Source organism: Salvelinus alpinus, chromosome 7 (genome assembly GCF_045679555.1).
Source record: "Salvelinus alpinus chromosome 7, SLU_Salpinus.1, whole genome shotgun sequence".
Classification (NCBI taxonomy): Eukaryota; Metazoa; Chordata; class Actinopteri; order Salmoniformes; family Salmonidae; genus Salvelinus; species Salvelinus alpinus.
The window spans coordinates 26,436,493-26,547,420 of record NC_092092.1 but is presented as its reverse complement, the minus strand read 5'-3'; the positions used below and the strand labels follow the sequence as shown (position 1 = coordinate 26,547,420).

The window sequence follows — 110,928 nt, the reverse complement described above, 5'->3', positions numbered from 1 at the left end:
GCGGCCACCTGTAGTCTCTTGCGGCGGTGTGGCCTCACTGGCAGAGTTCGTAACTCTCCTGATGGAGCGAGAAACACAGTGTAAGTGGGCGAGTAGGCACTCTGTGTCTTCCAAACTGCTCCACTTGAGTGAGGTCCAGCCTGCAGGTAGTGCAGCCTTCCACATTGCTGCAGCCAGTGCCGCTGGCCATGGTGCCGAAGTGAGCGCACCTGTCTCCTGTGCTGATGTGGGTGGCTCTGTCCATGGTGCTGCACTAGGAATCCTTCAGCCACACCTATGCCCATGCCTCATGGTGCCACAGATATCGTTGATCGTAACTTATTTCTGAAACGTAGGTGTTATGGATTTACATCCTCTGCCTTATCATGGAGGAGAGTTACCTATCTAATAGAACACAGAGGGTTTTCTATAATGGAAGCCTCTAATGCAAATTCGGTTGAGTGTGGTGTACTGCAAGGCAGCCGGCTTAGACCATTATTGTTTTCTGTTTTTACGAATGACCTTCCAATGACCTTGAATAAAGCCTGTGTGTCTATGTACGCTGACGACTTAACTGTATACACGTCAGCTACGACAGTACAAAATATAACTGGCACCCTTAACATAGAGCTCCAGTCAGTTTAAGAATAGTTAACTAGCAATTGGCTGCTACTAAATATCTCAAACTTAAAGCATTGTTTTTGGGACAAATCACTCAACCCTAGATAGCAAGTTATCATGGTCAAAACATACACAGTGTACAAAACATAAGGAACACCTTCCTAATATTGAATTGCACTTTTTGCCCTCAGAACACCCTCAATTCGTCAGGTCATGGACTGTACAAGGGGTTGAAAGCGACTCACAAGGATACTGACCCATGTTGACTCCAATGCTTACCACAATTGTGTCAAGTGGCTGGATATCCTTTGGGTGGTGGTGGACCATTCTTGATACACACGGGAAACTTTTGAGCATGAAAAACATTACAGTTCTTGACATGCTCAAACCAATACGTGAGGCACCTACTAACATACCCCATTCAAAGGCACTTACATCTTTTGTCTTGCCCATTCACACCCTTTGAATGGCACACATACACAATCTATCTCTCAATTGTCTCAAGGCATGGAAATCTCCACATCAGATCAAATGTTATTAGTCACATGTCAATGTGCAGGGGCACTGGTTAGTTGAAGTAATATGTACATGAAGGTAGAATTATTAAAGTGACTATGCATAGATGATAACAACAGAGAGTAGCAGCGGTGTAAAATATGGGGAGGGGTGGGTGGGCAATGTAAATAGTCTGGGTAGCCATTTGATTAGGTGTTCAGGAGTCTTATGGCTTGGAGGTAGTAGCTGTTTAGAAGCCTCTTGGACCTAGACTTGGCACTCTGGTACCGCTTGCTGTGCGGTAGCAGAGAGAACAGTCTATGACTAGGGTGGCTGGAGTCTTTGACAGTTTTTAGGGCCTTCCTCTGACACCGCCTGGTACAGAGGTCCTGGATGGCAGGAAGCTTGGCCGCAGTGATGTACTGGGCCGTTCGCACTACCCTCTGTAGTGCCTTGCGGTCGGAGGCCGAGCAGTTTCCATACCAGGCAGTGATGCAACCAGTCAGGATGCTCTCGATAGTGCAGCTGTAGAACCTTTTTGAGGATCTGAGGACCTATGCCAAATCTTTTCAGTCTCCTGAGGGGGAATAGGTTTTGTCGTGCCCTCTTCACAGCTGTCTTGGTGTGCTTAGACCATGTTACTTTGTTGGTGATGTGGACGCCAAGGAACTTGATGCTCTCAACCTGCTACACTGCGACCCCGTCGATGAGAATAGGGGCGTGCTCAGTCCTCTTTTTCCTTTTTAATATAGTCCACAATCATCTACACTGATTAAAGTGGATGTAACAAGTGACATCAATAAGGGATATACAGTTGAAGTCGTAAGTTTACATACACTTAGGTTGGAGTCATTAAAACTTGTTTTTCAACCACTCCACAAATTTCTTGTTAACAAACTAACAAACCTAGTTTTGTCGGTTAGGACATCTACTTTGTGCATGACACAAGTTGTTTTTCCAACAATTGTTTACAGACAGATTATTTCACTTATAATTCACTGTATCCCAACTCCAGTGGGTCAAGAGTTTACAAGTTGACTGTGCCTTTAAATAGCTTGGAAAATTCCAGAAAATTATGTCATGGCTTTAGAAGCTTCTGATAGGCAAATTGACATAATTTGAGTCAATTGGAGGTGTACCTGTGGATGTATTTCTAGGCCTACCTTCAAACTCAGTGCCTCTTTGCTTGACATCATAGGAAAATCAAAAGAAATCAGCCAAGACCTCAGATTTTTTTTTTAGACCTGGTTCATCCTTGGGAGCAATTTCCAAACGCCTGAAGGTGCCACGATCATCTGTACAAACAATAGTACGCAAGTATAAACACCATGGGACCACGCAGCCGTCATACCGCTCAGGAAGGAGATGCGTTCTGTCTCCTAGAGATGAATGTACTTTGGTGCGACAAGTGCAAATCAATCCCAGAACAACAGCGAAGGACCTTGTGAAGATGCTGGAGGAAACAGGTGCAAAACTATCTATATCCACAGTAAAACGAGTCCTATATTGACATAACCTGAATGGCCGCTCAGCAAGGAAGAAGCCACTGCTCTAAAACCTCCATAAAAAAGCCAGACTACGGTTTGCAACTGCACATGGGGACAAAGATTGTACTTCTTGGAGAAATGTCCTCTGGTCTGATGAAACAAAAATAGAACTGTTTGCCATAATGAACATCATTATGTTTGGAGGAAAAAGGGGGAGGCTTGCAAGCCGAAGAACACCATCCCAACCGTGAAGCACGGGGGTGGCAGCATCATCTTGTGGGGGTGCTTTGCTGCAGGAGGGACTGGTGCGCTTTACAAAATAGATGGCATCATGAGGCAGGAAAATTATGTGGATGTATTGAAGCAGCATCTCAAGACATCAGTCAGGAAGTTAAAGCTTGGTCGCAAATTGGTCTTCCAAATGGACAATGACCACAAGCATACTTCCAAAGTTGTGGCAAAATGGCTTAAGGACAACAAAGTCAAGGTATTGGAGTGGCCATCACAAAGCCCTGACCTCAATCCCATAGAAAATGTGTGGGCAGAACTGAAAAAGCGTGTGCGAGCAAGGAGGCGTACTTACCTGACTCAGTTACACCAGCTCTGTCAGGAGGAATGGGCCAAAATTCACCCAACTTATTGTGGGAAGCTTGTGGAAGGCTACCCAAAACGTTTGACCCAAGTTAATCAATTTAAAGGCAATGCTACCAAATTCTAATTGAGTGTATGTAAACTTCTGACCCACTGGGAATGTGATGAAAGAAATAAAAGCTGAAATAAATAATTCTCTCAACTATTATTCTGACTTTTCACATTGTTAAAATAAAGTGGTGATCCTAACTGACCTAAGACAGGGACTTTTTACTAGGATTAAATGTCAGGAATTGTGAAAAACTGAGTTTAAATGTATTTGGCTAAGGTGTATGTAAACCTCCGACTTCAACTGTAGCTTTCACCTGGTCAGTCTATGTCATGGAAAGAGCAGGTGTTCCTAATGTTTTGTACACTCAGTGTCACTTATGTGTATGAAAGTAGTAAAAAGATCATGTGGATGCTTCCATGATTACGGATAATTCTGAATGAGTCGTGAATAATGATGAGTGAGAAAGTTAGACTCACAAATATCATACCCCCCCTCCCCCCAACATAAATGCTATCTCCCCTGTCATTGTAATGGTGAGAGGTTAACATGTCTTGAGGGTATGATACTTGTGCATCTGTAACTTCCTCACGCTGATTCGGTGAGCGAGTTCATTAGAAAGTGCATTGGCGATGTCGTACCCACAGCAACTATTAAAACATTCCCAAACCAGAAACCGTGGATTGATGGCAGTATTCGCGTGAAACTGAAAGCACGAACCACTGCTTTTAACCAGGGCAAGGTGACTGGAAACATGACCGAATACAAACAGTGTAGCTATTCCCTCCACAAGGCAATCAAACAAGCTAAGTGTCAGTATAGAGACAAAGTAGAGTTGCAATTCAACGGTTCAGACACAAGAGGTATGTGGCAGGGTCTACAGTCAATCACGGATTACAAAAAGAAAACCAGCCCCGTCGCGGACCAGGATGTCTTGCTCCCAGACAGACTAAATAACTTCTTTGCTCGCTTTGAGGACAATACAGTGCCACTGACACGGCCCGCTACGAAAACCTGCGGACTCTCCTTCACTGCAGCCGACATGAGTAAAACATTTAAACGTGTTAACCCTCGCAAGGCTGCAGGCCCAGACGGCATCCCCAGCCGCGTCCTCAGAGCATGCGCAGACCAGCTGGCTGGTGTGTTTACGGACATATTCAATCAATCCTTATCCCAGTCTGCTGTCCCCACATGCTTCAAGAGGGCCACCATTGTTCCTGTTCCCAAGAAAGCTAAGGTAACTGAGTTAAACGACTACCGCCCCGTAGCACTCACTTCCATCATCATGAAGTGCTTTGAGAAACTAGTCAAGGACCATATCACCTCCACCCTACCTGACACCCTAGACCCACTCCAATTTGCTTACCGCCCCAATAGATCCACAGACGACGCAATCGCAACCACACTGCACACTGCCCTAACCCATCTGGACAAGAGGAATACCTACGTGAGAATGCTGTTCATCGACTACAGCTCAGCATTTAACACCATAGTACCCTCCAAACTCGTCATCAAGCTCAAGACCCTGGGTCTCGACCCCGCCCTGTGCAACTGGGTACTGGACTTCCTGACGGGCCGCCCCCAGGTGGTGAGAGTAGGTAACAACATCTCCACCCCGCTGATCCTCAACACTGGGGCTCCACAAGGGTGCGTTCTGAGCCCTCTCCTGTACTCCCTGTTCACCCACGACTGCGTGGCCCTGCACGCCTCCAACTCAATCATCGAGTTTGCGGACGACACTACAGTGGTAAGTTTGATTACCAACAACGACGAGACGGCCTACAGGGAGGAGGTGAGGGCCCTCTGAGTGTGGTGTCAGGAAAATAACCTCACACTCAACGTCAACAAAACAAAGGAGATGATATTGGACTTCAGGAAACAGCAGAGGGAGCACCCCCCCCCTATCCACATCGACAGGACAGTAGTGGAGAGGGTAGTAAGTTTTAAGTTCCTCGGCGTACACATCACGGACAAACTGAATTGGTCCACCCACACAGACAGCGTTGTGAAGAAGGCGCAGCAGCGCCTCTTCAACCTCAGGAGGCTGAAGAAATTCGGCTTGTCACCAAAAGCACTCACAAACTTCTACAGATGCACAATCGAGAGCATCCTGTCGGGCTGTATCACCACCTGGTACGGCAACTGCTCCGCCCACAACCGTAAGGCTCTCCAGAGGGTAGTGAGGTCTGCACAACGCATCACCGGGGGAAAACTACCCGCCCTCCAGGACACCTACACCACCCGATGTCACAGGAAGGCCATAAAGATCATCAAGGACAACAACCACCCAAGCCACTGCCTGTTCACCCCGCTATCATCCAGAAGGCGAGGTCAGTACAGGTGCATCAAAGCAGGGACCGAGAGACTGAAAAACAGCTTCTATCTCAAGGCCATCAGACTGTTAAACAGCCACCACTAACATTGAGTGGCTGCTGCCAACATACTGACTCAACTCCAGCCACTTTAATAATGGGAATTTATGTAAAAAATTTATCACTAGCCACTTTAAACAATGCCACTTAATATAATGTTTACATACCCTACATTACTCATCTCATATGTATATACTGTACTCTATACCATCTACTGCATCTTACCATCTTTATGTAATACATGTATCACTAGCCACTTTAAACTATGCCACTTTTATGTTTACATACCCTACATTACTCATCTCATATGTATATACTGTACTCGATACCATCTACTGCATCTTGCCTATGCCGTTCTGTACCATCACTCATTCATATATCTTTATGTACATATTCTTTATCCCTTTACACTTGTGTGTGTATAAGGTAGTAGTTGTGGAATTGTTAGGTTAGATTACTCGTTGGTTACTACTGCATTGTCGGAACTAGAAGCACAAGCATTTCGCTACACTCGCATTAACATCTGCTAACCATGTGTATGTGACAAATAAGATTTGATTTGATTATTCACGATTCATTCAGGATTATCTGTAATCATGGTAGCATCCACATTAATGTAGAAGTGTTTAGAAACATGTTCTATTCTTGTTTACAATAAAAGTGACTCAAATGGCACAATACGTTATTTACCATTAATTTCTATTGGGCACAAAATAATGTGAAACACAACCAAAAGAAACAGCAAATGCATCCAACAAATGTGTAGAGTCACATGGTTGATGTAGTCATTGTGTGCTATGAATATGGGACCAAAGGTAATGTGTCACAATATTTTTGGTCCCCTAAAATGGGGGGACTATGTACAAAAAGTGCTGTAATTTGTAAATGGTTCACCCAATATGGATGTAAATACCCTCAAATTAAATCTGACAGTCTACACTTTAACCGCATAGTCATTGTATGATTTATATCCCAATACTTTTGGAGCTCAATGTAGACTCAATGTTTTCTCAAATGGGACGAGGTCTGTCCATGATAAGGTGTTGCTCTGCTTTCTTGTCATCAAACAGGCAGGTCCTACAGAACCTAGTTTTGTCGCATTGGGACTACTTCCCAGCTGTGTGGTCCTATGCGACAAAGAAGGACATTCCAGTTGGTCCAGAACAGAGCAGCACGAATTGTACTTAGATGTACACAGAAGGTGAATTTCAGTGGTATGCATGTATATCTTCCCTTGCTCAAAGTTGAGAAGAGATTGACTGCATCACTACTGGTCTTTGTGCTAGGTGTTGTGTGGTTAAAAGTTCCGAACTGTCTTTTCAAGCAGTCGGCGCACAGTTCGGACACTCATTGGTACTACACAAGACATGCAGAGGTCTCTTCACATTCCCCAGGTCCAGAACAGAGGCTGGGAAACGCACAGTATTAAATAGAGCCATGACTACATGGAACTCTCTGCCCCCCAGGCAACTCAAGCTAGCAATAATAACAGATACAAAAACCAGATAAAAAACACATTATGGGACCAGGGGACTGTAAAGAGACACAGACATGTTTATATATTTTGTACTGCATTTTGCTTTATATTATGTAGTGTTATGTATATTATGTATTTTATTTGTTGTCTTTTGTTTCCTGTTTGGACCCCAGGAAGGCAGCGGCTAATTGGGGATACAAAGAAATACTAAGAGAAAGCGGTAAATACAGTTCGGATGGTCACTGCCCCTTTAAATACGCTCGGTCTTTTCCGTTGTTTTCTGGCGCCACTCTTCATCGACCCCTTTCACTGCGGCTCAAAAGCTGAGCGGACTGGCCCGCTTCTCATACAAATCACAGCTAGCTTTCATTGTGAAATATTTTGAAAAACACTTCTGTCGGCTTTGTGACACCGCCTGCAACTTCGCAAATGCAAGCAATTAAATGCGTGGTGGTCGGCGACGGGTAAGAATCTTAATCTCAACGTAGAGATATTTTTCTCATCCTTTCTGTGTGTGTGATCAGTGATGCGGTCATGGATGGGAGATGCAGTGTGTAGGAAAAGGGGCTGGGGCTCTCTGTTATATGGGAAGTCTTCTTTCTAAGCATTCACTTGGAAATGCACAGCTAGGTTATAAAAAAACGAATTAAATTCCGTTCATTTGTGGAATGTTTGTAATATCATGCGGGATGTGGGATGTGTAAAATGTACAGTTTTGTATTTTTACGCTGAGAAAACGCCCAGGCTGTAGCGATGCTATGGGAAACACCTACTCGCGTCGTAGGCCGTCGGAATTAGGCTTCATCAGTGACGATGCGGGCTAAGGAATCTCTAGGCGTTGTTTTATAAGAATCTTAATTTACAACCGTTTTTTTTACCATGTGTGATAATATAAATAATATTATATTCTATACAGTTATAGTTTTGACTGCCTTCATGCACGATCCATAATTAACTACCACGCATAATAAATGCATTTACAGTATTTGGGGGTTTGGTATGAAAAACAGCTAATTGTATAGTAGGCCTATGTAGTTATTTTACTATAGAAAGAATTGATCCTATATCTGAGTTTGTCTGTACTAGGCTAAATGTTGATATCTACAGTGCCCTACTAATGCCAAATCCCTTTTGGGGGATTTCTGATGACTAGGGGTCATTAATCAATTAATGACATCAGTTATTAGCATAATGTGTTAAAATTGCATCTGCTAATCAGTCATTCCCAGAGCAACCAAGAGACTTTTAGTGGCCTGCGCTCACAAAAAAAACTATTTTTCATTACCCCTCCCTCTTCCCCTCTCTTCCTATTCACACACACACATTCTGACGCACACCATTCATCCCCTACCCTGCCATGCCACCATCAATCTGTTCATATAATTTTGACATACAGGATACACATAATCATAGACACACACACACACACACCACTGTCACCAACCCTTCCTGTATTGTGTGTTTGTCGATAACAGGGATGGGGGCAGTAGGGCGTGAGGGTGGTAGTATGTCCCCCAGGCAAAGTGAATGTAGGCCAGTGTCTGTGTGATACTTAAACTGAAAGAGAGAGAAGGGCAGAACCACACACACACGCTGAGTATCAGCCTACCTACCTCAGCAGCATTTTTTTGTCTTGTTATTAGACTTGTGTTTTTCTATAGCAGTGAGTAAGAACCGAATCTCTCTCTCAGGGCCGTGGGTAAGACCTGTCTGCTGATCAGCTACACCACCAATGCCTTCCCCGGAGAGTACATACCCACTGTGTGAGTACACACGCACACACACACACACACACACACACACACGAGTGAGTGAGTGAATGAGTGAGAGTAAGTCTGCTTTCCTCTATGTAGTGTTTGTGTTTCTGACAAGTATACTTTACATAGAGCGGGCATTCAGAGATAAAGATATTTTCCCTATCTCCTATCTGTCTCTCTAGCTTTGACAACTACTCTGCCAATGTGATGGTAGATGGGAAACCAGTGAATCTGGGTCTATGGGATACAGCAGGACAGGAGGACTACGACAGACTCCGACCACTGTCCTATCCACAGACGGTAACACACACACACACACACACACACACACACACACACACACACACACACACACACACACACACACACACACACACACAACCCATTACATTTCTGTGAAGGATTGATTTGCAATCTACTATTCCGCAGCAGAGCTTTTCTTCCAGTCTGTCCCATGTGGAGTCAGGTGATTCCGTGGTTGGTTGATCTCAGTGGTTTCATCCTAAGGTCTGTCTCTCTATGGTTCTCCCCAGGATGTGTTCTTGATATGCTTCTCCTTGGTCAGCCCGGCCTCCTTTGAGAACGTCCGAGCTAAGGTCAGTACTGAACCTTCCTGCTCACAGACACAGGAACAAGGGACCTGCCGAGCCTGACCTAAAGAAGCACATCTATAGCTCTCCCTGGTTCATGTTCTGTAGCTACAGTCCTGCATATAGATAGAGAGAGTTTGGCCATTGTGGTTTCAACCCAAAAGCATTACAATGCTCTTAGATGACATCACAGACCTTTCTGTTTGTCAAACTCTCTCTCTCTATATGACTCTGGTTCAAAAGGAAGATTCACTAATTGGGATGTTGTGTTTTTAAAGAATGGGTGAGGTTATTTCAGCAGTGCCTAATTGTGTTCTATTTTATTATACTATTCTCCTCTACTCTAGCCATAATAGTCCTATAATCCATCTATGGCCCTACAGACTAGATTAGAGGTTTTATTTCAATAGCTCTGTTCCACCCAGCCTTGCTCTCCATCTTTGACTTTTGATCTAATGACCTTTACCCTCTGTCTCAGTGGTACCCTGAAGTGAGACACCACTGCCCCAACACCCCCATTATCCTGGTGGGCACCAAGCTGGATCTGAGAGATGACAAGGACACCATCGAAAGGCTGAGGGACAAGAAGCTGTCCCCCATCACCTACCCCCAGGGCCTGGCCATGGCACGGGAGATAGGTCAGTGGGTGTGGGTATCTGCCCATCTATGCCCACATTGGGAAGAGCCATTAGTGGTGGTCTTGGCAGATTTGGATTCTGTTGTTGTTAATACGCTATGCAAGTGACGTGTGGTTTTCCAGGAAGTAGCCTTGTAGTTTAAAAAAAACTTTTGTAGGCTTTTTGAATGGTCTTCAGGGCAAAAACTTAATAAAATAAATCTGGTAGAAGTAAATTCATCAACAAACACAAATATAATTTTATGTATATATCTTAAATGACCGTGTTTTCACGAATTTCATGATATAATCGTGAAGCCCATTCAAAAGATTAGGGGACATGATACGGAAGTAAAGCAGAAGGAGCGGTTACTTTCACAGGGTTTTGCTCTAAGCAGGAAGTGACCCGCTGTGTGAGATGATGTCATATTGCTGAGTCTGGGATAGTGCGAGATTGTCAATTAAGCCCTTTATCTACTTACCCAGTCAGATGTTTTTTTGTTCTATGTTTATAGATGTGAAATAAACGTGTTGTTGTTTGTGTGTGGTGGTCAGGTGCTGTGAAGTACCTGGAGTGCTCTGCCCTGACCCAGCGAGGGTTGAAGACTGTGTTTGACGAGGCCATCCGCGCCGTGCTCTGCCCCCCACCCGTCAAGAAGAGGGGCAAGAGGTGCACCGTGTTCTGAGGGCTCTCATTGGTCCAGGAGAAACAGCCAACATGGCGGCCATTGTCATGATGATACGTCTGGTACTACTAAAACATCACCATAATGACCACTACTTCTCTTCGGGACGAATCTTGACTTGAGACACCACGTAACGGCAATTTAACTGATGTTTGTGTAAATAACACATTCATGTCAATGGAATATTTGATCTTAAGTTAGGATTTGGCCCTAAGAGAAAGAGAATTACTGGACTTTTTTTTTTACAGTGGGAAAACGATTTGATCTGGTGTAAAGATATGCGTCGTCAAGTTTCCATTTGTTTGTTTTCCACAGAGGAAAGCACTCCTCTGTGGACAGTTAGTCTACTCTCACTCATACAACCCTCCTCCCTCTCAGTCTTGTTTGCTTGAGTTGATACAGCACTCAAAACAGCCTGTACTGTGAATATGTGGCTCTGGGTTGAAGTTGCCCTTAGGTACAGATCTAGGATCAGCGTACCCACCTCAAATCCTAACCTTCACCATTACGGGGAGAAAAAACACAAAACTGACCTTAGATCAGTGTTTAGGGTCAATTTCACCCTACTCTGTGAAGTGAATAATGTGATAAACAGACAAGCATGCCAAAAGTGGGAGATGTACAACCTTGCTGCCTGAGTAATGCCTCTGATGGAGGTGCCTGCATGGGTCTAAACAATCTGTCTTCATTTTCCCAACGTCCTTTGTATATGTTCATTTGCGCGTGTGTGTGTGTGTGTGTGGGAGTGTGTGTGTGTTCGCATGTCACTATGTGTGAGAGAGTAAAGTTTCAAGCAGTGTCAAGTTTTTGGTACTATTTCGTATTGTAGTGATACACAAGACTTTGCAACAAACTGTCGACTCAAAAAAAGAAAAGAAAAGGGAAATGGACGATCACAACCGTGGTCTGTTTTATGTGTTAACCAAACTAAGTCTAGTAATGTTAAAAAAAAAAAAAACCTTTGGAGGAATTCATTATGGATATATCTATTTATTATGTACCTGAATATTTAACTCTTTAATTCCAGACAATTCAAAATAAAAGGATAATAGTAACTCACTTTGACTCTAGGAGGTATCATATTGCAAAAATATATAATTAATTAACCAGTGCATTTCTGTGGTTGTTGTAGACCTGCAGTATAACTGTATGTCCCACTCTGGTGGTGAGATACAGAACTGCAGTCTTCTCTGTCATGACGTTTTTGGTTGGCATAGCAACTGTGTGGTTGAATAATGTGTCTCTGAGCCTGTCCAAGGTGTCAATACTGGCTTTGGGTAGAAGTTTTCCTCAGGCACAGATCTAGGATCAGCTTACCATTACTCAATCCTAACCTTAACCATTAGGAGGGATTTGCAAAACTGGTCTTAGATCAGTGTCTAGGGGTAACTTCATCCTATTCCTCAATACTGTAGATCAGAATTCTGAAAAGCTACTAAAACTACTACTGCATGGATATGAACTGGTGATTCGAGCCCATTGTTATTAAGAAGAAAGCTTTTTTTAATGCACTGGCAATGTACTGTAAGATTACTTGTATAATGGTTTAATTGTTTGTCTTATTTTTTATGACTTCACATGTCAGTGTCGTGATATCTTTCAATTTTGTATAATAAATACAAATGTATATGTAACAGGTTTTTGTGTCAAATGTCCTGAAGTGTACTAGTGTCTAAATTATTTTATCATTCTTTGCAATGTGTGTGGGTTTTCATCTTCAGAAAGAAACCACATCTCCCTGCTCCCAGACCCAATGTGATTGCTTTCTGTCAAGATTAAGTTCAAGTCTGGTTCTTCTGCATTCTTAACATTTTCTGATTCTGATTAATGGAGGCATGACTCCAGTCCAAATACTCCACTCTTCCCCTATCACATCCATCGGTTGTCCAATCACAGCCACTCTCCTCCTGGTCTTGGTCCAACACCACACCTTGTACAGGTACAGAGTAAACATACTCAACCAGTACATTTTCCCTCTTAGAAACATCAATACTTCTAGAGAAACAATACTGATCTCTTATACTCTGCAGCTCAGTCTGTTAGTGTCAGCTCTTCACAATCCCCAAGTCCAGAACAGAATATGGGAGGTGCACAGTACTACATAGAGCCATGACTACATAGAACTCTATTCCACATCAGGTAACTGATGCAAGCAGTAGAATCAGATTTAAAAAGCAGGTAAAAATACACCTTATGGAACAGCGGGGACTGTGAAGTAACACAAACGTAGGCACAGACACATGCATACACACACATGATAACATGCGCACTATACACACACGTACACATGGATTTTTAGTTGTAGATATGTGGTAGTGGAGTATGGGCCTGAGGGCACACACTTAGTGTGTTGGGAATTCTGTAATGAATGTATTGTAATATTTTTTTAATTGTATAACTGCCTTAATTCTGCCGGACTCCAGGAAGAGTAGGAGCTGCCTTGGCAGCAGCTAATGGGGATCCATAATACAAATACAGCTGCAGCCAGTGCAGACAGACCTTCATCCCTAGGCCTGTTCTAAACAGAAACACAAATGGCTGAATTGGTGGAGAATCTGAAGAAGACAGGACTCCAGGCTGCTCCTCCTGCTCACTATTACGCTGGACCTGGAGATGTGGCATGTGACTCCTGTAGTGGGATAAAACTCAATGCTTTCAAGTTCTGTCTGGTGTGTCTGGCCTCTTTCTGTGAGACTCACCTCCAGCATCACTATGAAACTCTTGCCTTTAAGAAGCACAAGCTGGTCCAAGACTCCACACAATAAAAATCACTGAAGCTGGAAACTCATATCTCCCTCACTAACTTTAAGCATCAGCTGTCAGAGCAGCTCATAGATCATTGCACCTGTACATAGCCCATCTGTAAATAGCCCATCCAACTACCTCATCCCCATATTGTTATTTATTTTTTTGTTCCTTTGCACCCCAGTATCTCTACTTGCACATTAATCTTCTGCAGATCTATCACTCCAGTGTTTATTTGCTAAATTGTAATTACTTCGCCACTACGGCCTATTTATTGCCTTACCTCCCTAATCTTACTTCATTTGCACACACTGTATTTCGATTTTTTCCTATTGTGTTATTGTCTGTACGTTTGTTAATTCCACGTGTAACTCTGTGTTGTTGTTTGTGTCGCACTGCTTTGCTTTAACGGCGGTGTGACTCGCTGCTTAATGGGGAAAACCGGTTGAAAGTTTCTGTCGGCTGAATGAGCGACACCGACACCGGTTGAGCATTCCTACAGCATTTCCCTCCAGAAACAATGGGAAAGTTGTCCGGCTGCGGGGACTGTGCGAGGGGATTTATACTACTATCTGTACTTACTGGTGGCACAGACGCTGTTTCATCCTTTCCTACACTGAAATTACCCTTGCCTAACGATTGCGTCTGAAGCTGGGCCTGTAGCACAGCTATCATCGCCGTAAGGCGATCGTTCTCCTGTATATTATGAGTACAGCGACTGCAATTAGAAGGCATCATGTTAATGTTACGATCAGCAGTTTATCTGTTATCTGTGTACAATGGATGAACATAAAGGCCATGATACAGTCCCAGCTGAATCAGAAAGGACTGAGAGACAGGTAAGGACAAAACTCATTATTACTGTTGCTGCTTATTCACATTATTACTGTGAACAATTTGAAACTAGTAGTCACTTTCTGTATGACAATAAAAAGAACAATGGATAAGATAATTAAGATAATGAAATCTATTCTGGAGGGAGAGCGATAAGAAAGAAGTGAATCATCACATTGTTACTGAAGTGTTTGCAGTTATGGGTTTTTTCAATAACTTTGCCACATTTTCCCGATGTAAGTGGTATATTTTCAAAACTCTAAACTGATAACACTTGTAATATCCACTATCTTATGTTCAGAACCTTTGATTGTGCATTCTTTGAGGTTTCACACATCTTTCACCCTTGAGTCCTTCATCCAAAATCTACTTTTCTCGTAAAATAACATGAGAACATTTAGTTGTATCACAAATACAACAGATAATGATAGGCTCACCATTTAGTCAGACACCAAAAAATACAAAACTGTAATTTTTTTAAAGTGCTGGTAAGAAAGACTAATAGAGGGTAGATATACTTTTCCATATAAACTCAGCAAAAAAAGAAACGTCCCTTTTTCAGGACCCTATCTTTCAAAGATAATTCGTAAAAATCCAAATAACTTCACAGATCTTCATTGTAAAGGGTTTAAACACTGTTTCCCATGCTTGTTCAATGAACCATAAACAATTAATGAACATGCACCTGTGGAACGGTCGTTAAGACACTAACAGCTTACAGACGGTAGGCAATTAAGGTCACAGTTATGAAAACTTAGGACACCAAAGAGGCCTTTCTACTGACTCTGAAAAACACCAAAAGAAAGATGCCCAGGATCCCTGCTCATCTGCGTGAACATGCCTTAGGCATGCTGCAAGGAGGCATGAGGACTGCAGATGTGGCCAGGGCAATAAATTGCAATGTCCGTACTGTGAGACACCTAAGACAGCACTACAGGGAGACAGGACAGACAGTTGATCGTCCTCGCAGTGGCAGACCATGTGTAACAACACCTGTACAGGATCGGTACATCCGAACATCACACCTGCGGGACAGGTACAGGATGGCAACAACTGCCGAATCCCTCCATCAGTGCTCAGACTGTCTGCAATAGGCTGAGAGAGGCTGGACTGAGGACTTATAGGCCTGTTGTAAGGCAGGTCCTCACCAGACATCACCGGCAACAACGTCGCCTATGGGCACAAACCCACCGTCGCTGGACCAGACAGGACTGGCAAAAAAAGTTATCTTCTCTGACAAGTCGCGGTTTGGTCTCACCAGGGGTGATGGTTGGATTCGCTTTTTTCGTTGAAGGAATGAGCATTACACCAAGGCCTGTACTCTGGAGCGGGATCGATTTGGAGATGGAGGGTCCGTCATGGTCTGGGGCGGTGTGTCACAGCATCATCCGACTGAGCTTGTTGTCATTGCAGGCAATCAATGCTGTGTGTTACAGGGAAGACATCCTCCTCCCTCATGTGGTACCCTTCCTGCAGGCTCATCCTGACCCTTCAGCATGACAATGCCACCAGCCATACTATTCGTTCTGTGCGTGATTTCCTGCAAGACAGGAATGTCAGTGTTCTGCCATGGCCAGCGAAGAGCCCGGATCTCAATCCCATTGAGCACGTCTGGGACCTGTTGGATCGGAGGGTGAGGGCTAGGGCCATTCCCCCCAGAAATGTCCGGGAACTTGCAGGTGCCTTAGTGGAAGTGTGTGGAGAGATGGTAACATCTCCTAGCAAGAACTGGCAAATCTGGTGCAGTCCATGAGGAGGAGATGCACTGCAGTACTTAATGCAGCTGGTGGCCACACCAGATACGGACTGTTACTTTTGATTTTGACCCCCCCTTTGTTCAGGGACACATTATTCCATTTCTGTTAGTCACATGTCTGTGGAACTTGTTCAGTTTATGTCTCATTTGTTGAATCTTGTTATGTTCCTACAAATATTTACACATGTTAAGCTTGCTGAAAATAAATGCAGTTGACAGTGAGAGGACATTTCTTTTTTTGCTGAGTTTAGTATATGATTTAAACTTGACATGCACAATTGTTTTAATCATTTGTATCCATTGCCAGGTTGTGAGCATGTTGAGAAATATGTCAGTCTTACAATTTCATTATCCGTATACAAAACATACATAGGACAAGCCATCAGAAATCAGGTACTGTAAAGCAGTTGGCTACCGTAAAAACGTTGCATTGTGTTATATGACATTTCTGCCCCATGCAACATTGTAAAAGATCACCTTTGTCATTTAACTCTGAAAGTGTAATATATACACTATTTTCAGCGAACATATGAGTCCCACTATGCTGGTGATAAATAACACTTGAATGTGTTAAATATTTAACTCTGTTGCAGAGTTCCCCAATTTACTCTTAAAGTGTTCAAATTAACTCAATTGTGGTGTTTCCATAGCTCTACTATAGAGTAATACGCAACACCTACAGTGTCAAACATAACACTTGATTTAGAGTAAACTGGACTCTCTTTGCTTAGTGCTAACGTTGTTACACTTTCTCAGTGTAAGAAATGAACACACGTAGTGTTACAGTAAATCATTTTGGGGTTTTGTTTTAACAATGTATGGTCTAAAGCAAGGTGTCACACCCTGACCTTAGAGAGCTTTTTATGTCTCTATTTTGGTTTGGTCAGGGTGTGATTTGGGGTGGGCATTCTATGTTAATTTTTCTATGTGTTGTATTTCTTTGTTTTGGCCGGGTATGGTTCTCAATCAGGGACAGCTGTCTATCGTTGTCTCTGATTGGGAACCATACTTAGGTAGCCTTTTCCCACCTGTGTTTTGTGGGTAGTTATTTTCTGTTTAGTGTTTTCCGCACCTGACAGGACTGTTTCGGTTTAGTTTTGCACTTTGTTATTTTGTTCTAGTGTTCAGTTTAAATAAAAGTCATGAACACTTACCACGCTGCGCTTTGGTCCGATTCTTCCTCTTCAGATGACGACACCCATTACACAAGGTGTCAAACTCAATCAGTACAAGGGCCATATTGAAAAAAAATTGAATTTGTGGGCCAGACATAGCCTATTATGTTTGTTTTTACCAAACAACGTGCATACAACTGGCCCAAACTGGCCATTGTTTTATTAAATAAATATGGCCCTATCAATACAGAGGATGCTGTACATAGCATTTTAACATATTAAAACAAAATAGATACTTAATATTTGTCCAGCCTTAGCTGCTATGCTTGCTGATGTGCATAATAAGCTGTGACCATTTAATAACTCTAAATATTTTTTTTTAGCTAGGTTGTTATAACATTTAAACTTAAAACATGCTTAAAAAAATTGCACTGCTGGATCACTGGTGCGGTTGAATGCAGTATTGCTGTATGGCACTCTAATGTACTTTCCCTCTTGCTCAGTTGTGCACTGGGGCATCCCACTATTCTGGTTAGAGCCAGTTTGCGCTGTTCTTTGAAGGGAGTAGTACACAGCGTTGTACGAGATCTTCAGTTTCTTGTCAATTTCTCGCATGGAGTAGTCTTCATTTCTCAGGATAAGAATAGACTGACGAGTTTCAGAAGAAAGGTCTTTGTTTCTGGACATTTTGAGCCTGTCATCGAACCAGCAAATGCTGATGCTCCAGATACTCAACTAGTCTAAAGGCCAGTTTTGTTGCTTCTTTAATCAGAACAACAGTTTTCAGCTGTGCTAACATAAATGCAAAAGGGTTTTCTAATGATCAATTATCCTTTTAAAATTATAAACTTGGATTAGCTAACACAACGTGCCATTGGAACACAGGAGTGATAGTTGCTGATAATGGGCCTCTGTACGCCTATGTAGATATTCCATTACAAATCTGCCATTTCCAGCTACAATAGTCATTTACAACATTAACAATGTCTACACTGTATTTCTGATCAATTTGATGTTATTTTAAATGGACAGAAAATGTGCTTTTCTTTCAAAAACAAGGAAATGTCGAAGTGACCCCAAACTTTTGAACGGCAGTGTATGTTTATTAATAAATACAAAATGTTGTACTGTATTGTGGTTTGTAAACACATTTGTTTGTCTCATCATACTAGAGTTGAAGTCAGAAGTTTACATACACCTTAGCCAAATGCATTTAAACTCAGTTTTTCACAATTCCTGACATTTAATCCTAGTAAAAATTCCCTGTCTTAGGTCAGTTAGGATCACCACTTTATTTTAACAATGTGAAAAGTCAGAATAATAGTTGAGAGAATGATTTTTGTCAGCTTTTATTTCTTTCATCACATTCCCAGTGGGTCAGAAGTTTACATACATTCAATTAGTATTTGGTAGCATTGCCTCCAAATTGTTTAACTTCGGTCAAACGTTTTGGGTAGCCTTCCACAAGCTTCCCACAATAAATTTGGTGAATTTTGGCCCATTCGTCCTGACAGAGCTGGTGTAACTGAGTCAGGTTTTTAGGCCTCCTTGCTCGCACATGCTTTTTCAGTTCTGCCCACACATTTTCAATAGGGTTGAGGTCAGGGCTTTCTGATGGCCCCTCCAATACCTTGACTTTGTTGTCCTTAAGCCATTTTGCCACTTTTGAAGTATGCTTGGGGTCATTGTCCATTTGGAAGACCCATTTGCGACCAAGCTTTAACTTCCTGACTGATGTCTTGAGATGTTGCTTCAATATATGCACATCATTTTCCTTCCTCATCATGCCATCTATTTTGTAAAGTGCACCAGTCCCTCCTGCAGCAAAGCACCCCCACAACATGATGCTGCCACCCAAGTGCTTCACGGTTGGGATGGTGTTCTTCGGCTTGCAAGCGTCCCCCTTTTTCCTCCAAACATAACGATGTTCATTATGGCCAAACAGTTTCTTCAGACCAGAGGACATTTCTCCAAAAAGTACAATCTTTGTCCCCATGTGCAGTTGCAAACAGTAGTCTTGCTTTTTAATGGCGGTTTTGGAGCAGTGGCTTCTTTCTTGCTGAGCGGCCTTTCAGGTTATGTCAATATAGGACTCGTTTTACTGTAGATAGATACTTTTGTACCTGTTTCCTACAGCATCTTCACAAGGTCCTTTGCTGTTGTTCTGGGATTGATTTGCACTTTCCGCACCAAAGTACGTTCATCTCTAGGAGACAGAGCACGTCTCCTTCCTGAGCGGTATGACGGCTGCGTGGTCCCATGGTGTTTATACTTGCGTACTATTGTTTGTACAGATGATCGTGGTACCTTCAGGCATTTGGAAATTGCTCCCAAGGATGAGCCAGACTTGTGGAGGTCTACAATTTTTTTCTTAAGTCTTGGCTGATTTCTTTTGATTTTCCCATGACGTCAAGCAAAGAGGCACTGAGTTTGAAGGTAGGCCTTGAAATACATCCACAGGTACACTTCCAATTGACTCAAATTATGTCAATTAGCCTATCAGAAGCTTCTAAAGCCATGACATAATTCTCTGGAATTTTCCAAGCTGTTTAAAGGCACAGTCAACTTAGTGTATGCAAACTTGAATTGTGATACAGTGAATTATAAGTGAAATAATCTGTCTGTAAACAATTGTTGGAAAAGTTACTTGTGTTACGCACAAAGTAGATGTCCTAACTGACTTGCCAAAACTATAGTTTGTTTACAAGAAATTTGTGGAGTGGTTGAAAAACGAGTTTTAATGACTCCAACCTAAGTGTATGTAAACTTCTGACTTCAACTGTACAGTCGTGGCCAAAAATTTTGAGAATGACACAAATATTAATTTCCACAAAGTTTGCTGCTTTAGTGTCTTTAGATATTTTTGTCAGATCTTATTATGGAATACTGAAGTGTAATTACAAGCATTTCGTAAGTGTCAAAGGCTTTTATTGACAATTGCATGAAGTTGCTGCAAAGAGTCAATATTTGCAGTGTTGACCCTTCTTTTTCAAGACCTCTGCAATCCGCCCTGGCATGCTGTCAATTAACTTCTGAGCCACATCCTGACTGATGGCAGCCCATTCTTGCCTAATCAATGCTTGGAGTTTGTCAGAATGTGTGTGTTTTTGTTTGTCCCCCCGCCTCTTGAGGATTGACCACAACTTCTCAATGGGATTAAGATCTGGGGAGTTTCCTGGCCATGGACCCAAAATACCGATGTTTTGTTCCCCGAGCCACTTAGTTATCACTTTTGCCTTATGGCAAGGTGCTCCATCATGCTGGAAAAGGCATTGTTCGTTACCAAACTGTTCCTGGATGGTTGGGAGAAGTTGCTCTCGGAGGATGTGTTGGTACCATTCTTTATTCATGGCTGTGTTCTTAGGCAAAATTGTGAGTGAGCCCTCTCCCTTGGCTGAGAAGCAAGGGCTGAAATGCAGGGGAAATGTTTTTGGGGGATTCAGTTCATTTGCATGGCAAAGAGGGACTTTGCAATTAATTGCAATTCATCTGATCACTCTTGATAACAATCTGGAGTATATGCAAATTGCCATCATACAAACTGGAGGCAGCAGACTTTGTGAAAATTAATATTTGTGTCATTCTCAAAACTTTTGGCCACGACTGTATATTACACTAGTCTCACCCAGCAGTTTTGTCTATAAGCGAACACACACCCACAATCTGCAAAAAATAAACAATTGCTTAAGGTTACAACAAACAGGGCAGCTCATAAAGACTCATTTTATTGTTCTGGGTGATACATGTAATCAGTAACATAAAACAAAATCAAGTCTGAATATAATCAGTGCTTAAAGAGGAATTAAATGGGTACTAGTGGACACCATGGAAAATGACTACGCCAGCCAATCAGGAGGCAGAATGAGAAGGTGAGAGGTTAGCAGGCCAGGAAGCCCCCGTCCACAGGCAGGGTGACACCGTTGGTCATAGAACTCTTATCGCTGAGCAGGAACAGGATAGAGTTCACAACATCCTCCACCTCTGCAGAGAGGAACACACACACACACACACACACACACACACACACACACACACACACACACACACACACACACACACACACACACACACACACACACACACACACACACACACACACACCATATAATAATAATACACACTCACACAACCATAAAGTAACACACCCCCACATCATCATGTGCCGCTTTCACATGATAAAAAGTGGGGTTGGGCAGTCTGTGTGTGATCAGATGTTCATGGTTAGCTGTGTTAATAAAAACAAGAACATATAATATATAGTATAGAGTGCATTCGGAAACTATTCAGACCCCTTGACATTTTCAGCATTTTGTTAAGTTACAGCCTTAATCTAAAATGGATTCAATTGTTTTTCCCCCCTCATCAAACGAACACACAATACCCCATAGTGACAAAGCAAAACCAGTTTACTTATTTTTTGGAGGGCAAAAATGTCTAAACGGAAATATAAATACAGTGGGGAGAACAAGTATTTGATACACTGACAATTTTGCAGGTTTTCCTACTTACAAAGCATGTAGAGGTCTGTAAATAATTATCATAGGTACACTTCAACTGTGAGAGAAGGAATCTAAAACAAATCCAGAAAATCACATTGTATGATTTTTAAGTAATTAATTTGCATTTTATTGCATGACATAAGTATTTGATACATCAGAAAAGCAGAACTGAATATTTGGTACAGAAACCTTAGTTTGAAATTACAGAGATCATACGTTTCCTGTAGTTCTTGACCAGGTTTGCACACACTGCAGCAGGGATTTTGGCCCACTCCTCCATACAGACCTTCTCCAGATCCTTCAGGTTTCGGGGCTGTCGCTGGGCAATACGGACTTTCGGCTCCCTCCAAAGATTTTCTATTGGGTTCAGGTCTGGAGACTGGCTAGGCCACTCCAGGACCTTGAGATGCTTCTTACGGAGCCACTCCTTAGTTGCCCTGGCTGTGTGTTTCGGGTCGTTGTCATGCTGGAAGACCCAGCCACGACCCATCTTCAATGCTCTTACTGAGGGAAGGAGGTTGTTGGTCAAGATCTCGCGATACATGGCCCCATCCATCCTCCCCTCAATACGGTGCAGTCGTCCTGTCCCCTTTGCAGAAAAGCATCCCCAAAGAATGATGTTTCCACCTCCATGCTTCACGGTTGGGATGGTGTTCTTGGGGTTGTACTCATCCTTCTATTCCTCCAAACACGGCGAGTGGAGTTTAGAGCAAAAAGCTCTATTTTTGTCTCATCAGACCACATGACCTTCTCCCATTCCTCCTCTGGATCATCCAGATGGTCATTGGCAAACTTCAGACGGGCCTGGACATGCGCTGGCTTGAGCAGGGGGACCTTGCGTGCGCTGCAGGATTTTAATCCATGACGGCGTAGTGTGTTACTAATGGTTTTCTTTGAGACTGTGGTCCCAGCTCTCTTCAGGTCATTGACCAGGTCCTGCCGTGTAGTTCTGGGCTGATCCCTCACATTCCTCATGATCATTGATGCCCCACGAGGTGAGATCTTGCATGGAGCCCCAGACCAAGGGTGATTGACCGTCATCTTGAACTTCTTCCATTTTCTAATAATTGTGCCAACAGTTGTTGCCTTCTCACCAAGCTGCTTGGCTATTGTCCTGTAGCCCATCCCAGCCTTGTACAGGTCTACAATTTATCCCTGATGTCCTTACACAGCTCTCTGGTCTTGGCCATTGTGGAGAGGTTGGAGTCTGTTTGATTGAGTGTGTGGACAGGTGTCTTTTATACAGGTAACGAGTTCAAACAGGTGCAGTTAATACAGGTAATGAGTGGAGAACAGGAGGGCTTCTTAAAGAAAAACTAACAGGTCTGTGAGAGCCGGAATTCTTACTGGTTGGTAGGTGATCAAATACTTATGTCATGCAATAAAATGCAAATTAATTACTTAAAAATCATACAATGTGATTTTCTGGATTTTTGTTTTAGATTCCGTCTCTCACAGTTGAAGTGTACCTATGATAAAAATGACAGACCTCTACATGCTTTGTAAGTAGGAAAACCTGCAAAATCGGCAGTGTATCAAATACTTGTTCTCCCCACTGTAAGTATTCAGACCCTTTACTCAGTACTTTGTTGAAGCCCCTTCAGCAGCAATTACAGCCTCAAGTCTTCTTGGGTATGACACTACAAGCTTGTCACACGTGTATTTGGGGAGTTTCTCCCATTCTTCTCTGCAGATCCTCTCAAGCTTTGTCAGGTTGGATGGGGAGCATTGCTGCACAGCTATTTTCACGTCTCTTCAGAGATGTTTGATTGGGTTCAAGTCTGGGCTCTGGCTGGGCCACTCAAGGACATTAAGACTTGTTCCCGAAGCCACTCCTGCATTTTCTTGGCTGGTGCTTAGGGTTGTTGTCCTGTTGGAAGGTGAACCTTTACCCCAGTCTGTGGTCCTGAACCCTCTGGAGCATGTTTTCATCAAGGATCTCTCTATACTTTGCTCTGTTCATCTTTCCCTCGATCCTGACTAGTCTCCCAGTCCCTGCCACTGAAGAGTGGCTTCCGTCTGGCCACTCTACCAAGGCCTGATTGGTGGAGTGCTGCAGAGATGGAAGAATCTTCCAAAAGGACAACCATCGCCCCAGAGGAACTCTGGAGCTCTGTCAGAGTGACCATCAGGTTCTTGGTCACCTCCCTGACCAAGGCTCTTCTCCCCAATTGTTCAGTTTGGCCGGGCGGCCAGCTCTAGGAAGAGTCTTGGTGGTTCCAAAATTCTTCCATTTAAGAATGATGGAGACCACTGTGTTCTTGGGGACCTTCAATGCTGCAGACATTTTTTGGTACCCTTCCCCAGATCTGTGCATCAACACAATCCTGTCTCGGAGCTCTACGGACAATTCCTTCGACATCATGGCTTGGTTTTTGCTCTGACATGCACTGTCAGCAGTTGTCACCTTATATAGACAGGTTTGTGCCTTTCCAAAACATGTCCAATCAATCAAATGTACCACAGGTGGACTCCAATCAAGTTGTAGAAACATCAAGGATGATCAATGGAAACAGGATGCATCAGAGCTCAATTTAGGGTCTCATAGCAAAGGGTCTGAATTTTTTAATATTTTTTTTTATTTCACCTTTATTTAACCAGGTAGGCAAGTTGAGAACAAGTTCTCATTTACAATTGCGACCTGGCCAAGATAAAGCAAAGCAGTTCGACTGACGTCGAGGATTGGTAGGATGGTCAGTTTTACGAGGGTATGTTTGGCAGCATGAGTGAAGGATGCTTTGTTGCGGAATAGGAAGCCAATTCTAGATTTAACTTTGGATTGGAGATGTTTGATGTGAGTCTGGAAGGAGAGTTTACAGTCTAACCAGACACCTAGGTATTTGTAGTTGTCCACATATTCTAAGTCAGAGCCGTCCAGAGTAGTGATGTTGGACAGGCGGGCAGGTGCAGGCAGCGATCGGTTGAAGAGCATGCCTTTAGTTTTACTTGTATTTAAGAGCAATTGGAGGCCACGGAAGGAGAATTGTATGGCATTGAAGCTCGCCTGGAGGGTTGTTAACACAGTATTGTTTCTTATCGATGGCGGTTAAGATATCGTTTAGGACCTTGAGCGTGGCTGAGGTGCACCCATGACCAGCTCTGAAACCAGATTGCATAGCGGAGAAGGTATGGTGGGCTTTCGAAGACCTTAGAAAGGCAGGGTAGGATAGATATAGGTCTGTAGCAGTTTGGGTCAAGAGTGTCCCCCCCTTTGAAGAGGGGGATGACCGCAGCTGCTTTCCAATCTTTGGGAATCTCAGATGACACGAAAGAGAGGTTGAAGAGGCTAGTAATAGGGGTGGCAACAATTTCAGCAGATCATTTTAGAAAGAAAGGGTCCAGATTATCTAGCCCGGCTGATTTGTAGGGGTCCAGATTTTGCAGCTCTTTCAGAACATCAGCTGACTGGATTTGGGAGAAGGAGAAATGGGGAAGGCTTGGGCGAGTAGCTGTGGGGGGTGCATACTTTGAATACTTATGTAAATAAGGTATTTCAGTTTTTTTCTTCTCATTTCTAAAAACTGTTTTTGCTTTGTCATTATGGGGTATTGTATGTAGATTGATGAGGGGAAAAAACAAGAATCAATTTCAGAATAAGGCTGTAATGTAACAAAATGTGTAAAAAGTCAAGGGGTCTGAATACTTTCCCGAATGCACTGTATAAATAACTTATTAGTAACAAAACAACAAGTATGTGACCTGCGAATCGTCCCAGAGGAATGCGTGAGGTCATGGTCTTGGCCTTGCCAGGGTCGCTCCATGCCAGTCTCCCCATCTTAGTCATCACGACTGTGGGGTTCACACTGTTCACACGGATCTAGCAAGAAACAAGTACACCACAACAATCAATACTTATCAGTCAATAAGGCAGGTAGCCTAGCAAATAAGAGTGTTGGGCCAGTAACTAAAAGGTTGCGGGTTCAAATCCCCGAGCTGACTAGGTGAAAACTCTGTCCTTGTGCCCTTGAGCAAGGCACTAAATCCTAGTCGCTGAAGATAATCAATACATCAAATCAATACAATGCCAAGTGAAGGTCTACACACCCCTTGCAGTCTTCACATTTTTCTGCTTTAAAATTGAAAAAAATATTACATTTGATATTTTTTTCTACCGATGTACACAACAGATTTCCAAAGTGAAATAAAAAAATATAGAACATTTCTGAATTATTTTTTATGAATAGGTCTTGGTTGCGTGTCTTCACACCCCAGAGTTAATGGTAGAATCTTATTAAAAATGTTTCACAGCTGTAATGGCTGCCATAGGTGCTTCCACCAACTTCGCAAACTCTTAGGCAGTGGCGTGTCCAGAACATTTTGAATGGGGTGGCCAAGGTGGGGAACAGACCCAGTTTAGGGGGGCCAGAACATTTTGAATGGGGTGGCCAAGGTGGGGAACAGACCCAGTTTAGGGGGGCCATAACATTTTGAATGGGGTGGCCAAGGTGGGGAACAGACCCAGTTTAGGGGGGCCATAACATTTTGAATGGGGTGGCCAAGGTGGGGAACAGACCCAATTTAGGGGGACCAGAACATTTTGAACGTTTATTGATGCAAGGTGGAATTTCTATATATAATTATGAAGGTTCAATGTATTAAATGCTTCAGCTTAGGTTTGGTACATGAATCCAAACACTAACATTGATTAAAGGTCAAGGTTTTAAATAAGGGTATTAGCATACAGCAGTAAATTTACTTGAAAGTACCATCCAGGCCTCCCGGGTGGCGCAGTGGTCTAGAGCACTGCATCGCAGTGCTATGCTGCGCCACCAGAGTCTGGGTTCGCGCCCAGGCTCTGTCGCAGCCGGCCGCGACCGGGAGGTCCGTGGGGCGACGCACAATTGGCTTAGCGTCGTCCGGGTTAGGGAGGGTTTGGCCGGTAGGGATATCCTTGTCTCATCGCGCTCCAGCGACTCCTGTGGCGGGCCGGGCGCAGTGCGCGCTAACTGAGGGGGGCGGGTGCACGGTGTTTCCTCCGACACATTGGTGCGGCTGGCTTCCGGGTTGGAGGCGCGCTGTGTTAAGAAGCAGTGCGGCTTGGTTGGGTTGTGCTTCGGAGGACGCATGACTTTCGACCTTCGTCTCTCCCGAGCCCGTACGGGAGTTGTAGCGATGAGACAAGATAGTAATTACTAGCGATTGGATACCACGAAAAAATTGGGGAGAAAAGGGGATAAAATTTATAAAAAAAAAAAAAAAAAAGAAAGTACCATCCAGAGTGCGAATTATACCATGACATTGGGGGGGGGGGGTCTATTTGTTCTTTTCACGCGCTTGCACAACTTTTTGGTTGTGGGCTATATAGTAAAGACGTCATTTAACTGTAAAAATGTATTACCTTTTAATGTGTCGTGAATACAACTAGTCATGATGTTTTTATCTGATTGTCAAACAAATCACTTCAAAAAGTAGGTTATCTACGCATGTTCGTCTACTCCAAAATAAGTACAGCATCTGAGCAGTGCACTGTGCACCTGCCATTTGAATGGAAAGGGACATCTTTTACAAACACCATATGTCTAATGACAATCAGCTTACAAAGTGTTGTGTATTCATGGATGCAAAAGGAAGCCATACTTCCCCAAAAATTTTAACAATTAAAAAAATTTAAACTTTTAAAAATATATTTCTCATTCGTGTTTCATAATTTTCCTTCAATTAGCAAGAGGCTGAATCCATTTCACCAGAGAAAGCATCCGAGCGAGGCAAACAGCGCCCCTCTGTCTTAGTATCTGTAGCCCATGTATCTGATGCAGTCTGGCCAAAAATAATATGACATGTCATGCTCTTTTTAGCCAGACAGAATCATATACATGGGCTACACATATATTTTTACATTTACATTTTAGTCATTTAGCAGACGCTCTTATCCAGAGCGACTTACAGTTAGTGTATTCATCTTAAGATAGCTAGGTGGGACAACGACATACACTGAGTGTACAAAACATTAGGAACTCCTTCCATGACATAAACTGACCAGGTAAATCCAGGTGAAAGCTATGATCCCTTATTGATGTCACTTGTTAAATCCACTTCAATCAGTGTAGATGAAGGGGAGGAGACAGGTTAAAGAAGAATTTTTAAATCTTGGGACAATTGAGACATGGATTGTGTATGTCTGCCATTCAGAGGGTGAATGGGCAAGACAAAATATTTAAGAGCCTTTGAACAGGGTATGGTAATAGGTGCCAGGAGTACCGGTTTGAATGTGTCAAGAACTGCAACGCTGTTGGGTTTTTCCACGCTCAACAGTTTCCCGTGTGTATCAAGAATGGTCCACCATCCAAAAGACATCCAGCCAACTTAATACAACTGTGATAAACATTGGAGTCAACATGGGCCAGCATCCCTGTGGAAGGCTTTCAACACCTTTTTCTGAAGGCTAAAGGGGGTGCAACTCAATATTAGGAAGGTGTTCCTAATGTTTGGTACACTCAGTGTATCTCAGTAAGTACATTTTTCCTCAATAAAGTAGCTATCAGCAAGTAAGTGCTAGTAGTGGGGAAAAGTCAAGTGTTAGTTCACAAAAGGGGGATACTCGTTGAAGAGTTAGGGCTTCAGATGTTTTTGGAAGATGGGGAGGGACTTTGCTGTCCTAGCTTCAGGGGCGATGTTTCGCTCGCTCGGATGCTTTCTCAGGTGAGATTGTCTTACTGTTGGTGCGCGTCTTGGTCAAAATTATTAATATATTCAGAGACGACCGATCAGATCTCAGAATTTCTTGGGGAAGGCCAATCAGATTTCAGGGGAGGCCGTGGCCACACTGGGCCGCCACTGCTATTAGGGCAACATATATCCATCGTTTTTGTATAAATTGCTCAAGCTCAGTAAATTTGGTTGGAGTCATTGATGGGCAGCAATATTCAAACCTTGTCTCTGATTTTCAAACAGATTTAAGTCAGGATGGAGACTGGACAATTCAGGAACACTCAACACCTATTGAAAGCCATTCTGGTGTCTTTGGCATAAAAACATTCGTAATTGTCCTGCTGAAAAATAAAACTATCCCAGGGTTAGGTATTAAGAAGACTGAGGCAGGATGTCCTCTAGCTTTTTATCTGGGCTTTGCTCCTTTCATGTTTCTTTTGATCTTGACAAACTCCACAGTCCCTGCCGGTGACAAGAATACCCATAACATGATGCCACCACAATACAATACAACTGTTGCAGACAGAAATTTAAATGTACTGGTCTGACATCAGAAGAACCATGTGTGTCTTGATGTGTGCTCTCTGCTATTGGGTCAGTCCTCCTGTAGTTACCTGATAGGGTCCAAGCTCCAGGGCCATAACCTTAGTCAGCATGTCCAGAGCACCTTTAGTGGCACCTGCACACACAGACAGTATGCATTCAAATATCAACTACATCAAGATGTAGTGAGTTAATTGATATAATCGAGCTATAGCTGAGATATGTTTTGATGGGATGTATGTGCTGCTCTGTCTGGTCCTTGTCAGTGACTTACAGTAGACGGTGTGGTCTTGGAGGGCACACTGAGACGCCTGGCTGGAGATGTTCACTATGGAGCCTCCTGTTCCTCTGGCCTTCATACCCCGAGCCACGATCTACCCACACAGAGAGACAGAGAATGCACAGTGAGTATGGAGAAACCGTTAAGTTACCTATAACTATGTTACAAGGAGCCAATTCAATTTCTGACAGCCTTTTCTTACCTGAGAGACATGGAGGACAGCCTTCACGTTGATGTTAAAGGATCTGGGAATAGGAAAAATCAATACATCTTAATGGGATTTATGAGATATTCCTATTAATGTCCAGATAGAAGGCTATGTTTGGAATATTTCTGTTGTGTAACTAGCCACCTGGAGGTAACACAGTTTAAACCTGGTTTATTTAAACCATCTTATCTGGAAAGCTATTTTTAAACCATGTTTAAATAAACAGGTGTAATATGTAAACTACCGTTCAAAAGTCCATTTAAAAAATTGCCGTTCCCAGTTACAATAGTCATTTACAACATTAACAATGTCTACACTGTATTTCTGATCAATTTGATGTCATTTTAATGGACAAAAAAGTGCTTTCTTTCAAAAACAAGGACATTTCTAAGTGACTTCAAACTTTTGAATGGTAGTGTTAGGTCTAATACAAAGTCCTTCTACTGAGTCTTGAGTGACTTGTGTTTCACTTCTATGTATATGAATTACAATCACAACATGATTTAGAGCAGTGGTTCTCAACTGGTTTTGCCTCGGGACCCAAATTGGACCAGGTTGTCTCAGTTGCGACCCAATATTCGCATTGCGATACAAAATTGCCGAAATGCCACCTGGAAAGCCATTTTTAATGCTATATTGACAGTAATGCAGCAATTTATATGACAAGGGATCAACATTCCGACCATTTCCATTGACAATAATCAATTTTGCCCATACTCTCGATGAAAAATGTTAATAAGCTCACTGGTTTGAGACCACAAAAATCAACCAAATACACTAAATAGCGCTGCTAAAAGCTCTACTGAAAATACTAATTGAATTTACAAAAATTCTGACATTAAATTGTTAAAAAAAAGAAAGTAGATTCATTATCATTTCTACACACTTTCTACCTGGCTTGAGTAGTTTAGAGAATTTCTGATTTAAAGGACAGCGATGAGAGCGTCTTTACATGTCAAACTGGTCGGGGGTGACCTCTAGGAAGGGCTGCAGCGTAGCATAGGCTGCGTTATTCACCAGCAGATCCACATTACCGCCGGCCTCCCGTAGCGCCTCCTCTGTGGCCCCCCAGTCCCCGAGGTTCACACACACCGGCCTGATGGACGGACACTGCAGGGAACAACCAGCACCAGAACCAATCACACAGAGAGAAAAGACAGCAGAGAGAATCAACCCAACGAATCACCACAAAGAATCTCCCATCATCTCTCGTCACGGAGCCGAAACAATGGGACATGGAGGTGAAAAGAGCAGCAGGGAAAACTAGCTAGCCTCTAATGATATGCGTATAGGGCTAGTGGAGAGGAGAGGTCCTATAAGGGGACAATAGAGCATGCAATGGGGGGGTCAGGACCCTGAGCAGTGGAGGGGGGCTGGGCGGGGTTGTAGGGATATGAGGGTCGTAACGCAGTGGAGGTTCCTCAGAGGAGGATGGGGAGGACCATCCTACTCAGTGAATGTCTGAAAAATAGTGAAACATTTTTGGATAAAACTATACTAAATATATTCATGTCACCAAATAACTAATTAAAACACACGGTTTTGCAATGAAGTTCTACAGGTCTACAGTAGCCTCAACTGCACCATGGTGTAGCCGGAGGACAGCTATTTTACGTCCTCCTCTGGGTACATTGACTTAAATACAAAACCTAGGAGGCTCATGGTTCTCACCTTCTATAGACTTACAGTTGTGGCCAAAAGTTTTGAAAATGACACAAATATTTATTTTCACAAAGTCTGCTGCCTCCAGATTGTATGATGGCAATTTGCATATACTCCAGAATGTTATGAAGAGTGATCAGATGAATTGCAATTAATTGCAAAGTCCCTCTTTGCCATGCAAATGAACTGAATCCCCCAAAAACATTTCCACTGCATTTCAGCCCTGCCACAAAAGGACCAGCTGACATCATGTCAGTGATTCTCTTGTTAACACAGGTGTGAGTGTTGACGAGGACAAGGCTGGAGATCCCTCTGTCATTCTGATTGAGTTTGAATAACAGACTGGAAGCTTCAAAAGTTGGGTGGTGCTTGGAATCATTGTTCTATGTCAACCATGGTCACCTGCAAGGAAACATGTGCCGTCATCATTGCTTTGCACAAAAAGGGCTTCACAGGCTAGGATATTGATGCCAGTGAGATTACACCTAAATCAAACATTTATCGGATCATCAAGAACTTCAAGGAGAGCGGTTCAATTGTTGTGAAGAAAGCTTCAGGTCGCCCAAGAAAGTCCAGCAAGCGCAAGGACCGTCTCCTAAAGTTGATTCAGCTGCGGGATCGGGGCACCACCAGTACAGAGCTTGCTCAGGAATGGCAGCAGGCAGGTGTGAGTGCATCTGGACGCACAGTGAGGTGAAGACTTTGAGGATGGCCTGGTGTCAAGAAGGGCAGCAAAGAAGCCACTTCTCTCCAGGAAAAACATCAGGGACAGACTGATATTCTGCAAAAGGTACAGGGATTGGACTGCTGAGGACTGAGGTAAAGTAATTTCCTCTGATGAATCCCCTTTCCGATTGTTTGGGGCATCTGGAAAAAAGCTTGTCCGGAGAAGATAAGGTGAGTGCTACCATCAGTCCTGTGTCATACCAACAGTAAAGCATCCTGAGACTAGAGGTCGACCGATTAATCGGAATGGCCGATTAATTAGGGCCGATTTCAAGTTTTCATAACAATTGGAAATCGGTTATTTTGGACGCCGATAAAAAAAAAAAAATGTATATATATATATATATATTTAAATGTACACCTTTATTTAACTAGGCAAGTCAGTTAAGAACACATTCCTATTTTCAATGACGGCCTAGGAACGGTGGGTTAACTGCCTTGTTCAGGGGCAGAACGACAGATTATTGCCTTGTCAGCTCAGGGATTCAATCTTGCAACCTTACGGTTAACTAGTCCAACGCTCTAACCACCTGCCTCACGAGGAGCCCGCCTGTTACGCGAATGCAGTAAGAAGCCAAGGTAAGTTGCTAGCTAGCATTAAACGTATCTTATAAAAAACAATCAATCAAAATCACAAGTTATAACTACACATGGTTGATGATATTACTAGTTTATCTAGTCCTGCTTGCATATAATCGATGCAGTGCGCATTCGCGAAAAAGGACTGTCGTTGCTCCACTTTCGTGCGTTTTGCCAGCAGCTCTGCTGTTTATGAATTCAAGCCTATCAACTCCCGAGATTAGGCTGGTGTAACCGATGTGAAATGGCTAGCTAGTTAGCGGGGTGCGTGCTAATAGCGTTTCAAACGTCACTCGCTCAGACTTGGAGTAGTTGTTCCCCTTGCTCTGCATGGGTAACGCTGCTTCGAGGGTGGCTGTTGTCGATGTGTTCCTGGTTCGAGCCCAGGTAGGAGCGAGGAGAGAGACGGAAGCTATACTGTTACACTGGCAATACTAAAGTGCCTATAAGAACATCCAATAGTCAAAGGTATATGAAATACAAATGGTATAGAGAAATAGTCCTATAATTCCGATAATAACTACAACCTAAAACTTCTTACCTGGGAATATTGAAGACTCATGTTAAAAGGAATCACCATATGTTCTCATGTTCTGAGTAAGGAACTTAAACGTTAGCTTTCTTACATAGCACATATTGCACTTTTAATTTCTTCTCCAACACTTTGTTTTTGCATTATTTAAACCAAATTGAACATGTTTCATTATTTATTTGAGGCTAAATTGATTTTATTGATGTATTATATTAAGTTAAAATAAGTGTTCTTTCAGTATTGTTGTAATTGTCATTATTACAAATTTTAAAAAATATATATTTTTAAATCGGCCGATTAATCGGTATCGGCTTTTTTGGTCCTCCAATAATCGGTATCGGCGCTGAAAAATCATAATCGGTCGACCTCTACCTGAGACCATTCATGTGTGGGGTTGCTTCTCAGCCAAGGGAGTGGGCTCACTCACAATTTTTCCTAAGAACACAGCCATGAATAAAGAATGGTACCAACCAACACATCCTCCGAGAGCAACTTCTCCCAACCATCCAGGAACAGTTTGGTGATGAACAATGCCTTTTCCAGCATGATGGAGCACCTTGCCATAAGGCAAAAGTGATAACTAAGTGGCCCGGGGAACAAAACATCAATATTTTGGGTCCATGGCCAGGAAACTCCCCAGACCTTAATCGCATTGAGAAGTTGTGGTCAATCCTCAAGAGGCGGGGGGACAAACAAAAACACACAAATTCTGACAAACTCCAAGCATTGATTATGCAAGAATGGGCTGCCATCAGTCAGGATGTGGCTCAGAAGTTAATTGACAGCATGCCAGGGCGGATTGCAGAGGTCTTGAAAAAGAAGGGTCAACACTGCAAATATTGACTCTTTGCATCAACTTCATGTAATTGTCAATAAAAAAAATTGACACTTACGAAATGCTTGTAATTATACTTCAGTAGTAACATAGTAACATCTGATAAAAATATCTAAAGACACTGAAGCAGCAAACTTTGTGGAAATTAATATTTGTGTCATTCAAAACTTTTGGCCACGACTGTACACATAATTATGACAACTTCCGGAGGACATCCTGCAACCTATCAGAGCTCTAGCAGCATGAACTGACATGTTGTCCATCCAATCAAAAGGATTAGAGGATGAATCTAGTACAGAAAGCATACGCTACAGCTAGCTAGCACTGCAGTGCATAAAATGTGGTGACTAGTTGACTCAAAGAGAGAGAAAGACAATAGTTGAACAAATTAATTTCTTCAAAATTAAGGAGAAGCTGTAGAGAGAGAGCTAGTTATATTTTGTTAGATTTATTTTCAATATAACTTACTTAGCTCGCTAATGCAGCTAGATCATTTAGCCTACTCAAACAGAGAGGAATGCTATTTATGTTAGCTAACTGGCTTTTATTATTATTTTTTGTTATTTATTTAACTGAAAACTCCAACACTAAGTTAAGGCTATCCTTAGCTAAGGCTATCCAACACTGGACCTCTTCCAAGTCAAGGTGTGCAAGGCGTTCCTGGGCATGTCACTCATTGTCTGTTACCTTGATTACTCCAATTGGACTTTTGACATGTGCACCTACCTACATTATAAACTATAACTCGTAGGCTAGATTGTAGCAACCTCATGATGGGTATAGGGAAAATTGAGTATCACATATTAGACTAAACCTATCGATGTTACATTGAGCTGGGTGAATGAAATATGAATGACAGTCATCCAATATGCTGTAATAGAAATAAGGCCATGCTCATAAAATTTTAAATAAAAGACGTCCTCCCCAATCTTAAACGGCACCGACCCCCACTGTTGTAGGGGTATGGGGAGGGGGGGGGGTGTATATGGGTTGCGGGGGTTACCTCCAGCAGAAGGCTGTCCAGGTCAGCCCGCGTACGTGTGACTGCCACGACCTCTGCCCCGCAGCGCGCCAGAGCAAGCGCCGTGGCCCGGCCGATGCCTGTGTGAAAATATCCATAAACACAATGACCATTATTCACTGGAGATCTCAGTGTGACGGCCGACCTGACACACACATTTCGACCGTGTTTAGGTTCTTCGGTCACCCACAATCATGACAGTGGTGCTTTCAGGACCCATTGGATGTTGCTTAGTTTGAGCTCAAAACTACATAGACACGTTTGATTTACTTGTTGTAAGTGCATTTGGTTGTGTTTTCGCAGCAAACCAGACGTTGACACTATCTTTAAATATGGTGGTAGTTTTCTTACCTTTTCCTGCCCCCGTGACTATGGCCCGCTTGCCTGCGAAAGAGATTTCCATGGCTCTTCAGACCTTCGCTGCGAAGTTATGGGACAAGTAAATGTTGCACAATATGGAGAGCAAAGGGTGAGGTACAATGCAACATAATATATAATCCCCATGCGATAAGGGCGAAATCGATACTACATGCCCTCCTCACTTTCAAATATTGAAAAATGTCGCGTTAAAATAAATATTCTTCATTCTAATCGTTATATGAACAGTGCAATATATATATTGAGCTCTATAAAGTAATTTACTTACCCAGTTGTCACTAGTTACGACAGCCGCAAAGTCATAAACCCCGCTTATTTCTACAATGTATTTTCTTAAAACGTGATTTTAAACATAACCTTAACCCTAACCACACTGCTAAATTTATGTCTAACCTTAAATTAAAACCATAAAGCAAATTTTTATTCTCATGAATTTTAGCGGAAACGGATGTGGTGTATGAAGAGTGCACCTCGAATTTCAGACCTCTCCACTTGCAAGAAACAAAGTTGCACAAAAAGTTAATGGATAAAAAAGTTACTGTTCCTAGTTGACCCCTAGAAGCAACGGGTACATAGGCAACTTAATATTCAGTCTTGCATCAGAACAGAGTATTAAACAACCAACATCAAATTCACTGTAGATTAATATTTACAATCCATTTCATTATATGTATGTTTTCATGTGTATTTAGAGATATACTTTCATTTTATAAAATATAATCTCAGTAAACCATACTGTACAGGCCAAAGTCAATAAAACTTCAGATTTTAGTCAAAGGGCAGCCTTTTTACTCTATCAAATGATCTAGTTAGCCACACTACATGATAGTGATGCATGTACCATATACAGTGGTGAAAAAGTATGATTTTCTGATTTTCTCTATTTTTGCATATTTTTGATACTGAATGTTATCAGATCTTCAACCAAAACCTAATAGTAGGTAAAGGTTTACAAATAACAAACAAAATGTATACTTAGTTTATTTATTTAATTAACACATTTATGCAACACCCAATTCCCCTGTGTGAAAAAGTAATTCCCTCTTACACTAAATAACTGGTTGTGTCACCTTTAGCTGCAATGACTGCAACCAAATGCTTCCTGTAGTTGTTGATCAGTCTCGCACATCGCTGTGGAGGAATTTTGGTCCACTCTTGCATGCAGAGCTGCTTTAACTCAGGAACATTTGTGGGTTTTCAAGCATGAACTGCTCATTTCAAGTCCTGCCACAAAACGTCTCAATTGGAATTAGGTCTGGACTTTGGCTAGGCCATTCCAAAACTTCAAATGTGTTGCTTTTTTAACAATTTTCATGTTAACTTGATTGTTGGTTTTGGGTCACAGTCTTGCTGCATGACCCAGCTACGCTTCAGCTTCAGCTCACAGACAGATGGCCTGACATTCTCCTGTAGAATTATCTGATACAGATCATAATTCATGGTTCTTTCTATTAGGGCAAGTCGTACAGGTCCTGAGGCAGCAGAGCATCCCCAAACCATCACACTACCACCACCATGCTTGACCGTTGGTGTGAGGTTCTTACTGTGGAATGTAGTGTTTGGTTTTCGCCAGACATAATGGGACCCATATCGTCCAAAAAGTTGACTCCAGTTTGCCAAAAAAACACCTGGATGATCATCAAGACTATTGGAAGAATGTTCCATGGACAGATGAGTCAAAAGTAAAACTTTTTGGACGACATGGGCCCCATTATACCTGGCGAAAACCAAACACTGCATTCCACAGTAAGAACCTCGCTTGTGAGCTGAAGCGGACGCGCAGCTGGGTCATGCAGCAAGACAATGATCCAAAACACAATCTACATGAAAATGGTTAAAAGCAACACATTTTAAGTTTTGGAATGGCCTAGTCCAAGTCCAGACCTAATCCCAATTGCGATGTTGTGGCAGGACTTGAAATGAGCAGTTCATGCTTGAAAACCCACAAATGTCGCTGAGTTAAAGCAGTTCTGCCAACATTCCTCCACAGCGATGTGCTAAACTAATCAACAACTACAGGAAGCATTTGGTTGCAGTCATTGCAGCTAAAGGTGACACAACCAGTTAGCACATAAGGAGGCAATTACTTTTCACACAGGGGAATTGGGTGTTGCATAACTTTGTTAGTTAAATCAATAAAATAAATACATTTTGTTTGTTATTTGTAAACTCAGGTTTCCTTTATCTAATATTAGTTTTTGGTTGAAGATCTGATAACATTCAGTATAAAAAAATATGCAAAAATAGAGAAAATCAGACAGGGGCAAATACTTTTTCACAGCACTATGTCATTTACAATTTTCAGTCTCTTCAAGACAGGCAGTGGAATCATGCACTAGCAGCAATTCAATGACTGTTGTTGTTCTGGTTCTGTGACATATCCCTCCTTGATCATACCCCCTCCATCTCTCAGAGTAGGAGTGCTGATCTAGGATCAGGTACCCACCAGTCTGTATAGCACTCCTACTCGGACATGGTTTATTAAATACGGCCATGAGAATTTGTCTCACTGAGTTAACACATTCTCCAATTGAGTTTCAGTCAGAGAGAGAAATTACCCCAGTGCATAAAGCAATTATCCCAGAGTTATCTTCCCTCTCTGCTGGAAATGGGGTTGGATTGATGGCAGCCCACGATAGGGTAAAGGGGAGAGTGAGGTAATCAGGCATAAATCTAATGCGAGCTGGGTTATTATGTTCCAATGAAACAAACATTTCATAGGCCTCCATGCATTAGCTCAGCGTTTCCCAACTCCAGCCCTCGAGTACCCCAAACACCACACATTTTTTGTAGTAGCCCTTGCCAAACACACCTGATTTAACTCATCGAGGGCTTGATGATTAGTTGACAAGTTGATTCAGATGTGCTTGTCCAGGGCAAACATTTGAATGTGTACTGTTGTGGCTGCACTGCAGTTGGGAATCACAGCATTAGCTCACTGACAAACTTCATGGGCCAAGCACATTGTTCCAAAGGGTGGGAGAATCAAGCCGATTATGTTAACTCAAACATTTCAAACCTATCTGCCCCTTATTTACTGTAATAAGAATAGTAAATGTGCCAACATGAAATCCCATTTTATTGGTTGAGTACACGTACTTTGCAGATGTTATTGCAGGTGCAGCGAAATGCTTATGTTTCTAGCTCCAACAGTACAGTAATACCAAACAATACAAAACAATAAACACAAATCCCAAAAAATAAATATCAGAACAAGCAATGTCAGAGTCTGGAATATAAATATACAGTATGTGTATATGATGGTGTGTGTAGACAGTATATGAATAGAAAGGTGTGTACAGCAGTAGTTATATAGGATGAGCCTTGACTAGAATGCAATTAAGTAATAAGGCCCGAGGGGGTGTGGTATATGGCTAATTTACCACGGCTAAGGGCTGTTCTTATGCACAACGCAACGAGGAGTGCCTGGATACAGACTTTAGCCGTGGTATATTGGCCATATACCACAAACCCCAGAGGTGCCTTCTTGATATTATAAACAGGTTACCAACATAATTAGAACAGTACAAATAAATGTTTTGTCATACTCGTGGTATACGGTCTGATATACCACGGCTTTCAGGCAATCGGCACTCAGGACTCGATCCACCCTGTGTATAATATAGTATATACTTTCGGAAAGTATTTAGACCCCTTGACTTAAAAAATAATTATGTTACAGCCTTATTCTAAAATTGATTACAAAAAGAATCCTCATCAATCAACACACAATACCCTATAATGACAAATCAAAAACAATTTTTGACATTTTTGCTCATTTATAAAAATCTACTTTATATAAGAATTCAGACTCTTTACTCAGTACTTTGTTGAAGCATCTTTGGCAGCAATTACAGCCTTGAGTCTTCTTGGATATGATGCTACAAGCTTGGCACATCTGTATTTGGGGAGTTTCCCTGCAGATCCTCTCAAGCTCTGTCAGGTTGGATGGGGAGCGTCGCTGCACAGCTATTTTTGATCAGGTTCAAGTCCGGGCTCTGGCTGGGCCACTCAAGGACATTGTCCCGAAGCCACTCCTGCGTTGTCTTGGCTGTGTGCTTAGGGTCGTTGTTCTGTTGGAAGGTGAACCTTCGCCCCCCAGTCAGATGTCCTAAGCGCTCTGGTGCCTGGTTTCCTCCAGACGTGACGCTTGGCGAAGTTATCAACACGTTGATTGTAGTTCTCGCTTAGGAAAAACACTAGACTCCTGATACTCGCCGTTTCGAGACACCTACAAGGCCCTCCCTTCTGCAAACCAGATCACAAATAAATTTTTCTCCTCCCTTCCTATAGGCAGAAACTCAAACAGGAAGTACCTGTACTAAGGTCTATTCAACGCTGGTCTGACCAATCGGAATCCATGCTTCAAGATTGTTTTGATCACGCGGATTGGGATATGTTCTGGGTAGCTTCTGAAAATAACATTGACGTTTACACAGACATGGTGACTGAGTTCATCAGGAAGGGTATAGGGGATGTTGTTCCCACGGTGACTATTAAAACCTACTCAAACCAGAAACCGTGGATAGAAGGCAGCATTCTCGCAAAACTGAAAACGCGAACCACCGCATTTAACCATGGCAAGGTAACTGAGAATATGGTTGAATACCAACAGTGTAGTTATTCCCTCCGTAAGGCAATCAAGGCCTCACAAGGGTGCGTGCTCAGCCCCCTCCTGTACTCTCTGTTCACCCATGACTGCGTGGCAATGCATGCCTCCAACTCAATCATCACGTTTGCAGACGACACAACAGTTGTAGGCCTGATTAGCAACAATGACGAGACAGCCTACAGGGAGGAGGTGAGGTCCCTGGCGGAATGGTCCCTCAACGTCAACAAAATGAAGGAGCTGATCGTGGACTTCAGGAAACAGCAGAGGGAGCATGCCCCTATCCACATATACGGAACCGCAGTGGAGAAGGTGGAAAGCTTCAAGTTTCTTGGCATACACATCACAGACAGTGTGGCGAAGAAGGCGCAACAGCGCCTCTTCAAACTCAGGAGGCTGAAGAAGGTATTTAGCTTGTCCAGGAGCAAGGCGTCGGTGTCAGGCTTTCCCTTTATAATCCGTGATTGTCTGGAGTCCCTGTCACATACGTCTGACCTGTTGGAATTGCGACTCCACTTTGTCTCTGTACTGTCGTTTTGCCTGTTTGATTGCCTTACGGAGGGCATTGCTAATCTGTTCGTACACGTCAGAGGCAGCTGGTGGGAGGAGCTATAGGTGTTTGGTTTGGATGAGTTCTATTCGTCACAGTGGGAACAACATCCTCTATGCACTCCTGATGAACAGTCACGAGTCAGTGTATACGTCAATACCATTCTCAGATTCCAATTTGTCAGACCAACGTTGAACCGTCCTTACCACGGTTACTTCCTGTTTAAGTTTCTGCCTATAGGAGGGAAGAAGCATCATTCGCAGGAGAAAGAGACAGAGATATCGAGGATGAAGGTCGGTGTGCCTTGTAAGTATCCGGCGGCGAGTGGGTAATTTGCCTTTACCATCGGTCCTATTAGCCAATGTACAATTATTGCATAATAAAATAAACGAACTACAAGCACGTATATCCTACCAACGGGACATTCAAAACTAATATCTTATGTTTCACCGAGTCGTGGCTAAACGACGACATGAATAATAAACAGCTGACGGGTTATACACTGTATCGGCAGGATAGAACAGTAGCCTCTGGTAAGACAAGGGGTGACGGTCTGTGTATATTTGTAAACAACAGCTGGTGCACGATATCTAAGGAAGTCTTGAGGATTTGCTCACCTGAGGTAGAGTATCTCATGATAAGCTGTAGACCACACTATTTACCAAGAGAGCTTTCATCTATAGAATTCGTAGCTGTCTATTTACCACCACAAACCGATGCTGGCACTAAGTACCGCACTCAATGTGCTGTACACGGCCATAAGCACACAGGAAAACGCTCATCCAGAGGCGGCGCTCCTAGTGGCTGGGGACTTTAATGCAGGGAAACTTAAATCCGTTTTACCTCATTTCTACCAGCATGTTAAATGTGCAACCAGAGGGAAAAAAACTCTACACCACCTTTACTCCACACACAGAGACACATACAAAGCTCTCCCTCGCCCTCCATTTGGCAAATCTGACCATAATTATATCCTCCTGATTCCTGCTTTCAAGCAAAAACTAAAGCAGGAAGCACCAGTAACTTGGTCAATAAAAAAGGGGTCAGATGAAGCAGATGCTAAGCTACAGGACTGTTTTGCTAGCACAGACTGGAATATGTTCTGGGATTCTTCCGATGGCATTGAGGAGTACACCACATCAGTCACTTGCTTCATCAATAAGTGCATCGATGACGTCGTCCCCACAGTGACTGCACGTACATACCCCAACCAGAAGCCATGGATTACAGGCAACATCCACACTGAGCTAAAAGGGTTGAGCTGCTGCTTTCAAGGTGCGGGACTCTAACCCGGAAGCTTATAAGAAATCCCGCTATGCCCTCCGACAAACCATCAAACAGGCAAAGCGTCATTACAGGACTAAGTTCGAATCGTACTACACCGGCTCCGATGCTCGTCGGATGTGGCAGGGCTTGCAAACTATTACAGACTACAAAGGGAAGCACAGTCGCGAGCTGCGCGGTGACACAAGCCTACCAGACAAGCTAAATTACTTCTATGCTCGCTTTGAGGCAAGTAACACTGAAACATGCATGAGAGCATCAGCTGTTCCGGACAACTGTGTGATCACGCTCTCCGTAGCCGATGTGAGTAAGACTTTTAAACAGGTCAACATTCACAAGGCCGCAGGGCCAGACGGATTACCAGGACGTGTACGAGGATGAGCTTACCAACTGGCAAGTGTCTTCACTGACATTTTCAACCTCTCCCTGTCTGAGTCTGTAATATCAACATGTTTCAAGCAGACCACCATAGTCCCTGTGCCCAAGAACACTAAGGTAACCTGCCTAAATGACTACTGACCAATAGCACTCACATCTGTAGCTATGAAGTGCTTTGAAAGGCTGGTCATGGCTCACATCAACATCATTATCCCAGAAACCCTAGACCCACTCCAATTTCCATACCGCCCTTCCTTGGTGTCCACATCACCAACAAACTATCATGGTCCATGCACACCAAGACAGTCGTGAAGAGAGCACGACAAAACCTATTCCGCCTCATGAGACTGAAAAGATTTGGCATGGGTCCTCAGATCCTCAAAAGGTTCTACAACTGCACCATCGAGGGCATCCTGACTGGTTGCATCACTGCCTGGTATGGCAGTGCTCAGCCTCTGACCGCAAGGCACTACAGAGGGTAGTGGTTACAGCCCAGTACATCACTGGGGCCAAGCTTCATGCCAGGCGGTGTCAAGAGGAAAGTCCTAAAAATTGGCAAAGACTCCAGCCACCCTAGTCAGAGACTGTCCTCTCTGCTACCGCACTGCAAGCGGTACCGGAGCGCCAGGTCTAGGTCCAAAAGGCTTCTCAACAGCTTCTACCCCAATCCATGACTCCTGAACAGCTAGTCAAATGGCAAGCCAGATTATTTGCTTTGCCCCCCCCCCCTTTTACACTGCTGCTATTCTCTGTTTGTCTATGCATAGTCACTTTATAAATCTACCTACATGTACATATTACTTCAATTACCTCAACTAACCGGTACCCCCTGTATATAGCCTCGCTATTGTTATTTACTGCTGCTCTTTAATTATTTGTTACTTTTATTTCTTATTTTTTAATTATCAAGCATTTTTCTTAAAACTGCATTGTTGGTTACCCGCTTGTAAGTAAGCATTTCACTGTAAGGTTGTATTTGGCACATGTGACAAATAAAATGTGATAATCATGAAACATAGACCTCCACCTTTATTTATCTAGGAGATTTCTTTCTTCCTGTCCACGCAATGGATGGAGAACCCTGCTGGCTGAATGGATGGTGACAGTATATCCGGAGAGAGCCATGATTCCATGAAACAGAGTATGTTACTGTTCCTGATGTCTCTCTGGACGGAGATCCTCGCCCTGAGCTCATATATTTTATTGTCCAGGGACTGAATGCTAGTGAAGTGGTGGATGGTATGCATGCCTCCTGAGTCCGACTAAAAACACACTTCTTATTCCTCTTCTCTGGCGACGTTGTCTTACGGCAGACCCTGGAATTAATGGAATTGGCTCGGGAAATTCAAACAAAGGAACCAATTCAGGGAAGTTGAATTGCTGGTCGAAATGCTGGTGAGTGACCGCCGATCTAAAATCCCAAAGTTATTTACGGCTGTAGGTAATAATGCAAAAAACTTTGATCAAATATTGTAAGAAATTACACACAAAAATACTGCAAAGGTGGCTAGAAGCTAGAAACAGCGTGACAGTGTATTTCGGCGCCATTAACATTGTTCCACTGTCCTCCTGTACATCACTGTGTTGGTAATTGAGTTTTAATAATTATAATGATAAAAAACAATGAATCTGTAAAACAAAGGGCAGTGAGGAGTGTTTGGTAATGCTGCAAAACATGCTTTATTCAACAGAAAACAAAATAATACATCAATGGTGAAACGGAGGACAAGAGAAGATGAGAGGAAAAATATCACATCCTGACTCGAGTCTGAGTCAGACTCCTCTCTCTCTCTCAGCCACTGACCTGCAGTGGGAAAGACAGATTCTGTATTTGGATTATAGTGTTTTCGTGCAAAAAGGAATGTGAGATATCAGTAAAACACACCTACTTCCAGCTCAAGCTCACACATTACAACAAGTCAACAACACTAATGTAACTTTTAATACACAGAGATATTAAACACAGGAATTGAGATGAGTGCAAAATGTGTAGTCTTTTTGACAGAGAAATAACATGTATTGGGGGAAACGCAACAAAGGGTTCTAATGAATGATCTTTAAGATAATGTGCTCACCTTCAGAGGAGTCTGTTTTGGTTACTGCAGGGCTGTGTGTATGTGTGGTGCACACTTGTTTTCATTCCTACCGTCACACATACAATCCCTTTCATTCCTTCAATTCATTTTTCATGATGTGCTCTTAAGCATTTCCAATGTCTAGTTGATTGAAACATAAGGCACTGGTATCATCTTTGGCTATAAGATATGAAAAGCATTCTGATTGAGTGGTTAAACTATTAGGTTGCACACAAACCTGCACATATGTACACACACCAGTTTGAAACCTCTTCTGGTGAGACATTAACGTCAGGACATGAGGGGCACAAGGGTAATCTGTGAAGTGAAACCGACGTGCAGCTAACAGTATAGCTTCCTCCACTGTCCCTCTCCCCATACCGGGCTTCAACTAGTGATTCTCTGCTCGCAAACACACGTGACCAACCTCCTTGACAACGTGCCAATCGATTGAGCTATACAAAAGGATCCAATTGGATAGCTCCATCTGCGACATTTCAAGCTAGCCTTGGAGTCAGTTTACGGTACATTCTTAACTCCGTTACATTAGCACAAACGGCTCTCACTCATTACTTAAAAGGTCTCTCTCTTCCTGTAACACTGATATCAGATTATAATCTCTGATGATTTCTGGTCATGAGCTCTTGTATAAAAAAACATCAGTCCGGTAAATGTTTAGACCTAAAAGCAAATAAATTAACATTTCACCCTATTCAGCATCTTAAGGTACCTTTTCAACAGTAATTTCAGTACCTTAACACTCCTTCAAAAAACCCTGGACCACAATACTAAAATATTAGAGTTTGGGATTTAAAGCAACGAGTGGTGATACACATCGCCACAGCAACAGCCAGCGACGACAATTTACTGCGATGAGTGGAGGGTACAGTACTGATAAGAGTAGTGGGGCATTTGGGGCATTTCTTCATCATCCCACCATGACCAAAGTGATCCTCACTCCATTTACCTCCTCTTGTCTCCTCTTAAAGACACACAGACATTTAACCATTTTATCTGAGTGAAGTGGTTCTGTAGGGTTTTGCCAAAATTGTCATTTTGCCATGGCAATGATATAGCTAGCATACACAGGGACACCAGTCAACCAGGCTGGTAGGAAGTATTGTAGATATACTTTAGTGGCCATCAATGGTGACCTTTACTAGGACACCAGTCAGTCTCTGGGTAGAGGAGGCAGTGGACAGTCTTAAACCTAGAGAGAAACGGAGAGATAGAGGGAGGGGAGGAAGAGAGAGGGAGAGATGAGCAATGCCCGGGGGTGAGGGTGATGGTAAGACGAAAAAGAGTTGGTGGAGAGAGAGGGGATAACCATTTACATGTAATTCACAATTCAGCTAGAGCAAACTTTGAACTGAGGCAGAGGTTTAGCAAACCAGTGTCATGGAATTGTCTTGTGCATTACTGAAGGCTGGGTGGATGTTGGGTTAACGTCTGATTACCGTGAGGGGTCCTCCACCAGAGAGAAGGCTCCTCCAATGCTGACCACATTCCTCCTGTTCTCAAAACCCCCGTAGCTCAGAGTGACCTAGACACACACAAACAATTGGTAGCTGTTGTATACATCACAGACAAGACAAAGTAGGGTGTCTCTTTCTCTATCACCCACACACTTGTGTGTAGACAATCTCTCTCTCACAGGCAGACCCCCCCCCCCCCCCCTACACACACAGCCCCCCACCCCTACCTGTTCCAGCACGGTGTCTGTGGGTAGCCTCTGCAGGTTCTCCAGGTGGGAGTGGAAGAGGTGGGTGTGTGTCAGCGTCACCTCCAGCAGCGCCTCGATGATGTAACCGATAGTGCAGTCGTCAGGGAGACGGATCTTCTCCGCCGTGCTGATGAAGTTCCCCAGACTGGGGGAGGAGGAGGACAGGAAAGGATGAAAAGGAAAAGAAAGGGGGGGGGGGGTAAGAGGTGAGGTTGTGAGTGAGCTACAATAATATGTGCATCTGAAGAACATTGAGAGTGTTGAACTGTTCAAACTCACCTAGCCCATGGACTCATCTTGAGGGCCAGACCACGACTGATACAGAACCCTGCACCTCCTGTAGCGAACCAGAACTTCACTGACACCTGGGAGAAGAAAACAAGTGTCAGAGGTCAGGAGTAAGACAGGTAGAGAAGGAGAGAGATAAAGAGAGAGACAGGAAGGGAGGCATAGACAGAACGATCGAGATGGAAGGGATGGAGCGAGATAGAAGGATGGTAAAGAGAAAGAGACAGACAAACAGACAGGGTGTACTCACAGATCCATCACTCTTGACCCTCTCTGCAGCCTCTATGGGGTGGTCGAGGCTGGGCCGGCCCAGGTAAACATCCTGGGTGTGTTGGAAGGAGGACAGCAGCTTCAGCAGACTGGGTACAATCACATAGTTATCATCATCCATATGGCAGAACCACCTGGGAGGAGGAGGAGAGAGAATTGAAAGGGAGGGAGGGGGGAGGACAGAGAGAGATGCAAATTATTACATTAATACAGTTATTATAAAGTTATTAAAAATACATTTTATAAAGTGTCACTGACATGTTAAGGTGTTGTTATCATCACGACAATGATGGTGTTCATTGGAATGTATAGCAGCTCATAAAGTATCATATATAGTACATGGGACTGGAGCAAATGTGTCCATATTTTCACTGTTTTTATTTAACCTTTAACTAGGCAAGTCAGTTAAGAACAAATTCTAATTTTACGATGACGGCATACCCTGGCCAAACCCTCCCCCAAACTCAGACAACGCTGGGCCAATTGTGCACCACCCCATGGGACTCCCGATCACATCCGCTTGTGATACAGCCTGGGATCGAAACAGGGTCTGTAGTGACGCCTCTAGCACTGAGATGCAGTGCCGACAGCCTGCTGCGCCACTCGGGAGCCAAATAGGCCAGTGTGTTCCTACAATCTGTGCTTGCCAGAGCTACTGTACATGAAGACATACAGTCCTATCCATCTGTTGACCTCCTTAACTAAACACAGAATCTAAGACATACACGTGAGATGTATTCTCAAAATAGGCCTTTCCTCTTCTCACCAGTAAAGAAAGATAAATATTTACATAATATAGACAGGCAGTCTCCTGAAACTGAGCGGCTCAGTACTCTTGACAAAAGCAGCATCTTAACCACCAAGCAAGTGGGACTACTTCAGGTCTCTCTGATCAGGGCAGGAGAACAAACTAACTTCTGAATTGGCTTCTTACTGGCCAAATAATAAATAACTGAATCTATAGTTATGTTCTTAGCATGCAATGTGATGGTGAATAGCAGGAAGTAAGGTAAAGTATGTAAAGACTCACTTCCTCTGCGACTCGATGAACTTGTCGTATTCCACAGACATCTTACAGCACAAGGCCTGCCGCGTGTGTGCTGCTGAACAGTTGGTGTTGACGACATTAGCCCCTGAGAGAAAAGATGAGGGATGTTGAGTCTACTTATCGTACTACTGAGACAGTAATGCTAGGGTATCAAATACACATATGCCTGATAACATATTACAAGTCTTTCTAAGAACTCCAATCACATTTGACAAATGGTTACATTTAAGAAGGTACAGTGACACAATAATTGCTCTCCTATTTGTACTTCCATTATCCACCTGTTAGAGTGTAGACTGACCTGCTCTCCTCCTCAGCTCCTGATCCTCCCCATCAGTGAATATAAAGGTCTTGAGGAGACAAACAGAGAGAGAGAGATATGTTGTTAACACTAAGTTTGTTTCCACGTATACACCCCCCCCCCCCCCCCCCCACAAGACAGACAGAACGAGAGAGAGCAAAAGAGAGAGGAGAGGGAAGAGAGATCAAAAATATAGCTTGCACAACGAGGCCTCCATGTCCTAGACCTATACTGCTGATTCATGGAGTGAAGCAGTTGGGTAAAACAATAACCAGACTATGCTAACTCAAACAACACTGGGCCCATTCTCCCTGGCACTCAGTCCCCCTCCTCCCCTTTACCCTGCTCGCCTCAACCATGGCATGCTCCCTCTTTCCTTTCCTCCTTCTCTCTCTCCTAATTGTCTGTTACCCCTCCCTTCCTCCTGTCGTGTATTCTTTCCCTCCCTCCCTGCTGCCCGCCTGCCTCGTGCCCAGTGGCATGCCTTCTCTTTCTATCCCTCTGTCCCCTTTTCGTCTTTCTTCCCTCCCTCCCTCTTTCATCCCCCCTTCTTTTATCCTCCAGTCGTCTCCTCCCTGCCTCGTGCCCGGTGGCATGCCCTCTCTTTCCTGTGTGCCCTGGGAGATGCTGGGCATCCGTGCCAGGACTGGTGGAAAACTACACAGGACACCACAGGCATGTGACACACACACACACAATACACCACCAGGACGAGCCAGACCATGCCAGGCAAACAAAGACCTTCCCTGATCAAAGAGGGGAGGACCCAGTCACCCTGGCAACTCGCAGATCCCTGGCTAGCCAGCAGGGCATAAATGGCCTGGACAGCAGTGTGGTTGCCAGGGCCCGGAGGCAGTGTGGTTGCCGTAGCCCGGAGGCAGTGTGGTTGCCAGGGCCCGGAGGCAGTGTGATTGCCGGGGCCCGTTGGCTGAAGTTTTAAACAGATTTCTACCATGTTACGTCAACCTGCCAGCCTGGGGCTATTCTGGCTCACTGTAGATGGTGTAAATTCTCTGACAGGCTGTTAAAACAACACAAATGTGCAAACAGTCACACACGAGAAAAGTGATAACATCTTGTTAAAACATTTCAAGATACCCTGGTTCTACTCTAGTTCATTCAAAGTCGCTACACCGTGCAGGAGGAAGCCTCCAATCCCTTCAATCTACAGTACCTTTCTTCCCTCCCTCCCGTAAGTCATTTTCCAACAGCTCTATTATGAACACTGTAGAAGGATTCCTAGAATAGTTTCCACATTTGAAATACTCGGAGACTAAAGCTGTGACTCAGTGTGGTTCCATGTCTTCTTTTCTTTCCAGAGAAATCTCTCCACATATATGGAGAGAAGGTTAGCCTCGTGTTCACTCAGCAAGACTGGAGCTAAAGAGAAATGGCTGCTCTGTGTTCTCACGGACTCCCCTCATAGGGTTTTAACAGGCCCAAATAAACCCAGCAGGCGTCCTTTAAACTCCACTCCAGGTATACGTTGCCCGTAGTCACAGATCTAGGATCAGCCCACCATTATTCCAAACCTTAACCACTAGTGAGGAAAACACAAAACTGACCTTAGACCAGTGTATTGGAGGTAGGACCAACTTCATACTACTCCATAAACCTCACATGAGCCAGAATGACTGTTGAAAGCCCATTCTATTTGACCCTAGACACCAATCAGAGGCCTGTCTGTCTGTAGATCCCACCACTCTTTAAACTCTCTTGATTTCCAAACAGTAAAACAACTGATGAGCCTGACACATCCATATGATCTATAAATGAGTGGAACTACCCAGCTGCTACTCTTAACTGAAGCTCATAACATTTTCCTTAGAGTGACTCAACCTAGGCCGTCATTTTAAATAAGAATCTGTTCTTAACTGACTTCCCTAGTTAAATAAAATGTTTTGTTAAATTGTTGACCCAAAAGACTGAGAACTAGGCCAATGCCCTATACCTGTCTGAGCCAATGGTCAGAACAGTAGCGGTGGTCACACTTGGTCTTTTAGTGAATAGTTGTGCAGGTGGCCATTAGAAAGTAGACACACAGTGGGACGGTGGCACAATGCGGTCTTTGAACACTCCTCTCCTGGTCTGTGTCCCAAATTGCACCCCATTTCCTATATAGTGCACTACTTTGACCAGGGCCTGTAGTGCATTATAAAGAGAATAGGGTGCCATTTGGGATGCACCCCTGGAGCTGCCTGGGAGATAGGGTATTTTTATGTCAACACAAATGGAGCTGTGACGTTAGTTACTAAGCAAATTGGGCCAATGTGTTTGGTCCTGTTAATGTGCAGCTGAACACTGGAACTCTTTGTCTTGAAGGGCCTCACTGCTGATCTGTTTTATAGGCCCAGAACAGACCCAGGATATGAACCACAGTCCCCCTATTCCCTATATCCCCCATAATCAACTGGCGAACAGCAGTCCAGACTCAGAATGGAGTCGAGCTTCGACCCCTGGTATCATTTAACCACACGTAAGATATGGGAAAATGTGTAGAATTGCAGAAAATTAGCTTTAAAACAGCAAAAACAATTCTCTGCCCCATGCAAAATGTGTAGAATTGCAAGAATGTTCTCTCCGCCAGCAAGAGTTGTGTGAACAGTTTGGGGGTTTGTTACTACACCGACAAATGACTATATCCATCCAGACCTTTGCCACCTAGGAAATTCGTGTGACCGGACCTTCTAAAATAGTACTTGTGAAATAAGCATAAGTGTGAAAGTATGTTAATACGTGATGTATGTTGGCTATGGTAAAAGAGTATGAAGTAGCCTATCCCTTCAATCACACAGCCTACCCCTTCAATGCTACACACTATTTAACACATGGGTATCTTTCTATAATATACTAGGTTATGGTTCTACCCTATGACACAGTTCTCCCCAGCTGTACTCTTTTGCCTGTTGATCTAGAATATATTCTACAGCCTCCAGTTGATTACTGGAGTCAGGTGTGTTAGCTGAGGCTGGGGCAAAATCAGGCCCCCAAGGACTGGAGTTGCCCATCCCTGTTCTACAGCCTCCCATAGATCCCTGGGTGGGGAATGTTGATCTATATTCTACAGCCTCCCATAGATCCCTGGGTGGGGAATGTTGATCTATATTCTACAGCCTCCCATACAGGCCCCTGTGTTTGGAGAAGGATAACACCAGAGAATTCTCCCCCCCCTCCCCCTCCCTCTGACTAATCCCCACATCTCTCATTCCTCCTGTGGTGGTAGACCCTGGGCCCCCAGATGGAAGAAGTTCTTGAGCAACCAGAGACTACAGGAGAGCAGGAGACGTGTGCAGGAGGAACACACTGCTGTGTTTGCTCTCTCTCTGGAATCTCTGTCCCCCACCCCCTTTCTTCCCAGTTCACCCAGCCTTGCTCCCACAGATTCCTCCTGCCCTCCAGCCTTCTAAATGGTGGGTGGTGGGGGTGGGCAGAAATTCCTGCACAGAGAGAGAGCAAACACAGCAGTGTGTTCCTCCTGCACACATCTCCTGCTCTCCTCTAGTCTATGGTTGTCCAGGAACATCTTCCCTCTGGTGGCCCAGGGTCTACAACCACATACAGGCCCGCGCATGAACGCTTCCCCACGCTGCACATACTGACACACACAGGGCATGCCTTTCCACCCTTCCTGCACACACACGCCATCATGTGCTTAACCATTCCACGTCCCCTGGCCACCATGGGCACATACCCACCCACACACACTACGGCCAGCAAGACACTTCTGTAGAGCATCTGCTCTCTCCTTCTGTACCATCACTACTACTCTACTCCCAGCGTCTGTGTCTCATTATGGTCCTGTATATACAGATCACTGAATCACAGCCTGAGATACAGGTAACTCAAACTTAAGCATAAATCATGTATTGATGGGACAATACGTTAGGATTGGGCCAATAGTGGCTGAGGTTATGAGGGGTGGAGAACACATGGACTTCTCATCTCAGAGAATCTGTTTCAGTTTTACTTTATGGCTCCACTGAACATCAACCTTTGCTTTAGTGGAGGACTCTAACCGTGCAGATAAGGGAACACCCAATATCACACCAAACAACCACGAGACCAACTGAGATTGGCAGAAGAGCCAATAAGATGGCTTGGCGTCAATTCATCAAGATGAGTTACGCATGTGGTTTGTTAGAATCGTTATAGAACCCGATCCAAGCAGTCAATTGATTCCAAATGGCCTTTATGCTCTTGACGCACATCTCGTCATTCTGAACCACAGGAGCTGATACTCTTGCCAAGGGGGGAGAAGTTGTTTATTTAATGGTTGAGATGTTTTTCTGAGATGAGTTCCAAGTGCTTGAGCTCTGTGCTGACAGGGAGTGGACAGGGTATCTGCAATGTCCCAGATGTCTCCACTTTTGTAATAGCAGTAGGAAACCCAGATGTGGGCCAGCATGGGGGCATGAATCTGCAGTGTTGGCAACAACAACAAAAAGTTGTTGTATTGGATAGGTGCAGTGAAATGTGTTGTTTTAAAGGGTCAGCCATAGTAGTATGACATCCCTTGAGCAAATTAGGTTTAAATGCCTTGCTCAAGGGCACGTCGACACATTTTTTTATCTTGTAGGGCGGGGTATTCAAACCAGCGACCTCTTGGTTGCTGGCCCAACGCTTTAACTGCTAAGCTACCTGCTGCCCTATGGCTAAAACCATCCCTATGAGCACATGAAGACATTGGAAAGACGTTGAAAATAAATGTTTTCAAAATCTTGTGTTCACTGGGATAGAATCTTAGACCAGAATTTGCCATAGCAGCACATTTCCTCCACTTCCATGTTCTATATGGTAATCAAACCCTTGTTGAAGGAGTACAGTCAACTCTTCAGAGAAATGGACCTGCAGTGTAGTTGCAGTGACATGCAGCCCATGGCGCTAGAAATTATGTTCACTCTTTACTGTTACTACAGCTGCTTGGAGAACAGAGAGAGGGGAAGGAGTCCTTGTGTACTCTAGAAACACACCCTGTCTGGAGGTCTTGCTAACAGTACAAGACAAATGAGATGATCTACCCTGTAGACAAAACATAACCTAGGGGGGGCTGTGTTTGTATTGACATAACAAATACCTTTATCCAGGGCCATAGGCTGCATCTGAACCACTGCCAAGTTCGGACTTGAGTGTGTGTGTGTGTGTCTGTATGCATGTGTTTGTGTTCCTCCCTACCTGTTCTTTGGCTTTGGACACCCAGGTCTGGAACAGCAAATCCAGTCTGGACTTGTGGTACTTCCTGGTGGTCTTCACCGCTATGAAAATGTCTTTCAGCTCTAAAGGGGTCCTGGACCGAGACCCTCCAGCCCCCACCACAACTCCAGCTCTGTGGAGAAAGTCCTCCTTCGGCCCTGTCTGAGAGTCTGTATGCTTCCCATTGCCCTGGGTGTCACCTCGACCAGCTGTATACACCCAGTCCCCATCCCCAGTCCTCTTGGTCTCTCTGGGTGTGCCCTGCCCTATAGATCCACCATCAATCCCATTATGTCCCACTGCCACTGTCACTTTCCCCACATCTGCCTGGAGAGGGACCACCAGACCTCCAGGGTGCTGGGGTTTTTTGCTGGCGCCTATGCCCGCCCGGGCAGGCTTGGTGTGGGCCCGGGGCTGAGGCAGGTCCCCCTGATGCTGTGAGGGCTGGAGGGCAGGGATGAGGAGCAGCAGGAGGGCACAGAGGGCCAGGGAGAACAGAAAGCAGAGCTTGCTGACACCCATCGAGGAGACATGCATCCTGATTGGCCGCTGGAGGGGCCTGTCAGCCGCCGACGCCAGCTTTGCTTCCCGCTCCACCACGTCCCATCATTATGACATCACACAGGAACCTGAAGAGACATCACCACCACCCTCATAATAAGATGACAGTGACACACTTGAAAACATAATCTATCTCAGTGTATGGATACTGGCTCCTGCATGGGTTTACTCTACCCTGGGTGCCAGACATACTAGTCTGTTTCTGCATAAAAGGGCCACGATTTCACTGTACAACTCTATATACATTCTGATTGAGTCCCTCTTAAATGGCAGACACTATTTCTTCTCAGTCTGACCACTAACTTTTGCTGAATTGGCAGACAGGCCTGTATAGTCTGGAGGTTCTCCTCTTGGCACATTGTCACTTATGCCCTTCCATTTGCCAGTCAGTTTATACAGGTCACATTTAATTGACAGACTTACCTTCAGTGTGTGAGCAATTTCCTGTTTGCTGCTATTTTCAGAGGCAATGATACCTCAACCAGTAACAGATGCCAGTTGTAGGAAGCAGAGGGATGTAATCAAACCCTTTTTTCTTTACTAAAATTAGCCCCCTTAGTAAAATATGAGCTCTCAGCACAGATATGTGGATATAGCATGAAGGATAGTATGGTTTATGAAGGAGTTATACATAATTTACAGGGGGAAATAAATAAACATAATGCATAAAATGTAATATTTTGGTGCCTGGTTTGGAATTATGCAAATCTGCAAATCTGGTAGATGCAAATCTGCCAGATTGGGTCACTGCCAATAGAAACAGGTCTGACTGCTGTGGGCTCGGTCATTTAACTGTAGAGTTCACAACAAATGTATGAAAACAACAACGCGATGAACAAACATTATTGGGTCTTATAAAAGGTAACTTTAAAGTTTACGGGGATGTTTAGGAGTTGTTTCGTGTGCATGTCGTGCACATACGGGTCTATAGGCTGTCCTACGGTAAACAAAAGAAAGGCAAGCGTGTTCAGTCAATTATTTTGAATTACATTCTATGAAAACCCCTGTTTATGGCGAATTACTTAAAACACTTATTCTGTGATGACGAAAATGCCTTATACTTACATGGAAACAAAATAAATCACGTTTTTAATCCGATGTGCCTCCTCCCAAATGCAGCAACAAAAAACACACACCAGGGGAACTGGTCACCAAAAATGAATTAAGTGAACAGAATCTGATCAAAGAAAATACAATACAGGGTTTCCAGACGCTTTTATACTCTTCAAAGATCTTCTCTTTTTTTGTCTCCACGTCTTGACTATGATTTGATTGGGCTCAGATTTTAACCATCAGCAGCCCGCTTTCTCTATACGCCCGCGATTAAGTAGCCTAGCTGTGCACTCAACCAGTCAAGTGCAAGCGAGTCAAACAACGTAATTTGTTTCTATTGCGATTATAAACGACCTCTGTTTCTCGGATTCCTCTCAAATCACCTACTGTGTGATTCTCGCTCCAAACGCAAATCCTCTGAAACTGAGCGCCCTCTGGCTGATGCTGACCTGGCCTTGCAAATTAAATGTCCCTGTAGTGTAGTAGGCTACAGCTGTTGGGGTCGCCACTGTGTTGCTATTTTCGCTCTGGGTGTCGTAGGCTCTCGTAGCCAATTTTGTGCTGACAATGAAAAAGTTGTTAGACAAAACAACTCGCGGCAAAATCCCTCCAGTAGGCTTAGCCAACTAGTGTGACAAAGTTAAAAACACGTATTCATCTCAAGGGTGACCTCAAATAAATTGTTAGAATTTACAATTTGAGTAATTCATTTTTAATATCTGAACTAGTTGTATCTTAATACAAATTACCATCAGTTTGCAACAGTGTTTTGTTGTTGTTGATCGAAATATTCCGCGTTCAAAACAACTGGGAACACGGAAATCTCCGATGACTTCAGTGCGTTGAAACAACTGGGAACTCGGGAACAAACGATCTCCCACTGGTAAAAATTGATTTGAACTGTCATCCAACTGGGAATAAAGGGCCTTTTTCTAGAGCTCCGAATTTTCAACCTGAATATCACTGACGTCATGATTTGACCTCGTATTTTTCCGAGTTTGGAGTTGATGTGAACGCTGCAATAACACTGCCTCGGACACATCTGGAGCAGCGCTGACGTCATTACGTAAAGAGCCCTGTGAACCCATGCCCCGGATATGATAGCGAGACGTTATTTGTTGCTGTAGACTCAGAATATCCATCATATTACATTTTAGTCATTTAACATACACTCTTATCTAGAGCTATTTACAGTAGCGAGTGGATACATTGTTGTACATTTTTTCTGGTCCCACATGGGAATCAAACCCACAACCCTGGCGTTGCAAGCGCCATGCTCTACCAACTGAGACACAACGGACCATATCGACCAGTTAATCGACTAGCTGCTCCAACAATGAAAATAAATGTCTTCAGAAATGGAAGGCAGTCGGGAGAAGGCAAGATCAGGTGGGACCATTCTAGCCAATGAGAGGACAGATACGAGTGTGATAACAGGCACAAATCCGATATAAAGTGTGTTTTCTCAAACTTGGCAGGAAATCATGTGTCCTACTTATATCAGTACACTTGTAACAACGTAAGCATTACCAAACGTATATTCGATCAAATAAGCCTCAAGTAGAAAATAAGACATTCATTTTTTGTTAACTAAATTCGACATATATGATCTCCATACAACAACTCCTCCCTTGATCAGCGGGAAAAACGCCACCTGCTGGAGAAGACAGATTTTGGTCCCAGTTATCCGTCTCGCTTCGCTTCTTCCTCTCTGCGGCTGAACGTCACAAACCGTGAAAGATGCCTTTGCCCGTGCAAGTATTCAACTTTCAGGTAATAATTAATCGATTTTGATGCATGTTTACACAAAAACGGTATGCGGGTAGGCACGTGGATAAGGCTGTTCTCGCGCTTAACTGGGACGGTGGATACTCTGATAAACACGCAAGCCTTGCATACATCGGGAGTAGCTTGGGCCGCTAGCAGTAGTGGCAAGCTAACTAGCTAGGCTAACTTTAGTAAGTTCATATAGCTAACTCTACAGCGTTATATTTCCATTCACTGTTATTCTATACCAACTGACTAGATGTTAGAATGACACATTTTTTAGAAAGGTGCATCCCAGGAAACTGTTCGCTGGTCATTTATGGTTTCTTCAGGCACTTTGACAGTCATGCTAGCTAGCTAGTTTTCTGTTATTGTAGTTAGTTGACTTGTTATCCAGCTAGTAGTAGTTTAGCCATCCCTTTTTAATTTTGTTCAGCAACACATGTACATTGTGTCTCCAATGTAAATATCCAGTAGGACATGAGCGATCTGTCTATTGTGGGAGTGTCGTGTATGTATGGCTATTTTCATTACCTTGGTAACCTGTTTGCAGACAGTCAGTATTCCCCTCATTGTGCCACGCTGCTATGACACTTATCAACAGTATGTACAGATAACTTCCAAAATAAAGATAACACTTGATAAAATCAGGGATACAAAGTATATTGACAGCAGGTGCATCCACAGGTGTGGTTCCTGAGTTAATTAATCAATTAACATCCCATCATGTTTAGGGTCATGTATAAAAATTCCCCGTTGCCTGTTATTTTGGCTACCATTGCTAGAAGAAGATATCTCTGTGACTTTGAAAGAGGGGGTCTCAAAAGAGCAAAGGGGGTTTAAAGTGTGTGTCAGTCACCTGATCTCAACCCAATTTTTTAATTGTACCTTTATTTAACTAGGCCGCCATTGAAAAGTCTTATTTTCAATGACGGCATAGGAACAGTGGGTTAACTGCCTTGTTCAGGGGCAGAACGACAGATTTTTACCATGTCAGCTCTGGGATTCGATCTTGCAACCTCTCAGTTACTACAAAACTCTAACCACTAGGCTACCTGCCCCCCCATTTTAGGAGGTTCTGTAGCGGCACCTGAGACAGTTTTCCACCACTATCCACAAAACAACAAATGATGGAATTTTCGTGAAAGAATGGTGTCGCATCCCTCCAATAGAGTTCCAGACATGTGTAGCATTGAAGCTGTTCTGGCAGCTCGTGGTGGCCCAACACCCTCTTAAGACACTTTATGTTGGTGTTTCTTTTATTTTGGCAGTTACCTGTATGTTCGCTCTTCTTCAGGGGGTTGTTGAGCCCATGCAGATAGATGCTGACCCACAGGAGGACCAGCAGAATGCACCAGATGTCAACTATGTGGTGGAAAACCCCACGCTGGTATGGTCTATCTATCCAGGATTTCCTATTACTGGCATTGTAAAGGCGGGCTTGTTTCATGTAGATGGGACTCAAATACCACACAAATGACATTTCTACTGCTATTTAAATGTTAAACTGAAATCAAAGGAACCTGTAGAAGGGGAATACCCCACAAGACATGCCACTAGAGGTCTCTTCACAATACCCAAGTCCAGAACAGACTGGTAGGTGCTACATAGAGCCATGACTACATGGAACTCTATTCCACATCAGGTAACTGATGCAAGCAGTAGAATCAGATTTTAAAACAGGTAAAAATACACCTTATGGAACAGCGGGGACTGTGAAGAGACACACACAAACGTGAGCATACAAATAATGTGGTATTATACATGTTGTATTGTAGATATGTAGTGGTGTAATAATGTTATATGATGTACTGTTTTATGTGTAATATAAGTGCGTTAATGTGTTTGGATCCTTAATAAATACAAATGCAGACTATTGAGTGAAAAATCAACATTTTTAGGCTTTTGTCCCACTGAAGTGTGTGTGTGTGTGTGTCTTTGTCTTCCTTTCTCTAGGACCTGGAGCAGTATGCATCCAGCTACTGTGGTCTGATGCGTATTGAGAGGCTGCAGTTCATAGCAGAGCACTGTCCCCAGCTCCGCGCCGAGGCCCTGAAGATGGCCCTGTCTTTCGTCCACAGGACCTTCAACGTAGACGTGTACGAGGAGATCCACCGCAAGCTCACAGAGGCCACCAGGTAGGTGTATCACAGCCCTAGCTTAGCCTAGTACCCTCCAGCATAGCACAGAGAAGGTACAGCAACGAAGAGTGGTTACTACTAGTGCATAGTATGTTATTTTTCATTGTTGGTTTGGAAAGTGCTTTTTGTTTTTGTTGAGTGTTTGATTGATTCGTGTGTGTGTGTGTGTGTTCAGAGAGGTCCAGGGGGCTCCAGATGCTGCGGTGGAGGGCGGGGCAGTCGAACCCCCTCCTCTGGACACAGCGTGGGCCGAGTCGACCAGGAAAAAGGCCCTGCTCAAACTGGAGAAATTGGACACTGACCTGAAGAACTACAAAGGAAACTCCATCAAAGAGAGCATCAGGTGGGTGGGAGACGCTACGGTTGCATCAAGTAGATAATACACCGATTGGGTAATCCTCACCTCCAAGAGGATCGGCCTGAGCAATGTGCTGCGTCTGTTTGCAGATCTTGAAGTAATCACTGAGTAGTTGACTAGTAGTTTTTAATGTAAGGTCATTTGGAATGGAATATTTATTTGTTGATCAGTGATTCTGCATAGTGCTTTGTTCAGGCCAAAGGGGGGGGGTCTGAATTTTCCTTTCCTGACCTCTCTTTCTCTGTGGTACTGGCCCAAACGCTCTCTATAATTATTTTTTTCACTTCAGGAGGGGTCATGATGACCTTGGGGACCACTACTTGGACTGCGGTGACCTCAGCAACGCCCTTAAGTGCTACTCCCGAGCCCGAGACTACTGCACTAGCGCCAAGCATGTCATAAACATGTGTCTTAATGTTATCAAGGTATGTCATCATTCATCATAATGACAGTTAGTGGTCCTAGTTTTTTGATCAATGCTCTTAATCCTGATGTAAAGTCTGGAGGGCAGAAGGGCTATAATTCCTCTTTCGTTCTGTCTCTGCCTCACTTGTTCTCAGCCTCTTGCTTTCTCTGTGATATGATTAACTTCAATGACTAGCACTAGAGGGCGGTATTGATATGTGTCCTACAGGCTTTCTTACTGAATTTACTGTTTGTTTACTGTTTCATCTATCAGGTTAGCGTCTACCTCCAGAACTGGTCCCACGTCCTTAGTTATGTAAGCAAAGCTGAATCCACTCCAGAGATAGCAGAGGTAAGTCATAGGTTCCTCAGAGAGAGAGCATAAGTCCTCTACTGTCTTAAAAAAACACAGACGTGTCCATCTTTACTGAGGGAATATCTTTATTTTTGTTTCAGCAAAGAGGGGAGAGAGATTGCCAGAGTCAGTCAGTCCTCACCAAATTAAAATGTGCTGCAGGTAATTCACTCACTATCTTTGTTGTTCTACAAAGAGATGTACATAAATATTTTCACCTGTTGTTCTCTAGAGGGTATAAAACTGACTAACAACAGATGCCAATCTTCAACAGGTCCAGACACTCATGCTAATGTTTTGTTTCAATGAAAATTGATTTGTTTTAAACCCCCTTCTGCTTTGATTAGATTACAAAGTTCTCTTCCCACACTCAGGTTCATTTGACCTCTCGTTCTTTCTCCTTGTTCCTCCTCCACGTCTGTATATTTGTCACTGTTCCCCAGGCCTAGCTGAGCTGGCCTCCAGAAAGTACAAACAAGCAGCCAAGTGCTTCCTGCTGGCCTCTTTCGACCACTGTGACTTCGCTGAGGTTAGTCAGTCTGCCTGCCTGTCTGTGTAGTACTTTAAAGGTGAAGTCTGTGACTTCCCTGTGATAATTGTGTATTGTTTATCAACATTTGGGAAGGCAACAACAACTAGGACAAGGGTACTTGGACAATTGTAAAGACAAATTCTAATATTTTAATTTTTTTCTGTTGGCATTGTACCAACCTCCTGTATTGTGTGTCCAGCTCCTGTCCCCCAGCAATGTAGCTGTGTACGGAGGGATGTGTGCCCTCGCCACCTTCGACAGACAGGAGCTACAGAAGAACGTAATCTCAAGCAGGTGTGTGAGTGCGCAAACGCCTGTGTATCTGCTGTATAAATGGTGTGTGTTTTTCATGTAACTAATCGAGCTGTGTTACCATCCACCATCTTCTATTCATGTCTTTTATGTCCTCCCAGCTCCTTTAAATTATTCTTAGAGTTGGAGCCTCAGGTCCGTGACATCATCTTTAAGTTCTATGAGTCAAAGTACGCTTCCTGTCTCAAAATGCTGGATGAGATCAAGGTGAGATTAATCTAATTAATGATCTATGATAAAATGGGTAGCAAAGAATTTGAAAACGGGAATTAAACGACGTAAGAACCAAGTAACGTGATTTCCTACGTTGAAAGCTATGGTGTATTTTCCTAGTGCTGTATTTTCATTATGTTGATAACACATATTTGAAACCTGTCCTAAATGCAGATTGCTTTTCTTATTTCTCAGGATAATCTGCTGTTAGACATGTACCTGGCCCCCCACGTACTGACCCTCTACACACTGATCAGGAACAGAGCCCTTATACAGGTGAGACTGGGGGACAGGAACACTTTTCCTCCAGTACTCCCATATAATACTGAACATCATGGACATCCAGAGTATTCTGTTGTTTTCCTTATATACTCACAACTACGGATGGGTTTGAATAGTCAATTAGTCAGTCAATGGCTCCCCCATAGACGTAAAAAATAAAAAATAGGCAATCGTTGTGTCTGTGGGAAAGAATCGGAAACAAAACTTCTCTCTTTAACCACGTTTCCATCCACAGTTTTTATGCGCGTAAAGTCATACCGTAAATAAAAAAATTGTGACAGTTTCGGTACAATTTTTGAAAATGCTGACAGACAATTTGTTCGTTCGACATGGTGGGATCTTTTTGTGTCTGTAAAATTAATTATGCGAGAAATGGAGGTGTAAATGCCTCTGCACACATATTGATATAATAACCATCATATGCAGATTCTAGAATATTCACATGAAAATCTGTCTCTAATTGGATGGAAACCTGTCACTTCTAGCTGAGGCAGCAATCAATACTACATTTAGCTGAGGAAATGTGTCTGAATGACACTGACTCCTGGGGTCAAACATATACAGGGTTGCATCCCAAATGGCACCCTATTCCTTCTATAGATCACTACCTCTGACTGTAGCCCTGGTTGGGAAGCAAACAGGGTTAACTGGACTAGCAGGTGAAGTATGGCACCTAAGATGGTTGTTCTGCTAATGTTAGTTAATATCATGCCCTAAATTAGACATTGTTCTTCTGCTTGACCTCTTGGTCTCCTTTCTGTCTTACTGCAGTGGGATGATGGTTGGGATACTTGTTGGAGGGTGTGCGTTACGCTGGTGTTATTTAGATTGTAAATAATAAATATGTAATCAAAATAGTTTGGTTTGGGGATCATTAATATTCAGAGCAGGTTCTCTCTCCCCAATATTAATGTGTGTGTGTTTGCTGCAAGGTCTGCTGTAATGTACACTTTTTTTTGTGTAGTGGTGTGGGCGAGGGTCATTCATGCGTGTGCAGTACCTCAGTCTCTACTTTTCATTTGCATGTATGACTAAGATGTTAATGTGTGTGTGTTGCAGTACTTCAGCCCGTACGTGTCTGCAGACATGACTAAGATGGCCCAGGCCTTCAACACCACGGTGCTAGCTCTGGAAGACGAACTCACCCAGCTCATACTGGAGGGACTTATCAACGCACGCATAGACTCCCACAGCAAGGTAACACACACACACACACACACACACTCAAGAGTCAAGTCACATATACACCCCAGCTCTCTCACTCACACTCACTAGATGAGCTCCGATCACTCTTTCATTGTTTAACAGTTTATAATCTTATAATGCAGCATGGGATGTTGATTTGACAGTGACCCAAATGGTTTGCCACAGCGCTCTTATCCCCAGCCTGTCTCTCTCCTCCCTTCTCTCTTTGAGATGCCGAGCACATTAATGTACAAAGAGACTATGAAATACTCTTCCCTCCTCATCTCAGATCCTGTATGCGCGGGACGTGGACCAGCGGAGCCACACGTTTGAGAAGTCTATCCACATGGGCAAGGAGTTCCAGAGGCGAGCCAAAGCCATGATCTTACGAGCTGCCGTGCTGCGCAACCAGATACACGTCAAGGTACCTCTGTACACAGGGTCTCCCTGGGGTTTTCAGGCTGCTTTCTCTCTACTCATCTATCTTGACCCCCCCCCCCCCTTTTTTTGTTGCCTTTTACCTTTAGGATATGGACATCTCTCAGAACTGCTATTTATTTATTTATTTTGACATCCTTGCCTCAATCAGCCTCCCTATCAGTGCCGCCATCTAATCAGCTCCTTTCTTTCTCTCGTTCCCATATCCGCTTGGTCTTCCTTTCATTCTATCTCGTTGACCTCTGGTCCACCCATCCTCTCTACAGGCCGTCCTCCCCCTCTCCTCATCTCTGTTCCTCTCAGCCATCCACTACTGCTCATTTCCACACATCATTGGCTCTGAAATAAAATACCTTTGATTCAGAGGAGGAATCTCTGTCGTCTGTCCCTCTCACCCCAGTTTGTCATGATCTTACAGTACCAGAGAATAGCTGCAACACTTTTATATTGTATGCTTGGTACGTTTTCCTTTTGATACATATACTGTATGTTCTTACGTCTGAAGACTGGTAAAGGCATCAGAATGCAGGATGAGAATTTAGTTCTCCCCCATCTTTGCTTATAGAGGATGTCAACCACTCAACCTTATTTCTCTCCCCCTCTCTCCTCCCTTTTTCCCTCCCTCTCTCTCCAGTCTCCTCCCAGGGAGGGCAGCCAAGGCGAACTCAACTCTGCCAACAGCCAATCACGAATGAGCACCAACATGTGAACATTCCCATGAGACATCTGTCTTATAGGAAGTTACCATGTCAGGGGGGGATCTGCCAGGGGACCTAGCACCCCACCCCCCCCATCTGAGGATCCCCCTCCTCCTGCTGACTCAGTGCTGCATCTTTTGCCTGCAGAAAGAAAAATACTGAGACGTCAACTTCAATAGGCTGAGTCTTAAATGGTACCCCTATTCACTATATAGTGCACCACTTTTGACCAGGACCTATAGAGCTCTGGTCAACTGTAGTGCACGATATAGGGAATAAGGGAGCCATTTTGGATGCACCAAGGACTCTGGTCATGTGGGAAGTGAACAGTGGTAGTCTGTGGAGATACTTGATGAGCAACCTGAGTGTGTTAATGTTGCATTGGAGAGGCTGTGTGTGTGAGTGTTTAGAGTTGAGTGGCGCTCAGTCGCTTCACAGTACTGTCCTCTTTTCCTAAGATGCACTTTTCTTTCATTCTTTTTTTTCTCATGATAGACGTGATGCATCCATTAAGAAATTAACAGAACACACACTTCAGAACCAATGTCCATAAGATCTGATTTTAAAATAAATGTGTATGATAATCGGAAGCGTGGTCAGGACTTTTGTCTTCTCACAACATACCTTTGTTTACCAGTTGCACAATAAGCCAATTTCCCACACACCCTTAACATTGTTTATTTATGACCTCTAAAGAACAGAATGTTGATACTGAGATGTAGTTTTTTAGGAAGATTGCATTGAATTTCAATGTTATGTGATTTTATTTATTCTTGTACAAAGTAATTGGATATAAGTCAAGAGGGACTGTACCGTAAGCAGAGGTTGACGATGAGGAAATGAGTTTCATTTATTTTTCTCTTTGCGGTGTCATATGATTCCTGCTTCTCCCACATTAAAACCTCACAAAATCACTGATCTCGACAACTGATAGCATGCACTTGTTTTAATTATTCGAATGGATGAGGGGAGCTGGTCCTGGGGCTCTATTCACAAACAACCAGCCCCAGGATAGCAACACAATTAGACCCAACCAAGTCATGAGAAAAAAAAGACAATTACTTGACATAATGGAAAGAATTTACAAAGAAACCGCTATTTGGCCCTAAACGGAGAGTGCACAGCGGCAGAATATCTGGCCACCGTGACTGGCCCAAAATTAAGGAAATCTTTGACTATGTATAGACTCCGTGAGCATAGCCTTGCTATTGAGAACCTGGTTCCAAAAAGAAGCTTCACTTCCTAACCGCCTGCCAAATGTATGACCATATTAGATATGCATATTTCCCTCATTACACAGACCCACAGAGAATTCGAAAACAAATCCAATTTTGATAACTCCCATATCTACTGGGTGAAATACCGCAGTGTGCCATCACAGCAGCAAGATTTGTGACCTGTTGCCACAAGAAAAGGGCAACCAGTGAAGAACAAACGCCATTGTAAATACAACCTATATTTGTTTATTTATTTTCCCTTTTGTACATTAACTATTTGCACATAATTATAACACTGTATATGGACATATGACATTTGAAATGTCTTTATTCTTTTGGAATGTTTGTGTGTAATGTTTACTGTTCATTTTATATTATTTTTTTCACTTTTGATAATTATCTATTTCGCTTGCTTTGGCAAGGCAAACATATGTTTCCCATGCCAATAAAGTCCCTTAGATTGATATTGGCGACACAACTTTAATCACGGGGAAAATTAGTATTCGTGTGTTAGATCCAATTATTTTGTCAACATCGTGCATTGCTATTGAACTGTAATAACAGGTTTATTTGTATAGCCTGGCTGAAGCGACCCACGTGGTACACAGCGAGGGAGTGTGGTACACAGCGAGGTACACAGCGAGGGAGTGTGGTACACAGCGAGGGAGTGCTGTGTACCACTTGTATACAGAATTCAAAACAGATAGGAAACAATTAGTTGGACTTGTTGGGAAATGACTAAGGTTACTATTAAAAATAAAATACTAAATGCAGCATCTTGAAAGCGGTTATATGTGTGTGGGGGAGGTTGTTCTGTCTGTCTGTACTCACTGGTCTTTCTCAACCCTCTCTGCTTGTGCCGCCCATCTTTCCTCTATATTTGCATGTCTTCTAGTCAATTAAATTCCAATTTAAGGGATTTATTGGCATGGGAAACATATGTTAACATTGCCAAAGCAAGTGAAGTAGATGATATACAAAAGGGAAATAAACAATAACAATTAACAGTAAACATTACACTCACAGACGTTCCAAAAGAATAAAGACATTTCAAATGTCATATACAGTGTTGTAACGGTGTGCAAATAGTTCAAGTACAAAAGGATCTCTCCCTCTACCTGTCCCTCTTGACTGATCTGTTTCTTCCACAAATGACTGCAGAGTCGTCATAAAACATCTAGGGGACTGAGGTATTGACCTATCTAGAACGACCACTGACCCATAAAATGTTTAGAAACGCTATTCTATGCTTATTTCCTCCCAGGACTTTATTGTATTGATTTGTTTGGGATATGTCATTTTCTTTCCAAACCACAGAGCCTTTTGCAGGGTCAGGTCCTATCTTCAGAAATGTATCATAATCATGGTTAAATGTAAGTCCTTCCGCAGGGGAAAGGTCTAAATATTCATGTGGTTGTCGGAAGCCTTTAAAAAAAAAAAAAAAATGTATGTAACCTTTATTTATCCAGGAAGTCCCATTAAGGTCAGAAGACATTTTAATAGCGGTACCTCTAGGGATTGATTAGTCATCACTTACATTGCCTTCAGAAAGTATTCACACCCTTTTACTTTTTCCACATTTTGTTTTTGTTACATCCTGAATTTAAAATGTATTAAATTGAGATTATGTCACTGGCCAACACACAATACCCCATAATGTCAAAGTGGTATTATGTTTTAGAATATTTTACATATTAATAAAAAATGAAAAGTTGACATTTCTTGAGTCAATAAGTATTCAACTCACTCTGTGCAACATGATTTTTGAATGACCTCATCTCTGTGCCCCACACATACAGTATAATTATCTGTAAGGTCCCTCAGTTGAGCAGTTAATTTCAAACACAGATTCAACCACAAAGACCAGGGAGGTTTTCCAATGCTTCGCAAAGAACTGGTAGATGATTGAAAAAAAAGCTGCCATTGAATATCTCTTTGAGCATGGTGAAGTTATTAATTACACTTTGTATCAATACACACAGTCACTACAAAGATGCAAGCGTCCTTCCTAACTCAGTTGGCGGAGAGTAAGGAAACCGCTCAGAGAAACCGCTCAAATCCAACACAACACATCACTGACATCCACTCTTCATATTTGCAAGCATGGTGGTGGCTGCATCATTATGGGTATGCTTGTCATTGGCAAGGACTAGGGAGTTTATAGGGAAAAAATTAATGGAATACAGCTATAAGCACAGGCAAAATCCTAGCGGAAACCTAGTTCAGTCTGCTTTCAAACAGACACTGGGAGATAACATCACCTTCAGCAGGAAATACATTTTGCCAATGTATTCATTAATAAATGTAGCTAACATTAGATAGTTAATCCAGAGATTCTTACCTTTTCCTTGATTTGGCAGTCTTGTCCACATCAACATGGCATTTGTAGTTCTTTATGATAGCCACATTAGCAGCTAATTAGGGGGGATAAATACAGGCAAATATATTGATAAAACAGCAAGCCAGGGTAAGCCTACACGAAACACAGGCCTTATTTGAAGTGTTTCTGACATCCCCTATGGAAAAAATGTATGGAACCATTTCCTTGTGTGACTGCTAGGTTTTATGGGTATTATGACTGTGGTACTCTATAGCCTACATCAGCGTTTCCCAAACTCGGGACCCCAAGGGGTGCACCTTTTGGGTTTTTCCCTAACACTACACAGCACATTATTTGAATCCGCTGTGTATTCTAGGGCAAAAACCAAAATGTGCACACCTTGGGTTCCCAAGGAGCGAGTTTGAGAAACCCTGGCCCACATGATAAGATTATATTATTATTTGTTAAATGGCAGCCAAGCATCGATCATCATGTCCCCAGAATAAGACCCTCGATATTTATTGGAAAGGAACCTCAACCTTGCACTTTCACCACCCTGTGAAGTTCATCATAAATTATTGCATCTGTAGCCTAATAAACTGCATGGTTTCCTGAGTCGGGAGGACCACACAACATGTCATCGCATGACTGCAAGTTTACTTGGAAATTATGGTTATAATATCAATATTTGCGCATAAAAGCGTTTCCACCGACATTTCTCGCATAATTCATTTTACCGACACAAAAAGATCCCACCTTGTCTAGCGTATTTTATTTTGTCAACATGTGGAAAGGTTACCGATTCTTTTTAAATATGAATCAAATTCTCAAAGGAACGCTGATATATCTCACATGCACTAAAATACTCACTTGGCTAAACTATCTTGCAGTGATCAAAGCCTTACAGAAACACCGAGGTAGAGAAGCTTGAAGGGTTGTGAGAGTCCATGAAGGAAGGCTTCGTTAATGTAATCTAAGCTCCCTTCTCTCTCTCATGTCTTTGTCAAAACCATTACAGACAATCAGTAATTCACAGGAGGTTGGAGGCACCTTAATGCGGCGGGCGGGCTATAAGTGTATCCGTCAACCTTCAAAGAACCAAAATGGCTTTTAAGTAAAACTTTTACAATATATCCAGGGATCTTCCATGTTGTGTGGAGATACATCAGGGTTCAGTAACTGCAGATGGCAGGAGATTGATTTTGGTGCCAGGGCTCTGTAGTCACCTATGGCGGGTTCCGGCAGCGGGTTCGGGCCGTCTCAGCAGTACCATTTTTAATCTGGAAATCAGGCTCCGTGTCCCGGCCACCAGCGGGGCCTCATCCCACCCTGCCAAGGAGCCAACTCGACTCATAATGGTGCCAGTCAGCAGGGAGCGATCCGTCTGCCAAAAGACATGCGTCACAGCCTTGCCAGAGAAAGGATGAATGGAGATATCAATCTATACCATCTATGAAGGCAAATTAAATGGACTTGGAATAATAACTAGGAATATAAAATATGATGGTCCTACAATTCTCTAATTTAACAATTATGGAAGTAATTTGAATGGACTTGGACGAATAACTACAGAATTATAGTCATACAATGTAGCCTTATTTTTATTTTACCAGGTAAGTTGACTGAGAACACGTTCTCATTTGCAGCAACGACCTGGGGAATAGTTACAGGGGAGAGGAGGGTAATGAATGAGCCAATTATAAACTGGGGATTATTAGGTGACCAAGATGGTTTGAGGGCCAGATTGGGAATTTCGCCAGGACACCAGGGTTAACACCCCTACTCTTACAATAAGTGCCATGGGATCTTTAATGACCTCAGAGAGTCAGGACACCCGTTTAACGTCCCATCCGAAAGACGGCACCCTACACAGGGCAGTGTCCCCAATCACTGCCCTGGGGCATTGGGATATTTTTTAGACCAGAGGAAAGAGTGCCTCCTACTGGCCCTCCAACACCACTTCCAGCAGCATCTGGTCTCCCATCCAGGGACTGACCAGGACCGACCCTGCTTAGCTTCAGAAGCAAGCCAACAGTGGTATGCAGGGTGGTATGCTGCTGGCATAATTATAATTGAACTACTAACATAATGGTTTTTATAATTGGCACGATTTAAGTTTTGGATACAGCTCATTTCGTTGACTTGGAATTGAATGTTGATGGATGAGTTCTACTTCATAGGACTTGAGGGTAAATTAAATATATTCGAGTATTTAAACAGGGAGTTTATACATTGTATACATTAATCATTTTGGATCACTATATAAAGACAACTAGCCTATTATGTGTAACGGATGTGAAATGGCTAGCTAGTTAGCGGGTACGCGCTAGTAGCGTTTCAATCAGTTACGTCACTTGCTCTGAAACCTATTAGTAGTGTTGCCCCTTGCTCTGCAAGGGCCGTGGCCTTTGTGGAGCGATGGGTAACGATGCTTCGTGGGCGACCGTTGTTGATGTGTGCAGAGGGTCCCTGGTTCGCGCCCGTGTCGGGGCGAGGGGACGCCGTAAAGTTATACTGTTACATTGATGCTGTTGACCCGGATCACTGGTTGCTGCGGAAAAGGAGGAGGTTGAAAGGGGGGTGAGTGTAACGGATGTGAAATGGCTAGCTAGTTAGCGGGTACGCGCTAGTAGCGTTTCAATCAGTTACGTCACTTGCTCTGAAACCTATTAGTAGTGTTGCCCCTTGCTCTGCAAGGGCCGTGGCCTTTGTGGAGCGATGGGTAACGATGCTTCGTGGGCGACCGTTGTTGATGTGTGCAGAGGGTCCCTGGTTCGCGCCCGTGTCGGGGCGAGGGGACGGTTTAAAGTTATACTGTTACATATGCACAATCGAATGAGATGCACATTATTTTGTACACATGAAAACAACATCAAATAGCCTGTTTGAAATTGGATTCAGTGAAGCCAAGTCCCAAAACAATCAGGTATAGGACCTCATGCTCATCATTTACATTGCCCTTTTGATTCTTCAACAATCCTAGAATCATGGGCCGTTTTTAAAGCGGCAACACACTCCATAATACAGACAACACCACACTTCATAATGATAAGGGCAACATTCTAATCTGTTCCTTGCATTTATGGCAAATATCTCCATTTGCTTTGGAGGTTGCGTTGAAAATGGGACAGATTTTCACAGAATATCTCATTTTGAACTGTAGGATGAACGCTTTCCAGTCCATTGGAGAAATAACTGTGACCTTCACCCTGTAACCAGGTAGTTGTCTCTGTCAATCAGTCGAAAACAGTCTCACACGCTGTCACAGAGGACAGGCTCTTGCTCTTGGTTAGTTTGTCGCCTAAATTGGCGTACTTGCTCGATGCGCCCATCTCTGCGCTGCGATTCACCGATTGCGCCCTGCTGTATGGCACGACTTTGGGCACTGAGATGCTGCCCATAGTCATGGAGGACTGCTGTGGCAACAGACTAAACACTGACGACAGTTTTAGTCGGTAGCTTTTCCTGAACCGTTTCGCAGACCTGTGCAAGTTCCCCACGAAACAATAACAGAGCGGGTTGAGAGCAGAGTTGGTCAGACCCAGCCATAGCGCAAATGGTCTCCCGTGAAGAATCCACTCGTGGTTGACCTGGTTCACATCATCCTCATTCTTTAAAGATGCAGTCATGTTCAAGTCTAACCATATGTCCACTACATACAGAGGTAACCAGGACAGTGTGAAAAGCATAACTAGTGACAGCACCATCTTGGCTATCCTTTTACGCACTTTGAGGCGGGACAGTGATAGCTTAACGCCAAATGTATTTGAATCTTGCGTCCGTTTGTCATCGGTGCCCCACAGCTTCCAGCCGGTCAGCACGCTTATAACCAGGTTAAACAACACCGGAAAGCCGTAGAGAGAGCAAAAGAGCAGGAAGCTATATCTCTGTTTTAGTTTGACTTCGTTCCAGCTCTCCACGCACACAGTGACGGTGATGTCCAGCAGCGACAGAGTCTGGGTGGTGTTCATGAAGAGGAGCGGTATGCACAGCCCCGACGACACGCTCCACACCACACAGATCATACACAGTATCCGCCGCCCGGTAAAAAAAAAACGGGCGTGGAGAGGATTGTGCACGCTGTAGTAGCGGTTCAGACTGATCACAGCCAGGCTCAGGACGCTCGCAGACACCGATACCGCTTGAACGAACGGCACGGTGCGGCACAGAAACTCACCGAACACCCAGGCGTTGTAGACCTGGAGTCCCAGGTTAACTGGCATGCACACACATACCACCATCATGTCACACACCGCTAAGTTCACCAGCAGTCTGCGGGTCGCCGACACTCCCGCCAGACCCGTCCTCTTTCGGGTGAGGACCAGGAGAGCCATAATGTTCCCTCCGAGCCCCGTGAGGAAGGACAGAGAGTACATAACCACCAACACGATGGTGCTCGGTTCGTGTCCCGAAAATAAGAACAAGTCCGGGTAGGGGTTGGTATCCTCCTGTAAACTCCTGTTGTTGTGCTCATGTTGAGGTCCCAAAAGTGAAAGATTCGTTGAAAATGAATGTCCAAAATTGGAGTAAGAATTCGTTAGATTCATCTCCCGCTTGTTCTCACATCGTTTGCGCTGTGTGGAGTGTCCTATTCAGACACGCACACAGGTGAGACCCAGAGAGATGCTCTGCGCTCCGCCCCTGTTCTAGTTGTGAGATTGGGATTTCACCCATACATCTAGAGTTAGTTGTCGCCTTGCCGAAAGAGATCATAATAGTCCAATAGTCCAGGCATTTAACAGAAAAACAGTATACACATTTCGCCACCGAAGTGCGGTCCTCCTCGATATTCCTCGACTGGAGCGCGCGCAGTACGTTCACTCGGACCCTGCCCAATGCCATATTTATCTGTGTGACTAGAGGAAGCAGGAGCTGCACTATCCCGCGCTTGTACTCATACCTGGCCTCCTCTTTGTCCTCGTTCCCTCTCCTACTGTAACGGCCGTCGTCGGAAGGATGAGACCAAGGTGCAGCGTGGTACGTGTTCATGCTTCTTTATTTAAAAAACCGAACACCAAACAAAACAACAAAAGAACAACGAAAGTAACGTCTTGAAGGCTCACCAGAGCTAACAAAAACAACATCCCACAACTTAAAGTGGCAAAACAGGCTGCCTAAGTATGATTCCCAATCAGAGACAACGATAGACAGCAGTCCCTGATTGAGAACCATACCCGGCCAAAACATAGAATCGCAAATCATAGAAATAAAGAACATAGAATGCCCACCCCAAATCACACCCTGACCAAACCAAATAGAGACATAAAAAGGCTCTCTAAGGTCAGGGCGTGACACCTACATTTGACAGGAATGGATAGATGACAGCTAACTCTTTTGACTGGAACAATTGTTCTTACTTAAGCTACTGAATCTGATCAGTGAACGGAAAGTGAGTGGAAGAGGGCAGATGAGAGATGGAAAGTTTTTGGAATGGAACGTAGCCAGAAATTAATATCACCCTAGCTCCAAATTAATGGATGGGGTTGCATCTCTCTCTCTCTCTCTCTCTTGTTCTCGCTCTCGCTCTCGCTCTCCGCTCTCGCTCTCATACCTGTGCTGTGTGCTTAGCTGCGGGAAGTAGGGTTGCTGTTGCAAAAAGAAATATAACCATCTGCAACACCAGTCTGTAGGCCTACTTAATTAAGTGTCTAGAGATTATGTTAGCGGGAGACTGTGTTCTCCTCATGCCCAAACCTTGCTCTGTCAATCAGTTCCATGCTCTAAGTGCCAGGTCACATTTTCGGGGTATGCACAGATCAGCTGGCAGCTATTTTCACGGTCATTTTCAACCTTGTCCTAGTCTGTCATCTCCACGTGTTTTAAAATGATCACCATTAGTCCTGTTCAGAAGAACTCTAAGGCTTCATGATTAACACCCTGTAACACTCACATCTGTTATCATGAAGTGTTTTGAAAAGCTGGTATTGCACACCTCAACTCCATCCTCCCAGTCACCCTAGACCCAGTCCAAATTGCATACAGCCCCAACAGATTCAATCATGGTCACTCACATGACTCTAAACACTCACGCACACTGACACTCCAACACACACACACATAACATGCACACACACTCACATACAATCTTCATTTACGCTGCTGCTACTCTGTTTATCATACATCCTGATGCCTAGTCACCTTACCCCTATACCTATCTACCTATATCCCTGCACATTCTAAATATGGTATTGGAACTGACCCTGGAACTGACCCTGTATATGGCTTCTTACTTTCTCGTGTTTTTCTTATTTTTTATTTTAATTCCTCTTCTTTTTTTGTCCTGCCTTGTTATTTTTAGTACTACATTGATATTGATTACTGCATTATTGGCTTTAGAGCTTGCATGAAAGGCATTTCACTGTACTTGTGCACTTGACATTAAAACTTGTTAAAGAACGCCAATCTTCCTCTAGTCTCCTTTCTTCTTGACATTTAAATGTCACTAGCAGCACCGTGCCCCAAAGGTTATGATTAATGCAATTCAATGCAATTTAATCTTTCATGACTGTAAGCATAGAAAAATTATTGTATTATATGCAAATGCAACTAGGGCCATGTAAAGACTTGTCAGTCTACTCGTTTAGAATCCACAGGGGTCCACTTTGTGTGACGCTCTTCACCAGCGGTGGAGCTGAACTCTCGTTTAGCGCTTTTCTTACACTCAGTTGTGGTGTCTCTCCAAGGCCCTGAAATCGGATTGTTACCACAGATTATATTGAGTATCCATTTTACCTGGGCCTTGTCCCATAGATGGGTTGCCTGACAACGTCACAAAAATGATGTGCACTGGGCCATTTACTTATATGCACATGTATGGATGGGGCAGAAGGCCATGTGTTATGATTCTGAATGGTCAGATGGCAACAATGACAAGAAGCTGCCATGTGGGATGCTTCAGCTTGTTGTATCTTGTTCTTGAAACCATGTTTTGTTGTAAGATGTTTTTACCTATGTCATGTCTATGCTAATGTGGCAAAAAAATTCACTAGCTAGCTAATCAACACCTGTAAGGTTGTATTTGAGACACAAGTGCTTATTGTGTAAATGTATTTATGTTTTCAATAAACATTTGGAGACTAAATATAGTTCACGTTGTCAATAATCCTTTGGAGTTGACAGTTTTGTCCCAAAGTTGCACACACATTGGTTTTGTTGTTAAACAACCCAGCGTCTATATAGTTAGCCTACAACATATAGACTATAGGCTTATCTGTTTTGGATCATATAGGCATTCTGTCACGATCGTCGTAATGAGCGGACCAAGGCGCAGCGTGATTGAAGTTCCACATCTTTATTACGGTGAAACTTTAAACAAAAACAATAAACCAATAACGAAATGTGAAAGTAGTGGTGCACATGCACAAACACAAAACAATATCCCACAAAACACAGGTGGGAAAAATGGCTACCTAAATATGATCCCCAATTAGAGGCAACTTATACCAGCTGCCTCTAATTGGGAACCATACAAAACACCAACATAGAAATATTGAGCTAGAACACCCCCTAGTCACGCCCTGACCTACTACACCATAGAGAACCAAGGGCTCTCTATGGTCAGGGCGTGACACATTCTACAGATTCAAAATTGTCCTAGAAATGTTTATTTAAATTATGATAGCATGATCTCTCTTAGCAACCATTACATTTGGAACACAAAAAAGCGATAATAATAATAAAAAATGCACAACACAGCGGAATATCAAGTGGCCAATGAACTACCTGTGCTGGAACTGTACTTGAGCATTTGTAATGGCTATTCCTGTTCAATGAAAAACAACTTCAGTGGGTGAGTGGTTAATAAAAATGCCACTCTAGCATGACAAAGGACCTGACACGAGACAGCCGATGTGAGAGGGTCAGAATAACACAATAGAACTCACCATTAGTGACCTAGCCTTAATCCCTGTGTGTACTGTATGTCAACCCACTCATTGTGACATCATCAGCCTGTTCTGGTGAGGTGTTACAACACTGTACAAAAAATATAAACGCAACATGTGGTTGGTCCCATGTTTCATGAGCTGAAATAAAAGATCACACAAATTTTCCATATGCACAAAAAGCTTATTTCTCTCAAATTTTGTGCACAAATTTGTTTGCATCCCTGTTAGTGAGCATTTCTCCTTTGCCAAGATAAGACATCCACCTGACAGGTGTCACATATCACGTTGCTGATTAAGCGTGATCATTGCACAGGTGCACCATGTGCTCGGGACAATAAAAGGCCACTCAGTTTGTCAAACAACACAATGCCACAGCTGTCTCAAGTTTTGAGGGAGCATGCAATTGGCATGCTGACTGCAGGAATGTCCACCAGAGCTGTTGCCAGAGAATTTAATGTTAATTTCTCTACCACAAGCCGCTTGCAACGTCATTTTAGAGAATTTGTCAGTTGTCAGTTGTCACAACCGCAGACATGTGTAAGGCGTCAGGTGGGCGAGCGGTTTGCTCATGTCAATGTTGTGAACAGAGTGCCCCATGGTGGAGGTGGGGTTATGGTATGGACAGGCATCACTTTCCGTTCACTGCTAATCAATGGCAATTTGAATGCACAGAAATTCCTTGACGAAATCCTGAGGCCCATTATCGTGCCATTCATCCGCGGCCATCACCTCATGTTTCAACATGATAATGGACGGTCTCATGTCACAAGGATCTGTACACAATTCCTGTAAGCTGAAAATGTCCCACTTCTTCCATTGCCTGCATACTCACCAGACATGTCACCCACTGAGCATTTTTGGATGCTCTGGATCGACGTGTACAACAGTGTGCTCCAGTTCCCGTCAATATCCAGCAACTTCACACAACCATTGAAGAGGAGTTGGACAACATTTCACAGGCCACAATCAACAGCCTGATAAACTCTATGTGAAGGAGATGTGTCGCGCTGCATGATGCAAATGGTGGTCAGACCAGATACTGATTGGTTTGTTAAGGTATCTGTGACCAACAAATGCATATCTGTATTCCCAGTCATGTGAAATCCAGCCTAATGAATTTATTTAAATTAACTGATTAACTGTAACTCAGTAAAATCTATACAATTGTTGCATGTTGCGCTTATATTTTAGTTCAGTATAATAACACACATGACCACACACACACACACCTCACCAGAACAGACTGATGATGTTATAGTGATTGGGTTGAAATGTACATTTCAGACATTTAGCAGACGCTTTTATAGATGAACTTTTTACAGACGCTCTTATCCGAAGCGACTTACAGCAGTGAGTGCATTTTCATACTTTTTCAATCTGGTCCCCCTTGGGAAACAAACCTACAACCCTGACATTGCAAGTGCCTTGCTTTACCAACTGAGCGACTTACAGTTAGTGCATTCATCTTAAGGTAGCTAGCTAGGTAACAACCACGTATCACAGTCATAATTAAAACTTGCCTCAATAACGCTGCTATCAGCAAAGTCAATGCTAGTATGAACAGACAAGTGCAAGTGTTCGTGCAGGAAAGGCAAGGCTGTTTGTTTTTTGTGTGTTTTTTTAAGACCAGGGGCCTGTTGCACAAAACTAGGATAAGGGATTAAGCCAGGATATCTTGGTGATCCTGGCTCAATTGATCCGTAATCCGGTTGCACTAAAGATGGATAGGGGGCAGGAGGATATGTTATGGTATAAATTACCATGGAGATTTATTCTGTGGAGCTAGCCTGCTCCAGACCAGGCTAAATTCCAGGATCTATTTAATCTCATCCCTAATGTCAGTCAGCAGTCACCACAAATGGAAACCAATAGTTATTTCACTGCTCACTATACATTGTTATCACATATAACTAGACCCACTGTTATTATTTAAACGTTTGTGATCATTAATTTCAATGATTTTGGATAAAAAATGATTTTTAGATGATGTTGCTATCATTAGATAATTTAGTTTCCCATAGACTATAAGGCTATATATAAAATGATAGAATATTAGGGCCACAGAGGGGAAAAAAACACAAGTCATAATATTGTAACCAGTTGTTTTAAAGGAGGACAGTTGTTAAAATGACAGATGTGGGGCATTTCGTGAAATTGTACTTCAGTATGGTTTCATAAACAAAGACATGCTGATGTGCCAGAATATTAAGTATCACATTGTCATAAGTATCAAAACTGTAAAAACAATATGTAGCTTTTCTGCAGAAAGAACCAGCCTCATAAATGTATGACTTTATCCTTTTTCTTCAGTGTGGCCCTAGTACTCTGTCATATAAACAAATACACATTCCATATGAATATAAAAACACAATGTGTAACATTATGTTCCTTTATTGAATAAGGACAAAACAAAGCAGGTAAACCATCAGCTCCTTTCGAAACTGAAGTCACAGTGACTCTACAAGATGGAAAGCACAGAATCCAAGCATATTATACAAAATGATACATACACATTCAAAGGTCTGTATATAACACACCCTGCATGTCTGCACACTAAAATAAATGCAGGACAAATCCATACACATCAACTGAACAGACAAATGAATGGATGCAGTAGCCTCCCTGCAGCCTTGTATTACACACAGTATACCGCACAAACATCATAAGAGGCCAAATTCGTCAAAAAACGAACCCAAAAAAAAACAAATTCCTCTGCCACCGCAGGACATATTTAACCAAAATTGAAAGCACACATACTAACTAAAATAATTCAACACATATTGGTCCCTCAGCAGCCGACCACTGTCGTCATCAGGGAAGATTGCCGGATTGTCCCAGTCCATGGCTGGTGGCACTCTGGGGGCCCTCTCCTTCCTCAGGCAGGCCACATTGTGGAGGACAGCACAAGCCACAGTAATATCACATGCCCTAACAGGGCTGACCCTTAATTTGTGAAGGCAGTGAAAGCGTGCCTTCAGGAGGCCAAAGGTCATTTCAACTCTGGCCCTGGTCCTGGCATGGGCATGGTTGTAGGCCTGCTGTGCTTCCTGGGGGTCTGTGAAAGGTGTCAGGAGAAAAGGCTGGCAGCCATACCCCCTGTCTCCCAGCAACACACCAGAGAATTCACCTGTCAACACAAAATCTCATCATTACTACCTCATAAACACAGTGATATTCTTGACACAGCCATGATGGTTATAAATAGGGGTTGTGTGGCTTACCTTGTGATAGGCACTGATAGATTTCAGAGGCCCGAAAGATTCTGGAGTCATGGACTGAGCCAGGCCATTTTGCCACAACATTGCTGATCACACAGTCAGCATTGCAGACCATCTGAAATCATAAGATGAGGAATATTACACCAATCAATGCACATCACTGGCAATGCAGAGTGTTCGTCAATGGACAATATCAAAAAGTTATGTTCACCTGAACATTAATGCTGTGAAAGGATTTCCTATTCACAAAATCGGCCTCATGGGCACCTGAGGGGGCTTTTATCCTTATGTGTGTGCAGTCCACTGCACCAATGACATTGGGGAAACCTGTCACACAAAGTAATGAGTATCCTACTATGTGTTAACAGTTGTCCTGTAATTTGTAGATCCTCTTACCTGCAATCCTATAGAACTCCTCTTTGATGTCACAGAGTCTTCTGTGGCCAGGGAAGGAGATGAAGACATCTGCTAATGCTTTGATAGCCAGACACACACTCCTTATTGTGCGGCAAATTGTGGCCTTGTTCAGCTGTTCTGCATCCGCCACTGAGTACAGGAAGGCTCCACTAGCAAAAAAGCGCAAGGCCACACAAACCATTTGCTCCACACTCAGTGCATGGCTCCGTGCAGTGCGGTGCTTAATCCTGGGACCCAGTAGTCTGCATAGATACCTGATGCCATCTGCAGAAAACCTGTATCTTTCATATAGATGGTCATCAGGGAAGGCCAGTGGGTGCAACCGGTCCCTGAAGACCCTTTCTCGCCTGAAGGCTCTCCTCAGCACAAGTGCTTCTTCATCCACCACATCTCGCACGAATGGGCATGCCATTGTCAGAGCAGAAAGGAACACACAATTTTGGGCCTTCATATAGGCTAGTGGCCACACCTGGTGCTGGGGGGGTGGGCAAAAGAGGGCGATGCCTTATAACGATGACTTGGTTGTACTGATTGCTGGGAAAATAAAAAAAACCTTAGAAAGATGCCACTGTCCTGTGTGCTCACAATAAGAGCTCATATGTCATGGCTCACTTGACTTTACGAGAATATACCTAATTTTTATTTTGAGCTGTGTCATCTTCTTGGAGCTGGGGGAGGAAAGAAAAATAATGAATAATACATTTGTGTTACAGTTAGCATACAGTGTACATTGAAGGCATATCTCACCTCCCTCTCAAGTTTTTTTATTTCAAGGTCCAGTTTCCTAATTGTCCTCTTTTTTATTTCGGACTCCAGTGCAAGATTTTCCATCTTTTTCTTCTTGTACTGAATGTCTATGTCTGCCAGTTCTATTTGGCGCCGGAGGTGGTTGCCATACAACTTTCTGATAGCTTGTGAGCTCTGTGAACACAATACAATTAGCGCAGCTGGAATTTGGCAGGATGTGGTGTCCTTTTATTAATACGCACTATGTTGCCAGGCTGGTTTTCCCACTGTATAGCATCTGGGTCCTGTAAAAGAAATTAGATTTTTTGATTTTGATGAGGACTCCTCACCATTGTAGAGTAAATAGTACTTTCACAGTCTTAACATGATACCTCATGCCTTCTGGAATCCAGAGAGATGGTCTCCTCCTCATCATCGTCTCCATCATGTGCTGTTGCTGCTGCGCTGGGGCCTTCACCCTATCACATTTAATCGGATTCATATTGAAGCTAGTAGACAAGACATGCCAGGCCTACAGTATGCCTTTGATGGAGTACTCACTGGATCAGCATCGTCTGGTGCTTGTGCTGGTGGCTCTAACAGGAACACAGTGCTGCCAGACACTGCAAGGCAATAGGTAAACCAAAGTCAGACAGTCCAAATTGATTCAATATGAATGTGGTTGTATCCCATGTAGAGATGGAAGGACATACCTTGAATGAAGCGGGTGGCATCTTGGGAGGAACCTATGCTCGTCTCTTTCCCCCCAGGGATCCCCTCTAAGACGGGCCTGCCTTTATTTAGCTCCAAGGCCATGTCCTCTGCTGGGGTAAGGTCAGCCTTTGGTGACCCACCACCCGTGCCTTGTCTGTGGGTATTCTTTTTCACTGCTAAAACAGTACAGACAATGTGTGAGCAGGCACCTTCTGGGTACAATATATGCTTGTGCTTTGTTAAATATTAGTCAGGGACCATACCATTCTGCAGAATGTTCTTGTATTTGATTTTGACCTGCTGCCATGTCCGTTTTGGCCCGTTCATGTTTAATCTACACACACACACACACACACACACATTTAATGGAGTCACACTGCAAAAAATTACTTGGTATTTTTGTCTTGTTTTCAGTAAAAATATCAAAAAATTTATCATAGCTTTATACAGTGTGATGGAGTTACTTTACACAATTTCACTCATATCTGCAGTGCATTTCAATTAAAAATTTAACCGTTTCATAATTACAGTACAACTGCATTTTTGGAGATGTGAATTAAATATTTGAATTGTAATTGTGATGTTTCAGCGGAGCGGTGAGTGTGTAATTGTGCACTACTTACGCATTCAGGCGGTCTGCAATACTTTGCCACGCTTTTTCTCTTTGCTTTATCACTGTGGCGGTGTTGCCTTTCTTCTTAATTATATCTTTTACCTCCTCGTATGCCTCCATGAGGATTTGTGCTTCCGACGGGGAAAAGTACGCGGCTCTAGTTGCCATGGTAAATCAGTTAATCTGTGATCTGTGGCGGGGTCTATTTGAGTGAGCCGTGAGCGCGCACCTATCCAGGATTGGTTTCACCTGGCTTAATGAATCCGTGTCTGCTCATCCTGGCTTGGTCTTTGTGCAACCAATTAAGCCTGGACGCACATGTTTTGGCTTCATTGAGCTCAGCTGAGTCATTTATCCCGGATGTCTTAATTCTACTTTTGTGCAACAGGCCCCAGGTCACTACAGGTGGTGCACAGTTTTGTATTTTAATGTAATGTGATTGGTGCTTTTTGGGTCCAATTTTGAAATGCTTTCTGAATTGCACTAATGAAAATGTAGATTCATATTTAGAGTATCCAGACATGTAAAATAATGGACTATGGCTTACCACAGGTTTTTTGCCATTTAAAGCAGCAATCTGCAGTTGCTACATCAATTTCTTGACTTATAAATGAATAAAAGGTGCCCTGTATATACAAAAGTATGTGGACACTCCTTCAAATTAGTGGATTCGACTATTCCAACCGCACCCATTACTGACAGGTGTACAAAATCAAGCACACAGCCATGCAATCTCCATAGACAAACATTGGCAGTATAATGGCCTTACAGAAGAGCTGAGTGACTTTCAACGTGGCACCGTCATAGGATACCTTTCCAACAAGCCAGTTCGTCAAATTTCTGCCCTGTTAGAGCTGCCCAAGTGAACTGTAGGTTCTGTTATTGTGAAGTGGAAACATCTAGGGGCAACAACAGCTCAGCCATGAAGTGGTAGGCCACACAAGTTCACAAAATGGGACCGCTGAGTGCTGAAGACCGTAGTGCGTAAAAATCATCTGTCTTCAGTTGCAACACTCACTACTGAGTTCCAAACTGCCTCTGGAAGCAACGTCAGCACAAGAACTGTTTGTCAGGAACTTCATGAAATGGGTTTACATGGCCTAGCAGCCGTACATAGTAGAGGTTGACGGAATATGATTTTTCAACGCTGATACCGATACCGATTATTGGAGGACCAAAAAAGCCGATACCGATTAATCGGCCGATATTTATATATTTGTAATAATGACAATTACAACAATACTGAATGAACAACGAACACTTTTATTTTAATATAATACATAAATAAAATCTATTTAGTCTCAAATAAATAATGAAATGTGTTCAATTTGGTTTAAATAATGCAAAAACACAGTGTTGGAGAAGAAAGTAAAAGTGCAATATGTGCCATGTAAAGAAGCTAACGTTTAAGTTCCTTACTCAGAACATGAGAACATATGAAAGCTGGTGGTTCAATATTCCCAGTTAAGAAGTTTTAGGTTGTAGTTATTATAGGAATTATGACGCACCAACTATTTCTCTCTATACCATTTATATTTCATATACCTTTGATTATTGGATGTTCTTATAGGCACTTTAGTATTGCCAGCCTAATCTCGGGAGTTGATAGGCTTGAAGTCATAAACAACGCTGTGCTTCAAGCATTGCTAAGAGCTGCTGGCAAACGCAGGAAAGTGCTGCTTGAATGAATGCTTACGAGCCTGCTGCTGCCTACCACCACTCAGTCAGACTGCTCTATCAAATCATAGACTTAATTATAATAAACACAGAAATACGAGCCTTTGGTCATTAATATGGTCAAATCCAGAAACTATCATTTTGTCACGTTCGTCGTAATAATCAGACCAAGGCGCAGCGTGCGTAGAGTTCCACATCTTTTAATTAACAGAAACTCACCAAACAAAAGCACAAACGAAACGTGACACTACTGGTGTGCACACAGGCAACTATCTGTAGACAAGATCCCACAAAAGGGAAATGGCTGCCTAAATATGATCCCCAATCAGAGACAACGATAAACAGCTGTCTCTGATTGGAAACCATACCAGGCCAACATAAACCATTAAACACCTAGATGACCCACCCTAGTCACTATCATGCCCCAACCAACAGAGAATAAACAGCTCTCTATGGTCAAGGCGTGACATATTTAAAAAACAAAACATTTATTCTTTCAGTGAAATACGGAACCGTTCCGTATTTTATCCAACGGGTGGCAACCCTAAGTCTAAATATTGCTGTTACATTGCACAACCTTCATCGTTATGTCATAATTATGTAAAATTCGGACGAATTAATTACGATCTTAGGAAGAATGAGCCAGGCGGCCCAAATTGTTGCATATACGCTGACTCTGCTTGCACTGAACGCAAGAGAAGTGACACAATTTCCCTAGTTAATATTTCCTTCTAACATTAATTTATTTTAACTAAATATGCAGTTTAAAAAATATATATTTCTGTGTATTGATTTTAAGAAAGGCATTGATGTTCATGGTTAGGTACATTTGTGCAACGATTGTGCTTTTTTCGCAAATGCGATTTTGTTAAATCATCACCCGTTTGGCGAAGTTGAAGTAGGCTGTGATTCGATGACAAATTAACAGGCACCGCATTGATTATATGCAACGCAGGACAAGCTAGTTAACCTAGTAATATCAACCATGTGTAGTTAACTAGTGATTATTCTGAAAATGTATTGTTTTTTATAAGATAAGTTTAATGCTAGCTAGCAACTTACCTTGGCTCCTTGCAGCCACAAGGTCCTTAAGACGCTGCACTCGCGTAACAGGTGGTCAGCCTGCCACGCAGTTTCCTCGTGGGTTGCAATGTAATCGGCCATAATCGGCGTCCAAAAAGGCAGATTACCGATTGTTATGAAAACTTGAAATGGGCCGTAATTAATATTTTATATTTGAGATTCTTCAAAGTAGCCCCCCTTTGCCTTGGTGACAGCTTTGCACACTCTTGGCATTCTCTCAACCATAAGTTAGTCACCTGGAATGCATTTCAATCAACAGGTGTGCCTTGTTAAAAGGAATTTGTGGAATTTCTTTCCTTCTTAATGCGTTTGAGCCCATCAGTTGTGTTGTGACAAGATAGGGGAGGTATACAGAAGATAGCCCCATTTGGTAAAAGACCAAGTCCATTTTATGGCAAGAACAGCTCAAATAAGCAAAGAGAAACAACAGTCCATTATTACTTTGAGACATGAAGTTATGTTAATCTGCAAAATTTCAAGAACTTTTGAAGTTTCTTTAAGTGCAGTCGCAAAAACCATCAAGTTCTATGATAAAACTGGCTCTCATGAGGACCACCACAGGAAAGGAAGACCCAGAATTATCTCTGCGGCAGAGGTTAAGTTCATTAGAGTTCCCAGCCTCAGAAATTGCAGCTCAAATAAATGCTTCAGTGAGTTCAAGTAACAGACACATCTTAACATCAACTGTTCAGAGGAGACTGCGTGAATCAGGCCTTCATGGTCAAATTGCCACTACTGAAGGGGAACAATGTTACGTTCGTGGTTGGAATGAGACCAAGGTGCAGCGTGGTAGTCGTACATTTTTATTTTATTAAAATGACACAGAAAAACAACAAAATACAAAAACGAACGTAAAGCTATATGCAGTGCAGAATGCAACTACACACAAACAAGATCCCACAACTGAAGGTGGGAAAAAGGGCTGCCTAAGTATGATCCCCAATCAGAGACAATGATAAACAGCTGCCTCTGATTGGGAACCATACTAGGCCAACAAAGAAATAGAAACATAGATTTGCCCACCCAAGTCACACCCTGACCTAACCAAATAGAGAATAAAAAAGGCTCTCTAAGGTCAGGGCGTGACAAACAAGAAGAAAATACTTGCTTTGGCCAAGAAACACGAGCAATGGGCATTCGACTGGTGGAAATCTGCCCTTTGGTCTGATGAGTCCAAATTTGAGATTTTTGGTTCCAACCGCCGTGTCTTTGTGAGACGCAGAGTAGGTGAACAGATGATCTCCGCATGTGTGGTTCCCACCGTGAAGCATGGAGGAAGAGGAGGTGTGATGGTGCTTTGCTGGTGAAACTGTCAGTGATTTATTTAGAATTCAAAGCACACTTAACCAGCATGGCTACCACAGCATTCTGCAGCGATACGTCATCCCATCTGGTTTGCGCTTAGTGGGGCTATCATTTGTTTTTCAACAGGACAATGACCCAACACACCTCCAAGCTGTGTGAGGGCTATTTGACCAAGAAGGAGAGTGACGGAGTGCTGCATCAGATGACCTGGCCTCCACAATCACCCGACCTCAACCCAATTGAGATGGTTTGGGATGAGTTGGATCGCAGACTGAAGGGAAAGCAGCCAACAACTCCTTCAAGACTGTTGGAAAAACATTCCAGGTGAAGCCGGTTGAGAGAATGCCAAGCGTGTGCAAAGCTGCCATCAAGGCAAAGGGTGCCTACTTTGAAGAATAAAAAATATAAAACACATTTTGATTTGTTTGCCACTTTTTTGGTTACTACGTGATTCCATATGTGTTATTTTATAATGTTGATGTCTTCACTATTATACTACAATGTAGAAAATAGTCAAAATAAAGAAAAAATGTGTAATGAGTAGGTGTGTCCAAACTTTTGACTGGTACTGTATGTATATATATACAGTTGAAGTCGGAAGTTTACATACACTCAAGATGAAGTCATTAAAACTCATTTTTCAATCACTCCACAAATTTCTTGTCAACAAACTATAGTTTTGGCAAGTTGGTTAGGACATCTACTTTGTGCATGACACAAGTCATTTTTCCAACAATTGTTAACAGACAGATTATTTCACTTATAATTCACTGTATCACAATTCCAGTGGGTCAGAGGTTTACATACACTAAGTTGACTGTGCCTTTAAACAGCTTGGAAAATTCCAGAAAATTATGTCATGGCTTTAGAAGATTCTGATAGGCTAATTGACATCATTTGAGTCAATTGGAAGTGTACCTGTGGATGTATTTCAAGGCCTACCTTCAAACTCAGTGCCTCTGCTTGACATCATGGGAAAATCCAAATAAATCAGCCAAGACCTCAGAAAAAGAATTGTAGACCTCCACAAGTCTGGTTCATCCTTGGGAGCAATTTTCAAACGCCTGAAGGTACCACGTTCATCTGTACAAACAATAGTACAGAAGTATAAACACCATGGGACCACGCAGCCGATGGCATCATGAGGCAGGAAAATGATGTGGATATAATAAAGCAACATCTCAAGACATCAGTCAGGAAGTTAACGCTTGGTCGCAAATGGGTCTTCCAAATGTACATTGACCCCAAGCATACTTCCAAAGTTGTGGCATAATGGCTTAAGGACAACAAAGTCAAGGTATTGGAGTGGCCATCACAAAGCCCTGACCTCAATCCTATGGAAAATTTGTGGGCAGAACTGAAAAAACTTGTGCGAGCAAGGAGGCCCACAAACCTGACTCAGTTACACCAGTTCCGTCAGGAGGAATGGGCCAAAATTCACCCAACTTATTGTGGGAAGCTTGTGGAAGGCTACCCAAAAACGTCTGACCCACTGGGAATGTGAAAAAATAAATAAAGCTGAAATAAATCATTCTCTCTATTATTCTGACATTTTACGTTCTTAAAATAAAGTGGTGATCCTAACTGACCTAAGACTGTTAGTCTTAGGTCAAAATTGTTTACTTGGATTAAATGTCAGGAATTGTGAAAAACGGAGTTAAAATGTATTTGGTGGGCCTCCCGGGTGGCGCAGTGGTCTAGGGCACTGCATCGCAGTGCTAGCTGTGCCACCAGAGTCTCTGGGTTCGCGCCCAGGCTCTGTCGCAGCCGGCCGCGACCGGGAGGTCCGTGGGGTGACGCACAATTGGCCTAGCGTCGTCCGGGTTAGGGAGGGTTTGGCCGATAGGGATATCCTTGTCTCATCGCGCTCCAGCGACTCCTGTGGCGGGCCGGGCGCAGTGCGCGCTAACCGAGGGGGCCAGGTGCACGGTGTTTCCTCCGACACATTGGTGCGGCTGGCTTCCGGGTTGGAGGCGCGCTGTGTTAAGAAGCAGTGCGGCTTGGTTGGGTTGTGCTTCGGAGGTTGCATGGCTTTCGACCTTCGTCTCTCCCGAGCCCGTACATCTGTGTGTATATGTGTGTATATGTGTGTATATATATATGTGTGTATATAAAGATATATATATATATATATAGTATATAAACTCAGCAAAACAATATACGTTATTTTTCAGGACACTGTCTTTCAAAGATAATTCGTAAAAATCCAAATAACATAACAGATCTTCATTGTAAAGGGTTTAAACACTGTTTCCCATGCTTGTTCAATGAACCATAAACAGTTAATGAACATGCCCCTGTGGAACGGTCATTAAGACACTAACAGCTTACAGACGGTAGGCAATTAAGGTCACAGTTATGAAAACTTAGGACACTAAAGAGGCCTTTCTACTGACTCTGAAAAACACCAAAAGAAAGATGCCCAGGGTCCCTGCTCACCTGTGTGAACGTGCCTTAGGCATGCTGCAAGGAGGCATGAGGACTGCAGATGTGGCCAGGGCAATAAATTGCAATGTCCGTACTGTGAGATGCCTAAGGCAGCGGTACAGGGAGACCGGATGGACAGCTGTTCGTCCTCGCAGAGGCAGACCACGTGTAACAACATCTGCACAGGATCGGTACATCCGAACATCACACCTGCGGGACAGGTACAGGATGGCAACAACAACTGCCCGAGTTACACCAGGAACGCACAATCCCTCCATCATTGCTCAGACTGTACGCAATAGGCTGAGAGAGGCTGGACTGAGGGCTTGTAGGCCTGTTGTAAGGCAGGTCCTCACCAGACATCACCGGCAACAACGTCACCTATGGACACAAACCCACCGTCGCTGGACCAGACAGGACTGGCAAAAAGCGCTCTTCACTGATGAGTCGCGGTTTTGTCTCACCATGGGTGATGGTCGGATTTGTGTTTTTTGTCGAAGGAATGAGCGTTACACCGAGGCCTGTACTCTGGAGCGTGATCGATTTGGAGGTGGAGGGTCCGTCATGTGTCACAGCATCATCGGACTGAGCTTGTTGTCATTGCAGGCAATCAATGCTGTGCGTTACAGGGAAGACCTCCTCCTCCCTCATGTTGTACCCTTCCTGCAGGTTGATCCTGACCCTCCAGCATGACAATGCCACCAGCCATACTGTTCGTTTTGTGCGTGATTTCCTGCAAGACAGGAATGTCAGTGTTCTGCCATGGCCAGCGAAGAGCCCGGATCTCAATCCCATTAAGCACGTCTGGAACCTGTTGGATCAGAGGATGAGGGCTAGGGCCATTCTCCCCAGAAATGTCCGGGAACTTGCAGGTGCCTTGGTGGAAGAGTGGGGTAACATCTCACAGCAAGAACTGGCAAATCCGGTGCAGTCCATGAGGAGGAGATGCACTGCAGTACTTAATGCAGCTGGTGGCCACACCAGATACTGACTGTTACTATTGATTTTGACCCCCCCTTTTGTTCAGGGACACATTATTCCATTTCTGTTAATCACATGTCTGTGGAACTTGTTCAGTTCATGTCTCAGTTGTTCAATCTTGTTATGTTCATACAAATATTTATACATGTTAAATTTGCTGAAAATAAACGCAGTTGACAGTTTTGGCAAGTTGGTTAGGACATCTACTTTGTGCATGACACGTTTCTTTTTTTGCTGAGTTTATATATAAACTGTGTATATGTGTATGTATATATGATTCTTGAAAAATATAACTTATACAGATGTAGGATCTACATTTGATTAGTCTTTTGTTGATAAAAAAAATGGAAATGCAACTTTGCAGTGTATTTGAGGTTTAAAAAGGCTTCCACTCTGAAATTTAAGACTTGATTTTCCCTTTTTTGTAAAAATGTCCATTAATTTTTATCCACATAATTTACGTTTCCTGTTGCTGCAGGATTATATTTCCTACTGTAGCAAACTAGCTCAAATTAAGATCCTACAACTGTCATACCCCTTCAGAACCCAAAATATAAGCTTCTTTTGTAAATGTAAACAAACATTGTATACCCTCAAACAATGCTTAGAGCTATAATTGTGATTTATTGGATGGTCATGACTTGCATCCATAGCTCTGTCTATGAATTTGAGTGGTAACATTTCTCCAGGCCCATCCCGCAGCTTTTTATCAAAACAGAGGCAGGGACACGGCTTTGCTTTTCTTTCAGTTAAGGATTGGCCCTTTAAAGGATTGGCTTGCAGATTTTACAAACACATGGGAATCTATTCAATCAAATCAAATATCGATTCTAACAGCCCTAGACTGAGAATTATGTCCAAGTATGGGTTAACTCTGTCTCTAGACACAACCTGAATTACAAATCTCCATTTCAAATGCCAAGGGGCTCAATATTGCCAAACACTTGCTGTTAAGTGAAATGCCACTCAGACTTTGAATATCACGTTCTTTGAGGCAGTATAATCTTAAAAGACATTATGGACACAATATAACTTTCATCTTCACAATAATAGCAACAACAAATACTGTCTGACTGTGATAGAGATTAGAAGCCACAAGATGTCTTCAGTTCCAGACAGAGATAGCTAAAAATAAAGCATGAGAGAGAGAAAGGAAGATATTCCAAATGAGAGAGGGAGAGAGAAAAAGAGGGAGAGAGAAGAAGAGGGAGATCGCAGGTGAACCTTCGAGGACTGTGTTGAATGCAGGCGGATGTCTGATCAACAACTCCAACCATGTCCTTTCATTGCTTCGCTTCTTTGAAAAACTCTGAAAACATTCCACATTATTTGGTTTGTTGAATAGTAAAAGGTTTAGTCTGTAGCCTTATACTAAACCTTTCATCAGAGCAAACAATATGGAAGGATTTCAGAGTTATAAGCACCTAAAATGTCAGACCAGGAAAAACTCTCTGTCCTCATTGATATAGCTTTATTCAGGACCTGGAGTTTTTACTGGTTTGGTGACATGGTCAGAAAAAACCCTTCAGTCCCTAGTTATGACCAGAGATGGGCAAAGCTACATCTAAAAGTATCTTGTTACAAATACAAAATACCTGACAGACCAAATGATTCAAATAAAATAATAGATACTTTTACTAAGTATTTTATTTAGATAAAATACAGGTATTTTAAGTATTTTGGATTTTCAAAATACATTTGCAAGTAGAGGCCTTAACTACAACAACATTCTCAGTAATGGTAACAAAAAAAACTTTAATTGCTAAGACTGTGATGTTTAAAAAAAAATCTACCTTAGTTGAGTGACCTGACTGTGAGTCACTCTGGAGAAGAGCCTCTACTATATGACCAAATTGTAAATGTACATTTTAAAAATAACAAGTGGCCTTGTTTTGGGGCAGATATAGAATAATGCCCAGTGTGTCTTGTAATTGTTCATATTTACGTTTACATTTTGGTCATTTAGCTGACGCTCTTATCACACCATAATGCCATCAGACTTCTGATACCAATGCAGGGTGAAAGGAGGCCACAAAATTGTGAACTGTAAAAAAAAATGGTATAGAAAAGTATTTTGAATTTTGAAAATATAAATGACAAATCTCAAATATCTTGTTACAAAAAACACTTTCAAAGAATGCCCCTATCCGCTCCATTCCTCTCCTTCTCCTGTACTCTCCTTTCCTTTCCACCTGAGGGGACAGATGTATACAGTACATACAGCCCAGGCGATATTGGTTTACGCTGGAGAGGGGGAGGTGTGAGAGAGAGTGTGAAAAGAGGAATTAGGAATATCCTATGTACTGTACTTACTGCTAGGTGCTAATGGTTAACATAATGAGAGGGATGAAGTGAGGAGGAGGAAGAGAGAGAGAGAGAGAGAGGACATTGTCGTCATTGTATGTTTTTGAATGAAAGGAAACGGAGGGACAGATATTCAGCCTACATAGCAACCCCCATACTTTTTATTCTTTAGTATATCTAAGCAATTTTGACAAAAAGACCACAATAAAAAAATGACACAATTAGTGTTGCAAAATCCCTGGGAACTTTCAATAAATTCCCTGGTTTTCCAGAAATCCTGGTTGGAGGATTCCGGATTTCCTGCTTATTCCCTCCTGACTCCGGGAATCATCCATCTAGGATTTCGGGAATACTAGGAAATGTATTGAAAGTTCCCAGAATTTAGTTAGTGAGATTAGTGAAATGGCTGTCTGGCAATGGTTTGGGCTACATCTTCAAAACCCCAGGAGCTGGAAACTCATCGCAACTGAACATGATGACTCTCCTACAGCAATCACTGTGTTAATCCTCAGCCCCTCATGGGTCTCATCTCCTGTAAGGAGTGGGTCAGGGGCAGACTGGCACTAGAAATCGGCCCTGGCATTTCTAACACACCAGACCATTTTTTTCCTTGAGGCCCCACACCGGTCCAAAAAGTTTTTCTCAAAGCCCCCACACGAGCCTATTTTTTTCCTTGTGGCTCCCATTATCAGCTAGATAATTATCATTGTGCAACAAAATATGGACCAGCCTATCCGGCATTTACTCGAAATGCCAGATGGCCAGTCTCCAGTCTGGCCCTGGAGTCGGTACATGGATGGACAGACAGACGGAAGGACAGAAGGTCTCCTCCCCTTCAGAGAAGTGATGAGAGTCAGAGGCAGAATGACTCTTAGGAGAGCTTTGCAAGAGCCTCCTCGCCTACATACACACAAAGGAATTTACGAGTTCATGAAATATATGAATAAACATATGGATAACAATGAAATGAAAGGATTCAATTTGTCATGGGATGAATGAGCAGGTGTGTGTCTGTGTTTGTGCATGAATAAGGTGTGTGTATGTGTGCATGAGTGTCAATCTGCCCAGCTCCTCCCTGGAAACATCTGACGAAAAAACTCTGTAATTCATGACATTTTTATTGCACATTTCTTACAAAAGGTCCTTGTGTTATAATGTGAGGCTCATCATATGAAATGGGAACCCTGCATCATGATCAGGCCAGCAGAAATAATTATATGTAATCTTCCACAATTAATAGAGAAAATACAGGTTTCCCTTGAGTTTCTCTCAGTGGAACTAAAAAATCAGCTTCCACAAGAACGTTAATACATGCTTCTGAGTTTGTTGTGTCGCCTGCAGGATTTACCAGCTCAATTTCACCGAACTTAAACGATACAGGCGTCTAGGCGTGTGTGTATACAGAGGCAGCTTCAGCACACATTATTAACTGTCAGAAGGTAAACCAGGGACAGGCTAGGGTTTACTGGGAATCAGACGTATTCCAGGAAGTGTGGTATCTTCATTTCCTACTTCATAAATCTTTACTTGTACCTCTACTTCCCAAAGATACACAGACAAAAACAAAAGTTTTCTTCACTGTCCGTTCTTTTTTCTCTCTTTTTCTCTCGTGCACGCATGCATGCATTCACGCAAGACTGCAAGGCCCCTCAAACACCGTCCGATCCCACTCCTCCCATGACGCCAGTCTGTTGGCCCAGAGCCCTGAAACAAAGCTCCTTCTGAAAGAAGTGGATGAGTTAGAATTACGCTCATGGATGCAAACCGACCTTAATTCATTTTCCACTTGCTCTAAACAGCCACTTGGAGTGTTAATTTACCACTCACAGATGGAAACCTGTCCTCAGGGAAGAGAGGGAGGGAAAGGAGGAAGAGGGGAAGGAAGGAGGATGAGAAAGAGAGAGAGCCAGGACCACAAATACAAATTCCATCTAGACACCGTTGCCCTAGAGCACACAAAAAAACGATACATACCTCGGCCTAAATATCAGCGCCACAGGTAACTTTCACAAAGCTGTGAACGATCTGAGAGACAAGGCAAGAAGGGCCTTCAATGCCATCAAAAGGAACATAAAATTGACATACCAATTAGGATCTGGCTAAAAATTCTTGAATTAGTTATATAACCTATTGCCCTTTATGGTTGTGAGGTCAGGAAGCGATTCCCAAACCTTCCATAACAAAGCCAACACCTACAGAAACATTTACCTGGAGAAGAGCCCCTTAAGCAAGCTGGACCTGGGGCTCTGTTCACAAACACAAACAGACTCCACAGAGCCCCAAGACAGCAACACAATTAGACCCAACCAAATCATGAGAAAACAAAAAGATAATTACCTGACACATTGGAAAGAATTAACAAAAAAACTGTGCAAACTAGAATGCTATTTGGCCCTAAACAGAGAGTACACAGTGGCAGAATACCTGACCAGTGTGACTGACCCAAACCGAAGACAGACCTGGCTCTCAAGAGAAGATCCCACATCTGTTGGGTGAAAAACCCCAGTGTGCCATCACAGCAGCAAGATGTGTGACCTGTTGCCACAAGAAAAGGGCAAACAGTGAAGAACAAACACCATTGTAAATACAACCCATATTTATGTTTTTTATCTTCCCTTTTGTAGTTTAACTATTTGCACATAATATGACATTTGAAATGTCTTTATTCTTTTAGAACGTTTGTGAGTGTAATGTTTACTGTTCATTTTTATTGTTTATTGCACTTTAGTTTATTATCTACTTCACTTGCTTTGGTAATGTTAACATATGTTTCCCATGCCAATAAAGCCCTTAAATTGAACTGAATTGAATTGAGAGAGAAAGGTCATTTTTAGAACAAAGGACAAGGCTCTATGGAGTCGAGTGGTGCTTCATTTTCACTTAAAGGGGAAAAGTAATTTCTCTCTAGCTCTCGGAGATGTGTCTCTTGTCAAATTCCACTTCAGGCTTTGTGGCTATAGAGGACAACCTGTGTCTTGGCATGGAGGAAGATATTTTCAGAAAGCCCTTAAGCTGTGCCTTTTACAGCAAGGACAAATGGAAGGAACGAGAGAAGTTGATGAAGACACAGGATTCTGGAAGAAGATGGAGAGGATGAAAGACACACAGCAAATTCCCCAGTGTTAAATTAAAACTGAAAGTGCGGACCTGTATAGACAGTGTTGAATTTGCACATTTCCAAGAATGCTTTGCCTTACGAGTGAATTGTAACATTAGCTCCCATGACTGAATTTGTTAGTTGCATACATCCATTTTCAGTCCTATGGACTTCACCGAGTGCAATCCTAAATTAATATGTTATCATTAAAATGTGATTATCTAACACAATACAATATGTATTTCATACGGCCTTATTTTGAGGGCTTTCAATCTAAAAAATAATGGGTTGTTTGGGTGACCCAACTGCTGGGTTGCAGGCATTGGGTCACTTAGTTGGGTTGTAGAAAAATAAGTAAATAAACAGTTGGTTTGTTGATGCTGGGTTATTGAGATATGACCCAGCGGGTCAGATCAGAAGACTGGAGGCTTGGCTTAGTAGGGGCGTGGCTTTCAGGAAGTTATTTTTGGCCAGCCATGAGAGTAAATGTCATTCCAGTTAATCTGTGCTGTTGAATTGTTATCACATGTTATGGTTGAACACTGACACTTTCGTAGCTTTAATGAAGCTTACAGAAGTGTATGAATGTGATATCCCCAATGGGATAGTAACCACTTTGTTGCAATATGTAAATAATAATATTGATGATTTTTAATTATGTAACGTGAAATAATATGAAAGGAAAATGTTTAATTGCAGCGTACAAACTTAACATGATTGACATTTACTCTCACAGACAGCAAAAAATAATTATCTAAAAGCCAAACCTCCTGAAAATAACCTATGGATTACATGAAGAAAAGACCCAGCTGCTTGGTCAACCCAACCCAGAATGAAAGTGAATTTAAAAAAAAACATGCTAGGGTTATCCAAACAACATGTCACATTATGCTGGCTTGCAACGTGAGGTGTAAATCCAGTTGGAGTGGGGATATCCAACTTTCTAAAAAAAAGAAAGAAAGAAAGCTCATCCACAACCTGCATTCAGATTGACTGCCAGGGTTGAGAAGTATAAAAGATGAGACTACACAAACATCTAACTGGAACAACTGTTTCAGTAACGGGTACAATATATCAAAGTAACATGTTGGATAAGTTTAGAAAATTAATGTAAATTATATTTGAGAAGCATAGCATTAATTAATCAATCAATTTACATGCAAAAATATAGATATTGAGACCATTTAAAAACAAATCAACCTGCAATAGAGCATGCTGGGAAATATGTTTATGATGGGCGTGGTTTTGGTTCAACTCTGGTTATTAATACCAACACTGGGGTTATTTTATGCCAATGAGTGTTACTTTAAATCAAATCAAATTGTATTTGTCACACGCGCCAAATACAACAGGTTATAGACCTTACAGTGAAATGCTTACTTACAAGCCCTTAACCAACAATGCATTTTTAAGAAAATACCCAGATTTGTTGTTGTTGTTGTAAAAGTAAGAGATAAAAATAACAGTTAATTAAAGAGCAGCAGTAAATAACAATAGCAGGGCTATATGCAGGGGGTACCGGTACAGAGTCAATGTGCAGTATTGATAAACTCCCATTTTTATTGGGTGAAATACCACAGTGTGCCATCACAGCAGCAAGATTTGTGACCTGTTGTCACAAGAAAAGGGCAACCAGTGAAGAACAAACACCATTGTAAATACAACCTATATTTATGTTTATTTATTTTCCCCTTTGTACTTTAATTATTTGCACATCATTATAACACTGTACATAGCCATAATATGACATTTGAAATGTGTCTATTCATTTGAAACTTGTGAGTGTAATGTTTACTGTACATTTTTTATTGTTTATTTCACTTTCGTTTATTATCTATTTCACTTGCTTTGGCAATGTAAACATATGTTTCCCATGCCAATAAAGCCCTTTGAACTGAATTGAGAGAGAGAAAGTGAGAGAGAGAAAGAGAGAGGGAGAGCGAGAGAGAGGCATAGAGAGAGAGACAAAGAAAGACAGTGACAAGAGAGCGAGAGAGAGCAATAAAAGAGAGAGGGAGTGAGATAGAGGGGGATGAGAGAGAGAGAGTGTGTGAGAGAAGGATGAATAATAAGAAGATTAAGAAGGAGAAGAAGAAATAAGTGTGTGTGTTGGGGGGGGGGTCTAGTGTCAGGAGCAAGGCCACAACAATACAAAGGAGGAAAGGAAACGTCAACATATTGAGATCATATTCCATTTTCAGATTGATCTTTGCTGAGGAAATGGTAATAGCTGGGTGTGTACAGTATACCCAACAGATCTGGTAATCATGATTACACAACAATATCTGATGACTTGTACATTAGCGCAGTGGCTACCGCTGCTGTCAGAGGGGCCCGAAGGAGGTTCTTCAAACCATCAAACCACCATCTGGAATTAGTTTATCCTACCGGTAGTGCTCTCACCTGATTCAATTTTTTTCTCCTTTATTTACCAGGGCGGACAATAGTGACTCAATTCTCGTCCAAGGATAAAATGTACAAAATGTACGATTCTAAAAGCTGGTCTGATCAAACTGTGATTTACATTCATCCACACTACTGAGAGAATAATAATGATGAAACCAAAATGATATAGCTCACTGGCGAGCGAGATGGAAAGAACGAGAGAGAGTCCAGGACACACAGACGGGCAAACACGCTTCTCTACTGTAGAGTTTAAGTAGATGGCACAGTTGTGATCTGAACTCCGGCCTCCAATGGGAGAAACCAAAGTCCTAACCAATAGGCCAAGTGGAAATTCTGAGGGTGACACTGATTTTGAAGTCACAGGAAAGGCAACCTTATCACGACTCACTTCTGCTACATAGACATACATCTCTACACACATGCTCATCATGTACACCCACACACACACACACCTCCATATCCATAACCATAATGGAGTCAAAGTGTGGATTATCACAAGGTCTTTATTAACTGAGAACAGGAACAAGCTAAGGGTAATAATCATTATGGCTGCATTATTTAGCGGTATGATACTGATCCATGAATCTATTGCATGAAGCCTGGGGGTAAGGCTAGAGATGCTAATGTCTCCAAACTGCCTGGAAGACAGAATGAAAGATACACGACTCTATTCCTTGCCATTCAAAGGAAAATAAGGGCGAAAGAAAGTCAATTACTCACTTCTATACATGTGAATGAGAGAGCGGGATGCATTTATTTTAAGAGAGCAAGTTCTCACTTGCAATGACAACCCATTCATAAGGTGAATAATGAAAAAACTTCCACTGCCAAAGCTCAAGTGTTAGGCCTATCTGTCTCCTTGGACTTACTGTACGTACCTTTGTTCGAGGGCTGTAACAGCTGTGGCTTGAGCTCAATGAGAATCCATCGCTGTCTGTGGTAGAGCTAGTTTTAAGGAGAAAACTCACCAGACCGATTGTCGGCCTGTACAGTAGGGGGGCGTTCATTTGCCGTTCGTTCATTCACTGTCGGTGTGGTGTGTATAGGGATCACCTGCCAGTGGGCGACTGATAGCCTTCATTATTGCTAATTTCTACATTCAAATTACGGCTGGCACCCTGTTCAAAGGGGCTAAGTACTCCCGGCCGTGGTCTGTTCGTGCCTTTTCTGTAGGCCAGGGGTGTCAAAGGCTAATTTCTTACTAGAGGATTGTTTCCACGTTTCTTCTCCTCACCTCCTCTCCTTGCTCCCCTCTGATGTTTTCAAAAGGAGGCCAGGAGTGGACGGGAGGAGAGGACGGGAGGATGAGGAAATCCAATCAAAATAAATCCAATCAAAATAAATCCAATCAAAGTGTATTTGTCATATGCACAGGATACACGTGATGTACACAGTATAATAAAAAGCTTACTTGCAGGTTCATCTCTCGACAACAGAAAGGAGAAAGGGCCCATGACTACAGTAATATCCAGAGGAGTGCAATGACCTCTCAGTGGAAATACCCTCCTCTTCCTACTTCTACTTCTACTCCAACTCCTACTACACCACACACAGTGATTGATCCAATAATTATTAGACTGTGATAGTGATCACAGTCAACAAATAAACTATATCTACCCTGTACAATCCAATCGCTGCTCCAATATAACCATTAACTGCACATGCCTATCTTCCTCTCTGATTGAGGGCTAATGCTGACTGTGGAAGACATGGTGGACTCTTAAGAGTTTTTATATAAAAACCCTTTTTAAAGAATTCACAGGGACAAGACACTCTTGATTATTCATATTCACATTTAAGTTTAAGTTGGTAACATATGAAGAGTTAATTTCCAAAACGCTATGTCCAGCAATTTTTCACGTGTTTTTTTCAATAGAAATCATTTCTTATTGTGTGTGTAAAATATTACTGTTCTCAGATTGTGAACTCATAGATTTTAGATGTGTATTAAAGTAGGTTTTGTTGCAAAATTCTATATATCCATTGTTTAGCTGGAATAGAATATTAGTATCCGGTATAGTTGACTGTGATATGTGGTTGTTTCACCTAGCAATCTTAAGATGAATGGACTAACTATAAGTCATTCTGGACAAGAACATCTGCTAAATGACAAAAAATGTCAAATGTAAAGGTTTTACATACAGATCTCATATTACTGTGTTTATTCATTTTTTTTATAAAAAAAAAGTGATGTCACAAATGTATCATTTGTACAGTAGTTTATAAAAAAAAGAAGGTATTTGTGTAACGGGGTGAGTGACTGGTTGCCGGGAAGTCAGGCGCAGGAGAGCAGAGATGGGTGATAACAGGAGAACTTTAATATACACCCTGGCCCAAAGGCACAGGCGAGGCAGCACAAAGCACAACCACGGTAACATGAACCGGATTAAACAAAACAAACAAACCTAGGTTTGAAACAAACCTAGTGCAAGCCAGCCTGTAGCGTAACACCTTACACAAAGAACAATTCCACACACAGACCTGGGGGAAACAGAGGGTAATATACATTTAGTCTGATGAGGGAATGTGAACCAGGTGTGCGGGAAAACAAGACAAAACAAATGGAAAATGAAAGGTGGAGCGGCGATGGCTAGAAGACCGGTGACGTCGACCGCCGAACGTCGCCCGAACAAGGAGAGGGACCGACTTCCGCGGAAGTCGTGACAATTTGTCACATTTGACTGTGTAAAACCTAGCAGTACTATGCATTACTACGTATTATAACATTTTGCAACAACAAATTTGTCTCTCTGAAATGAAACCAGCTGCATACAATGATTAGTTTGTGAAAAAACACACAAATATCTTTCATAGGTTCTTTAAACAATAAAAGCTAATTTACCAACATTTCAGAAAATGGATATATAGCAGAAAGAGGAGGAAGGGAAGATAGAAGGTGCTCTTTGGTAAAAGGTGTAAATTGGTCATCAAAAAGAAAGGAGGACCAAGGCACTCTTCATATAATTAATTAAAATGCCTTTATTAGTATGGCATGTTCAATAGAAACAAAGTTGTTTAAAAACCGACGCGTTTCGGCTGCATGGCCTTCGTCAGGGAGTACAGAAAAAAGAGAATACAATGTCCTCTTTTGAAAGGCTTTTCCAATTAGCCCTAATTAGAAGAGGTAGTGGTTACCAAATTGGACACACCTAGTAAGCAATAATATACACATGAAAAGGTGAAATACTGTAGCTATGTTATCATGAGCATACAACTCCAAGCTAGAAGCATCAGAACACCCAGAGAGGCAGTTCCAACCCTAACCATGACTGGGAGAAGTGTCCAGAACAAGAAAGCAATATATTCCACAGTACTCCAGACCACAGCAAAACATGAACAACAGTCCAAACATAGCTAGAGGGCAATTGAGCAAAATGTCCACTAGATGACAGCAAATGGACCCATCACGACCCTACAGGAAGGGTGAGAAATCCATATCTTCATTTAAACCAGGGTACTTAGTGGCCTGTAGTTTGTAAATCCAAAAACTTTCCCTTTGGTTTAACTGTTTAAGACGGTCCCCTTTTCTAATAGAGGCCGGAACATGATCAATACCCATAGCTTGTAGGGAGGCAGGGTTACCATGGTGTAAGTACTTGTAGTGCCTTGCCATGGGGTAGTCTTCATTGCCTACCCGTATGGCGTACTTGTGTTCCGCCAAGCGATCTTGAAGGCGTCTCTTTGTCCGTCCAATGTAGAACACCTTGCACTGTGGACATTCCAGTCTATAGATGACATGAGTGGTTTTGCAGTTAATAAAATGCTTGAGGTAATACTCCATTTTAGAAGCTGTGTCAACAAAATACTTTTTCTGTGCAATATTACTGCAATGGTTGCACTGGTAACATTTAAAAGAGCCCTTGGGTTTGTGGTCAAGCCAAGTTTTTTGAGAGTCACCCGGAAGATAACTGTGGACTAATTTGTCATTTAGGGTAGGACATCTCTTAAAGCTTATGACTGGTGGTTCAGGAAAGACTTGGCGTAGTAGCGTATCACTTTGGATGATTCCCCAATTATTTTTAATGATTCTTTTAGCGTTATAGCGTTTTGGAATGAAACTCTTCATATTCAAATGAATTGATTCAAGGATTTTAAATTCAACTTGAAATCCTTGAACAGCATGCCTGTATTATTATTGAAGTTCATCACTGTGTTTGTGTCAGTATCTTCCCAGAAGATCCATCATTAACACAGAACTCAGCATAGAGTTGCTGACTGAATGTGGACTGGACTCTGTGGAGGAGGGTCATTGTGTCAGAGACGCTGTAGAAGGACAGAGTTCCTGCCCTATAGTTCAGGTACACTCCTACTCTGGAGGAGCAGGGGACACATGTGACAGTCAGTTTATTATTGTGCCAGAAAAAGACCACCAAGTGTGATCGGACTCCAGGTCCAATCACGGTCTCCAAACCAATACTTATGACCTGCTCCTTTCCTGCTGATCCCTTTATATAAGACAGTGCCCAAAATCCTTAAGTTCCGATCCCTGTATATATACTGTATATACACTGAGTGTACAAAACATTAGGAACACCTGCTCTTTCAAATCACATTTTTAATTGGTCACAAACACATGTTTAGCAGATGTTATTGCGGGTGTAGCGAAATGCTTCCATTGCATAGACATGACATAGACTGACCAGGCGTATCCAGGTGAAAGCTATGATCCCTTATTGATATGGATTGCATATGCGTGGCATTCAGATGGTGAATGGGGAAGACTGTGAATGGGAAGGCCTTTGAACGGGGTATGGTAGTAAGTGCCAGGCGCACTGGTATGAATGTGTCAAGAACTATGACGAAGAACTGTGACCCTGCTGTTTTCTCTTGTCATGCTAAACATTTTCCTGTGTGTATCAAGAATGTATGGGGGGTGATTCATGCCAGAATTAAGCCTTGTGAACTACTGATACCGCTCACAAAGTCACCTAATGTCTTCCTAGCGCCATAAAATACCACTATGAATTCATATGGACTGTCAATGGAGACAAGTTTGCTTCTAAGGCGTCAAACTGCTGACGCGTTCACGTCACATGACACGTTCACGTCACGTGACACGCACATATCACATAGACGTAGTGTTCACGTCGCGTGTCAGTTTGCGTGTAAGTTTATTATGAATGATCTTACCATGAACGCCTTAAAAATGTCTACATGTGTTACACGGCACGTGTAAGTTTAAGTGTCTGTTTAGTTTATTATTAAAGATCTCACCATGAACGGCTGACAAACGTCTACATGTTCATGATTTTTCAAAAAATATTTTTCATTGCCAGAGTAATCTAATTAATTTCATTTGTCGATTTAGCTAAAATAGTGCTATCACCTCAATACAAAACTTATTAGGCTAGTTGATATCGCAGCCAGTCACCATTACTGTGTAGATATTCCTATTTCTCATATCAATACAGACACAAGGGCTTCTTTGTTGGCGGTAGCCCTATTCAGAAACAAGAGGTAGCCTAGGTCTCTAGTGGCGCATTCAAAACAACTCGGAAGTCGGCAATCTCTGACTTCCGACTTCAGTGTGTTCAAGACAACTGGGAACTCTGAAAAAAACGAGCTGCCTGGATTTTGTTTAGTTTTGAACGGTCATCCAATTCGGAATTCCAATCCAGCATCTTTCTCTGACCTGAAAATCACTGATGTCATGATTTGACCTCATTTTCCACCCACTTCCCAGTTTACCGGATTAACAGACACAATTACAGTCACCACACAATCATTAGGCTACACATGTCTGTGGAGATGTCTTATGGTTAAAAGCAGGGTTCGAATTGAGGGGGTATGTGAGGATATAGACCTAACCCTTGTTATAGAGACAGACAAAAAGCATATGCTACCACTTGTTTTCTTATCCATAGGAAAAGCAACGGTCCAGATTATATAAAGTGATCTAGGCTATAACAATGATTAACTCCACGATTATTTCCGCAGTCTACTAGCCTATCGAAGGTCTCGCTCAGCCTCAACATCACAGGAAAATGTGTTTGGTTTATTAAATGCTCTGCAATTTAGAGCATTAAATACTGAAAAGTATGGGTTTCATTTTTCAAATTAGTCCATTGTATAGTCAGCGCGTTAACTGTTCAACTGTGCTCCAAATCGTTTTGAAATCGGAGCATCTGTGCCTGAAATTTAACATCACTATCATTGTCCCGTTTTGCCACAGCACAGTGATCTGTGTCACATTGAAACATATGATTGGTCTAGTTCAGGGATGTAGTGGAGGGTAACCACCATTTACGCACCTTTTTATTCGTGAAATAGCTTTTAGTCACCATTTTATTTTATTTTATTTACCCACTTATTATTGCGTTCCCAGCGTTGAACGCCTCATATTGATCAACGTTCAGAACTCTAATATTCTTGATCTGAGTTCTAATCTGCCTCTGCTAACGAGTGCAATCAGGATTCAGGTATACTCATTATGTTCGCCTGTTCCTCCTGGATTTGCCTTGTTATCAGAGTATTCATTCACCACTGTCCAACAGCAAACACCGCCCACCGCTCAGGCCGAGATGTTGAACAAACTACCTCAGGTCAGACCAATGCTGGCAAGTGGAATCCGCTGACAGTGGCTTTGCAAGATTCCGGACATAAGGCAATTATTTTAACGTCCCTCGAACCCTGCCTTGTCAACAGACCACACCCAAACAGAAAAAACACGACTCTCAGAGAGTACAAGCATATATGCACAACACTTCACTGTTGAATGCAAAATGAGGTAGTGCTTGGTTTGTTGTTTTGGAAAGTTTGCTGTTTTGGAAAGTTTTGGAAGTCTTGAAAAAGTTTGTTTACAAGCTGGCTGCCTTTTGAGTTTGGATCCTGCAATGCGGTTGATATTTGTTGCTGGGACCACTACTATCTGTCCAGTGATCCTGCCGACCAAGGCCGTGTCTGAGAAACTGCTTGGCGTAGCAGCTAGCCCAACTGCTAGCTAGTTGCCTATCAAGCTAACAGGGTTTTCTTGAAGGCTTGAACGCAGCCCCGAAGCTGTTAGCCATTGTGGCTGGGACTGCGGATTGTCCCGGGCTTGTGGCTGTCTAGATCCCTGCTGTTTGTTGTTTCCTATCTTCCCTGTGACCTACCATGTCCGGAACTGCGAGGAGTAACAGCGTAACCTAATGTACGTTGCTACCATGACAAAGACCAAGGCCGGCGGGAGTACCGTTGAGGACAGTGGTGTCTCTCTATCACAGGTGAAGGATCTTTTAAACGAACAAAAATAGTTCTAAAAGCAGTTGTTACAGCAACAAGAAAATTGCTTCAAGTGTTGTGTCCAAATACTAGTGGAGTCATCTAATAAAAGAATGGACGACCTGACTAGATAGGTCCAGGACCTGAAGAACAGTTTGCAGTTCTCCCAGGGTCAGCTCGATGAGTTAAACATGAGAACGGCAAGTTAACAGCAATCTGTAAGTCATTGAGAGAGGACATTGAGAAAGGATATCAGTTCTGTATGTGGATCTATGATAATAATGACAGAAAAATCTGATAATCTCGAGGGACAATCAAGGCGGAAATCAAGGTTGTGGACAGAATTGCAGAAACTCCACATGAGACCTGGACAGAGTCTTAGGACAATGTGAGGGAAATGATCTTGGAGAAACTGAAGATGGACCACAGGAAGATTGAGGTGGAGCGCACCCACAGGACTGGAAAACCCACCACCGGCCCAGGTGACAGGCCCAGGCCGATAGTGGTCAAGGTTCAAGGATAAGGTAGCTGTTCTGGAAAGAGCCAAGAACTTGAGAGGAATGAACGTACATCTTCCTCAACAAGGACTATCCTGAAGCTGTGTGCCAGATTAGGAAAGAACTTATCCCAGCCATGAAAGCTGCCAGAGTGCGTGGGGACATTACTTATATCCGCTATGACAGGCTCATTGTCCACACTCCCTCCCAAAAACCTGGAAGGGATGAGAGAGCCAAGCCTATGGGTTCGTAGCTTCAACTCCGCAGCACCCACCCGTAGCACGCGCTCCAGCAGGTATATCTCACTGGTCACCCCCAAAGACAATTCTTCCTTTGGCTTCCTTTCCTTCCAGTTCTCTGCTGCCAATGGCTGGAACGAACTGCAAAAATCTCTGAAGCTGGAGACTCTTACCTCCCTCACTAGCTTTAAGCACCAGCTATCAGAGCAGCTCACAGATCACTGCACCTGTACATAGCCCATCTGTAAATAGCCCATTCAATCTACCTCATCCCCATACTCTATTTATTTATTTATTTATCTGGCTCCTTTGCACCCCAGTATCAAAACTTGCACATTCATCCTATGCACGTCCTACCATTCCAGTGTCTAATTGCTATATTGTAATTACTTTGCCACCATGGCCTATTTATTGCCTTACCTCTCTTATCCTACCTCATTTGCACATGCTGTATATAGATTTTCCTACTGTATTATTGATTGTATGTTTGTTTATTCCATGTGTAACTCAGTGTTGTTGTATGTGTCGAACTGCTTTGCTTTATCTTGGCCAGGTCTCAGTTGTAAATGAGAACTTGTTCTCAACTAGCCTACCTGGTTAAATAAAGGTGAAATTAAAAAAATAAAAACGCACACACAGTTACACACACCAACTGATTAATGGACTGCTGAATGTATATATTTTTTCTCTTGCTTTGTTTGATATTTTCCATATTATGTCCATCTCTGATAAGCTACCCAGGAAAGGGCTGAAAATAGCCCATATTAATATATGTAGCCTTAGAAATAAGGTTCATGAAATCAATAACTTGCTAACATCAGATAACATTCATATATTAGGTATTTCTGAGACTCACTTAGATAATTCCTCTGATGATACAGCAGTAGCAATACAAGGATATAACATCTATAGTAGGGACAGGAATGCTTATGGGGGAGGTGTTACTGTATATATTCAGAGCCATATCCCTGTAATGCTTAGAGAAGATCTTATGTCAAGTGTTATTTAAGTGTTGTGGTTGCAGGTTCACCTGGCACATCTAAAGCCTTTTCTTTTGGGGTGTTGACATATGCCACAAAGTGCTAACAGTCAGTATCTAAATAATATGTGTGAAATGCTTGATAGTGTATGTGATGTAAACAGAGAGGTCTACTTTCTTGGGGACCTGAATATTGACTGGTTTTCATCAAGCTGTCCGCTCAAGAGGAAGCTTCTCACTGTAACCAGTGCCTGTAATCTTGTTCAGGTTATTAAAACCTATCAGGGTGTTTACAAACACTACAGGGACACGATCATCCACATATATTGATCACATTTGACTAATGGAGAACTTTGTTCTAAATCTGTACCCATTGGATGCAGTGATCACAATAGTGGCTATATCCAGCAAAGCCGAAGTTACAAAAACTGTCCCTAAAATAGTGTATGAGATCATACAAAAGATTTTGCTGTGACTATTATGTGGATGATGTTAAAATATTTGTTGGTCTGATGTGATTAGTAAGAAGCATCCAGACGCTGCACTTGATGAATTTATGAAATTGCTTCTTCCAATTATTGATAAACATGCATCTGTTAATTAAGAAACTGACTGTTAGAACTGTTAAATTTCCATGGATTGATGAAGAATTTAAAAACTGTATGGTTGAAAGAGATGGGCCAAAAGGAGTGGCTAATAAGTCTGGCTGCACATCTGACTGGCTGACTTACTGCAAATTGATAAATTGTGTGACTAAACTCAACAAAAAGAATAAGAAACTGTATTATGAAGCCAAGATCAATGATGGAAAGAATGATGGAAAAAACTTTTGAGTACTTTACTGAATGAAATTATTGGCAGAAAGACAAATTCAACTCCATCTTTCATTGATTTCAGATGGTTTATTCATCACAAAAACCATTTGATGTTGCCAGTTATTTTAATGATTACTTCATTGGCAAAGTGGGCAAACTTAGGCAGGAAATGCCAACAACGAACAGTGAGCCATTGTACTCATTGTAAGTTTGAATTTTGTAAAATTAGCGTGGGAGAGGTGGAAAAATTATTGTTATCGATCAATAATGAAAAACCTCCTGGCATTGACAACTTAGATGGAAAGCTACTGAGGATGGTAGATGAGTCTATAGCCACTCCTATCTGTCATATCTTTAAACAGAGCCTAGAGGAAAGTCTTTGTCCTCAGCCCTGGAGGGAAGCCAAAGTCATTCCGCTACCCAAGAGTGGTAAAGCGGCTTTACTGGTTCTAACAGCAGACCTATTAGCTTGCTGCCAGCTCTTAGCAAACTGTTGGAAAAAATTGTGTTTCACCAAATACAATTCTATTTCTCTGTAAACAAATTAACAACGGACTTTCAGTATACTTATAGAGAAGGGCACTCAACATGTACTACACTGACACAAATGACTAATGATTGGTTGAAAGACATTGATAATAATAAGATTGTGGGAGCTGTACTGTTAGATTTCAGTACAGCGTTTGATATTATTGACCATAACCTGTTGTTGAGAAAACATATGTTTTATGGCTTTTCAACCTCTGTCATATTGTGGATTCAGAGCTATCCACCTAATATAACTCAGAGGGTTTTCTTTAATGGAAGCTGCTTCACTGTGTGTAAAGTGTGGTGTACCGCAGGGCAGCTCTGTAGGACCTCTACTCTTTTCTATTTTTACCAATGACCTGTCACTGGCATGAAACAAAGCATGTTTGTCCATGTATGCTGATGATTCAACAATACTGTATATGCATCAGCAACCACAGCTAATGAAGTCACTGAAACCCTTAACAAAGATTTGCAGTCTGTTTTGTAATGGGTGGCCAGTAATAAACTGGTCCTGAACATCTCTAAAACTAAGAGCATTGTATTTGGTACAAATCATTGCCTGAGTTCTAGACCTCAGCTAAATCTGGTAAGTAATGGTGTGGCTGGTGAACAAGTTGTGGAGACTAAATTACTTGGTGTTGCCTGTGATTGTAAACTGTCATGGTTAAAACATATAGATTCAATGGTTGTAAAGATGGGGAGTAAAGAGATGCTCTTGTTTTTGACACCACACTCAACAAAGAAAGTCCTGCAGGGTCTAGTTTTATCTTATCTTGATTAATGTCCAGTCATATGGTCAAGTGCTGCAAAGAAAGACCTAGTTAAGCTGCAGCTGGCCCCGAACCAAGCGGAACGTCTTTCTCTTCATTGTAATCAGAGGGCTAATATTAATACTATGTATGCCAGTTTCTCTTGGCTAAGAGTTGAGGAAAGACTGATTGTGTCACTTCTTGTTTTTATAAGAAATAATGTGTTGGAAATTCCTAATTGTTTGCATAGTCAATTTACACACAGCACTGACACACACACGTACCCCACCAGACATGCCACCAGGGGTCGTTCACAGTCCCCAGGTCCAGAACAAATTCAAGGAAATGTACAGTATTATACAGAGCCATGAATGCATGGAACTCCCTTCCGTCTTATATGGTGCAAGTGAACAGTAAACCTGGTTTCATAAAACAAACAAAGCAACACCTCACCGCACAAAGCCTCTCCCCCATGTGACCTACTTGTTGTGTGTATGTACTGACATGTATGTGTAACTGATAGATGCACAAGAGACAGACCCCATGTTAACGTTTTTAAATGTATGTAAATTGTAAAGTATTTTGTCTGTAATGTGTTTTTCGTTATGTGTCGGACCCCAGTAAGACTAGCTGTCACCGTTGGCGTCGGCTAATGGGGATCCTAATAAATAAAATAAATAAAATCTGGTAAATAGTCGATGATATTTCAGTCAGATGGCTAGCTAGCTAGTTCAAGGGCTCTGGCTACTGTTAGCCAGCTAGCTATAACTAGCTGGCTAGAAGCATGAAGTTAAAAGCTAACGTTACAAGGAGCCTGACCTCAGCAGGAGCAGTTGAATGAAATTAGACAAACTATAATCTTAACAAAAGGTAAGGTAACTTAAGTTCTCATAACAAAATAACTTTGCTTTACAGAGAGTAGTGAGACAGAGAGTGGTGAGGCAGGCTGAAATGCAGGAGGCAAAGGAGCCAGAGAGGATGCAAGCAAAGAAAGGTTAGTAGTACAGTGGTTCCCAAACTTGAGGTTAGGGACCCATGTGGGGTCGTCTAAAGTTTATATAGGGTCCCCTGAGAGAATCTTTAATCTTATCCAAATGAATAACAGACAGTGTGGTGAGGCTGAGGCAGATTCAGAGGAGACGCAGAGGAGACACAGAGAGAGGAAGCAAACAGAGAGAGAGGTTATAGTGGTTCCCGAACTTAGAGTCAGGCCTGAAATTTCAATGAGAATCGAATCTTAACAAACACAATAACTTGTTTCTCTTCAAATGGTTATAGAATACAACATAAAAAAGACTTTATTTAACCAGGTAGGCCAGTTGAGAACAAGTTCTCATTTACAACTGCGTCCTGGCCAAGATAAAGCAAAGCAGTGCGACAAAACAACAACACAGAGTTACACATGGGATAGACAAACGTACAGTCATTAACACAATAGAAAAGTCTATATACAGTGTGTGCAAATGTAGTAAGATTAGGCAGGTAAGGCAATAAATAGGCCATAGTGGCGAAATAATTACAATTTAGCATTAACACTGGAGTGATAGATGTGCAGATGATGATGTGCAAGTAGAGATACTGGGGTGCAAAGGAGCAAAATAAATAACAATATGGGGATGCGGTAGTTAGGTGGGCTATTTACAGGTGGGCTGTGTACAGGTGCAGTGATCGGTAAGCTGCTCTGACAGCTGATGCTTAAAGTTATTGAGGGAGATATAAGTCTCCAGCTTCAGTGACTTTTGCAATTCGTTCCAGTCATTGGCAGCAGAGAACTGGAAGGAAAGGCGGCCAAAGGAAATGTTGGCTTTGGGGATGACCAGTGAAATATACCTGCTGGAGCGCGTGCTATGGGTGGGTGCTGCGATGGTGACCAGTGAGCTGAGATAAGGTGGGGCTGTACCTAGAAAATACTTATAGATGACCTGGAGCCAGTGGGTTTGGCGACCGATATGTAGCGAGGGCCAGACAACGAGAGCATACAGGTCGCAGTGGTGGGTAGTATATGGGGCTTTGGTGACAAAACGGATGCCACTGTGATAGACTACATCCAATTTGCTGAGTAGAGTGTTAGAGGCTATTTTGTAAATGACATCGCCGAAGTCAAGGATCGGTAGGATAGTCAGTTTTACGAGGGTATGTTTGGCAGCATGAGTGAAGGAGGCTTTGTTGCGAAATAGGATGCCGATTCTAGATTTAATTTTGGATTGGAGTTGCTTAATGTGAGTCTGGAAGGAGAGTTTACAGTCTAACCAGACACCTAGGTATTTGTAGTTGTCCACATATTCTTAGTCAGAACCGTCCAGAGTAGTGATGCTAGTCGGGAGGGCGGGTGCGGGCTGCGATCGGTTGAAGAGCATGCATTTAGTTTTACTAGCATTTAAGAGCAGTTGGGGGGCACGGAAGGAGTGTTGTATGGCATTGAAGCTCGTTTGGAGGTTTGTTAACACAGTGTCAAAAGAAGGGCCAGATGTAGACAGAATGGTATCGTCTGCGTAGAGGTGGATCAGAGAATCACTAGCAGCAAGAGCGACATGAGATAATAAGAATATGAATGTGATGTGCATTTTGTGTTATTTTTGTTGTGGTAACACTCCCCGGGATGTGTCGCATACAACTTTCTGCCTGAGAACACAGATCAATCCCTGCTTCCAACCTTCCCACTGTTTCTAGCATTTCTCTGTCTCCCTTTCTCATTGAATTACTGTCTGAATAAAATGTCAAACCACCTAAAAAATATTTTAAAAACAATATTAGCATAGTTTACATTTCATCCCCCCCAAAATATAAAAGTAAAAAAGTCGTCACATTTTGAGTGTTCAATTGATGTTCAAAGCATCCTGAAGACACCTGACCTGTGGTTTAATTTTTTACATTTTACACCCTGGTCATAGGCCTAAGAAATAAACACAATTTCAGGAAATTAGCTTTAAAAAAGTAAAATGTTCATGGGGGAGGACCCCCAGTCCCCCATCTAGGGGCTGTGCCAGGGGGTAATGAAATTCACATAGCAAATCTCACACCAAGCTTTCTTCACAAGTTGGCAGCCCTGCTACCCTTTTAAGTATTAGAAAAATAGATTAGACCAGAACGCATTACATCAAGCATTTCAAAATGGAAGGAAACAAACTATAAATTCTTTGGAACAACTTACCATCTCATTACATGTTTGCAGTGATAAGTGGCAGGTGGTTATGTTAAAATATGTTTTAAAAGAATGCAATGTTCATGTTTTATGTCTCATTTGAATGTCTTTGAATTGGTTTATAATTCAATTCTACTTCCTGTCATTTAAATTCAATTCAAATTCTGCTTCCTGTGGGGTTTTCAGTTCACAGGTTGAATTCAATTCAGAAATTCTCCTCTCTGGTCTTGGGTTCAGGCCTTGTCTTCTGACTGGTGACATCATTCCTTGACACTAGTTCTCGAACTGACTTGGCTGATGCCATTTTGAGCAGCAGACTATCAGAGATCAGATAGTTTCTTTAAACTTGGTTTGCTTTTAAGTTGGAACATTTCCTCTTTGTGTGGGTGTGGTGTTGGTTGCAATTTGACAGTGTACATAGGTGAGTGGTTCTGTTTGGACAGAGATGAGGGTGGAATTCAGAGAGTCCCCCAGAAAACAAGTTTCCATCCACTGAAAACGAGCCCCTCCCCCCAAGCCCCGAAACCATGCTTCCACCCCCAGTAACAATAGAACGCCCAAAAGCAATCAGATCCTACCGGTTAAAGCAGGTTGAAATAACTTAATCACAACCACTTTTGCCCGCTGGGATAGGCCAGGGTCTTAGTTGAAGATCACCTTTGGTAATTCATCTCCATTCAGAGAATCACTATGCACTTTCAAAACAAAGGAATGTTGATGTATAGGGGCGGTGTTCATGAGAGAATTGAGCAAGTCTACCACCCAACAGCCTGCTCTGGTCCCACCCCAGACACACATCAGCTCATTGACCTGTGCTGAAGATCTCTAATGGAATAAGTGAGAGGAATTGACGCGAGAGACAAAGCAAGAGAGACCGAGAAGGAAATAATAGAGGAGGAAAGACTGACAGAGAGAAGGATAGAAGATAGAGAAAGCAAGACCGGGAAAGAGGAAAAGTGAGAGAGATAGACTAGATATACACGAGTGAGAGGTACAGAGAGAGAAAGAGTGAAAGAGAAAGAGTGAGAGAGATGGAGTCTAGATATAGTGTGTTACAGTAGATTGGGACTAAAAAGACATGGATCTGTGACTGATCCTCTGTGAGACGAGCTCTGAAGCGGTCGTCTCATAATCATTCAGTATAACATCATTACCTTGTCCTAGGCCACCACGCATCCACCCACCCAACACAGATAGCATCATAAAACCAATATATATCATTCATCATCGTTGAGGAAGACCAATCCTAATGTGCAGGTCTGTTGTAAACTCGTCCTTACTTCAACTC

The 110,928-nt window shown here is 42.7% G+C and overlaps 6 protein-coding genes across 18 annotated transcripts; 2 read left to right on the top strand and 4 right to left on the bottom strand.

Moving 5' to 3' along the window:
- The first annotated feature begins 7,336 nt into the window (after positions 1-7,336).
- Positions 7,337-12,354, top strand: rac3b (Rac family small GTPase 3b). Of its 2 annotated transcripts, none has more exons than XM_071409589.1 (6): positions 7,337-7,535; positions 8,763-8,834; positions 9,011-9,128; positions 9,362-9,424; positions 9,897-10,056; positions 10,590-12,354. In XM_071409589.1, the coding sequence occupies exons 1-6, from the start codon at positions 7,501-7,503 to the stop codon at positions 10,718-10,720; spliced, it is 579 nt and encodes a 192-aa protein (XP_071265690.1). In that variant the 5' UTR covers positions 7,337-7,500; the 3' UTR covers positions 10,721-12,354. The 2 variants fall into 2 exon arrangements, with proteins under 2 accessions (XP_071265690.1, XP_071265691.1); XM_071409590.1 differs by having other exon boundaries at positions 9,897-10,060; positions 10,590-11,720.
- Positions 12,355-20,879: 8,525 nt separating this feature from the next.
- dcxr (dicarbonyl/L-xylulose reductase) lies at positions 20,880-35,594 on the bottom strand. Its single transcript, XM_071409611.1, has 9 exons — positions 35,350-35,594; positions 35,055-35,123; positions 34,686-34,783; positions 30,301-30,458; positions 29,343-29,385; positions 29,135-29,234; positions 28,932-28,996; positions 25,369-25,486; positions 20,880-21,151 (listed from the first exon to the last, which is right to left on the bottom strand). The coding sequence occupies exons 2-9, from the start codon at positions 35,104-35,106 to the stop codon at positions 21,048-21,050; spliced, it is 738 nt and encodes a 245-aa protein (XP_071265712.1). The 5' UTR covers positions 35,107-35,123; positions 35,350-35,594; the 3' UTR covers positions 20,880-21,047.
- Positions 35,595-43,563: 7,969 nt separating this feature from the next.
- LOC139580681 (beta-1,3-N-acetylglucosaminyltransferase radical fringe-like) lies at positions 43,564-56,821 on the bottom strand. Of its 4 annotated transcripts, none has more exons than XM_071409585.1 (9): positions 56,713-56,821; positions 52,780-53,426; positions 47,608-47,656; positions 47,289-47,391; positions 46,239-46,392; positions 45,980-46,065; positions 45,680-45,845; positions 45,435-45,520; positions 43,564-45,187 (listed from the first exon to the last, which is right to left on the bottom strand). In XM_071409585.1, exons 2-9 carry the CDS (start codon positions 53,332-53,334, stop codon positions 45,121-45,123), a joined length of 1,266 nt encoding a protein of 421 aa, XP_071265686.1. In that variant the 5' UTR covers positions 53,335-53,426; positions 56,713-56,821; the 3' UTR covers positions 43,564-45,120. The 4 variants fall into 4 exon arrangements, with proteins under 4 accessions (XP_071265686.1, XP_071265687.1, XP_071265685.1 ...); XM_071409586.1 differs by lacking the exon at positions 56,713-56,821 and adding an exon at positions 55,161-55,313; XM_071409584.1 differs by lacking the exon at positions 56,713-56,821 and adding an exon at positions 54,424-54,560.
- Positions 55,895-63,687, top strand: LOC139580678 (COP9 signalosome complex subunit 1). 4 transcript variants are annotated; one of them, XM_071409579.1, is made up of 15 exons: positions 55,895-55,930; positions 56,051-56,184; positions 57,476-57,568; positions 58,135-58,316; positions 58,495-58,662; positions 58,967-59,102; positions 59,357-59,434; positions 59,539-59,599; positions 59,881-59,966; positions 60,169-60,263; positions 60,383-60,488; positions 60,690-60,770; positions 61,836-61,973; positions 62,251-62,385; positions 63,034-63,687. In XM_071409579.1, exons 2-15 carry the CDS (start codon positions 56,152-56,154, stop codon positions 63,106-63,108), a joined length of 1,467 nt encoding a protein of 488 aa, XP_071265680.1. In that variant the 5' UTR covers positions 55,895-55,930; positions 56,051-56,151; the 3' UTR covers positions 63,109-63,687. The 4 variants fall into 4 exon arrangements, with proteins under 4 accessions (XP_071265680.1, XP_071265681.1, XP_071265682.1 ...); XM_071409580.1 differs by lacking the exon at positions 55,895-55,930 and having other exon boundaries at positions 56,071-56,184; positions 57,450-57,568; XM_071409581.1 differs by lacking the exons at positions 55,895-55,930; positions 56,051-56,184 and adding an exon at positions 56,340-56,369.
- A 6,057-nt stretch (positions 63,688-69,744) lies between these two features.
- Positions 69,745-71,302, bottom strand: LOC139580679 (galanin receptor 2a-like). Its single transcript, XM_071409583.1, has one exon. It carries the CDS (start codon positions 71,179-71,181, stop codon positions 69,871-69,873), a length of 1,311 nt encoding a protein of 436 aa, XP_071265684.1. The 5' UTR covers positions 71,182-71,302; the 3' UTR covers positions 69,745-69,870.
- A 5,574-nt stretch (positions 71,303-76,876) lies between these two features.
- LOC139580677 (putative nuclease HARBI1) lies at positions 76,877-80,601 on the bottom strand. Of its 6 annotated transcripts, XM_071409577.1 has the most exons (11): positions 79,859-80,601; positions 79,595-79,771; positions 79,443-79,504; positions 79,274-79,360; positions 79,145-79,186; positions 78,903-79,076; positions 78,788-78,823; positions 78,135-78,689; positions 77,950-78,065; positions 77,742-77,853; positions 76,877-77,647 (listed from the first exon to the last, which is right to left on the bottom strand). In XM_071409577.1, the coding sequence occupies exons 8-11, from the start codon at positions 78,604-78,606 to the stop codon at positions 77,277-77,279; spliced, it is 1,071 nt and encodes a 356-aa protein (XP_071265678.1). In that variant the 5' UTR covers positions 78,607-78,689; positions 78,788-78,823; positions 78,903-79,076; positions 79,145-79,186; positions 79,274-79,360; positions 79,443-79,504; positions 79,595-79,771; positions 79,859-80,601; the 3' UTR covers positions 76,877-77,276. The 6 variants fall into 6 exon arrangements, with proteins under 6 accessions (XP_071265678.1, XP_071265679.1, XP_071265674.1 ...); XM_071409578.1 differs by having other exon boundaries at positions 79,145-79,360; XM_071409573.1 differs by having other exon boundaries at positions 78,903-79,186.
- Positions 80,602-110,928: the final 30,327 nt, after the last annotated feature.

Excerpts from the sequence above, each read along its gene's own strand:
- LOC139580681 (XM_071409585.1), bottom strand. The coding sequence starts at position 53,334 with ATGCATGTCTCCTCGATGGGTGTCAGCAAGCTCTGCTTTCTGTTCTCC. Across the intron at positions 46,393-47,288 it reads TTCATCGAGTCGCAGAGGAA|GTGGTTCTGCCATATGGATG; the intron begins GTGAGTCTTTAC and ends TCCTCCTCCCAG. Across the intron at positions 46,066-46,238 it reads GGGTCAAGAGTGATGGATCT|GTGTCAGTGAAGTTCTGGTT; the intron begins GTGAGTACACCC and ends TTCTTCTCCCAG.
- dcxr (XM_071409611.1), bottom strand. The coding sequence starts at position 35,106 with ATGGAAATCTCTTTCGCAGGCAAGCGGGCCATAGTCACGGGGGCAGGA. Across the intron at positions 28,997-29,134 it reads CCAAGACCACACCGTCTACT|GTGCCACTAAAGGTGCTCTG; the intron begins GTAAGTCACTGA and ends CTGTGTGTGCAG. Across the intron at positions 21,152-25,368 it reads TCCTCTGGGACGATTCGCAG|AGGTGGAGGATGTTGTGAAC; the intron begins GTCACATACTTG and ends TCCTCTCTGCAG.
- LOC139580679 (XM_071409583.1), bottom strand. The coding sequence starts at position 71,181 with ATGAATCTAACGAATTCTTACTCCAATTTTGGACATTCATTTTCAACG.
- rac3b (XM_071409589.1), top strand. The coding sequence starts at position 7,501 with ATGCAAGCAATTAAATGCGTGGTGGTCGGCGACGG. Across the intron at positions 8,835-9,010 it reads GGAGAGTACATACCCACTGT|CTTTGACAACTACTCTGCCA; the intron begins GTGAGTACACAC and ends CTGTCTCTCTAG. Across the intron at positions 10,057-10,589 it reads GGCCATGGCACGGGAGATAG|GTGCTGTGAAGTACCTGGAG; the intron begins GTCAGTGGGTGT and ends TGTGGTGGTCAG.
- LOC139580677 (XM_071409575.1), bottom strand. The coding sequence starts at position 78,606 with ATGAAGGCCCAAAATTGTGTGTTCCTTTCTGCTCTGACAATGGCATGC. Across the intron at positions 78,066-78,134 it reads GGAGTTCTATAGGATTGCAG|GTTTCCCCAATGTCATTGGT; the intron begins GTAAGAGGATCT and ends TTTGTGTGACAG. Across the intron at positions 77,648-77,741 it reads CTATCAGTGCCTATCACAAG|GTGAATTCTCTGGTGTGTTG; the intron begins GTAAGCCACACA and ends TTGTGTTGACAG.
- LOC139580678 (XM_071409579.1), top strand. The coding sequence starts at position 56,152 with ATGCCTTTGCCCGTGCAAGTATTCAACTTTCAG. Across the intron at positions 56,185-57,475 it reads TGCAAGTATTCAACTTTCAG|GGGGTTGTTGAGCCCATGCA; the intron begins GTAATAATTAAT and ends GCTCTTCTTCAG. Across the intron at positions 59,600-59,880 it reads CAAATTAAAATGTGCTGCAG|GCCTAGCTGAGCTGGCCTCC; the intron begins GTAATTCACTCA and ends ACTGTTCCCCAG.